Raw genomic sequence first — 124,411 nt, forward strand, 5'->3', positions numbered from 1 at the left:
GAGAAAGGTGGTTATAGGGCTATTGGGCTGGCTGGAAGCAGCTTTCAGACAATGCCACGATGCTGGTGGTATCAATGCCAACTATAAATGGTTGTTTCTTGTCTTGGGACATAGGGCAACCATTGTTTGGTGTTGGGTTTCTCCCCCCCCCCCTCTTTGCTGTTTGGATGCACCCAAACCATTGTTACTTTTGACACTGCCAATCGCTGTTCCAGTTTGTACATCTTACTAAGGGTTTATTTAATCATGATTCGTTCAATAGGCCATTATGTGGCTGCTTAAGCTTTCAGCTTAGGGGATGGGTAAGAAGCCTCCAAGATTTTTTATTATTATTATTATTATTTATTAAACTTATATACCGCCCTTCTCCCGCAGGACCCAGGGCGGTTCACAAGGCAATTAAAACAACATCACAATACAAAAATTAATAACAATTAAAATAGATTGTTGTTGTTGTTGTTGTTAGCTGCGAAGTCGTGTCCGACCCATCGCGACCCTATGGACAATGTTCCTCCAGGCCTTCCTGTCCTCTACCATCTTCTGGAGTCCATTTAAGCTCACGCCTCCTGCTTCAGTGACTCCATCCAGCCACCTCCTTCTCTGTCATCCCCTTCTTCTCTTGCCCTCAACCTTTCCCAGCATGAGGCTCTTCTCCAGTGAGTCTTTCCTTCTCATTAGGTGGCCAAAGTATTTGAGTTTTAGCTTCAGGATCTGGCCTTCTAAAGAGCAGTCAGGGCTGATCTCCTCTAGGACTGACCGGTTGGATCGCCTTGCAGTCCAAGGGACTCGCAGGAGTCTTCTCCAGCACCATAGCTCAAAGGCCTCAATTCTTTGGCGCTCAGCCTTTCTTATGGTCCAACTTTCACTGCCATACATTGCAATAAAATAGATTAAATTATCCTTAATTATGACTTTAAGGGATCCATGGACCCACCAGCCATGGTGGGTGGATTCTTCCAGACATTTCGATTAAAGCAAATAGTGACTTGTGGTGTGATGTGAGAACTGAACGAGTGTGTGATCCTTTTTATACGTCGCACTAAGGCGGTGTTTCCCAGCTTTGGCGACTTTAAGATATGGGTGGACTTCAACTCCCAGAATTCTCCAGTCAGCATCTAACCAACTCCCAGAATTCCCCATGCTGGCTGGGGAATTCTGGGAGTTGAAGTCCACACACTTTAAACTTGCTGAGGTTGGGAAGCTCTGGTTTAGTCTATTGCCCGAATATAGTCAATTTAGCTTCCAAACCATCATTTCTGGCACAATGTATATAAACCTGGCCTATTGTGCAAATAATTACTCAAGATATTACGTGCAGTTATTGCATGTGGAAACTCGGTCATCATGCTTTTTATGTTGCAGAATTTGATTTGGCTTCCCAGTTGTCATTAAACACAGCCAGAATTGTTGGAGGCTTAGTCTAAAGTCCTGGTTTCTATAGGCACTTAAACAAAATGTTTGCAAACAACTCTCATAATTGAAACAGGATGTTGGTGTTTGGTTTTTTTTAGTACCTTTTTGGCGGTATGTCCAGCTGTGGAATTATTTCCATGCTTGAATTTCAGGTGGAAATTTTCGTCAAAAAATAAAAGCGGGGGCCAACACCGGTTCAGTGTGATATTGGGTTAATCCAGAGAGGACTTTAGACTGGATCCATTCAGGATCAAGTTTCTTTCCTTGATCAAGTACAATGTTTCACCTTCAACCTTCTAATGTTTTTCCTCGTCACATGTAAATATTTATATGAACCAAACCAGATCATTATTACCGCTTCACAGTGCTTTTATAGCCCTCTCTAAGCAGTTTGCAGAGTCAGCCTGTGGCCCCCAACTACCATGTGGTCCCCATTTTACCAAACTCAGAAGGATGGAAACCTGAAGTCAATCTAGAGCCAGTCAGGATCGAACTGATGGCAGTGAGCAGAATTAGCTTACAATACTGCATTACAACCACCATGGCAGAAGGAAAGGAGGGAGGGAGGACAGAAGGAATAGCAATAGCACATAGACTTATATTTTTTATTTATTTTATTTTAATTCCATTTATATCCCGCCCTTCTCCGAAGACTCAGGGCGGCTTACAAGCTTAGCAGTAGCCTTCATTCTATGTATATGCCTGCTTATTAGGGCTTTCACACACACCCCAAGCGGCATTATTACAAAGTCAGCTTAATTGCCCCCAACAATTTGGGTCCTCATTTTACCTACCTCGGAAGGATGGAAGGCTGAGTCAACCATGAGCCGGTCAGGATCGAACTGCTGGCAGTCGGCAGAGTCAGCCTGCAATACTGCATTCTAACCACTGTGCCACCACAGCCTAGGACTGTGTTTGCTTCCTTTTGGCAGCTGCAGCACACACGGTTTCTCTCGGAAGGAAAGATTTAGCTATAAATAGAGATTTAAAGGCCCTTAAAACGGGCACGATAGAGAGGCATGCACTGGACTTTTTCCAGTGAAGTGGCATGACTGTGTTCATTGGGATGCGGGCCTGTCATGTCCGTCCGTCATTGCCGAGAGGCGCGTGAGTAATGGTGGCTTTGTGACAGCTAGCATCCGATGCAAGAAACCGGGTTCCAAAACTTAGTAGGTGTGGTGCATTTATCTCGAGATGAAGAGGGAAAATATGCAGGCGTAAATCAAAGGCATGCCAGCAAGGAGTCTCCAAACAAACATTGCTTACCATAGATATCTCCCGCATCTATTTCCCCAGCTGTTCAGACAGCTGCAGATAGGAAATACCGTAGATGCGTTGCAAAGAAAAAAGCAACAACAAAAAAGCAAAAATCATATCAGTGTTTCTTTAAGCCTTTTTTTTTGTCGACTACCAAACTGGAGGGCCAAAGAGGGGAATAGAAAAAGGACTGGACTAACAGTCACAACCACGAAGCTTCCTATATTTTAAAATATTTCTGTAGATAGTGTGCTCTGGATTTAAAAATAATCACAGCTTGCTTAATTTAAACCAAGAATGTGGGACTATGGAAAAATGGCTCACCTCTAATGCAAGCTGAGTTCTCACAACAGGCTAAAAAAAAAAAAAAGGTGGATGGTTTGAGAATCACAGTTATTGAGGTTTGCAAATTGGGCTTTGGCAAAGGGGCCAAACTGGTACAGGGAACGCTTAAGTTGGCGCCCCGGCTTTATGGAACCAACTGCCGGTGGAGCTCCGGATGGCACCGGATCTCCGCTCCTTCCGGCGCGGGTTAAAGACCCATTTATTCGAACAAGCTGGCCTGGCCTGATGGGGAAATGTCTGGGTTTTTATGGGTTTTTATATTTGACTGTTATAATTGGGCAATTTATTTTATCTTTTTTTAACTTTTGTATCGCTATTTATATGCCCTGTTCACCGCCCTGAGTCCTTCGGGAGAAGGGCGGTATAAAAATCCAATAAATGAATGAATGAAATGAAGTTACAACAGCTCATTTAGTGAGCGTTCAAAGTCACAGCGTAACTGGACACAGAGAGATCTTCCAAATTCAGGGGTTTTCCAGCTAAGAACAGTAGAAATAAAAAAGGAAGGTCTTTCTTTGTACAAAGGAAGACGGAGGAACGTCTGGAAGTTTTATGTCCCTTGATGGAGCTACAGGAGAAACACCATCCACAGCTCAATTTTCCCGTGGTGTTTTTTAGTTGGGGGCAAACCTCATTAACTTATTTTGCCCTTCCTAAGTCTCTCGTGCAAAATCAACTTTCCTTTTATAGCTGTCATTGTATATAGAATCCTAGACTGGAAGTGGGGTAGTCAATTCCCCTTCGTGCTCAATGCAACAATTCAATTCAAGAGCAGAAGAGAGGAGAGAAGCAACCTGGAACTAAGGAGAAATTTCCTGACAGTGAAAACAATTAACCAGTAGAACTCCTTGCCTCCAGAAGTGGTGAATGCTCCAACACTGGAAGTTTTTAAGAAGAGACTGGACAGCCATTTGTCTGAAATGATAGGGTTTCCTGCCTGAGCAGGGGGTTGGACTAGATGACCTCCAGGGTCCAACTGTATTATGTAAATTATGCATCCATAATAGTTAACTGCCTGATGTCTTTGTTGAAAACATCTCAAGAAGATGCGTTCTTCATTTTTTCTAACTTTGAACTGGCTTCTACTGTGGCCATCGCTCTCTCTTAGGTTTTCATGACCACAACAACTTTATGATAGGTGGATTTCATTTCCCAGAATTTCTCAGCCAACCCGCAAAACTTATGGTGGAGGATGTGAAACGCTGGTCTGTCTCCTAAATTCTATGAAGAGGTTTTTGACCTTCCTCTGTGTGAGCCACTCCAGGTGATGATATAAAGCACCCGAGATAGAAACACATCAAATGCTGTTGTAATATTCATCCTCTTCACCCTTTTCAAAGTTTTTTTTTTTACAGCTGCTTCCTTAGTATCTTTAGACCAGACCTCCTTAAATCTGGCGCTTTCTCAAGTTCGTTGGATTTTTAACCGTCCAAATTCTCAGGATGCTGTAGTGGGTTGAGTGTCTGGTTGGAGAAAGCTATTTTGCAAGCGATGGCTTGACATCACCATAGTGTTCTTTGCTCGTTCAGGAGAAAAAAAACCATACACACCTAACCAATAAAAGAGAATATTGGGAGCTCAGGATGGAACTGTGGGGTCCTTGGTGCTTTCTGAGCTTGGTAATTTTCTTGCAGATGTTTCATAACATTATCAGTGCTAAAAGGGAGTGGGGTTAGTGGAGGAGGAGGAGCAGCAGGAGGAGGAGGAGGAGCAGGAGGAGAAAGGAAAGGAGGAGCAGGAGGAGGACTGTGGGGTCCTTGGTGCTTTCTGAGCTTGGTAATTTTCTTGCAGATGTTTCATAACATTATCAGTGCTAAAAGGGAGTGAGGTTAGTGGAGGAGGAGGAGCAGCAGGAGGAGGAAGAGGAGCAGGAGGAGAAAGGAAAGGAGGAGCAGGAGGAGGACTGTGGGGTCCTTGGTGCTTTCTGAGCTTGGTAATTTTCTTGCAGATGTTTCATAACATTATCAGTGCTAAAAGGGAGTGAGGTTAGTGGAGGAGGAGGAGCAGCAGGAGGAGGAGGAGGAGCAGGAGGAGAAAGGAAAGGAGGAGCAGGAGGAGGACTGTGGGGTCCTTGGTGCTCTCTGAGCTTGGTAATTTTCTTGCAGATGTTTCATAACATTATCAGTGCTAAAAGGGAGTGGGGTTAGTGGAGGAGGAGGAGCAGCAGGAGGAGGAAGAGGAGCAGGAGGAGAAAGGAAAGGAGGAGCAGGAGGAGGACTGTGGGGTCCTTGGTGCTTTCTGAGCTTGGTAATTTTCTTGCAGATGTTTCATAACATTATCAGTGCTAAAAGGGAGTGAGGTTAGTGGAGGAGGAGGAGCAGCAGGAGGAGGAAGAGGAGCAGGAGGAGAAAGGAAAGGAGGAGCAGGAGGAGGACTGTGGGGTCCTTGGTGCTTTCTGAGCTTGGTAATTTTCTTGCAGATGTTTCATAACATTATCAGTGCTAAAAGGGAGTGAGGTTAGTGGAGGAGGAGGAGCAGCAGGAGGAGGAGGAGGAGCAGGAGGAGAAAGGAAAGGAGGAGCAGGAGGAGGACTGTGGGGTCCTTGGTGCTCTCTGAGCTTGGTAATTTTCTTGCAGATGTTTCATAACATTATCAGTGCTAAAAGGGAGTGAGGTTAGTGGAGGAGGAGGAGCAGCAGGAGGAGGAGGAGGAGCAGGAGGAGAAAGGAAAGGAGGAGCAGGAGGAGGACTGTGGGGTCCTTGGTGCTCTCTGAGCTTGGTAATTTTCTTGCAGATGTTTCATAACATTATCAGTGCTAAAAGGGAGTGAGGTTAGTGGAGGAGGAGGAGCAGCAGGAGGAGGAGGAGGAGCAGGAGGAGAAAGGAAAGGAGGAGCAGGAGGAGGACTGTGGGGTCCTTGGTGCTCTCTGAGCTTGGTAATTTTCTTGCAGATGTTTCATAACATTATCAGTGCTAAAAGGGAGTGGGGTTAGTGGAGGAGGAGGAGCAGCAGGAGGAGGAAGAGGAGCAGGAGGAGAAAGGAAAGGAGGAGCAGGAGGAGGACTGTGGGGTCCTTGGTGCTTTCTGAGCTTGGTAATTTTCTTGCAGATGTTTCATAACATTATCAGTGCTAAAAGGGAGTGAGGTTAGTGGAGGAGGAGGAGCAGCAGGAGGAGGAAGAGGAGCAGGAGGAGAAAGGAAAGGAGGAGCAGGAGGAGGACTGTGGGGTCCTTGGTGCTTTCTGAGCTTGGTAATTTTCTTGCAGATGTTTCATAACATTATCAGTGCTAAAAGGGAGTGAGGTTAGTGGAGGAGGAGGAGCAGCAGGAGGAGGAGGAGGAGCAGGAGGAGAAAGGAAAGGAGGAGCAGGAGGAGGACTGTGGGGTCCTTGGTGCTCTCTGAGCTTGGTAATTTTCTTGCAGATGTTTCATAACATTATCAGTGCTAAAAGGGAGTGGGGTTAGTGGAGGAGGAGGAGCAGCAGGAGGAGGAAGAGGAGCAGGAGGAGAAAGGAAAGGAGGAGCAGGAGGAGGACTGTGGGGTCCTTGGTGCTTTCTGAGCTTGGTAATTTTCTTGCAGATGTTTCATAACATTATCAGTGCTAAAAGGGAGTGAGGTTAGTGGAGGAGGAGGAGCAGCAGGAGGAGGAAGAGGAGCAGGAGGAGAAAGGAAAGGAGGAGCAGGAGGAGGACTGTGGGGTCCTTGGTGCTCTCTGAGCTTGGTAATTTTCTTGCAGACATTTCATAACATCAGTGCTAAAAGGGAGTGAGGTTAGTGGAGGAGGAGGAGCAGCAGGAGGAGGAAGAGGAGCAGGAGGAGAAAGGAAAGGAGGAGCAGGAGGAGGACTGTGGGGTCATTGGTGCTTTCTGAGCTTGGTAATTTTCTTGCAGATGTTTCATAACATTATCAGTGCTAAAAGGGAGTGAGGTTAGTGGAGGAGGAGGAGCAGCAGGAGGAGGAGGAGGAGCAGGAGGAGAAAGGAAAGGAGGAGCAGGAGGAGGACTGTGGGGTCCTTGGTGCTCTCTGAGCTTGGTAATTTTCTTGCAGACATTTCATAACATCAGTGCTAAAAGGGAGTGAGGTTAGTGGAGGAGGAGGAGCAGCAGGAGGAGGAAGAGGAGCAGGAGGAGAAAGGAAAGGAGGAGCAGGAGGAGGACTGTGGGGTCATTGGTGCTTTCTGAGCTTGGTAATTTTCTTGCAGATGTTTCATAACATTATCAGTGCTAAAAGGGAGTGAGGTTAGTGGAGGAGGAGGAGCAGCAGGAGGAGGAGGAGGAGCAGGAGGAGAAAGGAAAGGAGGAGCAGGAGGAGGACTGTGGGGTCCTTGGTGCTCTCTGAGCTTGGTAATTTTCTTGCAGAAATTTCATAACATTATCAGTGCTAAAAGGGAGTGGGGTTAGTGGAGGAGGAGGAGCAGCAGCAGGAGGAAGAGGAGCAGGAGGAGAAAGGAAAGGAGGAGCAGGAGGAGGACTGTGGGGTCCTTGGTGCTTTCTGAGCTTGGTAATTTTCTTGCAGATGTTTCATAACATTATCAGTGCTAAAGGGGAGTGAGGTTAGTGGAGGAGGAGGAGCAGGAGGAGGAGGAGGAGGAGAAAGGAAAGGAGGAGCAGGAGGAGGACTGTGGGGTCCTTGGTGCTCTCTGAGCTTGGTAATTTTCTTGCAGACGTTTCATAACATTATCAGTGCTAAAAGGGAGTGGGGTTAGTGGAGGAGGAGGAGTAGGAGGAGCAGGAGGAAGATGACTGTGGGCTCCTTGGTGGCCTCTTGTGCTTGGATTTCTTACATATGTTTCATTACCCAACTAGGCAACATAATCAGTCTACCTACCCAAATAGGCAACATTTCCTTCCTTCCTTCCTTCCTTCCTTCCTTCCTTCCTTCCTTCCTTCCTTCCTTCCTTCCTTCCTTCCTTCCTTCGTCTAATATGGCCTCGTGATTTTGTATCCGGCACATCCTTCATTTATTTATTTGGCTGGCTTGAAACAGAGAATCAGCTGCAGCTGCGGTGGGGAACATATTCTCTTTTCTTCCCTTTTTAAAATAAATACGGTGTTTGTTTATGAGTACGTCCGTGTCATCTGAAACTTCTTCGGCTTTATTTTGTGAGGGTTCTTTTGCACTGTTAAATTGGCGGTGGGTTGATTTGTGGGGGGTGGGGCGTTTTGAGTTCTTCATTTTAAAAAGAAAAAAGAAAGAATGAGCATTTGTAAAAGGCAGCAGTGGAGAACCACATGAGCAGGAGCAAGTTTGGAGGAGGATGTTCTCAGGGTCAGAAGAAATAGCTCTGATTAATGCAGAAGGTTAATGGAGTCAGGGAAGGTGTAAACTAATCAACTGCACAATCGGAAGCTTGCCTCTTTTTTGCGGGTGTCACGTGTGCAAAGCGCATGTAAAAAAAAAAAATCTGGCTTCTGTTGAAGAGACATGGCCGGCCTTTCGATTTTGACATTTGAATTTGGAGCATGCGACCCTGGGGATGCTATAAGCCTGAGGACTAGTCACATGTCCCTTTTTTTCCCAGTGCCGTAACTTGGAATGGTTGCTAAACAAATAGCGGGAAGTTGAGAACACCCTGTGTAAACCAACATTGCCCCTTTTCCCCCCTGCCTTTCGATTTTGGGTTTGAATTGTCTAGTTGACGATGGAGTGGCAGAGAAGATAAACCATGTTTGTTTTTGAAGGTTCAATGTGAGTTAACGAGATCACTGAGCTTTTTGCTAACCTGCTAATCTACAACTTTTCAGTTAGTGACTGTTTTGAAGTTACAAGGGATTGGAAAAAAGTGATTTTTCACACTGAGGACCGTTCCAGCATCCCCAGGGTCAGGGGATCGAAATTCGGGTGCTCTATTTATGATGGGTTGCAGTGTCCTGGGCTCCTCTGATGCCCTTTTGCAACCTCCTGCTAAGCAAACTCAGTGGGGAAGCCAGGTTCACTTCAGAACTTATGTAACGACTGTCTCATTTAACGGTATAAATTCGGGGCTCAATTGTCCTCGTAAGTTGAGGATTACCTGTACGGCGTTTGCGTGTCCGATACGGTGCATAGCATACAAAGGTAAGCAGGGTGGAGGTAAGAAAATATTCGTGAACATCATTCCTCACCAAGGCAGAAGAATGGTGTGCAATTGTGACATCAGGGCCTGATGTAATGTTCATACATATGCGCCAGCTAAGGAAAAGTTTGCAGTGGCAGCTTTAATTTTGGCGTGTCCTTTTTCTGAGTGATTCACCTCGTAGTTTGGACAACCTTTGGAGGTTTAATTCTTTCCTCTCTCTCCCTCCCTCCCTCCCTCCCTCCCTCCCTCCCTTCCTTCCTTCCTTCCTTCCTTCCTTCCTTCCTTCCTTCCCTGATGAGATGCCCTATTTGGGTCATAAAATGTCTGCAAGAAAACCACCAAGGTCAGAGAGCACCAAGGACCCCATAGTCATTGTCCTCCTCCTCCATCTCCTTCCTTCCTTCCTTCCTTCCTTCCTTCCTTCCTTCCTTCCTTCCTTCCTTCCTTCCCTGATGAGATGCCCTATTTGGGTCATGAAATGTCTGCAAGAAAACCACCAGGCTCAGAGACCCTCTCATTCCAACCCTGAGGTACAAATATTCTCCTTTATAAGTCAAGGCCTACCTATCTGTAGGGACATTTACTGAAGCACAAAGGGTGGAAACATGTTTTTAAGCTCCAGAGCAATGAGATGACATTCGGAAGTGGCTCAGACAGACACCTCCCTAATCTAATAGAATATTAAAAAGCAGAGGAGACGCAACACAATCAGGAGAGCAAAATTCTGTTTTTATAGCCAATCTCAATCAAAGTGGTTTTAGCTTTCCCATGGAGTTGGTTTCCTGGTATGGTCTACGTAGTGGGGCTGACCCATATATTTTTTTCATGCACGGAGAAGATCTGTAAGCAGAAGTGAACTTTGCATTGTTTGCAGGTGTTTGTTTGGACTGCACACGCCGTGCCTACAAGGACTGTCACAAGCTCTCTTGGGCAATACTGAGTTAATACAGTTTTCCCACTAGGATACAAACACATAGGGAAAAATACAGGTCGTGTGATTAGAAATTCAACCCAACATTTTTGTTGCTAGGGTTAGGACTATCTGTAAGTGGGTGTGATCCATGCTTGGAACACAAAGGAACACCTCGGTTTTCCGAGTGGAATCTGTTAACATATTAAAATTCGATCTTCTTTGACTGCTTTATCTGGTTGATTGACTGAATGTGGATTTTGCCCTTCTCTCGTTCCGTTGGATCAGCTTTCAATTATTTGATTAACCGATTTTTAATGAGAATTTCTTTGAGTGTAGCTTAGAACATGTGTATCTATGGGGAGGGTGATCACAGACGTGGGTTTTTTTTCTTTTTACTGGTTTGAGGTTTTTTAATATTTGTATTTTGGACGTGTAAATTTACATTTTGCCATTTTCTTGATTTGTACGTCACTCTTGGGGTTTAAAATACATACTTGCAAGAAACTCTTTTGAATTTGACTAATAACAGGAGTGCAGCTTTTTTTAAAAAAAGTCACTTTCCCACTTCCGTTCAGCTCTTGAACTTTTCTGAAAGGATCTCCTGCAAATATTCTGAACAACTGCAATATTTTAGAGTAGGACACGGCAGGAAAAAAGCAGGGGTGTTTTTACAACTGTGTCTTGAGTTTCAGAATCTGGATGTAAATATTTTTTTAGCCATAGCCTTGTGGACTAAACATTTCTTAAGGAAAGCAAATATTCTCCTTTTTTTTCGTGTCCTTCTGGCCTTTTTGAATGTGGTTCTTTCTATAATTAAATATATCAGCTGTTTAAGTTTCTCATTCTCAGCCCTGACGGTTTTGAAGCTCAGGCTAAACAAGGGTAGCTGGTTGGGATGATTTTTGCATCTTGAATGCAAAAATAATCCTTATTAAATTTAACCAGGAATGTGAGCGTGTTGAAAATCCTCGGTGTGTCCAGTTATACAGATTAATCTTGCCAGGCCCTTATAAGAGAATATCTGTAATTTATCGATTTGATTAATTACACAGAAGACCTTGAACTCCCTTGCCTACATTTCCACAAGAAGTTGCATATTTAACTTACTCTTGATGCTTTGTAACCTCTCAGTACTTTGTTTTAGGGATTAGTGCGGGGATCATAAGTAACGTATATATATTTTTTAGCTTTTTCGAGATTTCCAGACCTCTAGTTCTCCAGGAAAAAAAAGTGCTGGAGAGTTGCAGAAGTATCCAAGAACAAAAGAGGAAACCTGATTTGGACAGTTCGACTCTTACTGAGATTTTTTGGCTGCTCAGATATCTCCGGAAGAGATTCACTTCCCGCCCCATGGAGAATGTCTCCTGTCATATTCCCATGTAATCTTTGCAAACCGCAGTCGGCTGGATTCACACAACAGCCCAAGCCAAATTCAAAACAACCGCAGGGTGGATTTTTGCATCCTGTGAATCCAGTCTTTAAGAAATGCTAAGCACAGGTAGTCTTTGACGTACGGCCACAAAGTTCCAGTCATAAGTCGAGGACTCTCCGCGGGGTTACTGGCGCTGCCTAGTTACGGCCCCTGAATTCTCCTGCAGTGGAAAAACAAACCCGCCCCCCCCAACTAAAGAGTTTGTGGGTCAACGGGATAAGCCTTGGACGTTTCTGTTGGGCATATCCAGGCGAGACACCCCCTGTCCCCTTTCCAGAACATCTGGTGACCTAAATGGAATGACTGCATTCATGTCTTGAAATAGCTAGATTGTTTATAGCTCGGCGGCTGCAAAGTAGGTTCAATCCAAGCGAATTGCAAAATATGCAGCTGGGCCTTACGGCTGCTAGGAATTTTCTCCTAAGCCTCTCTCTTGCTCTGAAAGGGAAACGTTCAGTGCAGGAGACTGGAGATGGCCCCAGCTTAATGTCTATGGAGATTCTCAGTCATCTACGCCTATGGTTTGTCCCAAGTGTGCTTTTTTTTTTTTTCCCCAGGAGGCAGCTGGGCTTTCTTGTTTCGCTTCCCATCCAAGAAGTTTCTTCATCTCTGACCGGATGGCGGGGAATGGAAGGATTTAGACTCCTTGAAAGACAGCTGGTCATCGGCCTTCTTTTAGAGCAGACAGGTCAAACACAAGGCCCGGGGGCCGGATCCGGCCCGCGAAGTGGTTTCATGTGGTCCACGAAGCCATCCTGGAAACAGTGAGGGAACGGCCCCCCACTGCCTTGGCCCTGGCCCAGAGACCCTCCTTCTGCCAGAGACCCTCAGATCTGTCCCACTCCTGCCCAGGTCCCCATAGGCACCCTTGATGCGAACGATGTAGAGCTGGCCACGCCCACCCAGTAGGCCACACCCACTCTAGCCACGCCCACCCAGTAGGCCACGCCCACCCAGGCCATACCCACCTGGCTCCCTGAGGGCAACTGCAATGCTGATGTGGCCCTCAATGAAATTGAGTTTGACACCCCTGTTTTAGAGAGTGGTGAGGACGGCAGAAAAGATCATTGTCAGTTCCCTCCCTCCCATCCAAGACATAGCACAGAAGCGTTGCTTGAGCAGGGTCCGTAAGATCGTCTGGGACACGACACATCCTCTTCACGACCTGTTTTCCTTGTTCCCTTCTGGGAGGAGGGGGCTCCGTGGTATCCGAAGCAGAACATCCAGATTCCGTCATAGTTTTGTTCAGGGCTTTTTTTTCTCATAGAACGTTCAGAACGGAGTTCCGGCACCTTTTTTGGATGGAACCTTGTAGGGTAGGCAAGGTGGGTTGTATGACATGTGTGAGTTCCGGCACCTTTTTCTTTTACAAAAAAAGCACTGGATAGATAGATAGATAGATAGATAGATAGATAGATAGATAGATAGATAGATAGATAGATAGATAGATAGATAGATAGATGGCTTTTTTTGTCATAGAACACTCAGAACGGAGTTCTGGCACCTTTTTTGGATGGAACCTTGTAGGGTAGGCAAGGCGGGTTGTATGACATGTGTGAGTTCTGGCACCTTTTTCTTTTTTTAAAAAAAGCACTGGTTTCGTTCCATACATTATTAACCTTGTGAACTCTCAAGCTTCCTCCTTCGGTTATGTATTCGAGATAGACAGCGATTAATATTTATATGCTACTTATATGTAGGGACGCGGTGGCTCAGTGGGTTAGGACGCTGAGCTTGTCGATCAGAAGGTCGGCAGTTTGGTGGGTCGAATCCCGAGTGCCGCGTAGCAGAGTGAGCGGCTGTTACTCGTCCCAGCTTCTGCCAACCTAGCAGTTTGAAAGCACGTAAAAATGCAAGTAGAAAAATAGGAACCACTCCGGTGGGAAGGTAACAGCGTTCCGTGCGTCTTTGGCGTCTAGTCATGCGGGCCACATGACCACGGAGACGTCCTCGGACAAGCGCTGGCTCCTTGGCTTTGAAACGGAGATGAGCACCGGCCCCTAGAGTCGGAAACGACTACCACTCATGTGCAGGGGAACCTTTACCTTTACCTTTACCTATATGTAAGGGTGTAGGTCCATACCTATGTTGTATGTCGTATGTTTTAAATGTGTGTTATGTATGTGTACGCCTGGAGAGCACGCAGCTAAATTTCATTTTTAATGTCTGCCATTGTGCCCACAGTAAAAAAAAATGACAATAAAGGTTATCTGTTCTAGAGAGTTGTTGAGGCCACTTGGAGGTTTGTCTGGGTCCTCAAGATCCACATAGCCTTAACGGCTCTCTTAAAGGTGGCAAATGACCAGCTGTCTGCAAGGAGCATAAATCCTCCCATTTCCCACCATCCAGTCAGAGCTGAAGAAGCTTCTGGGATGAGAAGTGAAACGTCTTCAAAGAGAAAAAAAAGAAAGTCATGAAAAAAAGCACCCGTGGGATTGTCCCAGCTTTCTAACCATCTATTGGTACAAATTGTTCTGTAGGGTTACCAAACATACGAAGTCTTAGGCAAAGTTTAGATTAAGCCGATTAAAGTTTCAAGTACAGGCAGTCCTCGACTTATGACAATTGAGCCCCAGATTTGTGTTGCTAAGTGAGACATTTGTTATGTGAACTTTGCCCCATTTCATTAAGACGGCATCTGGGAGCCCCCAAAACAGATCTTAATTACGGTCGGGGACTGCGTGGGAGATACAAATCTTGGTTTGTTTGTTTTTTCTCAGCGTGATTCACATCGTGGTCAAATATATCGGCGCCATTTATTGGCACCCCCGATATTTGTTCACTTTGGATTCGGGCACGTGCGAAGCTAGCGGTTTGCGGCTCGGTCAATAAACTGTGGCTTGGTAAATGCCAGCTTGGTGAGTTGGTGCGAGGGCGGCCCCTGGCTCCGTTCCCACGGCAGGCTGAGCCAAACCACACTGTAAGGGTTAAACCTGGTCATTTTGTCCTGAGAAATGTCCACCCATGGCAATTTTAAAGTAAACATAAAGGGAACTGGAGACGTGTACTTGCAAAAAAAAACAAAAACTGGGCTTTGATTTAACCTGCCCTAAAGAGCTGATTCAGGAAGGAAAATTTCCTGCTTGATAACACTTACTGTCCTTTTTGGTCAATGATTGTTTTGCCCCGTTGTCATTTGGACATTCCCGAGGCCTTTTGGACCATGGGGATTTACATCCCCGTTCCCGTTCTTGGGAAAAGAGACACAGGCAAGTCCTTCGGTCTTCCCACAGCTGAGCAAGAAGTGGGCTGGAGATGCCGTACAGCTTGTCTCCAAAGGAGGCCTTGGTGCTTGCCGTTTCATAGCAACATACCTAACAAAAGTGAGACTTCAACCGCTTAATTGTGCGTAAATGGAAGGTCCATTGCCCGGTTAGAAAAATATAATCTCATGCCTATTTATACGTGTGTGTGCTGGAGAAAGTTTCATTATTCAAAGAGAACGGAGGCTGCTTCAGAATCCGGAGGCTTTGCTTGCCTCTTCCATTTCACTAAACTTTTTTTTTTCTTTTTTTCCTGAAAGCCCTGAGGAATTGAGGAATTTAACTCTCCCGTCATGGGAATTGCCGGGAGGCTAGCTCTGACACGCTCATGTATGCGTAGCGTTCACAGAATAACAGAACAGAATAACATTGTCGGAAGGGACCTTGGAGGTCTTCTAGTCCAGCCCCCTGCTCAGGCAGGAAACCCTATACCATTTCAGACAAATGGTTGTCCAATCTCTTCTTAAAAACCTCCAGTGTTGGAGCATTCACCGCTTCTGGAGGCAGGTGGTTCCACTGGTTAGTTGTTCTAACTGTCAGGAAGTTTCTCCTTAGTTCCAGGTTGCTTCTCTCCTTGACTAGTTTCCATCCGTTGCTTCTAGTCCTGCTTTCAGGCGCTTTGGAGAATAGCTTGACTGCCTCTTCTTTGGGGCAGCCCCTGAGAGATTGGAAGACTGCTGTCATGTCACCCCTCATCCTTCTCTTCATTAAACTACACATACCCAATTCCAGCAACCGTTCCCTATATGTTATAGCCTCCAGTCCCCCAATCATCTTTGTTGCCCTTCTCTGTTCCTTTTAAACATCTGTACGGAAAGAATTGATGGGAGGTCTATGGAGATTCTCAGTCATCTAAGCCATGATTGTCCCAAAGGTGCTTTTTTTTTTCTTTTCCCAGGAGGCAACTGGGCTTTCTTTTTTTTTTTTCCTTGAAGAGGTTTCGCTTCCCATCCAAGAAGCTTCTTCAGTTCTGACTGGGTGGCGGGGAATGGAAGGATGCGGTCAGTCAGAGCCGAAGAAGCTTCTTTGGATGAGAAGCGAAACGTCTTCAAAGAAAAAACAAGAAAGTCTCGTTGCCTCCTGAAAAAAAGCACCTTTGGGACAATTGATAGGAGGGATATATATTTATTTATTTATTTATTTGTTTGTTTGTTTGTTTGTTTGTTTGTTTGTTTATTTATTTATTTATTTATTTATTTATTTTGTATACCGCCCTTCTCCCGAAGGACTCAGGGCGGTGAACAGGGCAATACATAATAAATAACAAGGTACAAAAATTAAAAAGTAATTAAACAGCAATGCTTTTTTAAAAAAAATAATTCATTTTTTAAGATCAGATGCAAGGCACATGTGTATATATATACAAGACTAAAGAGGGGGGAAAAGCTGGTCACATGTTGGAAAACATTAATTGATCATAATGTAGGTCAGGTTTTTCCCACTGCTTGTTCGGCTCTTGAGCATTATAAACATAGCTTTCGATCATCTGGGAATAATAATACAGGATCCAGCTGTCGGGAGATTTTTTTTTATTATTATTATTTGTGAATGAGCTTGGTTTAGCGGTGGTCAAGTCTAACTCATTGTGTAAAAATTCTCAAGGAAGAGGGCAGGGTGGGAAAAAAAATATGACACCGTGTAAAAATATGCAAGGAAAAGCAAACAGGAAATCTGTTTCTCCTTTTTCAGGGCCTGTTTCTTAGATCCCATATTGAAATAATTTCTTTAAAAAAAAAACCCGTAGCTTAAAAACGTTTAGTTTTTTTTCCTAGGGTTGGCGCCTGCAAAATTTTATTTTTCCTTTCAGCATGAAATAATAGTCGGGCCATAAGAAACAACGTGCTTCCCAGCTGCCTGGGTTTTCCATTGAAATTCATGCTTTTAGAGAAAGACCAAAAAAACAGAAAAAGAATCATCTTGCTTTTTTTTTTAAAGGACAAAAAAAATGCCTTAATGGACCAGTTAACCCTTCGTTCTCCACTTTAGGCGTAGAGGACTCTCGTGACATCACTGAACTACGAATCCCAGCATCCCTTGCCGTGGACCAGAGAGGCTGGGATTCTTGGGAGTTGTAGTGCTCAGCTCCTGGAAGGCTGCAGGTATCCATCCACCTCTGTTAAGAGTCTTTGCCACTAAAAAAAAAGAAATAAAAAAAAGAAAAAGGAAGGAAGATACTGCAATTGACTGATGAGCAGAAAAAAATATAGTCCTTCAAAAGATGTAAACGTCCTTCACAAGGACTCTGAAATTTCTATTTGTGGGGTGTTTGAATCACCAAACTTCCTCTTTCCAAAAAGGGCACTGGGTTGGACAAATGAAGAAGTTAACGAACGTTGGCAGCGTGCAATTTGAGGACTATATCTTTCCCAGGATCCTAGATCCCAGACTCAGCCAGAGAAAACCTGCCCCCTGTTAGCATCTAAAGTGGGCTTGATGACCAAATATCACCCATCCTTCCATTCCTTCTGCTTTTAAGGTCCTCAAGTGGTGAGGTTCTTGTAGGTATGTAATGCCAGGGCTGTCAGAGGCCGCGTTAGCACAGCAGTTAATGATATGCATCCCGGGAACTATAATTAGGTGTTGCAATACAATCTAATTACGGCTAATTATAGCATTGGCACATTCCATCCGCCATGGTGCCATCAAAATCACTTGCTCCGCTCCAAATTCATTCTTCTGTCTGTGGTCCTCCCGGGAGCTGGGCTTCGTATGAAAATATAAAAAATACTGGCCGTGAATTGTAAACGTCACATTTCTGAATCCCTTGAAGTGGAATTCAGGGCACCCTTAGGATCAGCAATGCGATTTGGGGAAACTAATCATTCCAACCTCAGCCCTTTGAGTCACGGGTTGTAGGAGAAGAAGAAGAGGCAGAGCCGGGGGGGGCGGAGTCAAGAGAGGAATCAGCCTGGAATCATTACGTTCCCACAAATGTTCTAAGTCCCACTCTAACCCTGGGAGTTCTTAAGAGAATAGACAACCGTCTGTCTAAAATGGTGCAGAGTTTCCTTCCTGAGCAGGGGGTTGGACTAGAAGACCTCCAAGCTCCCTTCCAACTTATTATTGTTATTGTTGTTATTATTATTATTATTCGCTTATCCTCTTATTCAGTCTTGAATTCTATGAACGTTCATCTTGGTGGAGCAATGGGCTAATGCCTCCTTAAGTAACACCAGCTGCCTGCAATTAGTGCAGGTTCGCATCCCACCAGGCTCAAGGTTGACTCAGCCTTCCATCCTTCCGAGGTAGGTAAAATGAGGACCCAGATTGTTGGGGGCAATTAAGCTGACTTTGTAATAATGCCGCTTGGGTGTGTGTGAAAGCCCTAATAAGCAGGCATATACATAGAATGAAGGCTACTGCTAAGCTTGTAAGCCGCCCTGAGTCTTCGGAGAAGGGCGGGATATAAATGGAATTAAAATAAATTAAAAAAAAATTAACAATCAAATTTAGTGCTGGCCTTTAGCTGACTACGTTCTTGTGTATAGACTTGAGCACTAAATATTCTTTAGCTTAAAGTGTGATTTTTGTTCCTTGGCCACCTGACAAACATATCCAGGACAAGCCATGAGGTTGCTGTGTGTGCCACAAGGTCCTCGTGCCAATAATGGGTTACTTCACTTCTATAGTGACGTCAGGTTACACAGCCTCCATGTTTGTTCCCTCTTTCTCCTGTCAGCAGATCTGGCCGATATGTTCTCCCTCCAGTTGAGCAGCAGAAGGTGTAAAAAAAAAATGCTGAATCTGTTTCTAAAACAGATGAAGAGAATTAATACCCTGATTTCTCCTGAGTTGCTAGGAGCCAGACTTTTTTTTTCTTGTTTGCAACATACTCCGGCCAGACTGCAAATGTCAGCATGCAAAGGTTGAGGAAGTTGATTCAGCCACAAAGTGACATTTGGCTTCCAGGGGAAGTTATATTCACGCTTAGTACTATGCCATGATATGCTTTGTTTAGCTTTTGCTTAGGATACCTTACTAACTCAATCCCTGCCACTTAGGCAGGGAAACCTTGATTTAGCAGAGCCTGGATTTAGTGGACCATTTGAGCCATCCCTGTGCTGCAACTGCCAAAAAAGCCAACACAGTGCTAGGCTGCATTAACAGACGGATAGAATCAAGATCACGTGAAGGGTTAATACCACTTTACAAGGCCTTGGTAAGGCCAGACGTGGAATCCTGCATCCAGTTTTGCTCACCACCATGTAAAAAAGATGTTGAGACTCTAGAAAGAGTGCAGAGAAGAGCAACAAAGTTGATTAGGGGACTGGAGGCTAAAACATATAAGGAACAGTTGCTGGAATTGGGTATGGCTAGTTCAATGAAGAGAAGGACCGGGGGGGGGGGGGACATGATAGCAGTGTTCCAATATCTCAGGGGCTGCCCCAAAGAAGAGGCAGTCAAGCTATTCTCCAAAGCACCTGAAGGCAGGACAAGAAGCAACGGATGGAAACTAACCAAGAGAAGTGATTTAGGAGAAATTTCCTGACATTCAGAAGGATTAATCAGTGGAACAACCTGCCTCCAGAAGTTGTGAATTCTCCAACACTGGAAGTTTTTAAGAAGAGAGTGGACAGCCATTTGTCTGAAATGGTATAGGGTTTCCTGCCTGAGCAGGGGTTGGACTAGATGACCTCCAAAGTCTATTCTATTCTATTCTATTCTATTCTATTCTATTCTATTCTATTCTATTCTATTCTATTCTATTCTATTCTATTCTATTCTATTCTATTCTATTCTATTCTATTCTATTCTATTCTATTCTATTCTATTCTATTCTATTCTACAAAATGTAGGACCTGGTTCCCTTAATTTAGCTGCAACAATGCAAAAAAAATTTCTTTTGTTCGAGACCCAAGAAGAATTGTTGTTTTAGGAAACACATTTTTCATTCCTTTGGGCTAAATTGAAATTCTTTCGCTTGGACATATCAACAATCTTTGTTGGCTGAGTTGGGAGGGGGTAGTGTGTGAATCTTTTTTTTGTTATTACTTTATTCTGCAAAGCCATGAGCCTTGCCTGTTTTAATAACATGTGGTACTAATATTCTGGGTAAGGGATTGCATTTTTTTTCCTCCCCTTCCCTTTTTCACTGCCGAAATGTCTTTGTTCTCTTCTCTCAGACTAACAGAATGACAGAGTTGGAAGGGACCCCCCTACACAAGCATTGAGAAGAGAAATTCTCTCTAGTGGAGCTGCACATACATCCCCTCTCATTCTTTGATTTCTAGGTTTAATTTAAGTCCATTATCTTGTGACCTCTTCCATATCTGGGAGGTTGATTCTTCCAAAACCTGGTTGACCTTCAGCCAAAGCTCAGGACATTTTATCTTTCAGTTGGAGGTGGTTATCTTATCTAGTGAACTTTGCACAGAATTGCAGACTCCTTTATTTTCTTGTCTTGAACATCCTTTGAACAGAAATAGACAAGCTTTCTATCCAAGGCTTGTTCAAAGAGGAGTGTGGAGGAACTAGGACCAAGTCTTCTAACGCTTGGCCAACACCCTTCTGAGACCTTTCTCTACGAATGTTTGGGATATCCTCTTAGATACAAAGGATGGGCCCTTGGTGTTTCTCCATCTCTCTGTGAGTTGCGTTGCTTTTTTTTTTCCCCTGAGGTTGATTCTCGATGCTCACTTGTTTATTTTGTTAAACCCCAAAGCAGGACTAATTGAGCCATGGCTGATCAAATATTGCTGAATAAAAACAAGCCAAGAAAGCTGAAATCCTCCTTTTAAACCCTGATGCGGCATGTTCCATATTTTCACATCGCTAAGTTTACATCTCCAGTGTCCATTTACATCTATGGTTTAAAACTAACCACGGTCCTTGGACTAGTTCCGCTATAACACAGATGGGTTGCATCTGCGGTTTGTCATCATGCTAAGTGAGGTTTAACCATCGTGTTTGAATGGTTACAGTAAGGATCCTTATTATACAAAACTGTAAACGGTGGCTTACATACCATAGGAATGGCTTCATATAACATGAGAAATCAAAAAGAAGTAACATGGAAAAATATGAGTATACATCACTGAATTCGGTAGGTCTCATCTAATGAGAGAAGAAATAGGGGTGACATGATAGCAGTATTCCAATATTTGAAGGGATGCCACAAGGAAGAGGGGTGTGTGTGTCATCCTATTCTCCACCTGAAGGCAGAAGAAACAGCAACGGATGGAAACTAATCAAGGAGAGAAGCAACCTAGAAATAAGGAGAAATTTCTTGACAATTAGAACAATCTATCAGTAGAACAACCTGCCTCCAGAAGTTGTGAGTGCTCCATCACTGGAGGTTTTTAAGGAGAGAATGGACGGCCATTTCTCTGGAATGGTATAGGGTTTCTTGCCTAAGCAGGGGGTTGGACTAGATGACCTCCAAGGTCCCTTCCCACTTTGTTAGTCATTCTGAATCGCAAAATCAGAACTCAATCTTAGTAATGTCAGATCATTGGAGGGGGAAAATGCTACGATTCCTTAAACAAAACACTGTCTTTTTAAGAGTAACCCAGATAAAGGGAGTTGGTGAGAAAGATGCATCTGTTTCCAGGAACGGAATGACGGTCTTTATTTTCTCAAAACGGTATGCGAGTATGTTTGTGTACGCATCCATCACTTCATTGTAATTGAGTTTACTTTTCGTGTTTTGCCCTTTAAAAGCCACTTATGCACATTCTGGGAGACGACAGCAAAGTACACAAATTACAGACCTGTTTGTTATCAGATTGCGGTGCCTGATGGAAAAAAAATAAAGAAGGGAAGAACAGACTGAGAAGCACGTATTATTCCAGCTTCAATCTGTATTTTTCAAAACAGGACTTTTTGTATCACTGGGATAATGAAAGGGTAGGAGGAGGAAGAGATATTTAACTAAGTGTTCAGATACCTGGCTGGCGAAGTGCTAAACAAATATTTGCCAAGCCTCATGGAAGAGCTAATGGACCTTCAGGAGAAACGTGCAACTTCTTAGCGTTCTTCTTTCTGTAAACTCCTTTACCAAACAATGGTTTGTCTTGATCATTGTCTAATTTGTCTTTACTCTTTGGGAAAATCAAGATACACCATCTGTTCGTTTCTCCAGATTTTATAATTTGCGAAATGACCCAGATAATCTCCAGTGTGGCACCTGGTTTATATTAAGTTTTCCTTCTGAGGAACGATCTCTGGATTCAGCTACGGGACAATTTGGACAGGTCTTCCGTGATGGTGAGACAGGTGTTCTCCCCAAAGTTTCGGGCGAGAAGATAAAGAGATGGCTGTCCAGTATTTAGGCACGAGACTTAACCTCATCCATTTTCTGAAGCCAAGATCTTATAAAGAATGGTTGCTGGAATTGGATATGTTTAGCTTAATGAAAAGAAGGAGTAGGGGTGACACGATACTGTTCCAATATCTCAGGGGCTGCCACAAAGAAAAGGGGGTCAACTTATTCACCAAAGCACCTGAAGGCAGGACAAGAAGCAATGAGTGGAAATTCATCAAGGAGAGAAGCAACCTAGAACTAAGGAGAAACTTCCTGACAGTTAGAACAATTAACCAGTGGAACTCCTTGCCTCCAGAAGCGGTGAATGCTCCAACACTGGAAGTTTTTAAGAAGAGAATGGACAGCCACTTGTCTGAAATGGTATAGGGTTTCCTGCCTGAGCAGGGGGTTGGACTAGATGACCTCCAAGGTCCCTTCCAGCTCTGTTATTCTCTCATCTGCTTTGTGAGAAAGGGGGGGGGGTTTCCATTCAGAACTGCCTTTCTGAAAGACCTGTTTACGATTACACCTTGTTTGATCTTTTTGGGCAAAACTGTTAATTTCAAGCAATGAGTCATGAGGACCAAATTAGATAAAAAGCTGGGTCTTCGGCATGTTTGGTTAAGAAAAAAAGGCACCTGAGATATTTTCCTACCTGTTTTAGAAGTACAATTTGTCTGGATGGTGAAATAGAACAGGTTATTTATTTATTTATTTATTTATTTATTTATTATGGGACTTATATGCCGCCCTATCTCCCAGAGGACTCAGGGCGGCTAACAACAATAAAAAACCAGCAGTACAAAAGTTAAGAGAAGATTAAATAACAGCCCCAAATATTAATTACACAGTTAAAATTAAAACTTTTAAAAACCCATCATCAATCCAGGTCAGCCTGATGGAAAAATCTAACCAAAACTTCTCTGAGCTACATTTTGCCTTCAGACGTTCCCATTCCTCTTAAAATTTAAGCAGAGCGTGTCTCTGTCCAAGTGTTCCAGGCCAAGGGACCTAGGAGATTGTGTAGGTCGGATGTCCTGGGGGACGCCTTCAGGAATGTCATTAGGGATGAGGCAGTTGATGTGATTTACATTTCAAAAATGGAATTTGTGACGATAAGAAGCTCAGTGTAAGATCAAGTTCAGCTACAGTCTGGGCGGACGGCCAAACGAGGAAGTGAAGTCACTGCTTCCTTCCCTTAAAAATGTGGTTTGTACCCAAGAATTTGGGGGAAAGGAATAACCGGAGCAGGAATAACACCGCACCAAGAGGACAAAACTGTAAAGCAGCTGGAACTCAGCTCCTTCAGGGTTTTGCTTTGCTGCAGCAGCTCCGAAGTTAGAGCTAATTTATAGTAAAGAGTAGAAGGGACGCGGTGGGTTAGGACGCTGAGCTTGTCGATCAGAAGGTCGGCAGTTTGGCGGGTCGAATCCCGAGTGCGGCGTAGCAGAGTGAGCGCCTCTTACGCGTCCCAGCTTCTGCCAACCTAGCAGTTCGAAAGCACGTAAAAATGCAAGTAGAAGAATAGGGACCACTCCGGTGGGAAGGTAACAGCGTTCCGTGCGCCTTTGGCGTCTAGTCATGCCGGCCACATGACCACGGAGACGTCCTCGGACAAGCGCTGGCTCTTCGGCTTTGAAACGGAGATGAGCACCGGCCCCTAGAGTCGGAAACGACTAGCACGCATGTCTAGTAAAGAGTAGTGCGGCCAGCAAGGAGAGGAACGGTGTAGTAGGTTATTACTCACTGAAACAGTGAGTGGGTGGGGGATAATTTTTGACTTCGGCTTGTGAAGTTTGACCCTGACTGACGCTACTTAACCAGACACAGCCCTCGTCGTCTGACCAAGAGTATCAGCCTGCTACCCAAATCTTTACTTATAAAAACTTTGGGAGATCAAAGGTGTGTTCGTTGCAGAGCAGCCAAAATATATTTCTTGTTTTATTTACACAAGGAGCTTTCCTCCGGCTGCTCCCAAGAGTTGCTTATTTGGAATACATCCCCATCTCTTCGTTCAAACGACTCCGACAGACACTCACCCCACCCTGGAATAATATTGCTCACCCATTCAGCCCTTCTGGGAGAAGCTTTTCAACACACAAAAGCTTATTTGCCTCTTGCTACCAAAGCAATGCTGGGATACAGGCAGTCCTCGACTTTTAACAAGCACGACGGACGCCCAACATTTGGGTTGCAAAGCGAGACGGCTGTTAAGTTCGTTTTGCTTCATTTTACAACATGTCTGGCCTCAGCTGTTAAGTGAATCACTGCAGAATAAAAAAAAAAAGGAGGGCTTCTCCTTGGAGCTTGCCAAAAACTAATTTTTTCAGCTGCTGCATTTATTTTTTATTATTATTATTTTAAAAAAGATACCGTCTTCCTTTTCGGCTTCCTAAATGTGTCTGTAGGCAAGACAAAAAACAGAACACAAAAACACTTGCAGTTTAAAAGATCTCCATGGACGCCCTTTGCCACTGGTGTAGAATTATTTAATGCTGTTAATGGTGTCAGCCTTTGCTCTGCAACAGAGTTGGAGGGGCCATCTGCTTTTATAATTATTTTTAAGCTAAGTGAGCGGCGTCAACATTAGCCAACATGTGGCTTGCACGTTTTAACGGAGTTCCTTGCTAATTATTGTTGAGTGTTTTCTGGGAAAATAAACCTGCCCTAAAGTCTTTGCTATTAAACAAATAATATTCACTGGAGTTTGAAGGAGTTTTTCCTTATGGGCAGAGGGCGAAGTAATTGGTACAGGTAGTCCTTGACTTACGGCGGGTTCAATGACAGTCGTAAGCTGAGGACTACCTGCATTTCTATGGAGTCTACCTTACGTTGACACCCACCCAGCTGAGGCCCGTGTAGTATTCGCTAGTAAAATATTAGTAGTTTCAGATGGTTTACAAGGGTGCCTTTCTTTTCATCCAGTGCCTGATGATCTGTCGGCGGAGGAGAAGGAAGAACTTTTAAACATCCGTCGCAGAAAAAAAGAATTAATTGATGATATAGAGGTAATCTGTTTGTTTTTTTCTAGTAAACTTTCTGGTCTCCTGGATTGGGTCACAGGCGGTCCTTGACTTACGGCAATTGGGAGCAGAATTTCCACGGCTAAGCCGGGGAGTTATTAAGTGATCCGTGCTCAGTTTTACAATCTTTTTTTTTTCCTGCCGTGGTTCTTAAGCGGTTCACTGCCTGGATTTTGACCACGCGATGGGCAGGGATTCTGCGGTCATCCTAAGTGCGAGGACTGGCTGCAAGTCACTTTTTTTTCAATAGGGTCCTCACTTTGAACGGTCGCTAAATGGATAGATGCAAGTGGAGGGTCTACCTGTGTTGTGGCAGTTAAGTTGTTCTGCAGTTTTTCAGCTCAAGTTTGTTTCTTTTTTTTAAAACAATTGCTACTCAGCCAAGGTAGTTCGGAGGTCATGTGTTATAAAATGACAGGGCAGATAAAGATATCTCTAAGATTTATGAAGCATCTAAATTCCTTTTTTAAAAAAAAAGAAAAGAAAAGAAAAGAAAAATGAAACGAACAAACTTGCTATCCCACAGGTGGGCTTTCTGGGAAAAAAGCTCCTTTAATTATTTTATTTATTTATTTTTATTTATTTTAATTCCATTTATATCCCGCCCTTCTCTGAAGACTCAGGGCGGCTTACAAGCTTAGCAGTAGCCTTCATTCTATGTATATGCCTGCTTATTAGGGCTTTCACACACACACACACACAAGCGGCATTATTACAAATTCAGCTTAATTGCCCCCAACAATCTGGGTCCTCATTTTACCTACCTTGGAAGGATGGGAGGCTGAGTCAACCTTGAGCCTGGTGGGACTCGAACCTGCACTAATTGCAGGCAGCTGGTGTTACTTAAGGAGGCATTAGCCCACTGCTCCACCAAGGTTCTCATTTTAATTGGATCAGTGGGATTTAGGCACTGCCCCCACTCCTGGATGACTCCGCGTGTGTGGCTGGCAGGAGGGCAATCTGACATAAAATACAACACAATTCCAAAAAACAAAAAAAACAACAACCCTAAACCAAGAAAAATAAAAAGGGTTTTAGGATAAAGAACAAAGACACAGAATCCAGCCATCGACACCAAAAGGACACATCCACAACATTCGCCAAGGGTAAAACTCTGATTTTGTGTTCTTTTCTGCAGCGGTTAAAATTTGAGATTGCAGAAGTTATGACTGAGATTGATCACCTGACCAGCGTAGAGGAGAGGTGAGTTCTCCTGCTCCTGCTCCTCCTGCTCCTCCTCCTCTGTGCAAACCCCACTCCATTCTAGCGCCGCTGATGTTACCTAGTTGGTTAATGAAACGTCTACAAGAAAACCACCAAGCTCAAGAGAGCACCAAGGACCCCTGTCTTCCTCTCCTCCTCCTCCTCCTCCTCCTCCTCCTCCTCCTCCTCCTCCTCCTCCTCCTCCTCCTCTTTGCAAACCCCACTCCATTCTAGCACTGATGATGTTACCTAGTTGGTTAATGAAACGTCTGCAAGAAAACCACCAAGCTCAAGAGAGCACCAAGGACCCCTGTCTTCCTCTCCTCCTCCTCCTCCTCCTCCTCCTCCTCCTCCTCCTCCTCCTCCTCCTCTTCCTCCTCTTTGCAAACCCCACTCCATTCTAGCACCGATGATGTTACCTAGTCGATTAATGAAATGTCAGCCAGAAAACAACCAAGCTCAAAGAACACCAAGGACCCCACATTTCAATCCAGAGCTACAAAAATTCCTTTGCGTGGAAAGTATTTGCTGGCTGGAAGTTTTCTGCAGTCAGTAAAATGTAGACTTTTGCATCAGATCTCTTTGTTTAGTCAAGTTATTGTATAATCTTTTTTTCCTTAGCTGCAGGATACATGCATGCTTTTCTGTATCCGGAGCAAGAATACATTTTAAAGGGTTTTATATCCTAACTCGCACTTGGATCTTAGCAAACAAAAAATGTAATAAGGGGGAAAGGGATGTCTCTCTTATTTTTCCCCAAAGACAACAAAAATTATATTTTTGTTTGTCTTTGGGGGAAAATAAGCCTTTCCCCCTTATTCAGAGTGTGATATTTTAGTGCAACTGGACCCAGAGTTGAAGGTTTCAAGATCTGAAGGTCGAGATTCTTGCATTCACTTTTTGAAGGTTGAGCTAGATAAAGCCTTGCATCCTGCCGCTGGCACGAGGCCGGCAATTCTCACGGTGTTTTTGGCACAACTTCCGTGGTTTATCAAGCCTCTGCAATCGTTTTAGTTGTGGGATTGTACTAGCAAAGCAGAAAACCTAAACGCTTATTGGCATCCAGACACTCAGTGTATTATTCCATCCGTTCCTTTGGATGAATCCAGCTTAACTGGTTTGTGGGTTAAAATCTTATAATTCTTGGCTCCTATGCTTTGCCAGAACATTTAAGTGCCATTTCTGACTCTCTACTGTGAAGCTAAAGTTACTTCTGATTTTTTTTCTGAGTTAATAACAATTTTAAACCATGAGAAGGGGTATTCGGCTAGGTTGTGAGCTCCATCGGATGCTAGGATCCCATAAACAATGCCTTCAATTTAATTTTGGAAACACATTTTTGTTCTAATTCTGTCTTTTTATTTCTCTTCCCTCCAAACTGACAGTAAAGCTACCCAAAGGAATAAGCAAGTTGCAATGGGAAGGAAAAAGTTTAACATGGATCCCAAAAAGGTGAGACTTTCTCAGTTCTTGAGAATGTGTACTTTGAGCTGAGTTGTTTCATGTGGCCCAAATCATGGTTTGTTTAACCACAGTTTGTTCCGTCAGCTATAGTTGGAGGAGTTGATCACATGCTTTAAGCCAGGGGTGAGCAACCTTGACAACTTTAGGACCTGTGGACTTCAATTCCCAGAATTCCCCAGCCAGCATGAACCCTAACTCATTTAAATACTGTAGATTTACGTCAGGTGTATCCAAGCTTAGCAATTTTAAGACTCGTGGACTTCAACTCCGAGAATTCCCCAGCCAGCATGACCCCAACTCATTAAAATACTGTAGATTTACGTCAGGTGTATCCAAGCTTAGCAATTTTAAGACTCGTAGACTTCCCAGAATTCCCCAGCCAGCATGACCCCAACTCATTAAAATACTGTAGATTTACGTCAGGTGTACCCAAGCTTAGCAATTTTAAGACTCATGGACTTCAACTCCCAGAATTCTCCAGCCAGCATGACCCTTAACTCATTAAAATACAGTAGATTTACGTCAGGTGTATCCAAACTTGGCAACTTTTAAGACTCGTGGACTTCAACTCCAAGAATTCTCCATCCAGCCAACTGCCAGAATTCCCAGCTACAAGCATGCAATGACAGACGCCATCTTGTTTTCTTAACCCAGCTCCTCTGATCTCCATTGCACCGCCTTGCTGGAAAAGCCCAATAAATGGAGCTTGGCAACATTGGGGCGTGCTCTCCAGGGCTGTTCTGCAAACATATCTCTCTTATTACATTTCAGTCTTCCTCCATTCTTCCGGTTTTTTCTTTATTAGATCTCAGAGAGACAGTTCAGCGAAGGCACGTTCTTTTTGTCTGGTTCACCTCCCTCCATCCTAAGAGCTAAATACATCTGGAACTTTGTCTTCTCCCGACGGGGTTAACTTGATTTCGTTTCCGATGACGCTAATTTCATTTTCTTTGAGTCATCTGGATTTCCAGAAGACAGGCCCCCTTAGAAGAAAGCATAGAGCTGAAAGAGAGAGGGGGGGAGGAGAGGAAGAAAGAGGGACAGAAAGAGAGAGGAAGAGAGAGTGAAATAGAGAAAGAAAAAAGAAAGAGAAAGAGCAAGAAAGAAAAAGGGAAAGATGGAGAGAAAGAGAGAGAAAGAAAGGATAGACCTGAAAGAAAGAGGGAGAGGGAGAGAGAAGGAGAGGGAGAGGGAGAGGAAGAAAAAGGGACAGAAAGAGTGAAATAGAGAAAGAAATTAAAAAGAAAGAGTGAGAAAGAGAAAGGGAAAGAGATGGAGAGAAAGAGAGAAAGGGAGAGAGTGAAAGAGAGAGAGAAAGATAGACAGTGAGAAAGAACAGGAAAAGGAGAGAGAGAGAGAGAGAGAGAGAGAGAGAAAGAGAGGGAGAGAAAAAGAGAGAGTGAAAGAGAGAGAGAGAGAGAAAGAGAGGGAGAGAAAAAGAGAGAGAGAGTGAAAGAGAGAGAGAGAGAGAGAGAGAGAAAAGAGACCCCCTTGAACAGCTATTCTCCTGGTGGTCTTGTGGAAGGAAACATAATTCTTTTGGGTAACCAAATGCTGCCTCCAAATGGAAATCAGAGTCTTGTTTTTTTGTGTCTCGGCTAGATATTTATTTAGGGAAGCTTTTGCAAGACAGGCAGTCCTTGACACGATCGCAACCGGAGCCTGAATTTCGGCTGCAAGTTGTGCCCTTTTTTTCCCCTGTGGTTGTTAAGCGAATCGGTGCAGACGTTAAGCGAATCTGATTTCTCCCCGTTGACGTCGTTTGTCCGGCGCCAGCTGGGAAGATGGCAAATGGCGATCACGTCACCTGGTTATCTACTGCAACTGTCGTAAATAGATGCTGGTTGCCAAGCTCCCAATCGTGAGGATGCTGTCATAAGTGCGAGGACCTGTCACAAGTGACATTTCCCCCCCCCCCCGTACTGCTGTAACTGTGAATGATTGCCTAAACAAATGGTTGAAGCAGAGGATTACCTGTAGCGGTTTTCTGCACCCACAGACAGACAAAGGGAGTGAAAAACAGCAGCCATTTTTCAAGACTAAAAAGAGTTTCCAGGCTTGATAAAATATCCTTGGGCTTACCCTGATAATAAATTTATTCAGTGCATTTTCCTCCCTCAGGAAGAAGAAGGAGTGCTGTGGGTGGCCCTCTGGGTTTCTTCGGTCAAAAATACATTTGTTTTTCCTTATTTCTCCTCCATCCCGAACCTGCTTTGAACTTTCCGTTTGCTTGTTTGTTTGGGAAAACGAACCCAGTTTTTCCACTCCGGCCTTTTGTGGTTCCAACTGTCTCAAGAAGGAAAAAAAAAGAGCAATAAATCTTGCCCAGGAATTGCTCCCATTTTAAGTCTTGGTTTCAAAAGGGTAGTTTTCCAACGGCTCAAAAAAGACCTCCAAGGTCCCTTCCGATTCTGTTATTCTGTATTTCCGGGATGTAAATTTTATTATTATTATTATTATTATTATTATTATTATTATTATTATTATTATTATTAATAATAATAATAATAATAATAATAATAAGAAGAAGAAGAAGAAGAAGTTGGAAGGGACCTTGGAGGTCATCTAGTCCAACCCCCTGCTCAGGCAGGAAACCCTATACCATTTCAGACAAAATGGCTGTCCAGTCTCTTCTTAAAAGCTTCCAGTGTTGGAGCATTCACCACTTCTGGAGGCAGGTTGTTCCACTGATTAATTGTTCTAACTGTCAGGAAGTTTCTCCTTAGTTCCAGGTTGCTTCTCTCCTTGACTAGTTTCCATCCGTTGCTTCTTGTCCTGCCTTCAGGTGCTTTGGAGAATAGCTTGACTCCCTCTTCTTTGGGGCAGCCCCTGAGATACTGGAACACTGCTATCGTGTCACCCCTCACTCTTCTCTTCGTTAAACTACACATACCCAATTCCAGCAACCGTTCCCTATATTTTGATAAAGAGCAACAAACCTTGAATTCTTGTTTCCTTCTTTTTTTTTTTAGGGAATTCAATTTCTCATCGAGAATGATCTCCTGCAGAAGATGCCAGAAGACATTGCTGAGTTCCTTTATAAAGGGGAAGGGCTAAATAAAACCGTTATCGGCGATTATCTCGGTGAAAGGTAAATGGAGGCCAAGTCCCGGGGTGTTATCTTCTTAAGATGGACACGGAGAGCTGGATGTAGAACCTCAGATTTCCTTTCCTTTCACAGGTAGTCCTCAACTTACAACAATTTCTTTAGTGACCGTTCGAACTTACAACGGCACCGGGGAAAAAAAAGCAACTTATGACCATTTTTCCACACTTTCGGCCGTTGCAGCATTTCCCCGGTTAAAATTCAGCTGCTTGGTCATGGATTCGTAGCAGGATCCAGGGATCACGTGATCCCCTTTAGCGACCTTCTGACAAGCAAACACAACGGGGGATGTCAGCTTTACTTCGCAACCATGTCACTAACTTAAGAACTGCAGGGATTCACTTAAGAACGGTGGCCAGAAAAGTCGTACAATGGGGCAAAATTTCACTTAATAACTGTCTCGCTTAGCAACAAAAATTGGGGGCTCGGCTGAGCTTGGAAGTCAAGGGCTACCTGAATTTGTTTGTTTGCATCCTGCCTTGATGATTTTGAAAAATAACTCAAGGTGGCAAACATCTCCACAACGGTTGTCCCAAAGGTGTTTTTCCAAAAGGCAACTTAACTTTCTTGTTTGTTTGTTTTTCTCCCTTGAAAACGTTTCACTTCTCATCCAAGAAGCTTCTTCGGTTTAGTTCAGAACAGCATAGTGGAGTGGGGGGGTTGATGGAGTAACCACAGATCCCATCATCACCCGTTCCACCCCACGTGCCCTTAGATTTTGACATTTCATGCGAATGAACTTATGCTTTAATGTATATGTATAGGTAAAGGTAAAGGTTCCCCCGCACATGCGTGCTAGTTGTTTCCGACTCTAGGGGCCGGTGCTCATCTCCATTTCAAAGCCGAAGAGCCAGCGCTTGTCCGAGGACGTCTTCGTGGTCATGTGGCCGGCATGACTAGACGCCAAAGGTGCACGGAACGCTGTTGCCTTCCCGTCGTGGTCCCTATTTTTCTACTTGCATTTTTTACGCGCTTTTGAACTGCTAGGTTGGCAGGAGCTGGGACGAGTAACAGGTGCTCACTCTGTTACGCGGCACTCGGGATTCGACCCGCCAAACTGCCGACCTTCTGATCGACAAGCTCAGCGTCCTAGCCCACTGAGCCACCGCGTCCCTTCTAACATATATGTATAGAGATATTTTTATCTCTGTAAGCCTCCCAGATTTACCCTCTGGTAAGATAGGCGGCCAATGAATTTTATAAGTAAGCATGTCAATAAAGACATGAGTAAATATCCACATCCCAAACACAAATCTAAAAGACTCTGCTGTGTTTGCTTGCAAGGCCAGGTAAAATCCTCCCCTCGTAAATCCAGAGCATTTATAGAATTGGGATTTACGAGGTGAGGAATTCAAACCAGGAGAGTTTCACATTAATGATAGGCCTTGGTTTCAATCTGGTGGGGCAGCGGTATTATTTCTTTTCTTTCTTTTCTTTCTTCCTCTCTCCTCTCCTCTCCTCTCCTCTCCTCTCCTCTCCTCTCCTCTCCTCTCCTCCCCTTCCTTTCATCCTCTCGACCAAACAGGTGATTACTACCCGATTTTCCAAAGGAGGAGGCCATACTTGACCAAAATTATCCAGAGAAAAACAGAATAAGATAATAAGGAGGTCTGGAGGAAAGGCCTCGCGATCTTTAGTGACACGCCGAGGGCCTCAAAAGCTCTCTCGAGTTGCTACTTGCTAAATTGCACGATTGTCGTTGTTTGATAGGATTGTGTCAAAGTTAAACAGAAACGAAACAACCGCCCCGGCTCTGAATCTCTCACCACGTTCATTTCCTCTTGGCAAAGGCTTCCTGCTGATTACACAACAATCGGCTTGCCTCCGACTGGTTTAATGAGTGGGTTTTTCGACATATTCATTAACATTCTTGGAGAGGTTTGTCGGGCTGTCTTTGGCAACCCCGCCTGTCAAAATCCACCTGCCCTTTCTTGGATGGAAGCAGATCCCCGACATTTTAATCGGCTTCTGCCTTTCGTGCACACCCTGTGGATTGCAGGGCTTCATATCAACGTGATTAAATGATGCTGAATCGTGGTCTCAATGGGATTCTCACTGACCCGAAAAGAAAGGCCACGGGGGCCTTGGTTGTTCCTCTTCCATGGTGGTTTTTGTCAACAGGCATCTGGGTCTCCGTGACCCTGGGGGTTTTCTTGCAGATGTTTCATTAGCAAACCAGGTAACATCATCGGTGGTGTCCTCATCAGCGCACCGATTTATTTATTTATTTATTTTATTTTATTTTATTTTTATACCGCCCTTCTCCCGAAGGGCGGTACCTAGTTTGGTAATGAAATGTCTGCAAGAAAAGAAGCAAGCTCAGAGAGCACCAAAGACCACAAAGTCCTCCTCCTCCTCTTCCCCCCCCTCTCTAACCCCACACCCTTCTAGCATGGATGATGTTGCCTAGTTGGGTAATGAAACGTCAGGTAAGCAGGCTAGAGGTAAGAAAATATTTGTGAACATCATTCCTCACCAACCATAGTCCCTCCCTTGGGCAGAGAAGAACACCGTCTGCAAAAGACTGGTGTGCAGTTGTGACGCCAGGGCCTGATGTAACAATATGCGCTGGCTAAGGAAAGGTTTGCGGTGGCAGCTTTAATTTTGGCGTGTCCTTTTTCTGAGTGATTCACCTCGTAGTTTGGACAGCCTTTGGAGGTTTAATTTCCTCCTCCCTCCCTCCCTCCCTCCCTCCCTCCCTCCCTCCCTCCTTCCTTCCTTCCTTCCTTCCTTCCTTCCTTCCTTCCTTCCTTCCTTCCTTCCCTGATGAGATTCCCTATTTCGGTCATGAATGTATGCCTCCAAGAAAACCATCAAGCTCAGAGTACCAATGATCCCTCAGTCTTCTTCCCTCCCTCCTCCTCCTCCTCCCAAACTCCACTCCCTTCTAGCACTGACAATGTTATCTACTTGGGTCATGAAACATCTGCAAAAAAACAACCAAGCTGAGAGGGCACCAAGGACCCCATAGTCGTCGTTGTCCTCCTCCTCCTCCTCCTCCCAAACTCCACTCCCTTCTAGCACTGACAATGTTATCTAGTTGGGTCATGAAACATCTGCAAAAAAACAACCAAGCTCAGAGGGCACCAAGGACCACACAGTCTTCCTCCTAATCTACAGCTTGTGCACTCATGATGTTGTCCTTTTTCAATTAGCTAATAATAAAAATAACTCCTTAAGGTTATTGTTGAAGCTGCCTGGTTTGGACCATCGACCATAGCTTGGTAACTGGCCAATTCAAATAAAATAACCCAACAACCTCACAAGCCGAAACCTCTGAACATAATTAAACGATTACTCTTTCAACTTCTTCATCTTTCTTTCACAGGGACGACTTTAATATTAAAGTACTTCAGGCTTTTGTGGAACTCCATGAGTTTGTGGATCTCAATCTCGTTCAAGCATTACGGTACGAAAGGTTTTTAAGAGGTTGTTGGAAAAAGAGGGCTTAAAATACTTGAGGCTGTAGTGGGGGCAGGGGGGGGAAGGCTACTTACACCTGGACCTGGTCATATTCTACTTTAATCATATTTTTATCCGATGACTTTCTGGATCTCTTTGCAGGCAATTCCTATGGAGTTTTAGGCTGCCGGGAGAAGCTCAAAAAATTGACCGCATGATGGAGGCCTTTGCTTCGCGCTATTGTCTTTGCAACCCTGGGGTCTTCCAGTCTACAGGTGAGTGGGTGTGGCCTTTCCCACCTGTATTGGTCCTTATCGGTTGGACTTTCCACATCCTGCAAGTCTCGACGTGTTTGGTGTTGCAATAGCTTGGCCGGCTTTTGTCGTGATTGTCGCTGGTAACAACTATTGAAAGTTTGTTTGGGAAGGTTTCGTAAACCTCTTTAGAGCCACCGAGGTTGGTTGGAAGGCGGGGAAATTGGCCACGTACACAAATGGCTCAGGGATATGTGAGCTCTGTCCCGGGGATCCCATGATCCCCTTTTTGTGGCCTTCTGACAAGCAGAGTCAATGGGGAAGCCAGCGATTCACTAACGAGTGCGGGGGCTCAGTTATGGTCGTACCTTGAGGACCACCTGTAGTCATTTCATCCAGACTCATGTAAGATGTCCTTCTCAGCTACGTGCCCAAGAGAGTTGTGTCCCAAGTTCAACACAACTCCAGCAGGATGTCCAGCAGGGGGTCGTAAGAGAGAGGAGAATGCGCTGGATTGCTTTACTCCTCGTTTGCCAGAGGGTGGCTTTGCAAGGAAGTGCCCAGAGCAAACGTTCTCCCTTGATCTTCCGCTCTCCAGATACCTGCTACGTCCTCTCCTTTGCGATCATTATGTTGAACACCAGTCTGCATAACCACAACGTGAGAGACAAGCCAACAGCAGAGAGGTTTATATCTATGAACCGAGGTATAAACGAGGGGGGAGACCTCCCGGAAGAATTGCTACGGGTAAGTGGCTTTGCAAACGGGATGAGCAGGTGATGGTGAGTTTTGAAGGGTGGCCAAGGAATCAAGGAATCAACTCTTGGTGTTCTGTCCCAGCCCACGTGAGTCCTTGTTAGGCTCACAAGGAGAAACCCCTCTTCTAATCAAGCAGGCAGGAACCGCAGGAAAAATCCAAACCCCTTTTATTATTCACAAACCTGAGTCAATGGCTAAGAGAAACAAACACAGTTCACAGAAACTCAACCCTCAACATGAATGGTTGCCTTCGGCAACCAGCACCTCTCACACCTCCCCTTTTATTATTCAGCCCAGGCGTGGCTTCCTAATGCCTTCTCCTTTGCCTTTGGAGCCGCCCCATTGCCTTCCTCTGTTCTGCTCTCTTTTCTTGCCGGCGCTGTCAAGCATCCTGGATATTTCCCAGCTGTGCTTCATCACTGTCCAACTCAGATTCCCAGCACAGCTGTGTCTCTGCCTGAGCGCGAGTAGAGGGGTGAGGCTCCTTGTCAGACTGTAAGTCTTGGAGCTCCTCAGAGCCTTCCTCTGACTCTAATGTCACTCCAGGCCCCTCCTCTTCTGAGTCCTCAGACTCAGCTGCCGGATTCACTGGCTGGTGAGGAATCACAACACTTGGAATGATGATTGTAGAAACCAATCAACAGCGTTCTCAGCACAGTATCTCTCCAGGTCGTGCAACCTCTAAGTTTTGGTGACATGCTGAAAACACATTTCCAGATTGTAGACCCAACTATATTTCATTTCCAAGTTGCGTGTCCTAACTCCAGGTTTGAAAAGGAGGGGAAGGTCTGGAAAGAAGGAGTTACCAATTGGTTCTCCGAGAAAAATAGATTCTTGATTTCTGGACAGAATGTAGGAGAAGAGCAAGCAGAGCTGGGGGTGGAGTTAAGCGAGTCATTAGTCTAGAGTTGTTACGTTCCCACAAATGGTCCAAACCACTTTTGAATGCCATTGACTCTTATCTGGCACCCATTCCGATGTGAACTTTAGTTGACTAGATTCTTGTGTACAGGCTTGAGCAATGAATCTTCTGAACGGCAACTCAACGTCAACTCAAGGTCCTGATCCTTGGCCCCTGACACAGCATTTATATTCGTCCAGGCAGTGTTAACCTCCTCTGCCCTCTGGTTTCTTCTAGAATTTATACGAAAGCATTAAAAATGAGCCCTTCAAAATTCCAGAAGACGACGGGAACGATTTAACCCACACCTTTTTTAATCCAGATCGAGAAGGCTGGCTCCTGAAATTAGGTTAGTTAGATCGATTCTTCCTCTCCGCTTTTTCCCTCGGCTGACGGTTCGTTTGTCTTTTCCCCCTTTCTGTCCTTTCTCTGCTGGGCTGGAAATCCCACCGAATGGCAGAATTGTCTCTTTTCCTGCTGAAAGCATTTATTGCATGGCCGATCTCTCGCTTTTTCGGGATGATTTTACACCGTGCTGTGGAGTCGGGTTTCTGAGGTTGCAAGTCTCCTCAGAAAAGCAACCTCTTTCCCACCCCCCCACCCCCGAGCATGAAAAACTCGGTTGGATTTAAACGATCTCTCATTCATACAGGTAGTCCTCGATGTACGACCACAACTGAGGCCCAAATTTTCTGTTGCTAGGTGAGACAGTTGCTAAGTGAGTTTTGCCCCGTTTTACGACCGTTCTTGTTTGTTAAGCGAATCACTGCAGTCGTTAAGGTAGCGACACAGTTGTTAAGGGAATCTGGCTTTCCCCCCCGATTGGATCACATGATCCCGGGGCGCTGCAACCGTCACAAATATGAGCCGTTTGGCAAGCATCTGGATTCTGATCACGTGATCATGGGGATGCTGTAACGGTCGTTAAGTGTGAAAAAAAATGCTGATAAGTCACTTTTTTCAGGGCCGTTGTAACCATATTAGCCAACGGTTGTAAGTTGAGGACCACCTATGTTCTTACTGTACTTTTTTAGCGTTGGTTAGCGACCAGGAAACTCGTACGCTTTTTTTTTCCCTTTTATACCTGAATGTCTTCTGTTTTTCCCCACTTTGTTATTTGTGTCTTTCTGTTGATTTGATTTGGGGCTATGATTTTTGTGGGGGGAAACGAGTGGTTTAAACGTGCCTTCTTGTTTTCCTTTTGGGCTGAGATCTGTCACCTTTCTGGCTGTCTCTTCTTATTCTGCATTAGGAGGTAGGTAGCTCTCTTTTCACATCTTCCCTTGCTTGCGCTTGCCTTCCTTTAAACCCTCCTCCTCAGCATTCCCTTTTTGCTGACATTTCTCTGCTTGTCACTAAATTGCTCGGCGGGGCCGGCAGAATGGGTCGTGTCTGAATCGGAACCCTTGGCAAGTAGCTGAGTCCTTGGTAAAACATCTTAACCCTGTCCCTGACCACACTGATATCGAGGGCAGCTTGATAGCGTGGCGTTTGATTTCTCTGGAATTTTATTTTTTTTAAATCCCATTTATATCCCGCCCTTCTCCGAAGAACTCAGGGCGGCTTACAATCTAAGAAGCACAAAATCAATGTGCTTAGCAATAGAATTAAGAGCAGCGAGGTAGCATCTGAATTTCCCTTTATTTCTCAGTAAAATCTTAATTTCTTGGAGTTTGCTGCAACAGACTTTTCCAGCTCCAGCTGGCATAAAACACATCCTTACTTCAATGTCAGAAATGGATGCAAATAATGGAAATGGACGCAGGAGATTCTCACTTAATAATAATAATAATAACAACAACAAATAATAACAATAACAACAACAATAATAATAGAGTCGGAAGGGACCTTGGAGATCTTCTAGTCCAACCCCCTGCTCAGGCAGGAAACCCTATACCATTTCAGACAAAATGGCTGTCCAGTCTCTTCTTAAAAACTTCCAGTGTTGGAGCATTCACCACTTCTGGAGGCAGGTTGTTCCACTGGTTAATTGTTCTCACTGTCAGGAAGTTTCTCCTTAGTTCTAGGTTGCTTCTCTCTTTGGTTAGTTTCCATCCGTTGCTTCTTGTCCTGCCTTCAGGCGCTTTGGAGAATAGCTTGACTCCCTCTTCTCTGGGGCCGCCCCTGAGATACTGGAACACTGCTATCATGTCCCCTCCCCTCGTCCTTCTTTTCTTAAAATGTCTGAAGTTGGAAAACTCCGATATAGGGCTACAAATTTAGTCACTCCCTCTCTCCAAGACCATATGACCATTGTACCATCCCTATATTATTCGAAGCTATTGGAATCGTTATTTTCAGTAAGGATGCTGAGGGCCCTACATATCCAAGTCTACCTGGAATCTTGGCTGTTCGTGCACCCTGAAAAATGGACATTTCTACCCAAACTAGAGGTCTCCAAAGTCATCCAGACTCTGACGAGAAAGAGTAGACAATAATATAGATGCAAGCTCTGCCCTTCTTTTGAAAAGGGCTCCGTTACAAACTCAGCTTTCCTGGGACAATCTGCCCAGATAACAGCTGTTTTCATTCCCAGTTAACTTCTAACTTACTATCGGCTTGTTTCAAAGTCTAACCGTGGCCCATATCAGAGGCAGGAACTGTCTACTCCCCTTTTCAAAGCTAAGGAGGATGGGAAACCATGTAATGAATTGCAGAAGGTTTTCCTCCTCCCTCCTCCTCCTCCTCCTCCTCCTCCTCCTCCACCACCACCACCTCGTGAATTGGATTGCCAGAAACCTTTGCCAGAAATCTTGAGGTTTGTGTCATTCTTTGGCAAATCGGCCTTCTCACAGATTACAAAGCGGCTTTGTGTGTGGGTGTGGGTGTGTGTTGTCCCAGCGATTTCCCCCGTGGATTAGGACCGAGAGAAAACCATTCCTGCCCTTTTTCCTACATAAGCCCTAGCAAATGTCTGAAACCGAATCTTCCTCTCAAAGATGGCTAGTTGCATCCACGGAGAATAGATTTCTCAGGAGATACCGGTAAAGAGATTTTTTTTTTTAAAAAAAAAAATTTCTCCCCCCTTCCAAACCCTGCACAGCGTGTCTGAATATTTTACGACGGGGTAAAGTGTGCAGGTATACGTTCCACAGTTTTTATACAGGGGTAGTCCTCGAATTTTGACAGTTGGGACCAGGATTTCCATTGCTAAGCAAAGCGGTGGTCAAGTCATGCCTGGTTTAAGAACCTTTTTTGCCACGGTTGCTAAGTTGTTAAGCGAGTGATGTGGTCATTAAGTGAAAACCTGCTTTTGCCATTGACTTTTCTCGTTGGAAGCTAACTGAGAGGGTCACAAATGGTGATTACACCAGGATGTTGCAACCAGGGCAATTTTGTTCATGTGACTTTAGGGATGCTGTGATGGTCGTATGTACAAAGACCGGTCATAAGTCATTCCCCCCCTGTGCCGTTGTTTAACTGTCCCTAAATGACCGATTGTAATTCGAGGACTATCTGTAACCTGGGCACCACGGAAAACATCTCACTTCTTTTAAACTTTCCGGTATGTTTTTCTTTCTTCTGCTCAGGCTGTGGTTTTTATTCTCCTTCCTAGCCCAAAATAAATAGTTTTGGGGATAGTGTTGAGAATTCTATTTCTTTTTCAACTAGGGGGGAAAAAATCGGTAACACCCACGTTTATTTTGGGCGAATTTGGAGACGTTGCACAATGATTAATTGCCAATTGAAGGGGCGGAGGAAGAGGCGCTGAAAATCCCTGTAGCAGACATTGCAAGCAACAGATCCTCTGGATGAGCCAATTTTAAAAATTCCAAATTACAATGTCTGTTGGCCCCAGCTCAGTTCCTCTGTCTGAGACTAAACCTTTTCTTGTAAACAGCCAAGGTCTGGCTTTGATTACTTCCTCCTCTGCTCAGGAAATAAAAATGCCCAATTTTGAAATGCGTTCTCTGATGTTTCTGCTGAAAAGGAACAATTTTGTCCCTCGTGTTACATGGCCCTGGCCAAGAGAGGATACGTCGTCTCCTTTTTAATGCCTTCTTTGCTTACCCCAGCATTTTCGTCGTTGGGACGTTAAATAGAACCTTTGGTGCAAAAATGCAATGTAGAGCAAGGAATTCCAAAGCACACCGAGAACGGGGTAGAAAAACATGGCGCTCTTTTGCAGAAGGAAACATTTGAGAAAGAATAAAGTGGATTTTGGCATTGTCTGTGAAAGAAGAGCTTGATTCTCAGAGATCTAGTCAGACCTGGGTCCCAAATGAAGAATGCTTATCCTTCCTGGCTGTTCCTTCGTTCTTGTTGGCAAGTGGTACCAGCTTTTGGACCTGCTTCAAGCTTGTTGTCTTTGCCACCGATTTTGAGTAGGAGTTGGATCCAGTTGGTGCAATTAAATCAAGTTTTGGGTGGCTCCTAGGAGTGCACGTGTTCCGTCCGTGATTCACCACCATCTTGAGGGTTTTCTTTCTGGAATTCCTTGCCTGGTGCCCTCAACCACCCACCCATCTGCCACCCACCAACCAGGAAAAAGGCTGTTCCCCCTGCTAGGATTATGCAACCTGGTCTGTTGGTGGTAGGAAATTGGACGCTTGTATGCATGTTGACTTATTCCTAAAACATCCTTTCTCTTCTCTTTGTCCTTCCAATTCCAGCAGGAATGGAAAATGGTGTCCATAAAATGCCCACCTTCCTTTTACCCCAACAATAGATCTTCAATACAGGTTGGGTTGAGAGTTAGTGCTTTGATGAGGTTACCTAGTTGGGTAATCAAATGTCTACAAGCAAACAAGCTAGCTCAGAGAGCACCAAGGACCCCACAGTCCTCCTCTTCCTCCTCCTCCTCCTCCTCCTCCTCCTCTCCACTCACTTCCTTCTAACACTGATCATGCTACCCAGTTGGGTAATAAATGTTTACAAGCAAATTATCAACCCAAGGACTCCACTGTTAGTGTTTGGTCCAAAGTCTCAATGAATTTCCATTCAGATTTCAACATTCCATTTAACATTTGCTCCATGTTTCATAGAAAGAGCCCGTTTGTATTTCATAATATTGACTGAACTTTCCCATCGTGTTAAGCTAGAAGGCAGGTCACTTGAATTTTGCTTAGTGTGATGTGGGACCCAGCCAGAGGCGGCTCAGTTAACGATGGGTAGGCAAACCATGGATGAGTATTGTGTCTGAACTTAAATGATTGTGGCTTGATTGTCAGTTCATAGTCAAATAAACCCTGGCTTAGCTCAGCAAATCAATCCAACTACCCTTTCTGGTTAAGGAGAGTTTCAGTAACTCTTTGTTCATTTTAACCCTACTTCTATATCCATTTCCCCCCTCAATTGTCTGATTTTGACGCGGCTAATCATTTAATGAAATAACAAGGTAACCAGGTTATTTTGTTCCATTCAGGATAGCTTAGGGCAAAGCCTAAGTCTAACTGAGAGTCTTGTCTTGTGTTTCTTAGGCGGACGCGTGAAAACGTGGAAAAGAAGATGGTTTATACTGACTGATAACTGCCTCTATTATTTCGAATACACAACAGTGAGTGTGGTGTCGACAATAACGTCACTCCTTCTACATCCAAGCTACTTCAGCTCGTTGACGGGATATTCTTTTTTCCTAGGACAAGGAACCCAGAGGAATCATCCCACTGGAAAACCTCAGCATCAAAGAAGTTGAGGATCCAAGAAAACCAGTAAGATCTCCCTCCTTCCCCTGTCTTCTTCAAAAGATCTTTTTCTCCCAGGGATCTTTCCCAATCCCCTTTAAATCAGTCCCTCATCCTTAGCGAGCAGCTCATATGGATGTGCCTGATGATTTCTGGACCTTTAACTCAGTGGTAAACTCTCGTCCTGGAGATGCATCTCAGCTGCTTAGCATGGTGAACATCTGCTAAAATAAAATAGAAAATGGCTGATACACAATTGGGTGGGACCTATTTGAAGGGATGGTATTCATGACCACATGGAAGAGGCCTTGATCTTTTTTCAAGCAAGGAACTTCAATCATCTCTCTCTCATTTCTGTCTATCTGTCTGTCTGTCTATCTATCTATCATCTGTCTATCCATTATCTCTATCTTAATATCTATCTGTCTGTCTGTCTGTCTGTCTGTCTATCTATCTATCTATCTATCTATCTATCTATCTATCTATCTATCTATCTATCTATCTATCATCTATCATCTATCTATCTATCTATCTATCTATCTATCTATCTATCTATCTTATCTATCATCTATCTATCTATCTATCTATCTATCTATCTATCTATCTATCTATCTATCTATCTATCTATCTATCTATCATCTGTCTGTCTATATCTATCTATCTATCCATTATCTCTCTCTTAATATATATCGTAATATCTGTCTATCCTATCTATCAATCTATCTATCGTCTGTCTGTCTATCTATTTTACCTGTTTTTGATTATCAGGTCATTATTTAGTCTTGTTTGCTATCTCAGAGACAGTTGATTTGGATCGTAAACCACTTATTATTGCGAGGGAAAAGTAGGTTGGAGAAATGATACTGACTTATATAAAACAGAATGACATATACGAAGATAAAATGTATCAACCACGGTCGAAGGAAGCTCTGGCTGAACGTTGGCTTCTGCAGCAGAGCAACTCTGTGCCAAACAGAGATTAAACCGTCAATGTTGGTCTGTTGTTTGCTCCCTAGAATTGCTTTGAGCTGTACAACCCCAGCCACAAAGGACAGGTGATCAAAGCCTGCAAGACAGAAGCGGACGGCCGGGTGGTCGAAGGCAACCACGTGGTTTACAGGATATCTGCTCCCACGCCCGAAGAAAAAGAAGAATGGATTAAATCCATCAAGTGAGGCCTGTATTCATGGAAAGATGAGTAGCACAAGGCCAGCTGTATGGAGAGCCCTGCTGTAAAGTTGGCTTGCTTAATTGGGGCTTTGCCTTATCAGATGGGCTTGCTCACCATACAAGGTGGTCCTCAACTTACGAGTCCAAAATTTCTGTTGCTAAGTGAGACAGTTGTTAAGTGAGCTTTGGCTCACTCTTCTTGTCACATTTGCTAAGCGAATCTCTGCAGTTATTAAGTTAGAAACACGGCTGTTAAAGTGAAGACGGCTTTCCCGTTGACTTTGCTTGTCAGAAGGTCACAAGAGGTGCTCACAAGGACCCCAGGACACGGTAACCGTCATAAATAGGAACTGGTTACCAAGTATCCGAATTTTTATGTCGTGACCAAGGGCAGGGGTAGGCAACTTTGGCTTTTATGACTCGTGGACTACAACTCCCAGAATCCCTGAGCCAGCCATGCTGGCTCAGGAATTCTGGGAGTTGTAGTCCACGAGTCATGAAGGGGCCAAAGTTCCCCCCATGCTAGCTCAGGAATTCTGGGAGTTGAAGTCCACAAGTCACAAAAGAGCCAGGTTTGCCTACCCCTGACCAAGGGGAATGCTGCAGTGGTTGTTCAGTGTGAAAGAGTCACATTTTTTCAGTGCCCTTGTAACTTCGGTCGCTAAATGAACTGTTGTAACTTGAGGACTATCTGTAGGTAATCCTTGACCTACCTTTCCAGAACAGACATCGGGAAAGGAGTGTATTTTAGCCACAGCTACCTAGCGTTGAGAAACCAGGTGGAAAATAATTGCCCAAGGTGCACACAGGGACAAAAGGCTTGTCCGTAGCTTGTCATGCTCCAGGTAGAGTTCTTCAACCTTGGTGATTTTAGCATGGTGGACTTTCAAGTCCCAGAATTCCCCAGTCCAGACATTTTAAAACTGCCGAGGTTGAAAACCGCCGAGGTTAGGCGTTAGGACAGTGTGCAAACCTAGCCTAATTATTAATATTTTCTTTTGTTTCAGGGCAAGCATCAGCAAGGACCCTTTTTATGACATGCTGGCAACTCGGAAAAGACGGATTGCTAATAAGAAGTAACTCTGAGGAAGGACTCTCCCCATCCGCGTGCCCAGGGCGAAGGAAATTTGTCTCATCCCAGCAAGCTTGCGTCTCTGTTGTCCCTTTGGGAGTGTGGTGGAACCACAACTGAGCTGGATGTCTCCCGTTCCTCTTTTCTTCTGGGGAGGGGGGGAGAACGTTGTTGCGAGATTGTGGCTTGTTGATGTGATGTCTTTCCTGATAGAGGGAGACGGTTTCCTCTCTGTCGTTTTAAGAGTCTTGTTCCTAGCTGACCTCCAGACTGTTGTGCATAACGTTGAACCCCGCCGATGTGACCGGTGTGGGATCACAATCTCCCTTTCCTCCACAAGATGGTCCTGCTTGAAAAAACTCTCCAGGATGTGGCTTTTCTTCCCCCCCCCCCCCACTGGTATTTCCCCAAGTTGCTTCTCTTGGGTGTCTAGTGCAATCCTCCATGTTGTCTTTCCCAAGAGGTTCTCGTCCCACTTCCAGAAAGCTAGATTGACGGGATCTGCGGTCCCTGCTTTTAAAAAAAAATAAAAGATAGCTTATTTGTTGGCGGGAGAGGGAGGAAAAAATGACACCCTGAGCACCACGCTGTTGCTGTGGAAGTTGTGCCCCTTTTGCACATGCCCACATAGAATGAGAGAAGGTGCGTTGTGGTGCCGAAGAAAGCGTAGTAGACGTTACGAATCCACCAGTGAAAAACGGTTGGTCTATTTTGCTCAGACGATCCGCAATTCTGAGGTTTTCAATCTCAAATGGTTTAGGTCCCTCTGTTTGAAAGAGATAAATACTGAGGAATGCCTTAAAGAGAAACAAGAGTTTTGCCATTTTTTCTTTTTTTTCAAAAAAAAATCCAACTGATCGGAAATCCTCTGTCAGTCAAAAGAAAAATATGTAAACTTTCCAGTGAACGAGACGGCAGTCGTATTGCTTGGGCACATGGATGGTTTCTCAATGTTTGCATTTCTCAGTATCTTCTCAGGAGACCCATCCGTGGCTGACAACAACAGTAAAAGGCCAAAATAATTGTGTTGGTGGTCGCCCAACCTGATGGCCTCCAGAACAGAGTGCCTGTTACTCGTCCCAGCTTCTGCCAACCTAGCAGTTCGAAAGCACGTAAAAACGCAAGTAGAAAAATAGGGACCACTCCGGTGGGAAGGTAACAGCGTTCTGTGCACCTTTGGCGTCCAGTCATGCCGGCCACGTGACCACGGAGACGTCCTCGGACAAGCGCTGGCTCTTCGGCTTTGAAACGGAGATGAGCACCGGCCCCTAGAGTCGGAAACGACTAGCACGCGTGTGCGGGGGAACCTTTACCTTTTTAGTCTAGTGAAAAGAAGAACTAGGAAAGACACAATAGCAGTCCTCCAATATTTGAGGGGCTGCCACAAAGAAGGGGGGGGGTTTCAACCTATTCCCCATTGCAGGACAAGCAGCAATGGATGGAAACTACTCAAGGAGTGAAGCAACCTAGAACTAAGGAGAAATTTCCTGCCATTTGGAACAATTGGATCAGTGAAACAACTTGCCTCCAGAAGTTGTGGGTGCTCCAATGTTGGAGGTTTTTAAGAAGAGATTGGACAACCATTTAGGGGTTTCTTGCCTGAACAAGGGGTTGGACAGAAGACCTCCACAGTCTTCCAACTCTGTTATTCGGTTAAAACTTTGTTTTTCTCTTACCAATTGCCGATACCAGCTAATAATGTCAGATACATCTGTGGGGATGGATCAGTAAAATGCATCTGTCCTCTTCCCGTGTATTGTAGGAACTTGTCTAAGAATCTCTGCTTTTTATTTTTCTTATTACTTTTGAGGTAAGCTTCCAAGACCCTACAAGGCCAGCCCGAGATTTTGTGTAGGGAAATATATATATACTGGGGGGACGGGGAGAAACGGGGACAAAGCATTACTTTAAATCAGCATTTCTCAACCAGGGCAACTTTTCAGAGGGGTGGACTTCAACTCCCAGAATGCTTCAACCTGCATGGAGAATTCTGAGAATTGGTTAGGTCAGGGGTAGGCAACCTCGGCTCTTTTATGACTCATGGACTTCAACTCCCAGAATTCCTGGGAGTTGAAGTCCATGAGTCATAAAAGAGCCGAGGTTGCCTACCCCTGGGCTAGGTGCTAGCTGGGGAATTCTGGGAGTTGAAGTCCACGCTTCTGAAAAAGTTGGCCAGTGTTGAGAAACGCCGATTTAAAGAACTGATTATTCCCGGTTACATCTCTCCTCTCCCCTCATCAAGAAGTTTAAGCGAAATGCCATTTCTCCTGGTGTCCTCTTTGTGGTTTACAAAACCTGGAACGACCGTTGCCGCTGGCTAGCTCTCTGCTGCCATCTAGTGCTCGTCCAGTCAAGTGTTCTGCCTCGGTTGCCTTGCGTCCCTGTTATCCTTCCACCCACGGGAATTTTAGGGGTTTGGGGTGGGGCGTTGAATCTTCAAGGGGGGGGGTTGGGGAATTGAATAGCACTTTAGCTTCAGCTGGCCTGACAGGTGCAAAACGTAGCCGGGAATTTGGGTTGGGAAGCTCATTTGAAGGTTTTGGGGTGGGTGGCCGTGTGTGATAACTAAAAATAAAATAAAAATAAATACTTTTTAAGGTTTGGAACATTTGGAAGACTTCATGCTTTTGAGGAAAGTAAAAGAAGCCTTATATTTTTGCGAAAGGGAGTACCTAGCTTTCTAGGAATGCTTGCTGGAAAAAAAAAGGCTCCACAGAAAGATGAAGGCTTAATGCTGGCTTCCCTACAAGCCGTTGTTCACGAACTGAGGGCATAATTCTGCTAGATTTAGTGGCCCTCTGAAAATGAGGCTGTGACTGAGAGGGGTATACCTGAGGCCATTATGCTGAGCCAATGGTGCCTTTTAAGAGGTGACTGGGGAATTCTGGGAATTGATGCCCACACCTCTTAAAGAGTTGCTAGAATTGAGAAACAGTTCTAAGCTAGCTGACGTTTTGGCTTCATGTGCTTAGGAGGTAATCCTAGCCTGTTAATGCTTTGTCAACAAATCATGCCCGATCATGACACAAATTGTGTTGTTTTTAACACAGTAGTGAGTGAACCAGCTTTCCATCTGCTCAGGCCCTTTTTCCCCAAGCCAGGTATTGCCAAAAAGTCTGTAACCCCCCCAGTTCTATTTTCTTGTACAATATTTCTTAACCACTCAATGTAAAGTAGCTTGTATATAGTGTACATCTGTGTTGATCGAGTGCCTGGTTATCAATAAAGTGCGCAATATAATTCCATATCCATGTGTGGCAATATCCTACGATTGGTTGTTTTTTTTAAAAATCCATTTAGGCAAGGGAGCCGTGGATGAGATCTCAACGTAAAAGTGAATTTGGGGAAGGTGGACAGAACTGGGGTACACGTCGTCCTTGATTCGTTTAACGGCCGTTCGAAGTCAGAAGGGCATTGGGGGGAAAAAAGGCACATTTTACACCCATTGTGGTGTCCCCGGTCACACGGTTAAATTTTGGGCAATTAGCAACCAGCACGTTATGAAGGTTGCAGCGTCCTAGGATTGTGTGATTGTCAACTGCAACTTCTCAATGTGGAAAGCCAGGTTTGCTAAACATACACACGATTCAGTTAAATCCACCAAATTTGTAAAATTGGGCTTGATTCATTTAACAGCCGCCTTGTCTAGCAACCAAAATTCTGGCTGCGATTGTGATCGTAACTTGTAGATCAGGGATCGGCAACCTTGACAACTTTAAGACTTGTGGACTTCAGCTCCACAACTCTTAAAGTTGTCAAGGTTGCAGACCCATCGTAGACTACCTGTAGTGTTTCTGCTTAATACAACAATACTAATAAAGGGAAAGTCACTGAGATTTTTTCGGTAGCGCAACCCAACCAAGAGCTGGTGACACACGGGTCACCATCAAACGATTTGTGTCAAACGAGTACCTTGACTTACAAGTGTTTAGTGTCCTTTTGAAGTTACAAGGTCACAGAAAAAAAGGGAATAATGGCCATTTTTCACACCTATGACTGTCGCAGAATCCCCAGGGTCACAAGATTTACATTTGGATGTTTGGCAACAGGTTCATTTTATCACCGTTGCAGTGTCCCAGGATCATGTGATCTCCTTTTGCAACCACCCAACAAGGAAAGCCAATGAGGAAGCAGGATTCATTTTAAGAAACACGTTACTAACGTATCAGCTGAAGTGGCAAGAAAGGTTGTAAAATGGGGCAGAACTCACTTAGTAACATAAATTCTCGGCTCAACTGTCCTCAGCCGCTCCAGTCCGATGTAACTGAACTAACCACAGAAGCATGTTTGATTGGATTTCTCGGATTTATATACTATATAAATTTTACATGCCACATATTTACAAGTGGGGCAAGTGCTTTTTTTTATCTTTTAAAAAAACAAAGATCAAACTTTAGACATCTCTGAACAAACACGGCTTGAATAAATCAGACAGATTATTCAGATGAACTGTATTTAATACAGTTTTCCCCACTCTCGTCTCCTGATGCAGGACCAGTGAATTAAGTGTATCACAGTTTTGATAGCATTTCATCATTAAAAAATAACAAAAAATTAAAAAAACAAAATAAAATAAATCACAGTATGAACATTGTCTGTAACTAGAAACTTGGAAAGGAAACAAGAAAACCAGGTGGCCGAGATCGGTCAGGATGTATATATCACTACATTTAAAAATGAACGCAATAAAAACTTAGTGGATTTTTTTTTTTTTTTTAAAAAAAAAAGGAAAACGGCTCCTCTGGGAGGATACTAGAGATCCCGGCACCTGTTCTCCTCGCTTACTTCTGGTGCAGGCTAGAAGTCCAACCTGAGCAATAAAGTAACTCTGCGGAGCAGGGACGAGATGCCCAAGGAACAAGTGGAAAAAGACAGGAAGAAAAGCGCAAAAGAAGGGAGGGCCAGCACTACAAACGGAGTCGCTGAGGCGGCGTACAAAAGGACGTTGCAGGCGACTGTTGCAAAAGGCATCCTGCAAAGGTTGGGTGGAAGAAACACCCACGGAAGGAGACACTCGAGTAGGGGAAACGGACGCAGAAGCCTTTCCCGCAACGCACGGGTTGCTCAAACCCTGTGCAAATTGCCAGTCGGGATCTCGGAAAAGGAAATTCCGGTTAAGCCAGGCGACGAGCGGTCTTCGGACGCGTCCCGGGATACATTCAAGAACTGGCCCAAAGCGTCTGAACGGCACGCACTTTCCACAAAGTCCAAAGACGGGAATCCAACGGAAGGAAATGACGTTGAGTTTCTAGTAGCAGACACCTGACGAAGAAAACCGAGGCGCTCTCTCTCTCTCTCTCTCTCTCGCAAACACCTCAGCTGTGTGTGAAATGTTTTAAATAATTAAATTAAATAGACACTTTATCAGTTGCAGCTTGCTTAAAATTGGGTTACGGTTCCTCACCCCGCGTGGCGAACTGGGTCGAGTTGGGAGCAAAAACATCACGTGGACATAAAAAGACATTCATCCTGAGTGGTGCAACGAAGCAGCATTTTTTGAGATGTTCGGATCCAGGGCTTTTTTTCTTTCTGACGGTGACACGGACAAGGGTAGGAGGATTCGCAACGTCCAGCAGCTGTAGAAACGTGTCCGTCCTCTTTTGTGTTTGGGGATCACGGAGAATTTTGAAGGGTTGCTTGTTTGTTTTTTTTAAAAAAAAGAAGAAGAAAGACTCAAGGTAAAAACCCAAAAGAGGGAAAAAAAAAGTGGGGCTTTCTTCCAATGATAAAATCCTGTACAGTATTTTCTGAAGCACCAATTATGAATTAAAGAGTTTGTAAGGGGGGGTTCTCCCCCCCTTTTTTCGGTTTATAAATACACTATAAGCTGGACTTCCAACGGACATTCCGGATCTGAAAGGCAAAGATGACAATGTCATTTGGGGAAACTGAGGCGTAGAGGTTTTAACAGCCCCGTACTTTTTAGCTTTCCTGGCCTGTGGCAAAAATACAGAGCGCCCTTGACTTACAACATTTAAGGCGGCCTGAACATCGCGGAGTTAAGTTCTAATGGTCGTAAATGGAGTCATCCGTGGGACCAGTCCTATTTTACAACTTCCCTTTTGCAGCCTTGACCTACGACCTCAAGGGAGCCCAAACTCTCTCGTTCGCTAAGCGAGAGAGATGTGAACTTTTGTTCCATTTTACAAGCTCTCTTCCCACAGTTGCTAAGTGAATTCCCTGCAGCGGCTAAGTTAGCGGCACGGTGGTTAAGTGAATCTGGCTTCCCCGTGGACTTTTGTTTTGTCAGAAGGCCGCAAAAGGCGATCGCTGCAACCCGTCGCAAGTAGAAGCCGCTTGCCAAGAGGCCAAATTTGGATCACGCGACCAGGGGGGACGCTGCAAAGGTGGTGTCAAAAAAACACGGCCGTAAGTCGCTTTTATCGGTGCCGTTGTAACTTTGAACGGCCTCTAAATGAACCGTTGTAAGTCGAGGACCCACTTATAAACTCCCCTCCCCGGCACGGCGGCAACACCGCCACCGAATCGGCCACTGCTCAATCGCTTGAGGGATTTTTACACCGGCTCTCACCCGTTCTGTCATTCTTCAGCTGGGTGCCGAAAGCGACAAGCCACGATGTGTCAATTCTTGACGTTAGAAGTCCACCCGTCTTAAAAGTTGCCGAGCCTGAGAAAGGCTGGAGGATCCAGGCTGGCCTTTTTCAACTCTTCAGGGTTCCCTGAGCGTCAAAGGAAGATCTCCCTACGGATCCACCTGCCTTACTTACCACTGTTATGATCTCTCAGCGGATTGAAGCCACCCTCCCTGTTGCTTCTTTCCAGGGCTTTTGAATTCCGCCAAACAGCCGGCGTTTCTTTGCAAGACGTCGCGCCGTGTTTCCGACAAGCCTCCAAGGACGGTTTGGGCGTCTCCCAGTTTTTGAGATTCTGGATTTGCAGGGCGGTTGGCTTGGGAAGGGAAGGAGGGGCAGGGCCTTCGTCGCAGTCTTCCGATTTCCTCGCGTGCTTCTTCTTTTTCTTCTTCTTCTTCTTCTTGTGTTTATGTTTGTGGGTCTCGGCCTCGGAGTTGGAAGGAGACGGTTCGGAGTCTTGGCGATGCCTGAAGGAAAGCAGAGACCGGAAAGTCAGCGGAGGGCAAGCGAGGCTGCCGTTTCACACAACCGAGAATAACAGAGTTGGGAGGGACCTTGGAGGTCTTCTAGTCCAACCCGCTGCTCAGGAAGGAAATCCTAGACCAGGGGTAGGCAACCTTGGCTCTTTTATGACTCGTGGACTTCAACTCCCAGAATTCCTGAGCCAGCCACGCTGAGGGGAAAGGGGGAGGTTTCCAAACTGAGCCATGCCGGCTCAGGAATTCTGGGAGTTGAAGTCCACGAGTCATAAAAGAGCCAAGGTTGCCTACCCCTGGTCTAGTAAGATTTGTGGACTTCAATTCCCAGAATTCCTGAGCCAGCCACGCTGAGGGGAAAGGGAGAGGTTTCCAAGCTGAGCCATGCCGGCTCAGGAATTCTGGGAGTTGAAGTCCACGAGTCAGAAAAGAGCCAAGGTTGCCTACCCCTGTCCTATATCATTCCAGACATCATGATCCTAGCAGTCACTTCCCTTTTAAAGAGCGCTTGATTAATAGTTCATTTTTTTTAAAATTCCCCCCCTCTCCCCAAGGCCATGCACCTATATACAGGTGGTCCTCCACTTACGGCCACAACTGAGCCCAAAATTTCCAAGAGGGTTGCTAAGTGAGTTTTGCCCCATTTTTACAACCTTTCTTGCCCCAGGTGTAAAATCACAGCAGTTGTTAACGTAGTCACAGGACGGTTAAGTCAATCTGGGCTCTCCGCAGCCACACACCCCCCCCGGTGACCTTGCTTGTCAGGTCGCAAAAGGGGTTCACGTGATTAACGCAACCGTCATAAAGGCGAGTTGGTTGCCAAGCGTCTGAATTTCGATCGCGGGATTGCGGGGGATGCGACGGGGGTCGTTAAGGGTGCAAAACGCTCCCAAGTCCCCCCCCTTTTTTTTAGGGCCGTGGTGACTTTGAATTGTCACTAAGCGAATGGTCGAGGACTATCTGCGTGAACATTTAGTGAACTGAAAGAGAAAAGATTTCCCTGCTCACGAGCGTCCGTGGGAGTTGCTGGGACAAATTTGAGTCAATTTAAACCTGGGCTTGCCTAGAAGCAGAGGCCCCCCAACCTTTTGGGCACCAGGGACCGGTTCCTTGGAGAGAGGATTTTCCGCAGACCGGAGGGTGCGTGGTTTTGAGTGCTGCCTGCCTGCCTGCATCCTGCGGATGGGGCTTCGCTTCGATTGCGTAGGGCGATTGCTGGCATGCCGCGGCCCGGTGCCGGTCCACAAACCAGGGGTTGGGGACCTCAGGCCTAGAGAGAACGTTTCCTGTCGGGACAGGACCTACCGTCTGTCCTTGCGACTTGACTGAAGAGCAGTTTCCTGTGGCTTTGATTCATTCACGGGGTCATTGACCGAGTCATTCATTCTGCCACCCCATAAGGAAGGGGGCGAAGACTGCTGCGCTACCCATTTTGCAGACAAGGAACTAGGGCTAAAAGAAAGGAACAGGCTTACAGGCTGCCCTGTGTGGATCCATACATTTCTTCCACCGTCACTCTGGCATCACACCACTTCACACCCGGCTCGTGAAGCTACCGTATTTTCTGGTGTATAAGACGACTTTTTAACCCATGAAAATCTTCTCAAACATCAGGGGTCGTCTTATACGCCGGGTGCTGAAACTTTAGGGACAGGGCTGGCTGGAAAACCTGGAGTGGATCTCCCATGTGGTCTGCGCAGGGAAAGCGGGACCAATTGGAGAAGAAGCTGCACTCTGTGATTTTTTTACAGGCTGGAGTCTGGGCGTCTTTCCTTCTCAAGTTGAAGAGCAGCTGCAGTCTATCCCAACTTGAAAGGCAGGTGGGGAATGCAGCAGCCAGAGCAGCTGCTTAGCTCTAAGGACACATTTGACTCAGGAACTGGGCGGGCTGGCTGGAAAACCTGGAGCGGATCTCCCATTTGGTCTGTGCAGGGAAAGCTTTAGAGTGAATTAGGAAAAGTTTAATCCACTTGCACTGTTTTATGTTTACATGTTTGATGACAAACAGCCTTATGTTTATAAGTGACAGTTTTCCTACTAAGTATCTGCATGTCATAAGCATTTGAATTAAAATTACCATATTAAAATCAAATCTGATGTTTTTTAATTTTTATTTGGTGTGCGTTGGAAGAGGGGTAGTCTTATACGGCGAGTATAGCCCAAACCCTATAATTTAAAAGGAAATGTAGGGGGTCGTCTTATACGCCCAGTCATCTTATACGCCGGAAAATACGGTAATCGTTCTGTCGTAGGCCGCCCAGGGTCACGTTTTGTGGAGACGGGCGGCCGGACGAACGGGATGGACAAGCCAAGAAATGAATACAGGTCGTCCTCGACTTAGGACCGCAAGAGGGCCCCCCCAATTTTTGCCGCTCAGCCACACGGTTGTTTAAGTGAGCTTTGCCCCATCTTACGGCCCCTTCTTGCCACAGCGCTTAAGCGAATCACTGCACTTGTTATGTTAGCGGCACGGTTGTTAAGTCAATCGGATCAAATGACACCCCACCCACCCCCCAGGACACCGCGACCGTCGTAAGTATGAGTCAGCTGCCAAGCGTCCGAATTCTGGGCACATGACCCCGGGGAGGCTACAAGTCGTAAGCGTGAAAAACGGCCGTTAAGGTCCCTTTTTTCAGTGCTTTGAACGGCCGCTAAATGAATAGCTGTAGGTCGAGGGCCACCTGTGCCCACTTCCTGGAGGAGGATTCTGCTGAAAAATAAGGTGTTAATTCAGAGGTAGAAGGCTGCGGGGCGTCAGCCGGGCCTTTGCCAAGGCAATGAAAAATAATTTAAAAAGAAATCAAGATCCTGAACTCTTTGACCCACCTTTTGGAGGGAGGGGGGTGGAAAGGGGGGTGAGAGAAAGGAAGGGCTGAGTGATCGGTGACCCAACTTCAGAAACCAAACAGGCTCGCGCCCGCCTCTGCTCACCTGGCATCTTTCTCCTTGTGTTTGTCTTTCAACTTCTTCTTCTTCTTCGACTTCTTCCGCTTCCTTCCCTTTTGTTCGTCGGGAGAACCCTCCTGCAGGAGTTTTGGGTGCTTCTTTTCGGGGGCGCAGTCGCCGGCCTCGGGGCTTGGGGAAAAGCGCCTTTTCCTCTCCTGCTCGTGGTTCGACCGGCTTTTGTAGTAATCGTGTTTATTGTAGGGGCTACTGTAAACGTGACTGGACTTGCTATAGTCTCTCTCGGAATGAGCCGGCTTCCTCTCCTGGTTATGCCGAGGCGGCACGTGGGAAGCCGAGTAATAGTAGCTGTACGACCGGCACGCGTCCCACCTCCTCGCCGCCTCCTGGTAGTACCTCTCCCTGCTCCACGACCTCTCTGCTCCTTTCCCGTAACTGGGCCTGCTCCGCTCGGAGTCCGTTTTGCCCCGGCTGTGGGATCGGTAGGGAGGGTACTTCCCTAAACTCCGGGCGGGATCGGGACTGCCCGGGAACCTGTAGTAGCTGGTGCCGTGGTGTTCCCGTCGGGGCTGGTCCTGCTGCTTTACTCGCTCCCTACTGTAAGCGAACCTCTGCTTGCTGCAGTGTCCGTCGGCCTGGCTCCGTCCGCCCGCCCCGTCGGCCGCCGCTGCCTCCTCCTCCTCCTCCTCGTTTTCGGAACATTTCTTTTTAGGACGATAATGTTCTTGGTCAGTTTTTTTGTAACTGTGGCCTTTCTCCTTCGGAGAGGATCTCGGGCCCGGCTTTTCAAGGCTTCTTCGGACCGGCTCGCTGCCCTCTGCCGGTTTGCTTTCCGTCTTCGGACACTGGTTCTCGGCAACAATTTTGGGTTGGGGAAGCGGGGGATTCTCAGCACAAGGGGCATCTTTACTGCTTGGAGGGCTGCCCTGGAATTCAGGGCCCGTCTCGGGTGCGTTGAGGGGGGTCTTCAGCTTTTGGGGCCTAGATTCACCGGCCAGCCGCATCTGGGGACTCTGGGTGTCTTTTTCTGCCGGTCCTGCCTGTCCTTCAGCAGCCTCTGGACTCTTCTCTGAAGCTGCTTTCTCGTCTTTGGATACGCCTGCCCTTTCAGCAAGGGCTTCAGCATCCCCTTCCCCAGGCCAGGCGGGGGCTGTTTCTCTTGCCGGGGAACCGTGCTGCCGGTCATTCTCCGGCGGTCTGTTTTCCGTCTGGGCAATTCTTTCGCAAGGGTCTTCTGTGGTTGAAGTGACGTCGGGGTCCAAATGTATTCCCGGGCTTGGGGCACTGTTGGGAAGGGCATCGGGGGCCTTTTCAGACACATCCTCGGCCGTTGATTTCTCTGGTTCAGGAGCGCTGCTGGTCAAGAAGAGAAAGACGTGTCAGGATGGATGTCAGGCCTGCCACAACTTAAAACCTCACTCCTTGGCTCCCTCGGATGAGCAAGGCGTATAGTTTTATCAGAATTCACGTGTACCGCAGTAATTCAAAGCCAGAACTAAGACTCGTGGGCCCAAATCCCTAAGTTCTACTTTTTCCCTCCCTTAACTGTATCTCGTCGCCCACCCCATGTTCCCAAGTGGGAGAAACGTGGAAAAAGATAATAAAAAACAGAAAGGAAATAGGCTTGAGATGCGTCATCTGCCTTTTAAAATTCAAAATACAGTTAGAATAAAGGAAGACCGCTCTACCTGGAGTCCCTGGGCAAGGTTTTCGACTGTTTGTATCTGAGGGAATCGGAGGCTTCCTCTTCAGGGTCTGAGGACAAAGCTTTTGGAGAACCCTGTAAATTCAGAGTGAAAAAGGTTAATACAATGAGAGGGACCAAGCAAGGGGATTGAATGCTCTAGACCAGGGGTAGGCAACCTCGGCTCCTTTATGACTCGTGGACTTCAACTCCCAGAATTCCTGAGCCAGCCACACTGAGGGGAAAGGGAGAGGTTTCCGAGCTGAGCCACGCTGGCTCAGGAATTCTGGGAGCTGGAGTCCAAGAGTCATAAAAGAGCCAAGGTTGCCTACTGCTGGCCTAGGCCGCTTTATGACTCGTGGACTTCAACTCCCAGAATTCCTGAGCCAGCCACGCTGAGGGGAAAGAGAGGTTTCCAAGCTGTGCCATGCCGGCTCAGGAATTCTGGGAGTTGAAGTCCACGAGTCATAAAAGAGCCAAGGTTGCCTACTGCTGGCCTAGGCCGCTTTATGACTCGTGGACTTCAACTCCCAGAATTCCTGAGCCAGCCACGCTGAGGGGAAAGAGAGGTTTCCAAGCTGTGCCATGCCGGTTCAGGAATTCTGGGAGTTGAAGTCCACGAGTCATAAAAGAGCCAAGGTTGCCTACTGCTGGCCTAGGCTGCTTTATGACTCGTGGACTTCAACTCCCAGAATTCCTGAGCCAGCCACGCTGAGGGGAAAGAGAGGTTTCCAAGCTGTGCCATGCCGGCTCAGGAATTCTGGGAGTTGAAGTCCACGAGTCATGAAAGAGCCACAGTTGCCTTCCCCTGTCCTAGACTCTAGACTCCAGTACAAAACCCAAGACTCCTGTGTACTGGCAAAACCTGCATGTGTGATTTTCTCCCAAGGAGAGCGTAACCATCAACTGGAAGGAGAACAGGACCAGGGGTTCCCTCTGGATTTAGAACAGTTCCAAAGGTCACCTAGTAGTTTCGTAGCCTTTTCTAGTTTTCCTTGGAAGAAAGGAAGGGATAAACCCTTTGTGTGGGAAGCCAGCATTTTAAGCCTTGAGCTCTGGCTTTTCCTTTTCAATTCAGGAGCCCCAAACCTCATCCCAAAGTCAGCTATGAATACAGATAGTCCTCGACTTACAACCATTCGTTTAGCGGCCGTTCAAAATGGTGAACACTGGGGAAAAAGTGACCGGCGGCCATTTTTCACACCTACGGCCGTTGCAGCATCCCTAGGATCACGTCTTCAGTATTTGGATGCTTGGCAACCGGCTCGTATTTATTTCGGTTTTGCAGTGTCCCGGTGTGTGTGTGTGTGTGTGTGAGAGAGAGAGAGAGAGAGAGATGCGATCCCCTTTTACGACCTTCTGAGAAGCAAAGTCATCGGGAAGTCAGGGTCCCTTAACCACCAGGTTACTAACAACCAGAAATTATGGGGCTTCGATTGCGGTTGTAAGTTGAGGACTAACCGCCTCCTGAGAAACCCACTCACTTTTCCGGGTAAGCCGTTGGTTTTGGGAAAGGGGCGGTCTGCCAACTGGGAGGTGGAATCGTTGCTTATTTGCCCGTTCTGCTTCGGGGCCTCGTTTAGGCTGATGGAGAGCATCACGGTGACGTTTTGCGGCAACTCAGGGTGGGGACTTTCCTTCTCCGGCTTGCGGCAGGACAAGCAAGAGTTCTCCAGCCCGCCCGCCGTGTTTTCCGGTAAAATGCCGTTGGGCACTTGGAGGTGGCCGTTCTCCTTCGGCAGGCCTTTGGATTCCTCCTCCGAGTCTTCGGAAGATTCCGCTCCGTAAGGGACCAGGATGCTGGGGCTGTGCTTGGCTTTGCCGTTCATGACCAGCTTGGAACCGGACTTGCCCGGCGGGCTCGGTCTGGAGACCTGGTTAGCGGCCGAGGAGACGGTGGAGGTGCTTGAGGTAGACTGCAGTGCGGAAGGATTGGAGATGGTGGAGGAAGGGGCGGGTTTATTGAGGGTCTCGACGGTGCAGCTGGTGTGAGAGGCGCTTTGGCGAGCCGCCAGCTTGTTGTGAATACTGAGGGTGAGTTTTGGCTTCTTGGATGGATCCGGGGCGGCGGCCGTGGCTGACCGGTTCATGGTCCACTTGGTGATGGACAAGGAAGGGGCCGAAGGAGATTTGACCAGAGAAGCGTTGGTAGGAATGCCCACCGTACTGCTGGGGGATTCTTTTAGGGATCCGGTTCCGTTCAAATGATTCGAATTCTGCAATTATACAAAAAAAGGAAGAAAAAAAAAGAGAAAAGAAACAGGAAATAAGAGATCTATTCCCGGGCATAAGAGGTAGACGGAGCGATTGTAAGAAACTTACTTTCTCAAATCAAACTCTGGCTCTCTAAACCAGAGGTCCCCAACCTTTTGGGCATCGGGGACCGGTTCTGGGGAAGAGAGATTTTTTTCCGCGGACCGGAGGAGGAACGTGGTTTTGTGTGCTGCCTGCATCTCGCGGATGGCGCTTTGCTTGTTTGTGCGGACCGGTTGCTGGCGTGCCGTGACTGGGTGCCCCTGGATGCCTCTTAACTTACCTTTACCATGTGTGGAGGGAGCTGAGGTCCGATAAATCCTGGCGTACTCTGTTTATTACTGATCACCCGCTGGCTGATAACTGGTCGGGGAGAAGACTGGCCCGGCGTGTGAACCGAATGAACGTGTTCGGCACCGTTTTTCAAGTCGTGGGTCCTAACAACAACAACAAAAAAAGGCGTGTGATGTTAACGTCCCTTTTTACAAACCACTGCAAGATTCTTTTTCTTAAGGTGGCATCCTTCTTTGTCACCAGCAAAGAGGAGGGACTCTGCCATTTGTGGCACCCCCAGAGGTGGGGCAAAAATGCAAGGCAGGTCCTGGTGCCAAGGATCGGGAAAAAAAAATCTACCTATGAGCGCTTGGGCTTACCTGATGTAGAACAGTACGTAGGCTTGTTGATTTAATACAGTCCTGATGTCACTGTTGGAAACAGTCGAGTCGTTCATCTGGTACCACTGCCCGTTACTGGCCTAAGAGAAAAATAAAATGAATTAGAGCAAAAAACTATTGCCTATAAATCCCTCCTCCAGCGTGAGGCAAATCAATATCCCAACCTCCACCTAACATCTTAGATCAGGGGTGTCAAACTCAATTTCATTGAGGGCCGCATCAGCATTGCGGTTGCCCTCAAGGGGCCGGGTGGGTATGGCCAGGGTGGGCGTGGCCTACTGGGTGGGCGTGGCTAGAGTGCGTATGGCCGACTGGGTGGGCGTGGCCAGCTCTACATCCTTCGCATCAAGGGTGCCTATGGGGGGGCCTGGGCAGGAGTGGGACAGATCTGAGGGTCTCTGGCAGAAGGAGGGTCTCTGGGCCAGGGCCAAGGCAGTGGGGGCCGTTCCCTCACTCTTTCCAGGATGGCTTCGGGGGCCACATGAAATCACTTTGCGGGCCGGATCCGGCCCCCGGCCCTTGTGTTTGACATGTCTGTCTTAGATGATTAGCTTCCTTAGATATCACATTATAACCTCTATCCTATGCGATTCTGTGGTGCCGCAGCATGGTGATTTTATCATGGTTTTACCTTAATTTAATATTTTATCTTGTATATTGTATTGTCCGCCTACATTCATCTATCTGTCTATCCATCCATCCATCTAGACGTGTGTGTGTATATCTTAGTGTGTGTGTGTACTTGCTGATGCTTTATTTAATATTTGTTTTTGGCCTCTAGAATGCGTTTCGTTAGTGTTGTATGCATGACCTCTGTTGATGCCATATGCTAAATAAAATAAATAAATAAATTCCAATCTTCTTGCGCCTGCTTTATTTTGAAGAATGCCTATGGTTCCTGCCAAGATAAATATCACAAGGCTTTTTTAAAAAATGAAAATGAAAAATCAAGCCCGTGCTTTGTTTAGAACTGGGTCCCACCAGATGTTTCTCTTCTAAGAGGGGATGCAACTGGTGGTCAGCCAAAACAGATAAAAAATTCTTCCATGTCACAGATGTTACATGCCCGGTCAGTGTCAATGTTGGATCTGCAACGAGACCCAGCCTGTTTTAAAGCCCTCCCATCATTTTTGCAGCAAAATACAGTCATGCGTTCTTAAAAGATGCATTACCATCTCAGACGCTTCCGTATGTAGTCCAGTTGACGATACGGAAAATCAGGAAAGGCAACTGTTCTTTGGCTCAATTTTAATCGGAAAAATAAAAGGCTTTAAAAAAAAAAAGCTGGCGGGAGGATAAATGGCGCCCTCTACTGGATTTTAGTGAAACACATAACTGTACTAAACAACGAAATAATTTTGTTTAGCAGCAGGAAGGGTTACGGAAAGAGATTCGTATAGCCTTACGTTTTTAGAGCAAGCATTTAGCAAAGTCTAAAAAGTAAGCGCAAATTTCCGGAGCGCAAGAATTATCTTAAAAGCTATGTTACTCAACCGTGGCAACTTGAAGAGGTGCGGATGCTAACTCCCAGAATTCCCCAGCCGGCATGCGTAAGTTGACAAAAACACTGCCTTAAAAAACCATTAGACCTGGGTCTTTGCATTTTACAACGGCTTATGCTTACTCTTTCCCATAGCAATGTCCTCACAGTTATGCATTAGTCATTAGTGGAATCAAGTATTCTTCATTAGGATAACAATTTGGACCGCGTTCTGTTGCTCTCGCCCGTTTCAAATTGTAACTCATCGTAATAAAATGGTCGCCTGCTCTGAAATAACTTCTTGAACGTCTGAAAACGGTAAAGATGAGAAAAAGATAAAAGACACGTTTACCTTTATATAGCAGTAATAATGTCCGGCGTGACAGCTGAAGCCGGTATGGACGAGCACTGCATAAAGTGCATAAATGATTGGTTCTCCGTTGGGTTGGGACATGTACGGCCGGATATCTAAATATTCGGGATATTTCACTTCCTAATCCAGAGGAGAGAGAGAGAGAGGCACTTCTGAGTTTGCATCCAGAATCCAATTTAAAACAAGAGAGAAAAGCAACCTCATAAAAAATATTAAACTTTTACGCTTATAACCACAAAGGATATCAGTTCACACAATTATGCTGGTGAAAATGCCACAAATGAGTGGACACAACCCCACCCAGCATCTCACACAGCCCCCTCTTCTAAGCACTAGTTCATTTAACTCAAAACCTTTTTTTATATATATACAATCCTTTTATCTGGTTTAATTCTCAGCTGGGCGGGGTGCTTTGCAGGCAGTCCTCGGCTTACGGTCACATCTTAGCCCAGAACTTATATTGCTAAGTGAGACGGTTAAATGAATTTTGCCCCACATTATGACCTTTTTTGTCACAGTTGTTAAGTGGATCGTTGCAATTTTTTAAAGCTAGTACCCCAGGTGTTAGGTGAATCGTCATAAATGTGAGCCAGTTGCCAAGCATCCAAATTTGGATCACGTGAATGGGGAGACGCTGCAGTGGGTTGTTTAAGTGTGAAAAACGTTCGTAAGTCACTTCTGTCGGGGCCGTCCTAACTCTGAACGGTCGCTAAATGAACTGTTCAGCTGAGGACCACCTGCATTTTATTCGCATTGCTACAGGGCAGCGTTTACCTTGGTGATTTTGCCACCGCTGAAATTTGCAAACCGTTTGAGGGACAAGGTGAGGACATTTGAAGCCCGATGTATCGTAAACCGCTTGGATGCAGGAACCATTTTTTTACACCTAAAACATAAGGGAGATTTAAGACTTTTTCTCCCCGCCCCAGCACACTGTCCATTTCCAGAGGTTCACCCAACTACTTTCTATTTGGTAATTAGTGCCTGAAAACAAGTTTAGATTTTCTTCAAGACGTGGAAGAGAAATCAAATTATGTTTCTTTTCCTTCCACTCTTAAGACTCACCCTCTTTTCAATCTCCTCAGAGGATGTCAACATGCATTTAAAAAAGCAAACACAGGGGAAAACAGATAGCTACTACATACCATCCCTTACTAAATAGGCTAAAGCAGGGGTGTCAAACTCAAATTTCATTGAGGGCCGCATCAGCATTGCGGTTGCCCTCAAGGGGCCGGGTGGGTGTGGCCAGGGTGGGCGTGGCCTACTGAGTGGGTGTGGCTAGAGTGCGTATAGCCTACTGGGTGGGCGTGGCTAGAGTGCATATGGCCTACTGGGTGGGGGTGGCTAGAGTGCGTATGGCCTACTGGGTGGGTGTGCCTAGAGTGCGTATGGCCTACTGGGTGGGCGTGGCTAGAGTGCGTATGGCCTACTGGGTGGGTGTGGCTAGAGTGCGTATGGCCTACTGGGTGGGCATGGCCAGCTCTGCATCGTTGGCATCAAGGGTGCCTGTGGGGGCCTGGGCAGGAGCGGGACAGATCTGAAGGTCTCTGGCAGGAGGAGGGTCTCTGGGCCAGGGCCAAGGCAGCGGGGGCCGTTCCCTCACTGTTTCCAGGATGGCTCCGCGGGCCACATGAAACCACTTCGCGGGCTGGATCCGGCCCCCGGGCCTTGTGTTTGACATGTCTGGGCTAAAGCATAGCAAAACCACTTTGGCATTAAATGCAAGGTTCTATAGCCATGCCAGACGTAGAAGAACAACCAGTCAATGGATTATAAAACCTATGAATTCTCATTCTTACTTGCTACATTTATACGCGTTTTCTCCATCCAGTTGTTCAGGCTTGACAAACTGCTCCAGAGCTTTGTTGACACTTTGCGCTGACTGGAAGGAAGGAGAAAAAAACACACACACACTTGCTGACTGGGGAATTCTGGGCGTTGAAGTCCACATTTCTTAAAATTGTCAAGGTTGAGAAACACTTTTCTAGGATGCTGGGGCTCAGATTAGATGGGTGTTTTGATCTAGTCCAGTAGGGCAGAGGTCCCCAATCTTTTGGGCACCAGGGACCGGTTCCGTGGACCGGTGGGTACGTGGTTTTGTGTGCTGCCTGCATCCCGCGAATGGGACTTTGCTTGTGTGTGCAGACCAGTTGCTGGCATGCCATGGCCCGGTACCGGTCCACGGACCGGGGGTTGGGGACCCCTGCAGTAGGATGTCACCAGGGCTTACAAGAATGTCTAAATTTGTTCTTGCAATCTACTGTGAAAAAAATAGCCTCAGGAACAAAGATCCACAGTACGTTATGCCTCAACTAACGACAAAGTTCTTTGCAATTGTGGTGACATGCAGACAACAACACCTATGTATATCCGCCCTTTGTGTCCCGATTCGTGTACACTTAAGGAGCTCATGCCAGGGTGACAGAATGCAATTAATCTTGCTAGTTTCTGGGCAAGATCTGTTTAATTTGTACATATTTTAATCTTACATTTCATATTTTTAATTTTATGTTACATCGCATGCCTTATTTTAATCGTGACGCTTCTGACACAAAATAAATAAATACATCTACAAAATAACGCCCTTTACAAATGCATTGCGCTAAGTATACTTAAGAATTTGCAAAAAACAAAGCGGCAAAGAAACCAAAAATGTACCTTTATTTCCAACGTAATATCCAAATAGGGATCAAATGTATCTGAAACACCTTTGCAGTTCATGCATTTTACTGAAATTTTTAAAAAAAAAGGTTTAGCATACGATAAAAGTAAAAAAAAATAAAATGGAATGTTCTCAGTGAACTTTAAATAATTCCCAATGAACGTTAAATAAATATTCAAAGAATGGAGGAGATAAGATATGCGTACCTCTAGATCTCAGATATCCTCCAAATATTTGGTGAATAAAAGTAGTGGCCTGGGTATGTCTGTCCAATCTAAAAATACAGAGGCAGATCAAGACGAAACTTTTAAAAACATCTATCCCTGAATGAAAATAATCCCAAGGAAAAAAAAATGAATGGCCACTTACTTGTTGCTACCATTCAGACATGCTTTTTGCATGGCATCAACCGTGTACCTTAGGAATTCGTGCGCATCTTCTTGGTTACCGAAACGGAAATGTTTTGCTATTCCTAGTAAAAGTAAAGGAGATCACGTTGTATGTCTTGTGATCCTTTTCGTTAAGAAAACAAAAAACTGAAGTCCAGATCAGATCGCTGAGGCTGAACCAACCCAATTTTTAGAGTGTTTTGCTCTCGTTATATTCATAATGTCGCATTATTTGGCTCGTTTTTAACACTGCAAGCTGCCCAGAGTCACCTTGTGCTTGAGATGGGGGCAGCAAATAAATTTGTAATAAACAATAAAACCCCTTCCCAGGTGCAGGATAACCTATTAAAGGCAGGGTGCAATTCGTGCTATCTGAAGTAGAACTAGATTCTGTAATAGCTTGGCACAATAGAGTAGCAACCTCGTTAACACTCAAGATTCTTTTTTCCCCACTATGTATTCAAAATGGATTGTGATTAGTATAATAATAATAATAACAATAATAATAAGTTGGAAGGGACCTTGGAGGTCATCTAGTCCAACCCCCTGCTAAGGCAGGAAACCCTATACCATTTCAGACAAATGGCTGTCCAGTCTCTTCTTAAAAACTTCCAGTGTTGGAGCATTCACAACTTCTGGAGGCAGGTCGTTCCACCGGTTAATTGTTCTAACTGTCAGGAAATTTCTCCTTAGTTCTAGGTTGCTTCTCTCCTTGACTAGTTTCCATCCGTTGCTTCTTGTCCTGCCTTCTGGTGCTTTGGAGAATAGCTTGGCTCCCTCTTCTTTGGGGCAGCCCCTGAGATACTGGATGACTGCTATCATGTCACCCCTCACCCTTCTCTTCATTAAACTACACATACCCAATTCCAGCAACCGTTCCCTATATGTTTTAGCCTCTAGTCCCCCAATCATCTTTGTTGCTCTTCTCTGTACCCTTTCTAGAGTCTCGACATCTGTTTTACATCGTGGTGACCAAAACTGGATGCGGTATTCCAGGTGTGGCCTTACCAAAGCCTTGTAAAGTGGTATTAGTACTTCACGTGATCTTGATTCTATCCCTCTGTTAATGCAGCCTAGCACTGTGTTGGCTTTTTTGGCAGCTGCAGCACACGGCTGGCTCATATTGAAGTGATTGTCTACTAGGACTCTGAGATCCCCCTCATATGTGTGTGCATATGTGTGCGTGTGTATATTTACAGCTTATGTATAATGGGTGCATGCATGTTATTACATAGTTATTTTCTTTTGAGAGCGGGCAATCGAATTTCATTTGTTTTTACTGCGTGCCAATGTATTCACCGAAATAAGTGGCCATAAAGATTATCATCTTTCTGAGGGAGAGGGGAATTTAAGAAACCGAGATTCACAGTAGCACAGAGCTGTCCCTGGAATTTTTAGGGGCCACCAAAGCAGATCAAAACGGGCGTGCCAATGTTGGGAGAGGCTTACGTCTAAGATCGTTTATGACAGACATCGGCTTGATGACGGTGCCGGAATTGGAAAGAGCTTGGTTGATGTGACCTTGCATGGTGCACATCATGCAGAATCCTTGCTCATGACCTGAAGGCAAAGGTGAAAACCAAAAGAGATGTATTCCGTTAGGAAACATGCACACTCGACAAACAACAATACTTCGGGCAATCTAAAACAAGAAACAAAGGTCGGGGGGGGGGGAAAGGAGGGGAGGGAAGAGGAGACTGGGGTCACACAAGAGACAACATGATCACCAATGGATGGAATAAATAGGATCTAGAACAGGGGTCTTCAAACTTGGCCCTTTTATGACTTGTGGACTTCAAGTCCCAGAATTCCTCAGCCAGCGTGCCTGGCTGGGGAATTCTGGGAGTTGAAGTCCACAAGTCATAAAAGGGCCAAGTCTGAAGACCCCTGTTGCGGACAGACCATGCCTCGCCTGTCTTCTCCACCGTGGTCTTTTTTCAGACATGGAAGTGAAGTCTCTATTTCATTGGAAATGGCCCTTCTTGAGGACACCCTCTGAAGGGTGGGGAGAGGGGTGTCTCCAAACTAGGTAACTTTTAAGACTTGTGGACTTCAACTTTCAGAATTCTGGCTGAGGAATTCTGGGAGTTGAAGTCCACAAGTCCTAGAAGGACCAAGTTTGAAGACCCCTGGTATAAGGAGTTGCTTTTTTTCCTCCTCGGTAGCTAAATATGCTTTCTTGTTCTTCAAATCTGGGGTCTTCAAACTTGGCAACTTTTAAGACTTGTGGACTTCAACTCCCAGAATTCCCCAGCCAGAATTCTGAAAGTTGAAGTCCACAAGTCTTAAAAGTTACCTAGTTTGGAGACACCCCTCTCCCCACCCTTCAGAGGGTGTCCTCAAGAAGGGCCATTTCCAATGAAATAGAGACTTCACTTCCATGTCTGAAAAAAGACCACGGTGGAGAAGACGGGCGAGGCATGGTCTGTCCGCAACAGGGGTCTTCAGACTTGGCCCTTTTATGACTTGTGGATTTCAACTCCCAGAATTCCCCAGCCAGGCACGCTGGCTGAGGAATTCTGGGACTTGAAGTCCACAAGTCCTAAAAGGGCCAAGTTTGAAGACCCCTGATCGAAAATAAGACCCATCTCGAGCAAACAAGGGAATTCTATGTGACACATACAGCTGTGAAAATATTTAACAATATATTGCTAAATGGAGTAGTCTTTGGCCAGTCTCTTAATGACCGTCTGAAGTTACAACAGACCTGGGTTAAGGCCTGGATTTGATGTTCCGATGTCCCCTCCCCCCCACGATGATGTGATTACATTTTGGGCACTTGGCAATTGGCCCACATTTGCAGCATCCCCTGATTATGGGACCACAATTCATAGTTGTTGGGTTGTTTGGGGTTTGTTTGGTTTTTTTTTTGGCTGGAAATCAGCTTTAATTCCGCTTTCTGCCCATTGCTAGACAGAGGATTTGCTTAACGACGGCAGCATCCGCTAACTGCAGCGATCCGCTTAACGACCGCCGCAGAAAGGGTTGTAAAATCAGGAGCGGTCAGGTGGGCGACCGGCTTAGCTCCCGGGCACCACTTACAGCCGTAATTCTGGGCTGAATTAAGAGTCGTAACTGGAGGACTGCCGGTACAGAAACATTGGCCTTGCTGTTCCCACCTGTTTGTGGAGGAAAAACAGCGCTTTCATTTTTGAACAATGAGGAAAAAGAAAAGCTAAAACATACTCACAGGTTTTGGAGTGTTCGTAGGAGAGCATGTAGTTGGCCAAGGGAGGGGTGTATGTCAGACACTGCAGAGCCGAGTTCAGGAAACAGGTGTTGCCCAGGTTTTGGAGACCAGCTCCAACCCGATGCATCTTTTGCCATTTCAAGCAAATCTTCTCAGCCGGAAAAAGGACTTTCTGAGGGGCCGCAATCCCGTCACCGATCACTGTCAGAAGTTACGAGATCGGGAAATAATGAACGGTTAGGAAGAAGAAGAAAAAAAAATCAGGTGGGGGGCATAATTCAAAAGCCAACCCACAGGGCGGGTCTCCCACACCCCTTTTCTCGGATGAACTAGGACAGGGGTAGGCAACCTTGGCTCTTTGATGACTCGTGGGCTTCAACTCCCAGAATTCCCAAGTGGCATGGCTGGCTGTGGAGTTCTGGGAGTTGAAGTCCATACGTGTTAAGGTTGCCAAGTTAGGAGACCCCTGATCTACAGCAGTGTTTCTCATCCTCAGCAACTTAAGTCAAGGACTACTGTAGCCGGCTCATAATAATAATAATAATAATAATAATAATAATAATAATAATAATAATAATAATAATAATAATAATAATAATAATAATAATAATAAAAAAAAAAAAAAACAAGCCCTAATAAGCAGGCATATACATAGAATGAAGGCTACTGCTAAGCTTGTAAGCCGCCCTGAGTCTTCGGAGAAGGGCGGGATATAAATGGAATTAAAATAAATAAATAAATAAATAAATAAATAAATAAATAAATAAATAAAGAAAGAAAGAAAGAAAGTTGGAAGGGACCTCGGAGGTCATCTAGCCCAACCCCCTGCTCAGGAAGGAAACCCTATACCGGGGTAGGCAACCTTGGCTCTTTTATGACTTGTGGACTTCAACTCCCAGAATTCCTGAGCCAGCCATGCTGAGGGAAAAGGGAGTTTCCATGCTGAGCCATGCTGGCTGAGGAATTCTGGGAGTTGAAGTTCACGAGTCATAAAAGAGCCAAGGTTGCCTACCCCTGTGCTAGGAGCTTCTCAGGAGCTAACTGGGTCCAGGTTGTCCTCAACGTATGACCACCATGGAGCCCGACCTTCATGCCCTTGAGGCAAGAGGCTTGTTGAGTGAGCTTTGCCCCGTTTTACCACTGTTCTTGCCACGGTTGTTAAGTATTAGTGCCGCTTTATAAAACCCTAGTGAGGCCACACCTGGAATACTGCAGCCAATTTTGGTCACCGTATCACCAAAAAGATGTTGAGAGTTTGGAAAAACTCAGGGAGCACCAAGGACCCATAGTCCTTCCCTTCCTCCTCTCCACACACCCTCTTCTAGCACTGATGATGTTACCTAGCTGGGTCACGAAATGTCTGCAAGAAAAGAACCAAGCTCAGAGAGCACCAAGGACCCCGCAGTCCTCCTCCTCCTCCTCTCTGCAAACCCCATGCTCTTCTAACACTGATGACGTTACCTAGTTTGGTGGCGAAAGGACTGCAAGAAAAGAAGCCAGCTCAGAAAGTGCCAAGAAACCCACAGAGTTTCCCCTTCTCCTTCTAGACCTCCAACTCCTCCCTTCCTTCTCTCCATATATCCTACCCCCTTCTAAGCACTTTTAAGAGGTGACCTAGTTGGGTAATGAAAAGAACCAAGCTCAGAGCGCGCCAAGGACGCTTCACACAGTCATTTAAAAGGGGTTGCCTGTGCTTGCAAACGGCGTTCGTCACTTACCCAGCTCTTTGGCGGAAGGCTTGCATTTGTCTGGTCCCGATGTACTGGAATACAGCGCGGCTCCTGGCACTGGCCCCATCTTGTGCTTCGGAGCCTCTAACGAAGAAGACACAGCGACCCATCCGGTAGAGCCCGTGTCCATGTCACCGGAAGCTGGTGCCACGGAGTTGAAAGATTGCTTCTCAGAAGCCGAGGCCTTGGAGGACTCGCTCGTCTTGTCAACTATGGTCATGGTTCATCTCTGGAAAAGAAAAAGAGACACAAGGGGGGGGAGGGGGGGGAAGAAAAAAAAAATCCTGAGCGTGCGACAGAAGAAGCGGAGCGGTCCTTATTCAACTCGCTGCGGTCCAGGTGTTCCAGACTTCAGAGAAATACACTCAAGTCAACGGAGCGAGGAAAGAGGATTCGGTTCGTTTGAAAGAGAAGAACACGGTCTTCCTTCCCTCGACGTGAGGGGTGTCCAACCTTGGCAACGTCAAGAACTGCGGGCTTCCAACTCCCAGAATCCCCCAGCCAGCAACAGAAAGAGCGTAGAAAAGAATGGCAAAGGTGATTAGGGGGGGCTGGAGGCCAAAACGTATCAAGGACGGTTGCAGGAATTGGGTTTGTCTAGCCCCAGGGGTAGGCAACCTTGGCTCTTTTACGACTCGTAAGAATTCCTGCTGGAATTCTGGGAGTTGGAAGTCCACGAGTCGTAAAAGAGCCAAGGTTGCCTACCCCTGGGGCTAGCCTAACAAAAACAAGGACTAGGGGTGATATGATAGCAGTTTTCCAATATCTCAGGGGCTGCCCCAAAGAAGAGGGAGTCAAGCTATCCTCCAAAGCACCAGAAGGCAGGACGAGAAGCAACGGATGAAAACCAAACAAGGAGAGGACCAGCCTAGGACTAAGGAGAAATTTCTTGATAATGAGAACAATTAATCCGTGGAACGGCTTGCCTCCAGAAGCTGTGGGTGCTCCAACACTGGAGATTTTGAAGAAGAGACTGGACAGCCACTGGGCTGGAATGGTATAGGGTTTCCTGCCTGAGCAGGGGGGTTGGACTAGATGACCTCCGAGGTCCCTTCCCATTCTGTTATTCTGCATCATTTTGTTTTCGGTACTCAGGCTGCTGAGAGTCTTCTAATAGTTTTGAAAGAGCAGTAGGCATTAAAAAAACACACACCCAAAACCTAGCTAAAAAGCTTATGAAAACTATATCTCATGGCTATGAAGGCTGGTTCCTCCAACAACTCAGTGTTGTTAATTTTAAAATAGCATTATTTAAGGGAGGGAAGAATAACCAACCCCCACCCCACCCCCAAATGACTTCCAACTAGATGTTACAAACACAACTGTGGATATTTGTACTACCTGTAACTTAGTAATCATGATCATAATAGTAAAGTTTGAAGGGACCTTGAAGGCCATCCAGCCCAACCCCCTGCTCAGGCAAGAAAGCCTATATACTATTTCGGACAAATGGCTGTCCAGTCTCTCCTTAAAAACTTCACAGTGTTGGAGCAATTCACGGCTTCTGGAGGCAGGTTGTTCCACTGGTTAATTGTTCTCACTGTCAGGAAGTTCCTCCTTAGTTCTAGTAACATCAATAAAATCATATGAAACACACACAGTTAAACAAACCCTCGTCCTTTTACACACACCCCAATACAGACTTACAACCACAGCCAAGAAGGCCGAAGTATCAGTCAAAAAGCTGTTGCCAGTGACTGGACTTAATATTAAGCCTCTCTTTATGACCCACCAAAGGATTGTTAAGCAACTTCATGGTCCCTAAGGCAAATCCTTTCCTTTAAATGGGCGTGGGGGGTTATTGTTCTTTTTTGCCAGAAGCCACCCCAAAACATAGCAAGTTATGGTTACGCCGTGCTGCAGCTTGCTTGTCAAGGCTCATCCTTTTTACCCAGTACAGAGCCACAACCACAATGAAAGCCAAGATGGATGCACTCCCAAGCAAAGCCGGAGGACACCTTTCCGATTTGCTCCTGCCCACCACCGATGGGAGAAACGTGGATTGCACCAAGACAAACCTTCGCCGGTTCCCCCCTGCCCGCAAACCCGATCCAGGTGTAGTTATTTTTTGCTGTGGCAGGTAAGTAAATGGCGGTGGGCGGTGGGGGGGGAAGAGGAAGGTCAACAGCTGGCCAGCGGGATCCCGGGTTCCAGTAACGTAGTAACACCAATCAAACCCTATGAAACACACCAACTCTCATCCTTTTACCCCGAATACAGACTTACAACCACAGCGAAGACCGAAGAAGTATCAGACCAAAGCTGTTGCCAGTGACTGGACTTAATATTAAGCATCTCTTGATGATCCTGTTAACAGCAGTCGCCAAAGGATTGTTAAGCAACCATGTGGTTCTGAAGGCAAGTCCTTCCCTTTAAAGGGGATCTTCTGGCAGAAATCACCCCGAAACACGGTAAATTGTGGTTATGCAAAGCCGCCATTGGTGGTTAAATGGGAGCTGGTTGCCCGGTGCCAGTAAGCTGATCGTGTGTCTGCGGCAGAAGGCAGCGGTCCTAACTGTGACCGCTGTTTTCTTTTGTTTTTTTGAAATCGGTTGAAACTTTCAGTGGCTGTCAAATGACCAAATGACCGTTCTTAGCCAAGGGCAGCTTGAATCTTTAACTCGGGTTTCCCAACGACGTGGCCCCAATCTCCGTGAAAGCAGGAGGTGACTTACAACGGTTTAGTAGCGGCCGTTAGAGAAAGTCCAACCAGTTAGTCAACATCCAGACTAAAAGGCAGGCCACCACATTTTACTGGTCAACGTAATATTCTTGTCAGTTTACGCAAGAACAGCCCAGCCCCCACTTGGAATCCTTGCACACCCAACTCACGCTTCCCTTCCACGCCGAGAGCTAGAGAATAAACGGACGCACAACGGCCTTTGGACTTCGGCTGACGGCCACAATTGAGCCCGACGTTTCTGTCGCTAAGTGGGAAATTTGTTCAGCGAGCTTCACCCCCACCCACCTCACGACTTTTCTCGCCACGGCGATTGTGAATCAGTGCAGATGTTACAACACGTAAGCGAATCGGGCCTCCTCGTCGACTTAGCGCTTGTCAGAAAACTGCCCAAGGGGATCGCGTGAGCCCGGGACGCCGCCAACCGTCATAAGTGTGAGTCCAAGTTGTCAAGCATCCGAACGTTGCTGTCTTGCTTAGCAACGGAAAAATTGGGGGCTCAATTGTGGTCCTAAGCCGAGGACACATCCGTCGTGAGCATCCCTGCGTTCATCAAAATTTGGATGCTTGACGATTGATTCAAATTTACGAGGGTTGCCGTGTCCCGGGATCTTGTGATCCCCTTTTGCGACCTTCCGACAGGCAAAGTCAATGGGGAGGCCAGATTTACCTAGCAACCGTGTTACCGACTTCACAACTGCAGTAATTGACTTAACAATTGGGGCAAGAAAGGTCGTACGAAGGGGAAATAACGATGGTCTCGCTCAACGGCAGAAAACTGGGGCTCGACTGTGTGTCGTAAATTGAGGATTACCTGCACAGCACACAAAGCAACAATGTCCTACAGGTATAACGAGGAGTGTCCATTATTGTCCGCATTTTGGCCAGCTGTCGCCTTCAGATATGCTTCAAGAGCTTCAAGCCGGCGTAGGGCATACTGTAAGTAGATGGTCATATAAAGTGGTTAAATAAGTAAATATTGGTGCAATTGGTGCTTCTGGCCTAAAGAAGGCACCCTGGTTGTTATCCAAAGGGACCCTGGCCCACGAAAGCTAAAATATGTGTAAAATAACTCATTATCGAAGAACTGCAATTTTTAAAACTGAAGAACCAGCAACAGGACCAACGTATAAGCTTGCGTGTATAAAGATTCCCCTCCCCCCCTTTTTTTCTAATTGGGGTGGGGAGGTAGTTAAGGGTTACTCATTGTTTTAAGCCTATTTATTAATATTTAAACTTATAGAGCAGACCCTGGGGCTGAAAAAGGAAAGAAGGCTGGAGTCTTAATTCCTCTTTATAATAATTCAGTTTCCTGAAGGCAAACTGAGGGATGATCGCTGTCAGATTGCTAGTGAACTTCATGGGGGAGTGAGGATTTGTTTAGGTGGTAGCTCAGCTTTTAAGTCGGCGGGTGTCCAACCTTGGCAACTTTTAAGACTTTGGGGACTTCAGAAGCTCCCAGAATTCCCCAGCCAGCTATGCTAGATGAGGAATTCTGGGAGCTGAAGTCCACAAATCTTAAAAGTTGCCAAAGGTTGGACACTCCTGTTTTAAGCCGTTGCAAAATGGAGGGCTTGCTCATTTCGATAGGAACGATCCATTTCCCGAAATTGATCCCTTTTGCAGACGCAAGGAGAAGGGATCCTGGCTTGCAGCGAGCAGAACACCTCCTTTCAGTGCAGAAATGTCAGATTCTGGCACCTCCAGGTTGAGCTGGAAAAACTCCAGAATTCTTGGAAAGTCACGTTAGAAGGACCAGCGATCCGCTCCAGCGAAAAGCAGTTTCTTACATTCTTACCGTGAAACCAAGAAAAACTTTTAAGGCTTCCCGATGCTAAAAAGGCAGCCTGTGGTTTGACTGAAGCAAGCAAGGATGAATAGTGGAAGGGTTTTTCACAGGAGTTTTAAGAGTAAATAAAGTAACATATAACAGCTCTCCTTGCTTTAGAAAAACAGCACGTTCTCAAGAGATCCTTATTAAATCACATTTCCTTCACGGAATTATAAAACTCAAATTACCCAAATTGCACAATCACAGCACAAAAATCACACCGAGAGGGGAGCCTCTGCACCAACATGCTCAAGGATTTTACTCATTTCCTGCGCAACGAGGGCTGTTTGCTATTCATCTAAACAGCAATGAAAGGACAGCTCAAGCAGAATTCTCCCATTTTAACTAGGAAAAGGTGCAAGGTACAAAAAGAGGCAAATTGGACATAAGAAGGGCCTCGTTTCACAAAAGGAGCCTATTATGGAATTGCTGGTGAAGAGTTCGCTTGCAAGTCATCTAGGAAATTTGTTTACAGGGAAAACACCCAGACACACACACAGAGAGAAACAAAACAGCAGCAAAGAAGAGAAGGCAAAATTCATTTGGAGGAGAAATAAAACTACCAACACTGGAAGTTTTTAAGAAGAGACTGGACAGCCATTTGTCTGAAATGGTATAGGATTTCCTGCCTTAGCAGGGGGTTGGACTAGATGACCTCCAAGGTTGCTTCCAACTTCTTATTATTGTTGTTTGTTGTTGTTGTTGTTGTTGTTGTTGTTGTTGTTGTTATTATTATTATTATTATTATTATTATTATTATTATTATTATTATTATTATTATTATTATTATTACCCAGGCCCGGCACAGCATTCGGGAGGCGCCTGGAGCGAAAACTAGCCATAATAGAAAATCCAGAGTTGTTTGCCTGCAGACAAGGTGGATTCAACCCGCGGAGATAAGGCCCCATGAACAGTGGTTTATGCTGTAAACGACAATGGCTAAGAGGATGATAAGCTGTTGAATCAAAACCAAACCAAATATATTAAGAGTTTAAACTTTGGGACAACATACAGCTGGTCTTAACTCTTTATTATGAGGACATAGGCAGACAAGTACAGGTAATCCTCGACTTACGACGTTTCTGTTGTTAAGCGAGACATCTCTTAAACGAGTTCCGCTCCATTTTACAACCCTTTTTTTGCCACGGCTGTTAAGTGAATCGCTGCAGTTGTTAAAGTTAACAACATGGTTGTTAATTAAATGAATCTGGCTAGAGAATAAACGTTAATTAAATGAATCTATTGACACTGCTCGTCAAAAAAAGGTCGCAAAAGTTGTTTGCATCACCTCGGGGCGCTGCAACCGCCACAAACGTGAGTCAGCTGCCAAGCGTCTGGATTTTGATCGCGTGATCAAATGCTGCGACGGCCGTTAAGTGTGGGAAACCGGTCATGTCACTTTTTTTCAGCAGCGTTGTAACTTTGAACAGTCGCTAAGTGAACTGTTGTAAGATGAGGACCACCTGTAACTTTTTAAAACTGGGATGGGGAACTCCGGAGAAAGCACCAAATCCCACATTCCTGGGATCCACTAGATCCAATGTTGGTGCTCCAACATTGGAGGTTTTTAAGAAGAGAATGGGCAGCCATTTGTCTGAAATGGTATAGGGTTTCCTGCCTGAGCAAGGGGGTTGGACTGGATGACCTCCAAGGTCCCCTCCAACTTTTATTATTATAAAATCCCTAAGAAACGCTGTCAAAGGGGACAATCCTAATACACTCACGCTAGCTGGATCAAGTATGCAACAGTTGCGCTCCCCTTTATTCCTAAGGATCTACCACAGCAGTGTAACCAGATGAGCACCATTCATGTAGGCAAGGATAAACGTGAGCATTTTAGTTGCAAGTTTTCTATTTGGGTGTAATTTCCATGCTTCATTTCAGTTAGATCTCCCTCCCTTCACCCAATGCCTTGCCTGGCTTAATCCGAGCTGGCTAACGTGTGACAATTGTATTTTACCAAGAAAAAAACAAAAGGCTTAAATATCTCCTGGTCGTTGTTTGGAAAATCACAATAGCGCACCACCCCAGCCATAGATGCTCAGCATGCACACCACAAACGCTACAGATAATCCTCGACATACAAGAGTTCGCTTAGTGACTGTCTGAAATTACAACAGCGCTGAAAAAAAGGGACTTACGATCATTTTTCACACTTACAGCCTCTCTCCGCATCCCCAGGGTCACGTGACCAAGATCCAGACCCTTGGCAAACGACTCATATTTATGACGGTCGCAGTGTCACCCCTGGGGTCGTTGTGATCACCTTTTGCGGCCCTTTGACAAGCAAAACCAGTGCTGAAGCCAGGTCCACTTAACAATCACATTACTAAGTTAACAACTGCAGGGACTCAACTTTAACAACTGCGGAAAGTCAGAAAACGGGGCAAAATCCAACAGCTCTGACTTAGCTACGGAAATCTGAGGGTCAATTGTGGTCGTAAGTCAAGGACTGCCTGTATCTCCTTACGGATGCAGACTTGTTTCTATATGGAAGCACAAGAAAGTGGTCCATCCCGTGCAACGAACGGGAGGTGCAGTAACACAATGAGACTGTATTAAAGTAACAGGCATATTAACTATTTGCATTAAAGCACGCATCTGTTAAAATCGGACATTTCCATAATTATTACACAAATCAAAAATACCCAAAGGCAGTCCAAGGAGAACGGCAGTACGGTTTTAAATTTTATCTGTTATGCAACCTCGGAAAGAATACTTGTAATTATCACGGTGTAAAGCAACAGATCAATGATTCACATTTGTCTTTTAAAATGTACCCAATTGTCAAATTTATATTCTCTTTGGGGGGAAAAAAAACACCGTACCTGGAACTCAACAGAACGCATCTTACCATACAACAAGTGCCAGGGTAAAAATATATTAGATCTCTTAATTAGAAACCTAGAATTATTTTGGGGACCTAGATGTGTATGTATGTGAACTTCTAGCAAAAAAACGCAAAACCTCCCACTTAAGACACTAGTTCTGTTTTTCAGTAAAACAAGACATGGTCCTCTACTTCTGATGCTAAACTGATTCCCTTTTTAAATGCTTCTAATTCTTTTCCCTCCATCTAGCTCTGATCCAATTTAACAACAGCTTTTTACCACTAAGTTAACTGGTTCTCTTAACGGATCTTGATCCCCCAGGCCTGCCTTGAAAAAAGCAATTAACTTGCAAAGAGTATTCTGTGCATTTGAGGGCACTTTTAAGGTATATTTATGGTCATAGTTTCATAGTTACAAGGCATCCTTTATGCCAACAGAGGGGCTAACATTTCTATTAAGCAGCTCAGAGAAGTAATCGGTCTAGAGTGAAAGCAGACAGACCCATCTATAAAAAGTCAATTTCCTTTACTCCTGGAAATTAATGTTACAGAAGCATTTGACAGGCCCTTCCTTGAGAGGCACGTATCCTGCGTGGGAAGGAAAAACTATATTCCCCATCCCGTTCTACCAACTGCAGGTAGTCCTCGACTTACAACAGTTCGTTTTTGTGACCGTTCGAAGATACAGCAGGATTGGAAAAGTGACCTCCGACCGTTTTCACACTTACGACTGTTGCAGCATCCTTGTGGTCCTCTGATCAGAATCTGGATGCTTGGCAAGGGGCTGATGATTGTGACAGTTGTGGTGTCGCGGGCTCATGTGTTTTGGGTTTTTTATTTACAACAGAGTCAATTGGGGAAGCCAGATTCACTTAACAACCGTGTTACTAACAACTGCAGTGATTCGTTTAACAGCCGTGGCAAGAAAGATGGTGAAACCGGGTAAAATTCAGGTTACAAATGTCTCGCTTAGCCACAAAAAGGGAGGGAGGGAGAGGGAGGGATGCTTCTACCAAGCAAGCAAGCAGGCCAGAAGCTCTCTGCAAACAAGATGATGATGATGATCATAATAATAATTGGGAGGGACCTTTGAGGTCTTCTAGTCCAGCCCCCTGCTCAGGCAGGAAACCTTATCCCATTTCATACAAGTAGCTGTCCAGTCTCTTCTTAAAAACTTCCAGTGTTGGAGAATTCACAACTTCTGGAGGCAGGTTGTTCCACTGGTTAACTGTTCTATCAGGAAAGATCTGCAATCAAGATCTCCCTCTGCAAACCAGATCTTCCTCTGCAAGCAAACAAGAAGATCACTCTCTGCAAGCAAGATCTCTCTTTGCCATTAAGATCTCCCCTTGCAAACAAGATCTCTCTGCAAACAAGATCCCCTCTGCCAACAAGATCTCCCTCTGCAAACGAGGTCTCTCTCTGTCAACAAGATCTCCCTCTGCAAACAAGGTCTCTCTCTGCCAACGAGATCTCCCCTTGCAAACAAGGTCTCTCTCAACAAGATCTCCCCTTGCAAACAAGATCCCCTCTGCAAATGAGGTCTCTCTCTGCCAACGAGATCTCCCCTTGCACACAAGGTCTCTCTCAACAAGATCTCCCCTTGCAAACAAGATCCCCTCTGCAAACAAGGTCTCTCTCTGCCAACGAGATCTCCCCTTGCAAACAAGGTCTCTCTCAACAAGATCTCCCCTTGCAAACGAGGTCTCTCTCAACAAGATCTCCCCTTGCAAACAGGATCCCCTCTGCAAACGAGGTCTCTCTCTGCCAACGAGATCTCCCCTTGCAAACAAGGTCTCTCTCAACAAGATCTCCCCTTGCAAACAAGATCCCCTCTGCAAACAAGGTCTCTCTCTGCCAACGAGATCTCCCCTTGCAAACAAGGTCTCTCTCAACAAGATCTCCCCTTGCAAACGAGGTCTCTCTCAACAAGATCTCCCCTTGCAAACAGGATCCCCTCTGCAAACGAGGTCTCTCTCTGCCAACGAGATCTCCCCTTGCAAACAAGGTCTCTCTCAACAAGATCTCCCCTTGCAAACAAGATCCCCTCTGCAAACAAGGTCTCTCTCTGCCAACGAGATCTCCCCTTGCAAACAAGGTCTCTCTCAACAAGATCTCCCCTTGCAAATGAGGTCTCTCTCAACAAGATCTCCCCTTGCAAACAAGATCCCCTCTGCAAACGAGGTCTCTCTCTGCCAACGAGATCTCCCCTTGCAAACGAGGTCTCTCTCAACAAGATCTCCCCTTGCAAACGAGGTCTCTCTCAACAAGATCTCCCCTTGCAAACAAGATCCCCTCTGCAAACGAGGTCTCTCTCTGCCAACGAGATCTCCCCTTGCAAACGAAGGTCTCTCTCAACAAGATCTCCCCTTGCAAACAAGATCCCCTCTGCAAACGAGGTCTCTCTGCCAACGAGATCTCCCCTTGCAAACCAGGTCTCTCTCAACAAGATCTCCCCTTGCAAACGAGGTCTCTCTCTGCCCACGAGATCTCCCCTTGCAAACGAGGTCTCTCTCTGCCCACGAGATCTCCCCTTGCAAACAAGATCCCCTCTGCAAACGAGGTCTCTCTCTGCCCACGAGATCTCCCCTTGCAAGCGAGGTCTCTCTCCCTTAGCCGTCAAGACCTGCCCCCCCCGCAGACCACCTTTGTGCCCGCCTCCCTGGACCCGCAGCCCGGGCGGCGCCTCCCCCCCCCCAAAGCCCGAGGGCGTCTCTCCCAGAGGCTCTGCCGGCCCAGCCGCCCGCGGCAGAGACCTGGAGGGCAAGCCAGCCCAATCCCCCCCCGCCATCCAGGTGCTGCTCATTGTTCACTGCGGCAGGTGAGCCGGCCGGCCAGCGGGAGAGCGGGAGGGGAGGGGGGGGAGGGAGGAGAGGCAGGTCAACGGCCGGCCAGAGGGGGAAACCCCCCCCCCCGCCGCCGCTCTTCCCCCTGCAAAGCCCATCATCCCCAGCCGCCAGGATGCCTTCCCCGTTTGCAGGCCAGGAGGAGGAGGGGGGAAAAGGCCGCCAAACCACGCGGGAGGGGGGGGCAGCGCGGCGAGAGACCCCTCCCTCCCTCCCTCCCTCCCCGAAGCGCCCCCCCAGGCCCAGAAGAGGAGGAGGAGGAGGGCTCCCTCCCGCGGCCCCCCCGCCTCCCCCCCCCGCGTGGGGATGGGCAGGAGGGGGCGGGGCCAGGGAGGGAGGGGGGCCGCTCAGCCTCAGCAGGGGGGCGTTCCGGGCCCGGCCGGGCTGTGCAGGCCGGCGGCGGCCTAGCGTCTTTCTCCCGCCCGCCTTGCCCGCCTTCCCGCCTTCCCTTGCGCGGCCGGGACCCGCCGCTTGCCCGCCGCCTTCCCTTACCTGGCTCGGCGCTGCCGGCTCGCTCTTGGCCTCAGCCCGCCCGCCCGCCTGCCCGCCCGCTCCGCCTCCGCCTCCTGCTTCGCCCGCGTCGGGGAACAATGACGTCCCCGCTCCGCCCGGCCTCCTGCATCCGGGCCTCGGCCAGCCGCGCTGGGTCAGCCGGGGACCGGCGGCAGGGGGCGCTGCGGGGCGCGCAGGCGCCGGGGAGGGGACTGGCCGCGCGCTGCTGGGAGGGGGCAGAGAGAGAGAGAGAGAGGAAGGAGCGGCGCGGCGCCCGCGGGCGCCCTGCTAGGTCTCGGCGGAGCGAGGGAAGGTGTTTTTTTTTAAACAGAATAACAATAGAGATTGGAGGCTAAAACAGATAGGGAACGGCTGCTGGAATTGGGGATGTGTAGTTTAACGAAGAGAAGGACCAGGGGGGACAGGATAGCAGCGTTTCCAGTATCTCAGGGGCTGCCCCAAAGAAGAGGGAGTCAAGCTATTCTCCAAAGCACCTGAAGGCAGGAGAAGAAGCAACGGATGGAAACTCATCAAGGAGAGAAGCAACCTGAAATTAAGGAGAAATTTCCTGACAGTTAGAACAATTAACCAGTGGAACAACCTACCTCCAGGGGTGGTGAATGCTCCAACACTGGAAGTTTTTAAGAAGAGACTGGACAGCCATTTGCCTGAAATGGTATAGGGTTTCCTGCCTGAGCAGGGGGTTGGACTAGATGACCTCCAAGGTCCCTTCCGACTCTGTTATTCTGTTCAATGTTCCAATGTCTCAGGGGCTGCCCCAAAGAAGAGGGAGTCAAGCTCTTCTCCAAAGCACCCGAAGGCAGGACAAGAAGCAACAGATGGAAACTCATCAAGGAGAGAAGCAACCTGGAACTAAGGAGAAACTTCCTGACGGTTAGAACAATTAACCTGTGGAACAACCTGCCTCCAGAAGCGGTGAATGCTCTAACACTGGAAGTTTTGAAGAAGAGACTGGACCGCCATTTGCCTGAAATGGTATAGGGTTTCCTGCCTGAGCAGGGGGTTGGACTAGATGACCTCCAAGGTCCCTTCCAACTTTATTATTATTATTATTATTATTATTATTATTATTATTATTATTATTATTATTATTATTGTGGGAAGGGACCTTGGAGGTCTTCTAGTCCAGCCCCTTACTCGAGCAGGAGACGCTCTTACCATTTCAGACAAATGGCTGTCCGGTCTCTTCTTGGAAACCTCCAGGAAGGAAGGAAAGGATAGCAGAATAACAGTGTGGGAAGGGACCTCAGAGGTCTTCTAGTCCAGCCCCCTGCTTGAGCAGGAGACCCTCTACCATTCCAGGCAAGGGGCTGTCTGGTCTCTTCTTGAAAACCTCCAGTGATGGAGCACCCGTAACGTCTGAATGCAAGATATTTTTTTTCCTACCTGGACTGCTTCTCGCGATTGCCGGGTGGTCTCCCATCCTCCGGTCTAGCCATGCCTTGTACTTTTTTCCAGCTCAGACAATCTGCAGTGGTTATTGGGTTGATCCCCAAGGGGCAAACCCAGACCTGATCTCCCCCTTTCTTCCCCAGGATGGCAGGCTGCGTCCCCTCCTTCCCAGCGGAAGCAATAGGTGGTATTCCCATGCCATCTCCAGCAGACCCTTGCCAAGGAATCTTAGCGTGTAGCATCCTTGGCCAGGTTTTATTTGGAAAGGCACTGAAAATAAAAAGAAAGATCTCGGAGCTGAAGGGGGTTGTTCTGTTCTGAAGATACACAGAGCGAGGAGCCGTGAGATTTGATGAAAGCAATGGACATGAGGCTGCGAGATTTCCTGATAGAATGCTCCGCTGTAAGGAAGCTCCAGAAAACCCCATTAGAAAAGCTGTGGAACTGAAAACATAGAAGAATAGGAAAAAGGTGAGAACTAGCAGCTTGGAATCAGGCAGTTTTTGGATTGGCTAATATTTCTTTCCAGGCCATATGGATTCGAGTTAAGGGAATTGATTAATCAGGCATTTCATAATTCAGAATACTGAAACAGAGGTACCATCCCACTCACACACCCCTATCTTTTACTGCCAACATTTCCAAAAATAATGTCCTGATGAGCACTGCCAACTCATAGGAGCTTATCAAAATGGTGTAGATATCTCACGTCTCCTGCCTATTTAAAAAAAAAAAGACATCTTGCTGAATTAGCCCTATAGATCATTTTCAGTTCTATATCTCCTCCACAAATATCTCTGTTCTTGGGAAGAAAAAAAAATGATAAAAGATGTGCCTTTAATAGCACTCACCAGGCATTCACTTTTGAAATCTGTTAGGTTTTGACAGGAAACTGAAAAATCCTCCAGAAAGTTCATACAAACTACAAGGTGAACAGGAGTGTGTCTATTGTAAATTTTTGTTACAGTTCATGAAAAAAGCAGAAGGCTTCATTACAGCATAACGTTCAATTAGTGAGAAGATGTGATTTAATTAATCACCTCTCTCTTTGCTGAGTTCCTGAACTACAGTACATATTCTCCAGGGAAATGGATGGCCCCATTAGCTTGACACAGATGTCTCCTGCGTAAAATACGCGTTTTTTAAAAAGACGTCCTATTGAATACTCATACAAATTTAAAAGCATCTTTTCTACCCGATCCAAAAAAAGAACATCATGGATGAAATTCAGCAAAAATCAGTCTTGCTGAGTTTAATGAGATTAATGTTGCATAGGTTTATCGTGTAAGGTCCCATCCAAATTTAAATAAAATAATTGATCTGAATGCTATGTTAGCAGCGGGAATGCATTTATTATTTCAGTGAAATGCAAATTATAATAAAGTTAGCTGTTCTCACTAATATTCATTTCTCATTTTTGACATGAGCAGTCTTTTAAAAACATCTCCAGAGATACACTTGCATCCTTCACTTGCTGGAATAGGCTTTTGAATAACCTGCGCTGTATTTACCTGACCTCATTTGATTGGACTCTTTGGCACCTTCACTTGGAAAAATTTAGGAAACCTTTAATACCATCAAACATCCACATCTGCTTATCCCAGGTCCTTGGGAAGGCCTCGATAGATGGGCACAAATGTCAAATCCAGGCTCAACATCTGGCTGATTGGGCAACCAAACATTATAGTAATATCGAAACACCATCAGCATGGACAAAAATCACCATTAGTCAATTTCAAAAGGCAGCTTGATTTAGAACAGCTTACATCCTGCCTTTAGCATTGTAATACAAATTTTAATTTTTTAAATATTAAACAACCACATTTGCCAATCCCAGGTCCTTGGGAAGGACTGATAGTGGGCTAAAAATACGAAACCCAGTCTCAACATCTGGATGACGGTGCAATGCGTTATTATAACAACAGGCCCATTGGGTGCAATTGCAAAACATCTGGAGTACCACTTGAACATCACGGCGTTGACAAAATTATGGTAGTCAATCGCAAGAGGCAGCGGGCACCAGACCTTTAGCACCATCAAACATCCACATCTGCCTATCCCAGGTCCTTGGGAAGGCCTCGATAGGAGGGCACAAATGCCAAATCCAGCCTCAGCATCTGGCTGATTGGGCAACCAACCATTATAGTAATATGGAAACACCATCAGCATGGACAAAAATCACCATTAGTCAATTGCAAAAGGCAGCTTTATCAGGAATAGCTTCCCTTTTGCATTAATCCTTTAAGCACCATCAAGCGACCACATCTGCCTCTTCCAGGTCCTGGATAGGTGGGCAAAAATGCCCAGTCCAGCCTGAACATCTGGCTGACTAGCCACAATCATCACAAATTTGATAATAACCCTAATTATTTCATAAATAAAACCCATTTAAAAAAATAAAACGAATAGTAACCCCTTCAGTTTGGCGGGTTTTCCTCCCCCACCCCGCACGCCCTCAGGATTCGCCCTCCCAGCCCGGCCGGGGACTATGGGCAGTGTAGTGGCGGCCTAGCAGACGGGCCAGGCAGGGGGCGTCGCCCAGCCGGCCGGCCGAGCATGCGAGCAGGCGGGCGGGCGGGCCTAGCGCGGGAGGAAGGCGGGCTGGCAGGCCGGGCTGGGCCGGGCCGTGGAGCAGCGGCGTTGGCGTTGCGGAGCGCGGCCATGTGGCGGAGGCAGGCCAACTTCAGCATCGGCGGGGCTGGGAGGCCGCGGGGTGCCGCCCCCGCTGCCGCTGCCGCCATCGGCTTCCCCGAGGCGGAGCCCGGAGCCGAGCCGCCCTTCGACGGTGCGCGGGCCGGGAGGGCGGCTGGAACGAAATAAGGGTGTTGGAGGGGGGGGGAGTATTACGTGGGGTTGTTTGTACACGTGTATCAGTGCATCGGTGGTAAGGGAATGAATAGCAAAAGAGTTGGGAGGGAGAGGGATGGGGTGCATCTGGGTTGGGGTGCACAGCTTTTGTTTGTGCGTGCATACGTGTGTGTGTGTGTGTGTACAGAATAGGTGTGTGTGTGTACAGAATAGGTTGTCTTATTTATACACAGAGAGATACACACTATATCTGTTTATCTATACTCTGCCTATATCTATCTGTATTTCTGTCATCTATTACCAATATCTATCTATCTATCTATCTATCTATCTATCTATCTATCTATCTATCTATCTATCTATCTATCATCTATCTATCTATCTATCCTATCTATCTATCATCCATCATCATTATCTACCTACCTACCTATCTATATATCTACCTATTCATCATCTATCATTATTCTGTGTCCGTCTATCTATCTATCTATCTATCTATCTATCTATCTATCTATCTATCTATCTATCTATCTATCTATCTATCTATCTATCTATCTATCATCTCTCCTTCCCTAGATTATTTTACATGCAACTGGGAACTGTTAAGTGAGGGAATGTGCATAGAAAGATGATTATTTTAGAGGTGGGGTACATGTATATATATGTACAGTGTAGTATATGTATGAAAGAGACTGTGTGTATGTTGATGTTTGTACACACACACACACACACACAGAGGGAGGAGGGGGAGAACATAATCTAGGGTTTGTTTTTATGTATATATATTGAATCTCTGGATTATGTATGCAACTGGGGATTGTCAATAGGGTGTGTATAAGATGATTATTTTAGAGGGAAAGGTATGTGTTCATGTGCAGTAGCTCATTTAATATACAGCTGGGGATTGTAATGGGGGCTTGTATAAAAAGTCGGCTTTTTAATGACATATGTATACAGTGTCACTCACCTTCCTCTCTTGTGTTTTGTTCAATGAATTGCGGAAGACAAGGGTCCCTACAGGGCAGCCTTTTATAATTTGATATTTAACAAGAGGAGGTTACAAAGTTGATGGAGAGGAAGATGAAGGCAAATGATGCATAATGAAGGGTAAATTGCTACTTCCAGCTGCTAATAAGAAAGCTGGTTAATTCCAGGATTGGAATCAGTTTACCCCACCCACCTCCACATTTGCAAAACAGACTTAGCAGCATTCCCCTGAACAGGGAATAAATAGGATTGTTCAATTTCTGTTTGAATGCTTTTTCACTGGAAAGTACCCGCCGGGCTTGTTTGGGCAATTTTTGCAAATTGGACATGATTGAACAGAAAAAAACCCTGAATCTAGAAAAATTAGAAAAATCAACATGCTAATTTTCTACACGTTCAGGTATTTCCCATAATTCAAGGAGAAAAACAATTAAAGATAACTTAATTGTTTGTTACATCTACAGATAGTCCCCGACTTAGGACCAGTCACTTAGCGACTATTCAACATTATGATGGACACCCCCAAAAATACTTAAGACCCAATTTCGAAGTTTTGACAGCTGCAAACACCCCCCCCCCCCCATGGTCATATGATAACATTTTGGGCACATGCAAGCAACTCACATTTGTAGCCATTTGCAGCGTCTATCACATGACTGATTTTAAACTTTTTTGGCTGGTTTCTGGCAACTTCTTCCAGTTGCAACCCCCCCAAAAAAAACGCCCATTGGGTAAAACTGATTTGCTTAATACTGCCGTTCATTTAGCGACTGTTGTAAAAAAGGTTGTAAAATCCAGTCACATGGCGACCCACTTATGGGGCTGCAGTAACTTACGACCATAATTCCAGCCTCAATTTTGACCGCTAAGTCGAGGACTACCTATATTTATTTCCTCCATAAAATGAACTTAAGAGTTCATTTTTGCACTGTGCGAGTTGACAACTCTTCTTTGTAAACATGCTTTTTTAAAGATTATTTTTAAAAAAACACCGCTAAACCTCTCGTAAGGAAAATAAGAAATATTGCATTTTTTCTGGGTTTCTGGGCAGAGATTTAAAATTTAGGCTAAGATGTAACCTAGTAGTGTTCCTTTGGTTCTGCCTGGTTTGCGGAGGGTGGGGGGAAATCTTTGCAAAACAAGGAAGAGGCATTTTAGAGTTGTGTATTTTCAGTCAAATAAGCTACTTTCCCTGTAATTCTGTTGCCAGTTTTTATTTTGTCTTTCTTGACTGTGTTTAGTGGTCTTTGTGCAACAGTGCTTGAAATATCACAGTCTACATGTTGAAAGGTATCGGATGGCTGAACTTTCACATTATTGATCTTTATCTTGAGGCAGCTAAGGGAAGGAAGGAACTGTTTCATCATTACTGTGACTGGGTCTTGTGACTCTGTTTGCAATATCGTTGCATCAGCGTCCTTCTTGTGGCCTCAGATGCAAAACCAGGATCTTTGCAATTCTGAATTAGGTTCCCTTAAAAAAGAGGTCTGCTGCACACATACAGCGTTAGTGGCCTCCAAAATAAATTCTATTAGGTATAAATCAGACGAACCTTTTAGCACATCGATGGACGTGAAAGGGATGAAAGAAGATCAGCATTCATCTTATTTCCCATTTAGAACTGATTTATCCTGTGATCAGCATAAGGCTAAGCTGGATGCCAGTTAATAGGAATTGGAATTGGAGGAAAACTCACTGATGCTTCAGCGTAGGTGTGTGCGTATTTTTTTTCACAACAGTACAACACATACCGGTACATCTGGTGAATCTTCACAAATGCATTTCCTGCTATAAGTGTTAGAGAGAATCAGTTTAGCTGCTTGCACAGAGATAGGCAAAAAATACCATATGCCATAATTTATATTTTTATTTTTCATTTTTTGTTCTTAAAAACCTTAATAACTACTGTAGCTTGTACCATAAATATACAGCAAATAGACGGAAAAAGCCGTAAAGCTTTTTATAAATGAATAACAGCACTTTTTCCCCCATATAACAGCATATGTATGACTAATAAATAGATGGTATAATAATTCTGGAGATGATTACTTCTTATATATGGGCCTTCATAAAGCAACTCAGGCTTAGAGGTGGATGGCATCTTTATTGCATCCCATTTGTCATGAAAAGCAAGCATTCCTCTTACAAGCCTGGATCTTGCAGCTTCACAGGACTATAAAACAGCTTTGCACCGTTGATATTCTATGGCATAAACAGGAGGCTGAAATTAATAATGGATGATTGCTTTATTCTGCACCGTTTCCATCTGTTTCAGGAAATGTACAGGAAAAAAGGGGGAAGAAAATCAAATGGCCCTTGAATTTGGATTCTTTACACAAATTAAACCAGGGGTGTTCGACCTTGGCAACTTTAAGAGCTGTGGACTTCAACTCCCAGAATAACCCCTGCTGGCTGGGGAATTCTGGCAGCTGAAATCCACAAATCTTAAGATCGCCAAAACTGGATTTACACTTTACACTCCAAATACACCAATGTCTTTGAAAGTCCCTTAAATCTTATTTTCAGGGCACTGAAGATGTAAACCAGCTTTCCTTTTTGGTTTTTGTTTTTTTGTGTGTTTTTTTCCAGATTCTGACTGGCCCGCTGAATTTCGGGGTACAAACGGATCCCAGAAATTAATGAACATCAAGTCCTCGTTCGCCAATCAGCTGCTGCTAGTATCTCTGCTGGAGCATCTTTGCCACGTCTACGCTCAAGATCCGACACGTTCGAGACGTTTGTTTCAATGTTAGTGAAGGGTTTGAGTTGACCTTACGGAGTAGTTTGAGGCTGATAACTTCCCAGCGAATAACCCCACAGAACAGCATTCCTTTGATCTCAATTTTGTTCAATTCAATCAACGTGGAGGAAGGAGAAGGGGACAAGGAGGAAGTGGAGGTGAAGGACTGTGGGGTCCTTGGTGCTCTCTGAGCTTGTTTTTTTTTTCTTCTTGCAGACATTTCATGACCCAGCTAGGTAGCATCATCAGTGCTAGGAGGGAGTTGGGTTTGCAGAGTGGAGAAAGGAGAAGGAGAGAAGAAGGAAGCGGAGGAGAAGGACGGTGGGGTCCTTGGCGCTCTTTAGGCATGGTTCTTTTCTTGCAGACATTTCACGACCCAACTAGCTAATGTCAGCATTAGAATTGGGGTTGGCCCTCTGTTTTGTATACAAGCTGCCCTACCGCTATAAACCTGATTATAAGCCTCGCCAGTATTTGTAGGAAATCTTAGCACACCTGTTTTTCCTGTTTTTCTCTTAAAGTTGCTTTTTTTAAAATCTTATCACCCAGGGGGTTTGCAGCTGCTATACTTTACTGGATTTTACACCCCAAGGGTTGGACAAGGCTACTTGTGCTATAACCGTTAGTTGTATTAATATCTTAACTTTTCATTATTCTGAAATCCACCTTCTGGGACTCATATTTTAAATGAAAGAAAAGCAATGGGAAGTAGAGTTGAAGCCATAAAAAACGTAATGAAGGCAAGTGTTGGAAGAGTTTTCGGATTATTTTCAAATGGTCTTTTCTCCCCACCCCACCCCTCCCCATTACAGTACTCTGCAAAACATTTACTCAGATGGGTCTGCTTTCCGATTTCGCCGTTTGTGAAGAATTCAGCAGTTTGCGACTGCAGCATAATCGAGCCATTACTGAACTAATGAAAGCAGCCAACAAGCAAATAGACAATGAGGTAATCCTCTCATTTTTTTTTTCTCTCTCTCTCTCCCCCCCCCTTCTCTCTGCTTCCTGGCAGGCCCATTACAAGAATGCTAGAACAATATTTGGGAATTCAAATCATCTCTTTTAATCGTGCAAAATGAGGACGCTTGGCAGTTCATTGCTATGGCTGTGATGAGGTTGTTTGTCTTTTTTTTTTTTTTGGTCACGTCTTATTCTCCGGAAGGAGAGCAGAGGGGTTAAAAAACCACCATTACAGCTAGTTCTCGACTTACCACAGTTTGTTTAGTGAAAGAAATTCAAAGCTGCTTCTCTGTTGGATTGACATTTGTGCTTAAAGACAGCTGGCTTTTTGTTCTCTTGGCTTTTTCATTTTGTTTTCACAGAAATCCATTTTTTGTTTCTTGGTTGCATATTTGTTACTTACTAATCGTCTCTTTCTTCATTTCTCTGTCACGTAGGAAGTTGGCCCTGGTGATTCCTACACAAACAGGTACGTGTTCAAAGCTCCAGGAATAATGTTTAAACCAGCTGCCTATTTAACACGTCGACTTTGAAACTGCTTGGAAGAGCTTTATTCTCTGAAAAGCACTTAACAGCAGCTTCTGGAGTCCCTGCATTGTGGAAATTAAAATTCCGATTACCGGTTTGAACCGTAAATCATGTAATGTAAAAGTCCTTGGGCATCACAAGAAAAGACTTTTGGTTTCTGTTCTGAGTGAAAAATTTTCTGTGTCTGAACTGGAAAAAGTGAGACGCGTCTAAGGCAGGATAAAACGCAGCAGCTTGATGCTTGGTAGGCTGTCACCAATCTGGATATTTTTGTACGTGGGTCTCTCTTTTCTATTTCCATACGTTGCTTATCTATCCATGAAAGAAAGTTTTACACGGTGGAATATTTCTTTCCCCTTTTTAAATTTATTGTGGGTGGTATTTGAATTTTTTTAAATGACAACTCCGTATTAATAGGCTCTTTTAAAAATTAGGGAGAACGAAATCCTCTTTGAAGCGCAGACATCCCGTTACGTTAACGAATTTGATGAGATTTCACGGCTTGGGAAAGGAGGCTATGGAACAGTATATAAGGTATTTATAACTGACTATATATCAACAACATTAGCATTGGTTATAGTTGGATAGAAGAATAAGGCTCATTGATGGCGGGTGGAAATTGTGGCAGGCCTTCTTTCAATGTCTTTTAAGATTTTATTCTGAGCAGATTTATAAAATACGATGCAAGCATGCACCCTTAAAACAATAAATTGTTGGATTTGCTGAATTACATAATTTGTAGCATTTGTGCAGTGATGTCAGGATACACGTGTGGTCTTTCTCCCTATTTGCCACCCTAGGCCCATATTCCGAATCTGGCAGGTGATATTTATTCCATTTATATCCCGCCCTCACTGCATATTTGTGAAATCCCAGTGTCATTCACGTCACCCTTTGTTCTAAATTTCGCCTTAACGCCCTTCTGCCTTATTGGTCTCCTTTCAGGTCAGAAATAAACTCGACGGTCAATTCTATGCGATTAAAAAAATCCTGATTAAGAAAGCCACCAAACGGGATTGCATGAAGGTAACAGGCTTGTTTCGCGTTGGCTGGAGGGTGTTTTGCAAAGACAGGCATCCCAGTTAGTCGATGTTTAGTATTAAAAGAAATCTGTCAATTGCAAGCAGAAACTTTGCTGTTTTATTGCCTTGCTTCAAAAAATCTACTAGCCGCAAAATTACTGTATTTCCGGGAAGAAGAATGGAGAGAGAGAGAGAGAGAGAGAGAGAGAGAGAGAGAGAGAATAAACCAGGAAGGTCTGGAGTTGAATAGTAGTAACCCCACCCACTGACACTTCCTGCCAATTAACCCCACCTACTATTTCTTGCTTGTACCCCCAGTACAACGTCGAAGGGGGCTTAGAAAGCTCTTCAGGAATCTTTGCCATCATCCAACTCAAAACCATTTGCTTGGGAGGGTGCAGGTTTTTTTTCCAAGGGGCGCCCTTGAGCTTGCAGCGCCCTTATGGTGGACGTTACCTCTTTTGGTGACGCAGGAGAGGACCAGGGAGAGAGCCCGAGGGAGGGGTCCAGCACATCATCCGTTTTGAGTCCCTTCGCGCCCACAAGAGATCTAAATCCAGCCCGTCTTGAATTCCACTGCCTCCTCTCTACCGCCAATTCGCTTTGACCGTTAGTAGCTCAGGTTCTTGTAGAGAATGTTCGCGTGCAATAAAACCTGCCTTCACGCGAACAGCCTTGGCTCCTTGATTTCTTGCGCCTGACAGATGGTGGGTAAGGGCAAAAGCGAAAAGCACTCGTTAGTTCCATTTCCGGAAAGTATACGGTCATCTTGGGAAAGAGCGGCTTACCTGGTCATACCTATTGTGACAAGTCCATCTGTTGGATCTTTCCGTAGGTCCTACGGGAAGTGAAAGTCTTGGCTCAGCTGCAGCATCCGCACATTGTAGGTTACCACACGGCTTGGATGGAACACGTTCAGCCCGCATGTCCAAAAGGGGAGCATATTTCTTTTACTTATTTATTTTATTGTATTTATATACCGCCCTTTCCCAAAGGACTCAGGGCGGTTTGTTTATTCCATATCTATACTTCTTGTCTCACCTGCCTGACTTTGGGCAGCGTGCCGCAGTTTATAATTCGTGGGCTTTTATTTACTGATTGAATTTATAAGCCACCTCTTGTCCTGCTGTCTCAAACAGGTGCCTTACAGTGGCATAAAAGCCGAGATATAAAACTATTAAAATTAAAATTCGCAGCAATTAAAGGATGAAAACCAAAGGCATGGAAGGAACACAGTCCCTAGGGGGGATTCTGACCCGTTCACCTGCCCCACGACGGCCCCAACAAATAAATTGCATTCTGCCCACGACAATAGTGAAATCCAGTTTGATCTCCACGCTGTGCACCTCGTATGAACCCAACGGTGTAACGCTGTCTTTATAAAATGTCCTTCTTTCTCCATTATAGGTGGCTTAGTCATGGATCTTCCGTCTCTCAAAATGTCTTCGCAGCCAGGAAATTCCGAGTAACGTATTCTAGGATTCCACAAGAACTGCCTCATTTTTAAAAATAATTTCTTTTTAATAAATACAATTATTCGGGGGGTGGGGTTGTGTGGTGGAATGTTGGACCACGAAGGGCTGTACAGTTCCCTTCCCTTCCTTGATTTTGAGGGGTTTCCCCCCCTTTTTTTGTGTAGGGACCAGACTGGCATTCAAGAAATGGAAGACAGTTCCATTATCTTTGCCAGTCGGAGCTCAGAGGATTCCCTCGGCAGAAATTCTAAAGGAAGCGACGGGAATGCTTGCACACTTCCTCCTGGCACGTACGGCAGCAGTGGGGAAAATGACACGAGCCACGAATTAAGGGATAACGGAAATCAGTCCTCGGTCCTACGTTGCTGCACTGAAGATGGGGATTCTTGCACGGGTGAAGATCCCCAAAACGAGAGACCTTCCCACCAGCCTTGTATGGTTAGTAGAAATTCATCTTGCGTAGGCTTTCGTTATGCTCCGGCCTTTTCGCAGGACAGTTTTAAGCACCTTTGTAGATGCAAAATCTGGTCCCAGCTTCTGAAATTTATCCCTTTGTGGGATTGCATCTGACGAGGAGCGAAGGGGAAGGGGGGGATTGTGTTCACTGCGTGAAAAGCGTGCTTCAGATTTGTCCGTTTTCCAGAATAAAGCCCAGCCTTAGGGATTCACACAACCTGGGTGAAGTGGGGAGCAGTGTTTTGTGTGGTTTTTGTTTTGCCACGGTCATTAAGTGAATCTCTGCAGTTGTTAAATGAGTCCTGCTTGATAGAAACCAGCTGGGAAGGTCACAGTGATTGCACACACCCACATACATATCCCCCAAGAACATTTTGTATGCTGGTTGCCAAGCACCTGAACACTGATCAGGCGACGGTGGGGATGCAGCAGTGGCCCTATCTGCGAGAATTGCTTCTGTCTCCTCTTTTTTTCAAAGCTCTTGTTAACTTTAAAGTAAAGGTAAAGCTTCCCCCGCACATGCGTGGCTAGTCGTTTCCGACTCTAGGGGCCGGTGCTCATCTCCGTTTCAAAGCCGAAGAGCCAGCGTTTGTCCGAGGACGTCTCCGTGGTCATGTGGCCGGCATGACTAGACGCCAAAGGTGCACGGAACGCTGTTACCTTCCCACCGGAGTGGTCCCTATTTTTCTACTTGCATTTTTACGTGCTTTCGAACTGCTAGGTTGGCAGAAGCTGGGACCAGTAACAGGCGCTCACTCTGCTACGCGGCACGGGATTCGACCCGCCAAACTGCAGACCATCTGATCGACCAGCTCAGCGTCCTAACCCAGAGCCACACCGCGTCCCTTATTTTGTTAACTTTGGGACCATTCAAAGTTAACAAGAGCTCCGGGAAAAAAAAGAGGAGACGGCAGCAATTCTCGCAGATAGGGCCACCGCTGCCTAAGCCGAGGTTGTAACCGCTTGGCCTTCTGTGGGTTTGTGTAGTATTATACCTCTTTCTTGTGGCGCATTGGGAAAACCGAAAGTCCCTCCTCCCTCTTTTCCTTCTTAGGTTGAATATCACCTGATGCTTCACATACAAATGCAACTGTGCGAAGCTTCTTTGTGTGACTGGATTGCCAGCAGAAACGACTTGTGTCTGAAAGCAACAGATGCCTCTAGTAAGTCTTAAAATTTCTTAAGCCAGCGGTTCCCCAACCTTTTGGGCAGCTACGTGGAGGGAGGTTTTTCCGCGGACCGGAGGGGGTGTGGTTTTGTGTGCTGCCTGCATCCTGTGGATGGGGCTTTCCTTGTTTGTGCGGACCGCGGTCTGGTACCGGTCCACGGACTGTGAGTTGGGAACCCCTGGTCTAGGCAACTCTCCTGGAAAAGATGCTTGCCTGGTTCTTTTTTTTTAAATCCACTTATTTCAAAGAGACTCATTAACAAGCTGTTGATAAAGACATTCCAGTACTGGATCCAATCTGGGTTGGTCAGCAGAACCAAAGATTTTGTATTCTGAGTTTTCGGACTCCTTGCTGGAGCCCGGCTAGCAAGAGAGAAATTCCCCAAATAGGGCCTTCAACACCAGTCCAAAAGTTCGGAAAACAAAAACGTCCGGTCCCTGTAACTGACCCAGATATCCCAGGACACATCGATTTGCCTTCATTGGTGACCTTCCAGTATTACACGTGCAAAAACTGTTGTTGTTTTTTTTTTAATGTTTTTAAAGATCCTTATCATCATATTGAGAAACACTGGACATTAAAGATTTTCCAGGAGCTGCTAGAAGGAGTGTACTATATCCACAGTAATGGGCTCATGCACCGGGACATTAAAGTAAGTAAAATACCTCTTTGGAGCCAGGCCGGGTATTTAGAAATTCTTCTCTCAAAGAATGCATTAAGAACTTGGATGTGTGGTTAAATATTCAGAATCGAGAAACCGTCACACGTTGGCATTTCGTTAGATACGGCAAACCGCGGAAATTCCTACTTAAGCCCACCTTTCTGTTGCTTCAAACCGACGAACGCCTTTTTAATATACAATTACAGGGAGTCCTCGGCTTAAAAACAATTCATTTAGGGACCGTTCAAACAACGGCACTGGAAAAAAGTGAGTTACGGCCGTATTTCACCCTTAGCGACCGTTAACAGGATTCCCAGGATCAGTGATCAAAATTCAGACCCTCAGCAACTGATTCATGTTTATGACGGACGCAGCGTCCTGGGGTCAGGTGATCCCTTTTGTGACTCTGAAAAGCAAAGTCAGTGGGGAAACTGTGGCAGAAAGGGTCGTAAAGCGGGACAAATGTCTTGCCTAGCAAGAGAAATTTGGGGCCCAATTGTGGTCGTAAAGTTGAGGACCAGGAATCGCGTTGCTCCCAGCGGGTTTTTTTCCCAAAAGGCTGGGCTGGATGCCTGTGGCACACCTCCAAATGCAGGAATCCCTTCTCCGTTTTTCTTTCGAAATATTTCAAACGGAGGGAGTTGTGCGGTCCCTCAAAATCCACGCTTGGGCGGACTGACTCGGAGCACAAAGCCCATGTCAACGCTGCTCACGTCAGACGTTTTTGCATCGACAACAGATGGAGATGCAGCCATTTTCTCTTTTTTTTTGCTTTTAGAGTTAGATGATGCTGGGGAGGGGGGTGGGGAATGTGGATGAGAATCTAGTTAGACATAATAACACTGAACCTAGTGTGAGAACCAAGGTTATTGAAATAAGAGGTGATAAGAATTGGCGGGCTGGAGAACTGGAGGGGAAGCCTGAGCTTCAAACTAATTGGGGAATGTGATTTATGACTGTTAATTGAGGGAGGGAACTGTGCTTTGACACTATCTGCTCAGGGGAGGGGAACTCAAGATTTTGGCTTTGACTATGTTAGCGCCGACGCTACGCTACTCGAATAAAGATTCTTTAAGGTAAACAAGGCCTCCAAGTTCTTGGAAGAGTTTCATCTGTCGGAACCATGGCAGCTGATGCTTTCGATTTTATTTCGACCCGTCAGAATAAAACTAGTGTCCCAGGGTAAGCGGACCCTGCCACAGCGCAGGAATCACGCTAAGGAGAAAAAGGAGGAGGAAGCTGGTATCCCAGGGCCTCTCCCCTACTTCGGACTGGCGGTGCCCGCAGTCGAAAATCCTTTCAACGATTTTCAAAGCATACGAGAACTGTTGGCTTACGTAGATCGAGTCCCACAGGTCGATGGGCATCAGCTCTTTGAGCCAGTATCTCGAGTTCCCACCGTAGACCTTCCGGATGTTGAATTTGCAAATGTCCTGCAAGGACCAGACTTCGCTGGACACCTGAAGGAGTACGTCCTTCAGCGGCTCCCAGTAGGGGTCCTCTAGCAGTTGGGGTAGGCGGCCGTCGGCGTTGGTGAGCTTCAGAGGGTAGGAGAGGCTTAGCAGCCTCCAGAAGAGGTTGGCCGTCTTTAGATTGGCGGCTTTTTCAAGGAACAGGAAAAGGCAGGACTCGGCTTGCAGTGTTAAGGCGTTCACGTCCGCCCCGTAACTGAGGAGGAGGTTAATAATGTCTTCCCGGCCATTTCGGCAAGCGAGGTGGAGGGCTTCCTGTCCTTTCCAGTCCTTCCTGCACACGTCAGCCCCATTTGTCAGCAGAAGCGCCACGCACTTCCCGTCGGCCCCTAGGACGAGGCCGGCCTTGCAGGACGAGGCATGGACGGCCAAGTGCAGCGGGGTCTCTTGGGTCATCGGAGTGGCGCAGTTCACCTCGGCCCCACAGTGGAGTAACATTTGAATGGCTTGGTGGTCGAGGGTTTGGGAAGCGAGGTGAAGAGCGGTCTGGCCGGCTTTTGACCTCTCGTTTATTCTTGCCCCCCGCTTCAGCAGGGCGGGGATTAGGTGATGGCACCCCATGGTGACCGCCAGATGGAGAGGATGGTGATCACGGCGGCCAGCCGGGTCACTGTTTGGGGTCTTGATGCTCTTCTTCAATTTGAGAGGGAGATGCTTGCTATCATTCCTGTCTTCTGCTCTGCGGGGCTTCTCCGCGGAGCATTCTGCTCTCGGGTGGCTAAACGGGCAGGGATAAAATCAAATATTGGCAAGTATTTTTTTTCTCTAATGGAATATCTAATACCGCGGGAATAGACTACAGTGATGGCGAACCTTTTAGAGACTGAGTGCCCACACTGCAACCTAAAAATGACTTATGTATCGTCAGGTGCCGGGTGGGCATGGCCAATTGGGTGGGCGTAACTGCAGGGGTAACAGCAGACTGAGTGGGACTAAAAAGTTCAATCAATCAATTCCAACTTTGCGAGATTTTTTTTTCCAGCGAGAAGTTGAAATCGATTGATTAACCTTTTGGGGTTTTGTTGCACGCGGCAGCAGAGGCCTAAAGCAAAGAGGTTTTATAAAACCCAGCTGAAGGGCTAGGACTGGGGCCACGGCGCGCGTGCCCACAGAGAGGGCTCTGGGTGCCACCTGTGGCACGCGTGCCATAGGTTCGCCACCACAGGATTACGTGGTGCTTTCTGGGAATCTGTGATGACATCAACTCCAGCCAACTAACCAAAGGTTTGGTCCTTCACTGCTTGAGTCGACAGTCTTAATGGATTCTTGTAGGAAAAGGACAGGGGGTGGAGTCAAGAGAGGAATCAGCCTAGAGTCATTACATTCCCACAAACGGCCTAAGCCCAATCCCTCTTGAATTCCGTCGACTTTTTCTAGTGTCAGCGTAGTGCTGACCTTTAGTTGAGTAGATTCTTGTATACAGGTAGTCCTCAACTTACAACAGTCCATTTAAGTGACCGTTCAAAGTTACAACGGCACTGAAAAAAAAGTGACTTACGACTTGTTTTTTCACACTTGCGACCGTTGCAGCTTGCCCAGGTCTTGTGACCGAAATTCGGATGTGTGATTGCTTCGTCTTTATGATGGTTGTAGTGTCCTGGGGTCATCAGACCCCCTTTGGTGACCTTCTGACAAGCAGAGTCCATGGGGAAGCCAGATCCACTTAGCAGCCATATTGCTAATTTAACAACCGAACAACTGCTGCAAGAATGGTCATAAAATGGGACAACGTTCACTTAACAAATGTTTCACTTTAGCAACAGAAATTTTGGGCTCAGTTGTGGCTGTAAGTGGAGTATTACCTCTATAGGCATAAGCAATAAATCAGATTGGCTGGAATTTTATGTGTGGTTCTGATTCTTTGTGTCTGACAGTTCTTGCTGCTAAACATTTCCCAAATCCCGTATTATTTAGTAAAATATTTAGTAAAATATTACCTCATTTCAGGATCTTCATTTTGGGTATTACCTTGCACAAATCTCCCTTTTTTCTTTGACAGGGAGGAAAAAGATATAAAAGACATAACTGGCAACATGTAAGCTAGTGGAACAATCAATCATATTTGATGTGGTTTATTTAAATCAAGACCATCCGAAGGCTATTTGTAATTTATAATACATTTTGTTCTACTGCCTTAAGAAGCAGCTTATTCTTTGAATCTGATCTGAGCTTCAACTAACTGTTTTAGGTGCCTAGAAAGTGGTTGCAGAAAGTTTAGCTGTAACACATTTTGTTGGTTGTTTGCAAAGTGCAGGACTTTCTGTAGGAAGCCTGCTAAAATATTCTGCAATCTACATTATAATAACTTATGGGAAGGATTGACTAAAAAAAAAAGCTTCATTTTTTTCAGGGAGCGCTTAATCCAATATACGTGTAAGATTTTATTTTATGCCAATAGTCAAATTTAAAATAGCCGCCTGTCTCACTAAAAGTGACTCTGGGCACAATACAAGATGACGGCCTGATAACATAAGCCTGTGCTTGTTAACTCAGAATTAAGTCCCATTTAACTTTAAATTCTAAGAGAGGGTCAGTGGAACTTATTTTTAATTAGAGATTGCATAAGACTGTACGGTCGTTCTGCGGCTTGTCAAAATGTTCAGGTCCAAAATCACATTTAAAGACCCTTTGGTATGAAATTTGTCCTGGCTCTGGACACTCTACATAAAATTCTATCTACACATAGTCCTCGACTTACGGCAGTTCACGTAGGGCTCGTCCAAAGTTACAACGGCACTGGGAAAAAGTCACTTATGACCGCTTTTCACACTGACGACCCATTGAAGCATCCCCATGATTATGTGATCGTGGGGTGGACCCTTAGCCACTGACTCATTTTACGACAGTCCCAGGGGACACGTGATCCCCTTTTGCAGCCTTCTAACAAGCAGTCAACGGAGAAGCCAGATCCTGTTACTAACTTAACAACTGCGGCAAGAAAGGTCAAAACGATGGAAGAAAACTCACTTAACAAATGTTTCGCTTACTGACAGGGCCCAGTTGTAGTCATAAATCGAGGACTACCTGTATTCTGTTTTAAATTCCACTTTAGCCTTTTAGATCTAGCAGATAAGCTACCTGGCAGATAACCGTTTGGTAAACTGAATGGGATGGCAGTAAATCTTGAAGCATCGATGTATTGTTGGTCATGATTGCCTCAATTAATTTTTCGTCCGTCGATTCGCTTTCCCATTTGCAGGGACGTCTTATCAAATTACCCATGCTAGGAAAGAAAAATGGGCAGTTGTGTATGGAAAAAATGCATGTGGGAACCTTACATTTGAGCCATTGTTCTTTTTCTGATGATGGTGTTTGGTTCTGGAACCAGTTAGAAGGTGATCTCATCAATCTAAAAGGTTGCAGCCCAAGAGAAAGGGATGTATGGCCTCTAAAAAAAAATGTCATATTCAGCTCAGGCTGACATCTCCACTTGTTGAAGAGCAACCATCCCTGCTGGGAGCAGGAGTCAAGTGAGGAATTAGCCTGGAGTCTCTGTGTAAACACAAAAGACCTAGGTTTGACCTTCCCTGAATACCTTAAAGTAGGGGACTCAAACTGCCGTCCCACGGGCCGGGTGCATTACTCGGAAGCTGCGCCCATCCTAGCTCTGACAAGGGGGAAAAAGTTGTGATACGTCGCAACACGTCACGTGACGCGGCGAGCTTGATACCCCTGCCTTAAAGCCTTGTCTAGTAGTTCTCATGTGAACTGTGGAGACTCCTGTATAATAGGCAGGAAACAATAAAGTAGCCAACTTAAACTTTACATGTATGGGTCTCTGGTTATTTGCGCCTGTCACCACTGGAGAAGACACCTAGAATAGAAAGGGGCCTTTGAGGGCTCTCAAGGCCGGTCCCCTACTTGGTGCTCACAACCGGAATCTTGTCAGCTCTAAATCTTTTGCACCCAATGTAATTGAAATGTGATTTGAAGTTTCTGGAATACATTCAGAACCGTTTGTATTGTACCAAAAAAAGGAGAATATTTGTAGCTCAGGGTGGAAATGAGCATCCTTGGTGCTGTCTGAGCTTGCTTGTTTTCTTGCAGACGTTTCATTACCCAACTAGGTAACATCATCAGTGCATTTGCTTTGTTTTCACAGCCCCGGAATATCTTTCTCCAAGGACCTAACCACCATGTGAAAATAGGGGACTTTGGGTTAGCCTGTAGAGATATTATAGAGGAAGATAACACCCACCTGCTAAGCGCAGAGAATAATTATGGTAATTATTCCACTCGGTGCTTTGGTTATTGATTTCCAGGGCTTGATTTTATTTTTTTAATTGCTAACGCTCTCCCTTTGTTTTGGTTTAGCCTTCATCCATACCTCCGGCGTAGGCACTTGTCTGTATGCTTCTCCTGAACAACTCCGAGGCTCTCATTATGATTTCAAGGTAGAGCCATCCCGACCTCCAGTCTAACTGTAGCTTTTTAAAAACAGGGCCTCAGTTGTGAAATTCCATCTTTCAGAAGTCAGTGGACACGTAAAAGAATAGCAATAGCGCGCTTAGCCTTATACACCGCCCCATTCTGCTGAGCGATTCACAGTGTCACTATGTTGCCCCCAATAATCTGGGTCCTCGTTTTATCGACCTTGAAAGGAAGGGAGGCTGAGTCAACCTTGAGCCGGTCAGGATCGAACTCTCGACGGTGGGCAGAGTTCGCCTGCAATAACTGCATTCTAGCCGCCGATTTAACAGGGCATAAAACCCTCGACGTGGAAAATTATTGAAATACACATGCTCCCACCAACCAGCCGTGGGAAACAATAGAATAACTGCAAGCGGCATTCTTTAATCCTTCCCAAACCATTTAGCTGTAAGCTTTTCAAGAGATCAGAGGTCGTTTCTCTTTTTTTAAAAAAAACCAAAAACCCGAAGTGGTCTTTGCAGCGCCTTACAAAATTACCACGATTGTGTTGTGCCTTAGAATTCTGGTGGCCTATCCAGAAGAAAAGAAATACGTGAAAGCAAGCTCGGAGGGAGATACAGAGCACCCTGGCAACGAGAGTTATAGCCCAATTATTTGGGCTTTTCAGGGTTGTTTTTTTTTTTTTAGAACGATCGCCTAAAAAGCAGCACGGTGCAGCTTTGAAATTGCCAGGCTGGCGCAAAAGCGGGAATGATCAATCTCGGAAAACGCTTTGTTTTTGCCAAAATTTCCCGCCCCGTAGCTGTTGCTATACAGGGCACATCCCCACATTGATTCTGAAGGGTTCTGTATTAAAAGTTGCATTTAAATTATATGGGGGGGGGGGGGGGAAGAAGAGTTCTAACCGTGAACATTTCTCGTCTCCCTAGTCGGATATGTACAGTTTGGGCGTCATCCTGTTTGAACTCTTCCAGCCGTTTGGGACAGAAATGGAGAGAACGGAAGTTCTGATGGGCTTAAGACGGGGCAGTCTCCCGCTCTCTTTTTGTGGGAAGTGGCCTATACAGGCCAAGTACGTGAAATTACTCACCAGCGACACGTCCTCGCGTAGACCGACCGCCCTTCAGCTGCTGGACAGCGAACTCTTCCATAATTCGGCAAATGTAAGCTTTGGCAAGATGATCCCGATTACCCAAATTATTATACATTCATCACAGAGTATCATAAACATTGGAGGCTCTTAAGAAGGGACTGGACAACCGTTTGTCTGAAATGGTGTAGGGTTTCCTGCTTGAGCAGGGGGCTGGACTAGAAGACCTCCAAGGGCCCTTCCAGCTCTGTTATTCGGTTAAAGCCTGAGCATCGTAATTTGATTAAGACAAATTAGCCCCTAATTATTGTGAGCCTGGATGATTATAATTGGTGATAATGAGCCCAGATTATTACACTTAGCCCATAATTGCTGTAATGCATAAGCCAGTTAAATAAGCCCTAATTTCGAATATCAATTCTCCTGTGCTAGTTAACAACCGTAATAAACTAAAAAAAAAGAAAAAAAGGAATATAATTTAAATGAAAGTAAGATGGCTATTCTTATTTTTTTTAAAAAAAGAAGAAGTGAGCAGCCACGTAGAAAAATGATATCCCTCTCCTATCCTTGCTAGCGTTACTCTGTATATGGGAAGGCAGCAATAATTGCCTGCTTGGTTTCGTTTAGGTGATCTGCGCTCTTCAGCAGAAAGTGATGAAGCAAGAAGAAGAAATCAAACTGCTGAAAGAAAAAATTAAGCTGCTGTTAGAAGAGAGGGACGAAAGAGACCGAATCAAGCCCTTCGGATCTCCTGTTTAAGCGAACCAAAAGCATATTTGTCGTCGTGTTAACTTTTAAATTTGTCTTTTTTTTTTGTTTTTACATAAAATCTTCCAGGTCCATACTGGCGTGTCTCTCATTTGAACCGAATGGAAATCGGAGATAAGCATTCCTAAAATTCTTTCTAGTTTCTGACATTTAACAGTAATGCTGTAGTTACAGCAGGTAGCAAGACCAGACAATCCTGGTTAATCCCAAAGAAGTTAAGCAGGATTGGGGGAGGGGGCTGTTAACTCTTGGACGGGAGCAGTTAGGAAAGTCGGGAGGGAAAAAAAAATAATCTCAGAAGGAAAACCCAGCCCTTTTTGTTACCAAGATCGGGAGGATGTGCCGAGCAGGCCCGGTTTTCTTGTTGAAGTACCACCACTTTACAAAGGACAACTCTTGATGAACTTTATTGGCGTTACAGCTTTGGTAATTTCTCAAATCTGATTTATCCATCCACTCGTACTCGTAGCCAGAGATGTCGAAAAAGTTGCAAGTTGCTTGCTCGCCCGCAGGACAGAAAGTCACTTCAGTAGCTTGAGAGCAGCGTTAAAAGGTGCCAGATTCTCACAAGACCGGAGCCATTTCTGCACCTGGGCTGGGACGGCCTCGGTAGCGCCCGTCTGCTGAAGGGCGCACCAGGTCACCACATCTGCTACCGTCCACTCGTTGCCCACCAGCCAGGAGGTCTTGCCCAGGATTGCGTTCATGCCCCGCAGGACGGCTGCTTTTTCCTTATTGCTTCCCCCTTGGAGTTGGAAGAGGGCGGTGTCGACCCAGCTGTCTATCAGAGTGGCGGTAACGGCGTTATGCTTTCCGCCGAGCAAGGAGAATAAGAACCTCGCGATGTTCCCTTCGCCTTCAATGGGGCACATGGTTTGAACGCTGAACTTCATCTGGGGTTTTGGCACTGGAAGGATAATCCCGATGGGGCATTAGAGACTGGCAAGGCTCGGAGAGCTGGTGTATGCAGGCAGTCCTCGGCTTACGACCACAATTCAGCCCAACAGTTATGCTGCTAAGCAGGACTGGTGAAGTGAATTTTGCCCCATTTTACGGCCTTTCTTGCCACAGTTGTTAAGTGAGTCGCTGCAGTTCTTAACACAGTTGTAAAGTGAATCTGATGTGGAACAGCTTGCACCCCAGAAATGGTGGGCGCTCCATCAATGGAGATTTTTAAGAGGAGACTAGACATTCACCTGTCTGAGACAGTGTAGGTTCTCCTGCTTGAGCAGGGGGCTGGACTAGAAGACCTCCAAGGTCCCTTCCAGCTCTATTCTGTTCTGTTCTATTTTCTATTCTATTCTATTTTCTGTTCTATTCCATTCCATATATTCTATTCTATTTTCTATTCCATTCTACTCTATTCTGTATTTCTGTTTTATTCTATATTTCTATTCTATTCTGTATTTCTGTTTTATTCTATATTTCTATTCTATTCCATTCCATTCCATTGTCACAAGAGGTGGTCACAATATTCTGGGACACTGCAACAATCATCATAAATATGAACTGGTTGCCAAGCATCTGAACTTCAGTCATGTGGCCACAGAGAGGCTGCAATGGTTGTAAGTGCAGAAAATGGTCGTAAGTCGAGAACTACTGTATTCACCATTCTTTTCCCAACATGTTTATGATGTCTCATGGTTGCCAAGCTGATTTTTTCACATAACTACCACAAAATGAACAGCAAGCAACCAACCCATCTTCACGTACCTACCCCTTCTCCCTCTTACATCAGACTTATTTAAGGTTTATATAGCCCCACAGCTCCAAAGAACCGACATCCAGTAAAGACCCATTCTCTTATTATGAATTTAATCAATAAATGGTGTGGGCTAACTCTGCAAGCCGCTATTAAGAAGCACGTGTAGACTTACCATCTTTCCAAATTAAAGTAACGCCCAACTGGTATTCGTGGCGCGATTGTTTCTTTGTCTGCTCACCAAAGCATCTGAGGAGCTTTTCTGGCACGTTTTTCACAGATGAGTGTGTGTGAACGGTTGAAAGCGTCTTGTACTTCTCACACAGAAAACTGTGGAGAATTAACAACGACAGCGGAGGGAAAGAGGGGTTCGCATTGATCACGATATCCTTCAGACCACCATAATCCTGCTTTAAAACAAACTTGGCTTCAGTGAACGGCTCAGCAGATTCCCACTTTCCTAAAGCTTTCCCACATATAATAGTTAATATCATGAACTTTTTTTTTAGCACTGTGTCCTTCCATAGATTGACAGCAGTGCAGTTCTACGCTGCCTATTCGTCTTCCCCACTGCTTAAGCTAGCTGTGGAGAAGAAATGGGATGACATAAGTGGCTCTCATAGGTGACAAAAGATGAAACAAGACAGTACATATGTCAGTTGAGAGCTTAAAAACACTAGACCTCTAAGCACGTTGCAAGAATAGAGCACGCACATAGAAAAAAAAACATGGATCTCCATCCTAAACAGATGGTGAACTGGATCTGGATTTAGTCATACTGAGAAATTAATTGTACGTTAGGCGCCACCACATTTGAACACCTATAAAAACATAACAATAGTTAGAATACGAAATAGTGCTAGCAGTATTTTGCAAAATGTTCCAAATTCTAAACTGTACATTTATCAGTGCCAATTAACCACTGGCAATTAGTACCAACAGAAACTGAATATGGAGCAGTGGGCTAATGCCTCCTTAAGTAACACCAGCTGCCTGCAATTAGTGCAGGTTCGCATCCCACCAGGCTCAAGGTTGACTCAGCCTTCCATCCTTCCGAGGTAGGTAAAATGAGGACCCAGATTGTTGGGGGCAATTAAGCTGACTTTGTAATAATGCCACTTGGGGGTGTGTGTGAACGCCCTAATAAGCAGGCATATACATAGAATGAAGGCTACTGCTAAGCTTGTAAGCCGCCCTGAGTCTTCGGAGAAGGGCGGGATATAAATGGAATTAAAATAAATAAAATAAATACTCTGCAGAGGTTGGAATAGCAAAAAATCTGTTCCAGCTCAGATATTCCAAGCCATAGGAAACAGGAGATGAGATTCAAATGCTGCTCCCAAATAAAAGAGAAGGAGCTAATTATTTTTACTTGGCTAGCTGTTAATATACAAAGTGGCATTTATCACAAACAACAGTTTCATTTAAATAGCTTTTTGCTCATGCTAGCTAAAGTAACTGTTTGTAAATAACTAAAAGCAAACAGGTTCCTCTCATTTTCAGGCCAATGTTGAACAATTAAGCGTACCTTCTATTTCCTTAAAACCCCGAAATTTAATCCTGGCATCAGTGTTGGCTTGGGACAAAGTTATATTACTATTTGGCGGATACTTTTGCATTGTAACTTTTGTATCACTAAATGTGTCCCAAAGGCGCTTTTTCAAAAGGCAACCAGAGTTTTGTTTTTCTTTGAAGACGTTTCTCTTCTCATCCAAGAAGCCTCTTGAGTTCTTCAATCAGAACTGAAGAAGCTTCTTGGACGAGAAGCGAAAGGACTTCAAGGAAAAACAAAGTCCAATTCCCTCTTGCAAAAGCATCTTTAGGGCAACCATGACCTGGATGACCGAGAACCTCCTTAGACATCACGAAATGTACTTTTCGGCCAGACTGCAACTTATTGGTTGCAACAGAAAAACACATCTACTTTGGCTAAACTATTCAGCAGGCAGAGTGCAAACAATTCAGAATCCAACTTGCCTTCCCAAGCAGACTATCAAGTTCTGCAGAGCTGGCGGTTAGAGAAACATGGTCATCTGTTTGAATTATGTTAGTGGCATCAAAGTCTGCATCTGGCGTCTGGATCATTTTTGAGAGGCCATCCACAGCAGCTTTCAATTCATACAAACGTTTCAAGATCTCTTCCTGGCGGAATTCAAGTGCCTGGAGTGTTGGATCGACTTCATCCTGAATGAAAATTAAGTTAGCTTTTACTTCCTTGTTTTGTATTGTGCCAGAACAAAATCAGGTATTCCGGATGTCCCTTTTTATGTCCATTTATCTTTATCTCTATCTATAGATCTATCTATCTAGTTTAGGGGTATTTTAATGTTATTGTATTAATGTATTGAATTGGGCTGTAATATTTAATAATTTTTTTAATTTTTATATGTTGTATTTTATTGTATTGCCCTGTACACTGCCCTGAGTCCTTCGGGAGAAGGGCGGTATAAAAATTAAATTAAATTAAATTATTATTATATTATCTATCCATTCATCTATCTACACACACACACACACACACACACAATCTCCCTTAAATTAAATTAAATTATTATTATTATTATTATTATTATTATTATTATTATATTATCTATCCATTCATCTATCTACACCCACACACACACACACCATCTCCCTCAAGGAGGAGCTGCACTGATATTCAATGCGTTTCAATAAAGTCCAGTAGCAATAAAAGAGAATATTTACAGCTCAGGGTTGAAAGGAGGGGACAATGGTGCTCTCTGAGCTTGCTTGTTTTCTTGCAGACGTTTCATGACCCAACTAGGTAACGTCATCAGTGCTAGTATCATCGCTAGCAGGTAATATCACTAGCATTGTTGACGTTAGCTAGTTTGAGTCATGAAATGTCTGCAAGGCAACAACCAAGCTCAGAGAGCACCAAGGACCCCTCAGTTCTAATGCTCTCCCTGGCATTTGATTTTTACTGTAAGCCACATAGAGTCACTTTGCATTAATACTATAAATAATTTTTAATACGCATTTGATACACTCACGAATACACCCAGGCAATCATTGCAAATGTGTTCCTGAAAGAAAGTGAAAGTGAAAGGAAGACAGCCAGATCGGGATGGGCGGGGAGGGAGTCCCTTCTCTTACCCCAGCCTTCGTGGGACCCCAATGGGTCTCTGAGGAAGGCCGCCCCTCCAAAGCTCTCGAACTACAACTTCCACCAGCCTGGGCTGGGGCTGATGGGACTTGGAGCCAGGCAAAGTTCAGGACAAGATTTAAAGCAGACAGGAAAGAAGTGGCGGGGTGGTGGCGGGGGATGATGGGGATTGTAGTCCGAAAGAGGAGTGGCTCTGGGCAGGGAGAAAAGCGGAGGTGGGAAGAATGGGGATTGTTGTCCGAATAGGATTGGGCCCGGACGGAAAATGAGGGTTAGGGAAGGGGGAGCGGCTTGGGGCAGAAAACGGGGGCTGGGGAGGATGGGCATTGCAATCCAAGAGGGAGTGTCTTGGGGAAGAGGGAAAAAGGGGGGCTGGGGATTGTAGTCCGAAGGGGGAGTGGCTTGGGGCAGAAAAGGGGGGGCTGGGCATTGCAATCCAAGAGGGAGTGGCTTGGGGAAGAGGGAAAAAGGGGGGCTGGGGAGGATGGGCATTGTAGTCCGAAGGGGGGAGCGGCTTGGGGCGGAAAAGGGGGGCTGGGGAGGATGGGCATTGCAATCCAAAGGGGAGTGGCTTGGGGAAGAGGAAAAAAAGGGGGGCTGGGGAGGATGGGCATTGTAGTCCGAAGGGGGGAGCGGCTTGGGGCGGAAAAGGGGGGGGGCTGGGGAGGACGGGACGCGCTCTCGGGCCCAGGGAGCACGGCCAAGACAGGCGCCGCGGGGCCGAGCGGCTCCTACCTGCTGAGGCGGCGGCGAGGAGGCGGCGGCGGCGGCAAGGCCGGGGGGCCCGTCGGCCTGGGCCGGCCGGTGGGCGCAGCGCACGCGGTACATGCAGGTGGGGAGGTGCTGGGCCAGGACGGCCGAGCCGGCGCCGTCCTGAAAGGGCCTCACCTTGTACATCGGCATCGCCCCGCCGCTTCTCCTCAGGCCACGGCCGACTGACGCGCCGGCGCCGCCCCCGCCTCCCATTGGAGGAGCCCCGCCTGCCGCGCCTCCCATTGGCCGCCTGGCCGCGAAGGGCGAAGGAGGCGGGGCTTCCGAGTCGGCCGCGTGCAATCTTCGCCGCCATCTGATGCAAGCTCCGAAGGGGGGACAGGTGAAGCGGCCCTGACCGTAGACTTCGGGTTAAAAAGCGAAGCTCTCTCTCCTCCTGCGGGGAAAGAGGGTCTTCTACCCGAATGCGTTTCTTTGGATCCCGCGAGGCAGGCCCAGCCGTCCCCTCTACGCCCCCTGCTAGGCTTAACTTCGCTTCCTCTCCAAGCAGGTGGAGGACTCTGAGCTACTTGATGCTCGGCGTGTTCTAGCGCAGTTCACGAAGCGGGTGAATTCAGCAAACCAAGCTCAGCGTTTCGTGTGAACACAGCTCCCGAGGACAAACGAAGAAGGAAGGAAAATTTGCTGGAGAAACGCCGCTTTTTATAGGTCAGGATCTGGAGGCTACAGTCTTGGACTCCATAGCGTACCCGAAGTGGTGGTTGACCACGCCGATTCCCTTCCCCTATAACTAAGCTTCGGCTCCACCTTCTTTTTTTGACTCCCTTCCCCTCCCCGATTGGTGCGTGCATGGACCAATCAGAAAGCTCCGCCGCGGTGATTGGAGGAAAAGAATTCTACCCAGAAGACATCGCGAGCCTGGGTAAGTGGAGGGATGCGATGAACGAAGCCAGCTATCCTCGCCCGGGCAGAAGCGGAGCGTCTCGGCTGCGGGCCGGAAAGGAGGCGAAGGCTCGCGTGGAGGCCGGCCCGGTCCGCGATTCCCTTCCTTTTGATCGACTGACGGAAAATGGGCGGGAAGGAGCCGGACCGCCCCTTTAGGCTGATTTGCATACTATTTGCATACTTCATTTGAAAAGTCAGCAGGCAACAAAGGGTTAATGGCATCACCGAAGAGCATGGAATTGACTCCAGTGTAAGTGTATTTATTGCGTTGCATCGCTTCATTTTATTATTTAGTTTTATTGTCGTTTTAATTGGAACGGAGTTTCAGTGTGTGTGTGTGTGTGTGTGTGTGTGTGTATTATGTTGCATTGCTTCGTTTTATTATTTAAGTGTCATTTTAATTGGAACGGAGTTTCAGCGTGTGTATTTATTGCATCACATGGCTTTATTGTATCATATCTTTGATTTTAATTGGAATGGAATTTCAGTTTGTGTATTTATTGCATCGCATTGCTTTATTTTATTATATCTTTGATTTTAAATGGAATGGAATTTCAGTTTGGGTACTTATTGCATCGCATGGCTTTATTGTATTATATCTTTGATTTTAATTGGAATGGAATTTCAATTTGTGTATTTATTGCATCGCATTGCTTTATTTTATTATATCTTTGATTTTAAATGGAATGGAATTTCAGTTTGGGTACTTATTGCATCGCATGGCTTTATTGTATTATATCTTTGATTTTAATTGGAATGGAATTTCAATTTGTGTATTTATTGCATCGCATTGCTTTATTAGATATTTGATTTAAAATGGAATGGAATTTCAATTTGTATTTATTGCATCGCATTGCTTTATTTTATTATATCATTTTATTTTAATTGGAATGGAATTTCAGTGTGTGTATTTATTGCATCGCATTGCTTTATTTTATCTTTTATTGTTTTAATTGGAATGGAATTTCAGGGTAAGTGTATTTATTGCATTGCATTATTTTATTTTATCTATTGCTCAGAGTGGAAAGTGAATTTCTTGATTGGATTTTTGAGAGAGGATATTTTGCCCACCCACCAAGGCGAGTTTTGCTAGGCTGCCTTTTAGAGCACTTTAAAAACCTGATTGGGAATGAAGGGAACCTTACAATCTCGAAAGCAGAACCGTAATATTTTCTGAGTGTAATTAAAGAATAATAGCTTTTGTTGTGTTTTTCCCTTTTTAAAGAGTGGGAAAAAACATCAAGCCCATTGACCGCAGATCAGTTCATCAGATCTGTTCAGGCCAAGTGGTGCTGAATCTATGTACCACTGTGAAAGAGCTGGTGGAAAACAGCCTAGATGCTGGCGCTACTAACGTTGGTAAGTTAACTTGTTGTTTTTTAAAGTGGCTAGATCTCAGCCGTTTAACTACGTGTTGATATTTGGAGGGAAGGAGGCAGGCCATGAAAGAGATTGATTGAATCTTGCTTATCCCTTTTGTATCATTTGTAGAAGTGAAGCTTAAAGATTATGGAGCGGATCTTATTGAAGTATCTGATAATGGTTGTGGCGTAGAAGAAGAAAACTTCGCAGGCTTGAGTATGCTGTATTTCTGTGTTGATGTTTAGTGTTTATTTACCGCTTTGTATTACCGCTTTATAAAGCCCTAGCCTATTGAGACCACACCTGCTAACCCTGCAGCCAGTTTGGGTCACCTTATCACAAAAAAGTTGTTGAGAGTTTGGGAAAAATTCAGAGAAGAGCAACTAAGATGATCAAAGGCCTGGAGGCTAAAACACACGAAGAACGGCTGCGGGACTTGGGTTTGGCTAGTCTAAAGAAAAGAAGAAATAGGGGAGACATGATAGCAGCGTTCCAGTATCTGAGGGGCTGCCACAAAGAAGAGGGGGTCAAATTATTCTCCAAAGCACCAGAGGGAAGGACGAGAAACAACGGTTGGAAACTGATCGAGGAGAGAAGCAACCTGGAATTGAGGAGAAACTTCCTGACAGTGAGGACAATTAACCAGTGGAACTCCTTGCCTCTAGAAATCGTGGGCGCTCCATCGCTGGAGATTTTTAAGAAGAAACTAGACATTCACCTGTCTGAGACGGTATAGCTTCTGCTTGAGCAGGGGGCTGGACTAGAAGACCTCCAAGGTCCCTTCCAGCTCTGTTCTCCTATACATTAGTTCTTCCACAAAGAACTACTTTTATCATCCCATGTTCAAAAAAATATATATATGCAGTTTTTCTGTGGTAAGATGTTTGAAAACTGCACCTCTTGGATTGCTACTTTTTTTTGTTTGTTTTTTATAACGCAAAGTTTAGAAACCTGGGTACCCCCAAACAAGAGAGCTTGCACATCCCTAAAATTAAATATAAAGGTTGAAACGTGTGCTGGGATTAGCACCATCTTACAGCTTTTCAGCAGGTTTTACAGAGCTATGAGATTGTGAGAGGCAGGGGCCAGTTCCCTTTCTTCGGCAGCATTTCTAGTCAAATGACCCTGGTAGGGTACAAAATCATCAGGGCAATAACCATCACGGAGTGACCTTTCCCTCCTCCAAAACATGCAGGAAAATTAAAATGTCAAGCAAGTAACTTGTTGCTTGCTAGGGCCCGGAACCTGGTTAATAATTAGTGCAGGTTCGAGTCCCACCAGGCTCAAGGTTGACTCAGCCTTCCGTCCTTCCGAGGTAGGTAAAATGAGGACCCAGATTGTTGGGGGCAATTAAGCTGACTTTGTAATAATGCCGCTTGGGGTGTGTGTGAAAGCCCTAATAAGCAGGCATATACATAGAATGAAGGCTACTGCTAAGCTTGTAAGCCGCCCTGAGTCTTCGGAGAAGGGCGGGATATAAATGGGATATATATATATATATATATATATATATATATATATATATATATATATATATATATATATATATATAGTTTTCAGAGCTTTCTGTATTGCCAGAAAAATAAGTGGAAGGCAATGAAGCCTTGGCATCAGCCTAACCCGTAATGTGGGGGCTAGTCTAGAGAAACCCTGTCTCCTCGCCCATCATCTTCTTACCTCTGCTAAATATCTCTTCCAGCACTGAAGCATTATACTTCCAAGATCCAAGAATTCTCTGATCTCACCAGCGTGGAAACGTTCGGCTTCCGAGGTGAAGCTCTCAGCTCCTTGTGCGCGTTAAGGTAAGAGGCCTCTCCGCCTGGGAAGCGTGCTAGCTAAAACAGCTGGTGAATCTTATGCCGGCTCCCGTCAGGAAAGAGGACCAAGAGAAAAACCCCAGCGTCCGTTTCCGCTTATATGGAGCGATTTGTACAATTCGGAGGTTGAAGATAAGCGCGTGCAAATTTAGGCTGCTTCATTTTCAGTGTGCACTTCGGTGGCAAGAGAGAGCTTTGGGTGTGGGTATAGAAAAGGGAAATTATGAATTTTACAAATATGAGAGGGGGAGGCTTTCCCTCAAGGTGAACTATTCGTAGTCACTAGATATTCCTTCATATTTAAATAATTTAATTTCTGAGTTGGCCTTGCCCTTTTTATTTATTTATTTTAATTCCATTTATATCCCGCCCTTCTCCGAGTGGGTAGCCTCCAGTTAGGCCGTGTTTATGCCTATGTGAAAAGATATTTGATCGTTGTTGCCGGGAGGGTAGAAAGTTATTTCTTTTTATTGTTTTTATATTGAGTATTTTTTTAAAAAAAAATGTTTTGCAATCCTTGTAAGCCACCCAGACTCACTGAGAGCGAACTGGGCGGCCGTATACATTTTCTTAAATAAAGGAGTGTATCCATTACAATCTGATGTAATACCTTCACTTTGTCCTTTGACTAGCCAAAAAGTATACACATAGCACTACGCGAGTGAGGTCCCAAAGGGTGCTCTTTCAAGACTTTCTTCAAGAAAGTCCAGTTGCCTCTTGAAAAAGCAAATTGGGACACATTGGGACAACTGTGACCTGGATGACTGAGAATCTCCGCAGACAATTATGCAAGTAATGATTATACAGATAAGTTCTCTACTTATAACCATTCAGCAACCGTCTGAAGTTGTGACGGCGCTGAGCCAATGGTGCTTACGACCGGATCCTCAGAGTCCTAACTGTCCCAGCACCGCTGTGGTGATGTAAGTCCTTCCTTGCCTCTGGCTTTCCCTGATTAACCATGAAAACGATTGCAATCTTTTGCTCAGCAAGGTTTCCATTGTCACTTGCCACAAGTCGGCCGATATTGGGACGCGGCTGGCGTTTGATCACAGCGGGAAGATCACCCAGAGAGTCCCGGTCTCTCGGCCACAGGGGACTACCGTCAGTGTCCAGCAGCTGTTTTGTACTTTGGCGGTCCGACACAAAGAATTTCAGCGTAACATAAAGAAGGTACGAACCAGTTGCAGGCAGGAAGGAATAAGTCTCTTCCTGGGTGGCAAGGATGTGCAGAGTACATCTTGAACTAACAAGAGCTTGCACAGAAAAAGAGGATACTGAGAGTAGTCAGGTTTACGCAGCAACCACACTGATACACTGAGGTGTGTAAAAAAGTTTTACTTGTGGAATAATACAATAGCACAGTCCAAGAATAAATCACTCCAGGTCAGACACGAGTAAAGAGATGATAGCAAATAACAACAGTCCAAGGATTATCCAATACAGAGTCTTCTTATTTTATTTTTTTATTTTAATTCCATTTATATCCCGCCCTTCTCCGAAGACTCAGGGCGTCTTACAAGCTTAGCAGTAGCCTTCATTCTATGTATATGCCTGCTTATTAGGGCTTTCACACACACCCCCCCAAGCGGCATTATTACAAAGTCAGCTTAATTGCCCCCAACAATCTGGGTCCTCATTTTACCTACCTCGGAAGGATGGAAGGCTGAGTCAACCTTGAGCCTGGTGGGATGTGAACCTGCACTAATTGCAGGCAGCTGGTGTTACTTAAGGAGGCATTAGCCCACTGCTCCACCAAGGCTCTTACCAGTCCATAAGTCAAAACACAGTTCTTCAGGTTTAGCAAACAGTAGCAAACCCACAAACCACAATAATCAGCAAGTAACAGCAAACCTAACAGAGAGAATAACAGAGAGAAAGAAGCTATGTCTCTAGCTCCCTCTTATGGCCGTTAGAAAAACAGCGTTGGCCAATCATCACACATTTAAAGTGACACAATACAGTTTCTATTACAACAATACAATCATAGCTTATATATATATATATATATATTGCCAACCCAACCAGTTAGGTCATAGTCATATACCTAACACTGGGTAACTGAAACCAAGGGCAAGCCCCACAGGCTGGAAATAAAGCATTACCAGCCCTTTCTGAGATGTAAATTAATTAAATCGAGATTTCTATTTAAATCGGACTTTCAAGCCTTACATGCATAACGTAGACTTGTTCTCGTCATCCTAAATTCCGAAGTGCTTAAAACCCTGAAAACTTTACTGTGTTTTGCTATCTTATTGTAACGTGTGAACTCTTAGAACTATAGTCAGTAGATAAGATGGGTAAAATATTTCGTGATACTTACCGGTAATCTTAAATGAGAATATTATTTATATTTGATGTGCAAACTGGCATGCACGCTTGTTTTTGGTGACCCTGATGAAAAAAAGAGTCTTGCTGAAAAATAACCACATAAAGATTGTAATAAAGAATGCCTTAGTATTTAGTTTTTAGATGCCTGCAATAGCAGCAAGAAACTTGGGCAGGTTTAGGAAATTCCCCGGGCTAGATTTAAGTTTAAACACAGCATTTAAAATCCCCTGCTCATTTTTCTCTTAATTTTGCTACATTTACTATCGTCCATTCTCGTTCCACGTCTCCAACGTTGTGGAGATGTTGAGTAGGAAGCTCTACATTAAAAAGTTGGCAGGAAAGCTTTGCTCCCAAATTGCATTTTGGGAATTAAATAGGCAAGTCTATTCTTCGTAAGAATGGTTTCAGTATCAAATACGTGCTGGTCTTTGACCGTAATAAAGATCTGATTGAATAATTTTTTTTTCCTCTTTCACACGCCCAAAGGAGTGTTAACTTTTTTTTCTTTTACACACCCCAAGGAGTTTGCCAAAATGGTACAGATACTGCAAGCGTACTGCATCATTTGCACGGGGGTTCGGATTAATTGCACCAATCAAGTTGGTCAAGGGAAGAAGCAGGCTGTGGTGAGCACCAGTGGAAGTTCTACTTTAAAAGAAAACATTGGTGCCATATTTGGACACAAGCAGGTAAGAAAAGACTGGTGACCACACAATTCTCTTCCTTCTCCTCCCCTCCTCCTCCTCCTCGCATTGATGATGTTACCTAGTTCGGTAACGAAACGTCTGCAAGAAAACCGCCAAGCTCAGAGAGCACCAAGGGCCCCACAATTCTCTTCCTCTTTCTCCTCTTCTTCCTCTTTCTCCTTCTCGCATTGATGATGTTATCTAGTTTGGGTGATGAAAGGTCTGCAAGAAAACCACCCAGCTCAGAGAGAACCAAGGACTCCACCACCATCCTCCTCCTCCTTCTCGCATTGATGATGTTACCTAGTTCGGTAATGAAACGTCTGCAAGAAAACCACCCAGCTCAGAGAGCACCAAGGGCCCCAAAATTCTCCTCCTCTTCCTCCTCCTCTTCCTCCTTCTTGCATTGATGATGTTACCTAGTTTGGGTGATGAAAGGTCTGCAAGAAAACCACCCAGCTCAGAGAGTACCAGGGACAACACACCATAATGCGGTTGGCGTGACTCTGGCGTGGGGCCTGATGGTTTGCAAATTTGAGCAGCTGGCGATTCAGTTTCACTCTAGGTTGTTATTTTGTTCCTAGGTACAAACCCTGATTCCCTTTATACAGCTGCCCCCAAGCGGAGAAGCCTGCGAAGAATACGGCTTGAACGTTTCTGCTCTGCCCACTAAGCTTTATACGTAAGTTAAAAATTGGAAAGATGTTTTTTTCCTGGAACTTTTTTCTGTTTGTTTTTGGGGGGAGTGGAGCTTAAAAACCAGAGATCCAGGACTGCCGGGCACAACAAGAGCCTTGGTGGAGCAGTGGGCTAATGCCTCCTTAAGTAACACCAGCTGCCTGCCATTAGTGCAGGTTCGAGTCCCACCAGGCTCAAGGTTGACTCAGCCTTCCATCCTTCCGAGGTAGGTAAAATGAGGACCCAGATTGTTGGGGGCAATTAAGCTGACTTTGTAATAATGCCGCTTGGGGGGTGTGTGAAAGCCCTAATAAGCAGGCATATACATAGAATGAAGGCTACTGCTAAGCTTGTAAGCCGCCCTGAGTCTTTGGAGAAGGGCGGGATATAAATGGAATTAAAATAAATAAATAAATAAATAAACAGATATGTAACATATAAACCCCCCCCAAAAAAAGAACAATACAGGTAAACTTCATTTTGCAACCAGTTGCTTAGTGACCGTTTTGAAATTATGAGAGACCCCTCCCCCCTCCCCAAAGGTACTTATGACCTGGTTCTGATGGCCATGCCCCCGCACCTATGTCATGGATCATATTTCAGCAGCTGGCCCGCATTTATGGCCATTTCCGGTGTCACATTGCCACAATTTACGGCGTTCTTTTCGAAAACCTTTTGTTTGCTTCTGGTTTCCAGCAAGAACGCTCCGTAGCGAATAACGAGTTTGCTTAATGACCACCGACTCACTTAACAAGTGGGCTGATTTGCTTAACACCCGCTGCAAAAAGTAGTTATCAAATCAGGTCAGTTATGTGATCACACACACACACCCTGCTTTACAACCGACACAACTTGCAACCATAATCAAAAAGGCTCCATTATGGTGGTAAGTTGAAAGGGAGATTTTTTTCCCCCAGAAGTTCCTTTAGATCTGTTTTAAAATATGTCAAGTGACTTTTGGCTCCGCCTTGTTTTTACGGGATGTCTCTTCTCGACACCTTCCTTTTAAACAGCATCACAGGATTTGTTTCGCAGTGCAGTCACGGCGATGGGAGGAGCACAACGGATAGGCAGTTCTTTTTCATTAACCAGCGGCCGTGTGACCCAGGAAAGGTATATGTGTTGTTTTTTTCCCCCCTCTCAAGGGTAAATTCTCAATTTTAAATTGAAATTAAAAAATTTCCCTCTGGCTTTCAGACTCTCTTTTGATTCTGGTTTTGTGACGGTAGACGTAACCCTCAATTTTCGAATCGCAATCGAACCCCAAATCTCTCGCTAAGCAAGACGGTCGTTAAGCGAATTTCGCCTCGTTTTATAACCTTACTGGACACGGTTGTTAAGTCAATCACTGCAGTTGTTACGGGAGTAACACGGTTATAAAGTGTCTTCCCCATCGACGTCGTTGCTTGTCGAAAGGTCACCAAGAGGAGATCACGTGAGCCCAGGACACCGCAACCGTCATAAATATGAGTCAGTTGCCAAGGGTCTGAATTTTGATCACGTGGTCCTGAGGATGCTGCAATGGTCATAAGTGTGAAAAACAATTATTAAGTCCTTTTTTTCAGCGCTGTTGTAACTCCAAATAGTCACTAAATCTCACTGCTTTAGATCTTTTTAAATTCCAACCAAATTCAACTGCCATTCTTATTTTTCCTTTTGTGAACAGGTTTCCAGACTCGTGAATGAAGTCTATCATATGTATAATAGGCACCAATATCCATTTATTGTTCTTAACATCTGTGCAGAATCTGGTGAGTTTTATAAATGATCATCCTTAGCCCCTCTTTTTGTAAATTATGATGTTGTTGTTGTTAGCTGCGAAGTCGTGTCCGACCCATCGCGACCCCATGGACAACGTTCCTCCAGGCCTTCCTGTCCTCTACCATCTTCTGGAGTCCATTTAGGCTCACGCCTCCTGCTTCAGTGACTCCATCCAGCCACCTCATTCTCTGTCGTCCCCTTCTTCTATTGCCCTCAATCTTTCCCAGCATTAGGCTCTTCTCCAGTGAGTCCTTCCTTCTCATTAGGTGGCCTAAGTATTTGAGTTTTAGCTTCAGGATCTGGCCTTCTAAAGAGCAGTCAGGGTTGATCTCCTCTAGGACTGACCGGTTTGATCGCCTTGCAGTCCAAGGGACTCGCAGGAGTCTTCTCCAGCACCAGAGTTCAAAGGCCACAATTCTTTCACGCTCAGCCTTTCTAATGGTCCAGCTTTCGCAGCCATACGTTGCAACTGGGAAGACCATAGCCTTGACTATACGCACTTTTGTTGACAGGGTGATGTCTCTGCTTTTTAGTGTGCTGTCTAGATTTATGATAATGGACTCAATTATTATGGTACTTTCTGAGAAGGACTACAGAATTATCGTAATGAGCCTCGGGGGTGGAGCCTATTTGTTAGGTGTGAAGCCACAGAAAAATAACTAGAGAATGGTGAAATTTTTTGATTTCAGGATGTGTGGACATCAACGTAACTCCAGATAAAAGGCAGATCTTGCTCCAAGAAGAGAAGCTTTTATTAGCAATCCTAAAAACATCATTGATGGGGATGTTTGGCACTGACGTTAATAAACTGGTCGTCAATCAAAAGCTGATAGATCTTGAAGGTAAGGAATTGAGTCGCTGTTTAAGCAAAACCTATTTGCATTTTTACCTGCGTCTTTTCAGACAGTCAGATAATAATATCTCAGATTTTCCCCTATCAGCTAGCTGAGGGATCTTCAAACGTGGCCCTTTTATGACTTGTGGACTTCGACTCCCTGGCAGTTGAAGTCCACAAGTCATAAAAGGCACATAGTTCCCTCACGCTGGCTGAGGAATTCTGGGAGTTGAAGTCCACAAGTCATAAAAGGGCCACGTTTGAAGACCCCTGAGCTAGCTGGAAGTTTATGATCCATTCCATCCAGAGCAGAGTAGGACAGAATTTTATGATTTTTTTTTTTAATGGCACGGAAGAAAGTGACCTGCGGCCGTTTTTTCACACTTAGGACCCTTGCAGCATCCCCAGGGTCATGTGATCAAAAAATTCAGACACTTTGGCAACTGGTTCATATTTACGACGGTCGCAGTGTCCCGGGGTCACGTGCTCCCCCTTTTGTTTTCCTTCTGACCAGTCAAGTCAAAGGGAGAAGTTCAGATTTCACTTAACAGCCGTGGTACTAAACGACTGCAGTCATTCACTTATCTGTACTAAATATCACAGCGGTTCTGTCTTCATATCTTTCTTTTCTTTCTTTTTTTGCAGGGAACTTGAAAAGCGTTCCCCGAAACGAGAGAGAAGCATCTCCCTTGGAAACATCGGCCAGTCCTTCCCCTCCAGATCGGAACGAGACGTCAAAAATAAACCTAGCCGTGGCTCGTCTGAAGGAGTCCTTTTCTCGAGGGAAAACATCTGCTTTTCAAGAGACCGAGAAAGCCCAAGCCAAACAGAGGCCCCCCAATCCGGGAATACGCCAGATGTTTGCCGGTTTTTCAGCCTCTCCCCGAAAGAAAACCATGCCTAGCAAGGCGTCTGAAGACGAGAATGAGGGTGTTTGCAGGAAATCCTCGCTTGCAGGCAGGAAGTCGGAGAACTCGGCCGAAGATGCGGATTCTGGTTTGGGGAGCGTCTCCGCCGAGTCAGATGGCGGTTTTGGCACCCCAGAAATGGGGGCCGATTTTAGAGCTGAAAGCACTGCGCGTTCTCCCAAAGGAGAGCCCCGTGTTTTCAGTGGAGAAATTCAGAGCAGCGACGGTGGACCTAGCGGGGTTTTCGGGCCCTCCGAACCAAACCAGGGCCAAGAAGGTTGCTTCTCTCTGCCGGCTACTTTCTCTCCCAAGGCAAAACGTTTTAAGGTCAATCAAGCTCTTTCCCCCAAAGCCAATTTCTCGGAGAGAACACCCGGACAGGACTCGCCACCCTTGTACGACATCCCGGTAAAAATGGAAAAGAAGACGGTGCCTTTAGCCGTCACTTGGGGCACCTTGGCGGGCCGAATCCGGAGGCAAATAAAGCGCCAGGAGACGGAAGGAGAAAAGCTGAAGTTCAGAAAGTTTAGGGCCAAGATTAGCCCGGAAGAAAACAAAATGGCGGAGGACGAGTTAAGAAAAGAAATCAGGTATTGCAGCCCGTCTGTCTTTGCCAGAGAAGAGAGGCGTTCTCAGAAATGAGTGTTATTAACCGATGCTACGTTTGCATGTTTCAATTAGAATAGAGCTGGAAGGGACCCTGGAGGTCATCTAGTCCAACCCCCTGCTCAATCAGGAGGCCCTAGACCGTTCCAGACAGATGGCTGTCCAGTCCCAAATGGTGGTCTAGTCTTTTTTTTTTTAAAACCTCCAGTGCTTTGTCATGAATAACCCACAACCTCTGGTGGCAAGCTGTTCCACTGGTTAATTGTTCTCACTATTAGGAAATTTCTCCTTAGTTCTAGGTTGCTTCTCTCGATTACTATTTGTGCCATTGTTGTTAAGCGAATCACCTCGGTCATTAAGCAGATCCAGCTTCCCCCATTGACGCAGCTTCTTCTTGCTGTTGTGTGTGTGCAAATGCAAGAGCATAATCCGGCCTTCGATCTGAGGGCTAAATTAGCCATATTTAGTATTGATGACAGGTTAGGATATTAAAGAGTTCTGGATTCAAGAATTGAAAAAGCAGGCTGTAAATAAAGAGCAGGCAGGTCTGATGATCTACGTATCTCTTGTGTCTCTCCCTATGCATACAGCAAAGAGATGTTTGCTAAAATGGATATAGTTGGCCAGTTTAATCTGGGATTTATCATTGCCAAGCTGAAATCGGACCTCTTTATCATTGATCAGCACGCTACCGATGAAAAATACAACTTTGAGATGTTGCAAGAACACACCGTCCTGCAGGGACAGAAGTTGATCAAGTAAGTGTCTTCTCAAGACTTTTTCTGGGGGTTTCCTGAACAAGCAAAGACACAGAACATATACACACAAACACAGAAAATCTATATATCTATATCCAGTGCTTTTTTTGTAAAAGAAAAAGGTGCCGGAACTCACACATGTCATATAACCCGCCTTGCCTACCCTACAAGGTTCCATCCAAAAAAGGTGCCGGAACTCCGTTCTGAGTGTTCTATGACAAAAAAACCCCTGTCTATATCTATCTCTATCTCTATATCTATCTATACACACACACACATCCACACACACACCGCCTATCTACACACACACACACATATACACTACTTATCTACCTCTCTTGTCAGTCTGTTCATCCATATATCTATTGACACACTCTGTCTACACACGCACTATCTGTCTGTCTTATACATATATACATACACAACACACACACAATAAATACACACAGTTCCACAAGGGCTGCTTTCAGATTTAATGGCGGTTGCTTTCTTTTTCGGTGCCCCACTTTTTCAGGCCTCAAAATCTTAATTTAACGGCTGTGAGTGAAAGTATCTTGATGGATAATCTGGAGATTTTCCAAAAAAATGGATTTGATTTTGTGGTGGATGAAAATGGTGAGTTCTGCCCTAACCATCTCTCCTAGCTTTTGTAAAAGGAAGTGGGGAGGAAGAGATTGTCTCTGCTTTGGAAGTCCGAAACATCTTTCACGTAATTAAAATGGGAAAAATTAGCGGGCCAAACAGTTCCGTTTTAAATCTGTCCGAAAGAGCGATCTTTTAACTGCTTTGAAACTGGGGTCCAATTGGATATTCTTTTCCTGCGGGGGAAAAAAAATACACTCCGTTTAAAACTTAACCTTCAAGATTTAGCTCCCGAGTGACAATTATTACATGAGCTTGTTGGGCTGGGCTGGGTTGATAATACGTTGAAATATTACCTCAGTGTAAAGAAGACTGTGACAATGATGTTATTTTTAAAACCTTTCAGCTCCTGTAACTCAGAGAGCGAAGCTCATCTCTTTACCAACCAGTAAAAACTGGACTTTCGGTCCTCAAGACATAGAAGAATTAATCTTCATGTTAAGCGATTCTCCGGGAATCATGTGTAGGCCATCCAGAGTGAGGCAAATGTTTGCTTCTAGAGCCTGTCGGAAATCTGTAAGTATACGTCATTTTTTTTTTTCAGTGCCGTTGTTAACTCTGAACGGTCCTTAATTTCAGCGCCGAATGTCACTAAACGAACTCGACTATCTATATATCCCTCTTCATTGTGCACGTCCTCTAGATCAGACTTCCCCAACCGTTCCAGCTTTCCAGACCAGCGGGAGAGGGATGGTTCCGCGCAAGCGGCTGGCAAGCACTCACGTGCGCACACAGCTCCATTTACACAAGCGGCATGCTGACGCAAATGGAGCAGGGGTGCGCACGCTCGCCCGTTCCTCGTGCAAGTGGGGATGCCCTGCGGCCTGGTGGCAAACACCTCTCGACCCACTAGTGGGCCCTGGCCCAGAAGTTGGGCCCTGCCCTAAAAACCCTTGGTGAAAAGGATCCTGAGTGGGGTTATTTCAAGGAACAGGGGAGCAGCTAAGCTAAAAGGAATGGATGTTGAACATTCAGCTTTGCTTCCGTTACAGGTGATGATTGGAACCGCCCTCACGGCCGGCGAAATGAAGAAACTGGTTACTCACATGGGTGAAATTGAGCATCCGTGGAACTGTCCGCACGGCAGGCCCACCATACGACATTTAGCCAACCTGGACCTCATCACGCAAGAGTGATAGGCTACTTACTAGCACTGATGTTATTGTGGAATGCAAACCGTGATCTGGTTTTAGAATCACAGGCTATCTCGGAGCTCTTGATTTTGCTGGACCAGAAGCTGAAATTATGGTTTTGTGTTGCAAAAGAACGCGGGTTTTTTTTTCTCTCCCTCTTAAACGGGTTCCGTTCATAGAGTCACAATAACTTTCCATCCTCTGCCCTCTGAAAGAAGACTTTTTCACAATTTTTTGTTGAAAAAGCAGCCAGAAAACAGGGCTTGTTTTATTGCTGCCTTTGTATAAATAGTGGCTTTCTGTCCCTTTTATTGATTTCCTCTGGACAGTAAGGATTAAATGTACATAATAGGCTCTTTGGATGACTTCCTGTTTTAGACCAGATCCGTTTTTGTAAATAAAGATTTTTATACATGGTATTTCTTTGTGGTTTAACAGAGTGGTTCACGTCTACAGTATAAAATGGGGTGGCCTGGGGTATAATAGAGATGGTTAATGCCAGTTGTGAGTTTTATAGTGTCACAGCATTTTAGTAACTAGAAAATGAAAGGCTTACGCAATTCTCTACTGTTGCAGCCTTTATTATCTGATTTGTCTAATTGTGAATGAATGATAAATTTTAAATCAATCGGTTACTTTATTACAGGTCCCAGACCCATCATACAAGCCAGTCAGATCACCTGTAATAAACAGATAGAGAAAAGAGGGGGGGGGGAATACAATAAAATGATACACTCTCATATACCGCCAACAATTGATTTACCAAAATCAAAGCACGTGTTCTGCAGGCTGCTAACATAATCTTTGCAACAATTTGTGTTATTTTAGAATCCTGATCTACCAGATGACACTAGATATAGAGTTCATTTGGATGTCTTAAGAATGGCCTTGTTAGAGGTGTTAAAAGCTCCATGTGTCCTTCTATAGAAGTTACAATGGAAGCAGTATTTTTCGACTTCAGAAACTTTTAAGAGGTGTGGACTTTAACTCTCAGAATTCTCCAGCCAGCATGAGGAATTCTGGGAATTGAAGTCCATGCATCTTAAAATTGTCAAGCTTGAAAAACAAATAGAATAATCTGTGGGTCTGTGGTTTGATATTCCCAGACTGTTTCTACAAAACAGATTTTCTGAAATTCGCCCTCCATTTAATAGTGACGGCAGCACAATTCATGTTCCAATTGGCACTTTTAATCTTCATTGCTCTGAGCATAACATTTGCCTTTAAATTCCTTCATCTACTGGACCTGCTTGATTGTCTTGTTTCTGGGTATCAGAAAAGCAATAATTTCCCTTTTAAAATGGCATCTGTTTAGCTTTAATAACTAAGGGGAGGAGTTGGGCCATTTCTAAAGTCAGAGCCCGGCTGATTTGGAATATACCTGACACGACTTTCTATCAACTTCTTTATAACATTAACTAGAATCTAATATTGGAAAAAAAATCTTTGTGCCTCTTAACATCTTTTTAAAGAATTAATTTTGAAAGCATCCAATTAATCGCCACCAAGAGTGGGCAGACCTGAACGATCTCGGATGGCCTGTGAAGAATAAAAAAGTTAAATGTTCTAATTAAATAATGAAGTTACGATGGCAGCTGATATTTCTGAATATCTGCAATTTTTATACCCGTGAAGAAGAAATTGGACCAGCATTTATCTGGAAGCAGGGGGTTGGACTAGAAGACCTCCAAGGGGCCTTGTGTGTTTTCATTGTGATGCATACAGAAACAGACAACTTTCTAAAAGGTGGGGCGTTGTGTACTATTCTGCAGTTGTGCAATTGGGCCGGATCTTTCTCGAAACCAAAGCTGCTCCCTTTGCAAATATGAGCGAGTTTCGGCCAAGTTTTTACACCAGGCAGAAAAGTAAACCCGGAAGAGGAGATGGCAGGAGCCCCGCCCACTTCTCTCTAAACAACCAGTAGGCTTCTCTCTCTCTCTCTCTCCCCGCTCCGTGGTTGCTATGGCCACCGCCCAGCCTACTCACGGTTGCTACGGCAACAGCTCAGGCCTCTTAGCAACTGGCATCGCAAAGAAACTTCAGGCAGCTGTTTGCGAAGGGTTGCAAAATAGGAGGGATTTTCCAAAGAGGTGGATTTTAATTTTTTTCCCCCCTTGGTTTTTCTTCATAGCTTTCAAGTTTGCATTTGCTGCCCAGCACCTCAAGGACTACAATTCCCCAAATCCCCATCCTACTCCTGTGATTGCTAGCAAGGTTTTTGCAGATTCCTGAACATCCCTCCAAGCCTGCTGTCCGTTGCAATGATTTGGGGCTAATTGTTATTGTTATTTTCATGATTGAGTCAGATCTGCACAAATCTGGGTCAGTTCTGGGTCTGTTTGTTCTTAAAAGGCCTTAAAAAGTTGCTTAAAGGGTTAAGAGTTTTGAGTGATCTTTTTTTAAAATGTTGCTTTCCAGAATAGAAACATTTTTTTCCCAAAAGGCCTTAAAATCCAAAAGCTATTAAAAACAATAACAATGAGATAAAACTCCCAGTTTTTACAAAGAGGTCTGGATTTTATTTATTTATTTTTTTAAAAAATGACCATATTTTCTTGGGGGAAAATTTTTTTCAAGGATCCACTTGAAAAAAAGGGCAAATCTGAAAGAGGTCCCTTAGGGTAAAGAATGTTAATTGTTTATGTACATAACTTGGCTTTCCAAAGGATAATTCAAGAGCTAAGAAAACTAAGAAAAATTATCACAAAAATGCGCAGTTTAACATTGATATCTAAAAATACTGCAAAAAGCTTTTTTTAACAAAGTTACAAACTTTAAACTGTAGTTTTAAGAAGCAAGTATTAAAAAGGATTTCTGCAGCTAGGCTGTGCATTTGTACAGTAAAAGGGAAATGGCCGAAATAAGTGAATTTCTGAAACAAATAAATCAATAAATCTATAGGAGAGTTTTCTGAAATAGACTGTTCTTTGTAACAAAGCAACAAAATAAATTTAACATCTCCTATTTCTATTAGGCCTTTTTAGTATGTTTATCCATGTTACAAAGTAGTAAATTCTTTGAACGCCTGTAAAAATTATAGTTTTTTTTAAATTATAGATCAGGTTTAATTTATTCCACCAGATTTCTGGTCAAAATACGTTTTTATTACATTCAGGATCATCATTGCCCGGCTCCCGAATTGCTCATTGAAGAAAATAGGTAATAAACTTGCAAAGTTTAAATGTTATTGACCATGCGAGTCATTTGTCTGAAATGATATAGGGTTTCCTGCCTGAGCAGGGGGTTGGACTAGATGACCTCCAAGGTCCCTTCCAACTTTATTATAATTATATTATTATATTATATTATATTATAATATATTATTATATTATATTATATTATATTATATTATATTATATTATATTATATTATATTATTATATTATATTATATTATTATATTATATTATATTATATTATATTATATTATATTATATTATATTATTATATTATTATATTATATTATATTATATTATATTATATTATATTATATTATATTATATTATATTATTATATTATATTATATTATTATATTATATTATATTATATTATATTATATTATA

The 124,411-nt window shown here is 45.1% G+C and overlaps 6 protein-coding genes across 11 annotated transcripts; 3 read left to right on the forward strand and 3 right to left on the reverse strand.

Moving 5' to 3' along the window:
• Window positions 1–24,793: 24,793 nt before the first annotated feature.
• On the forward strand, window positions 24,794–45,783 carry CYTH3 (cytohesin 3). Its single transcript, XM_083372844.1, has 12 exons — window positions 24,794–24,871; window positions 26,025–26,089; window positions 27,475–27,541; window positions 30,526–30,644; window positions 33,988–34,068; window positions 34,224–34,336; window positions 34,914–35,062; window positions 36,213–36,324; window positions 41,396–41,472; window positions 41,555–41,626; window positions 42,616–42,770; window positions 43,777–45,783. Exons 2-12 carry the CDS (start codon window positions 26,052–26,054, stop codon window positions 43,847–43,849), a joined length of 1,056 nt encoding a protein of 351 aa, XP_083228970.1. The 5' UTR covers window positions 24,794–24,871; window positions 26,025–26,051; the 3' UTR covers window positions 43,850–45,783.
• A 2,073-nt stretch (window positions 45,784–47,856) lies between these two features.
• USP42 (ubiquitin specific peptidase 42) lies at window positions 47,857–78,988 on the reverse strand. Of its 4 annotated transcripts, none has more exons than XM_083372741.1 (18): window positions 78,929–78,988; window positions 68,238–68,478; window positions 66,520–66,720; window positions 64,779–64,889; window positions 63,310–63,412; window positions 63,147–63,214; window positions 62,937–63,007; window positions 62,078–62,160; window positions 61,053–61,164; window positions 60,258–60,398; window positions 58,405–58,505; window positions 58,035–58,188; window positions 56,983–57,714; window positions 55,503–55,594; window positions 53,842–55,167; window positions 52,216–52,362; window positions 50,570–50,901; window positions 47,857–49,694 (listed from the first exon to the last, which is right to left on the reverse strand). In XM_083372741.1, the coding sequence occupies exons 2-18, from the start codon at window positions 68,467–68,469 to the stop codon at window positions 49,651–49,653; spliced, it is 4,050 nt and encodes a 1,349-aa protein (XP_083228867.1). In that variant the 5' UTR covers window positions 68,470–68,478; window positions 78,929–78,988; the 3' UTR covers window positions 47,857–49,650. The 4 variants fall into 4 exon arrangements, with proteins under 4 accessions (XP_083228867.1, XP_083228865.1, XP_083228868.1 ...); XM_083372739.1 differs by having other exon boundaries at window positions 53,842–55,170; XM_083372742.1 differs by lacking the exon at window positions 52,216–52,362 and having other exon boundaries at window positions 53,842–55,170.
• A 3,682-nt stretch (window positions 78,989–82,670) lies between these two features.
• Window positions 82,671–100,922, forward strand: EIF2AK1 (eukaryotic translation initiation factor 2 alpha kinase 1). Of its 2 annotated transcripts, XM_083372720.1 has the most exons (16): window positions 82,994–83,126; window positions 85,756–85,848; window positions 86,726–86,884; window positions 87,689–87,825; window positions 88,274–88,305; window positions 88,799–88,898; window positions 89,310–89,390; window positions 90,222–90,319; window positions 90,792–90,851; window positions 91,026–91,299; window positions 92,372–92,480; window positions 93,032–93,138; window positions 98,722–98,842; window positions 98,934–99,013; window positions 99,920–100,153; window positions 100,708–100,922. In XM_083372720.1, exons 3-16 carry the CDS (start codon window positions 86,776–86,778, stop codon window positions 100,837–100,839), a joined length of 1,674 nt encoding a protein of 557 aa, XP_083228846.1. In that variant the 5' UTR covers window positions 82,994–83,126; window positions 85,756–85,848; window positions 86,726–86,775; the 3' UTR covers window positions 100,840–100,922. The 2 variants fall into 2 exon arrangements, with proteins under 2 accessions (XP_083228845.1, XP_083228846.1); XM_083372719.1 differs by lacking the exon at window positions 85,756–85,848 and having other exon boundaries at window positions 82,671–83,126.
• Window positions 94,159–96,599, reverse strand: ANKRD61 (ankyrin repeat domain 61). Its single transcript, XM_083372506.1, has 2 exons — window positions 96,557–96,599; window positions 94,159–95,337 (listed from the first exon to the last, which is right to left on the reverse strand). The coding sequence occupies exons 1-2, from the start codon at window positions 96,559–96,561 to the stop codon at window positions 94,317–94,319; spliced, it is 1,026 nt and encodes a 341-aa protein (XP_083228632.1). The 5' UTR covers window positions 96,562–96,599; the 3' UTR covers window positions 94,159–94,316.
• Window positions 100,923–101,247: 325 nt separating the features above from the next.
• Window positions 101,248–106,607, reverse strand: AIMP2 (aminoacyl tRNA synthetase complex interacting multifunctional protein 2). Of its 2 annotated transcripts, none has more exons than XM_083372846.1 (4): window positions 106,566–106,607; window positions 104,528–104,734; window positions 102,726–102,957; window positions 101,248–101,755 (listed from the first exon to the last, which is right to left on the reverse strand). In XM_083372846.1, exons 1-4 carry the CDS (start codon window positions 106,578–106,580, stop codon window positions 101,370–101,372), a joined length of 840 nt encoding a protein of 279 aa, XP_083228972.1. In that variant the 5' UTR covers window positions 106,581–106,607; the 3' UTR covers window positions 101,248–101,369. The 2 variants fall into 2 exon arrangements, with proteins under 2 accessions (XP_083228972.1, XP_083228971.1); XM_083372845.1 differs by having other exon boundaries at window positions 106,413–106,606.
• A 756-nt stretch (window positions 106,608–107,363) lies between these two features.
• Window positions 107,364–121,263, forward strand: PMS2 (PMS1 homolog 2, mismatch repair system component). The gene is made up of 15 exons (XM_083372769.1): window positions 107,364–107,583; window positions 108,559–108,692; window positions 108,825–108,911; window positions 110,395–110,497; window positions 111,502–111,685; window positions 113,365–113,532; window positions 114,114–114,211; window positions 115,221–115,320; window positions 115,874–115,958; window positions 116,658–116,810; window positions 117,449–118,301; window positions 118,908–119,075; window positions 119,590–119,690; window positions 120,064–120,233; window positions 120,710–121,263. Exons 1-15 carry the CDS (start codon window positions 107,549–107,551, stop codon window positions 120,851–120,853), a joined length of 2,583 nt encoding a protein of 860 aa, XP_083228895.1. The 5' UTR covers window positions 107,364–107,548; the 3' UTR covers window positions 120,854–121,263.
• The last annotated feature ends 3,148 nt before the right edge of the window (window positions 121,264–124,411 follow it).

Source organism: Vipera ursinii, assembly GCF_947247035.1.
Source record: "Vipera ursinii genome assembly, chromosome: 13".
Taxonomy (NCBI): domain Eukaryota; kingdom Metazoa; phylum Chordata; class Lepidosauria; order Squamata; family Viperidae; genus Vipera; species Vipera ursinii.

What these genes read in the sequence shown, in the direction of transcription:
- CYTH3 (XM_083372844.1), top strand. Translation starts at nt 26,052, where the DNA reads ATGACTGAGATTGATCACCTGACCAGCGTAGAGGAGAG. An exon ending in TTAACATGGATCCCAAAAAG is followed by an intron (nt 27,542 to 30,525) that starts GTGAGACTTTCT and finishes TTTTTTTTTTAG; the next exon opens with GGAATTCAATTTCTCATCGA. An exon ending in GGCGATTATCTCGGTGAAAG is followed by an intron (nt 30,645 to 33,987) that starts GTAAATGGAGGC and finishes TTTCTTTCACAG; the next exon opens with GGACGACTTTAATATTAAAG.
- USP42 (XM_083372739.1), bottom strand. Translation starts at nt 68,469, where the DNA reads ATGACCATAGTTGACAAGACGAGCGAGTCCTCCAAGGCCTCGGCTTCT. An exon ending in ACCTTGCCCAGGGACTCCAG is followed by an intron (nt 55,171 to 55,502) that starts GTAGAGCGGTCT and finishes CTTCTTGACCAG; the next exon opens with CAGCGCTCCTGAACCAGAGA. An exon ending in TCAAGTCGCAAGGACAGACG is followed by an intron (nt 50,902 to 52,215) that starts GTAGGTCCTGTC and finishes GCTTTCCTTCAG; the next exon opens with GCATCGCCAAGACTCCGAAC.
- EIF2AK1 (XM_083372719.1), top strand. Translation starts at nt 82,898, where the DNA reads ATGCGAGCAGGCGGGCGGGCGGGCCTAGCGCGGGAGGAAGGCGGGCTG. An exon ending in TCATGCACCGGGACATTAAA is followed by an intron (nt 93,139 to 98,721) that starts GTAAGTAAAATA and finishes TTGTTTTCACAG; the next exon opens with CCCCGGAATATCTTTCTCCA. An exon ending in GCTCTCATTATGATTTCAAG is followed by an intron (nt 99,014 to 99,919) that starts GTAGAGCCATCC and finishes TCGTCTCCCTAG; the next exon opens with TCGGATATGTACAGTTTGGG.
- AIMP2 (XM_083372845.1), bottom strand. Translation starts at nt 106,580, where the DNA reads ATGCCGATGTACAAGGTGAGGCCCTTTCAGGACGGCGCCGGCTCGGCC. An exon ending in CCTCGCCGCCGCCTCAGCAG is followed by an intron (nt 104,735 to 106,412) that starts GTAGGAGCCGCT and finishes ATTTTCATTCAG; the next exon opens with GATGAAGTCGATCCAACACT. An exon ending in TTGATAGTCTGCTTGGGAAG is followed by an intron (nt 102,958 to 104,527) that starts GCAAGTTGGATT and finishes GTTTTAAAGCAG; the next exon opens with GATTATGGTGGTCTGAAGGA.
- PMS2 (XM_083372769.1), top strand. Translation starts at nt 107,549, where the DNA reads ATGGCATCACCGAAGAGCATGGAATTGACTCCAGT. An exon ending in AGCATGGAATTGACTCCAGT is followed by an intron (nt 107,584 to 108,558) that starts GTAAGTGTATTT and finishes CCCTTTTTAAAG; the next exon opens with AGTGGGAAAAAACATCAAGC. An exon ending in AGCTCCTTGTGCGCGTTAAG is followed by an intron (nt 110,498 to 111,501) that starts GTAAGAGGCCTC and finishes TCTTTTGCTCAG; the next exon opens with CAAGGTTTCCATTGTCACTT.